The sequence below is a fragment of the Chelonia mydas genome, chromosome 16, assembly GCF_015237465.2.
Source record: "Chelonia mydas isolate rCheMyd1 chromosome 16, rCheMyd1.pri.v2, whole genome shotgun sequence".
Lineage (NCBI taxonomy): Eukaryota > Metazoa > Chordata > Testudines > Cheloniidae > Chelonia > Chelonia mydas.
The window spans coordinates 18,576,956-18,719,162 of NC_057857.1; the positions used below are offsets into that span (position 1 = coordinate 18,576,956).

Consider the following 142,207-nt stretch of genomic DNA (forward strand, 5'->3'; position numbering starts at 1 on the left):
ATGATGCAATTTGGGATCATTCTGTAATGTTCTCTACATCTCTCTGTTGATTTGGCAGTGATGGATTTGATCTGAGAAACTGTCCTTGTGGTTTGGTGCTCCAACCTGCTCCTGGACATCTGCTCGGTGTTGGAAGCTGAATCTCTCCTAGTAAAATCAGCGTCTTTCCTTCTTTCTAACCAGCAAAGGGACGGGAGCCACTTAGTCAGTGCTGGAAACTGAAATCCTCTCTCTAGGCACGGACAAGGGACAGAGTGGGTGGCACCAGGGCAAACTTCCTGCCTTGCCAATGTGCTTCAATCCATCCCTGGAGGGATCCATCATGTTCCCACATCTGCTCACTTCCTGGCCCGCTATGAGCACTGCAGAGGAGTATCTGTCAGGATGGTAGTTTTGCTTTTCTGGATACTGGTCCACCAGGAACAGGACTGAAAGAACCAGCTCTATTCGTATGGGCCCCTGAACAGCCCTTGGATGCTAATCCCTTCGACTCATTTGGCCTGAGTTGGAAGCATCCATGTCTGTTTTCCAGTCTGATTTGTTTATCAGCTTTCCTTTATTTTTTACAAAGGGCCCCAATCCTCTCTAGCATGTCTGGTAATGATAATAAACTGAACCACTGCCTTGTTCTCAATTGAAATGTTTGACCAAAAATGTAATCAGGTTTTAGGAATTGGCCATTACTTGGTCTTTATTTGTAAATTTCACAAACCCTCTCACCAAATATAACAATCCTCTTGTGAATGAATGTTGGCCTGTTTACTGATCTAAAAGCATAGGCTACACAGCAGCTGGAAGGTGGTCTCATGTTTAGAGCAAGGACCTGAAAGTCGGGATTCCTGGGTTCTGTTTCTCTCTCTGCCACTGACTCGCTCTGTGAGCTAGGTCAAGACACATATACCTCCTTAAGGCCTCAATTTATCCCTCTCTAAAATTCATATAAGGATATTTACTTCACCAAGCTAGCCTCCTAGGCGGTGTTATGAGTAGAACTGGGTGGGAAATAGTTTTCCAAACCCATGAAAAGAGTTCAGATTTTGAAATATTCTCCTGTCTTGAATTCGGATGAAAAGTTGAAATCTCAAAAATTTTCACAAACCAAAGATCCAAAAAAAAAAAACAACAAACCTGGTTCTGGTCAATCAAAATATTTTGTTTTTGGCAATTTTGAAATATTTTGTTTCAATTTTGGTCATATTTTATTGTACTGTTTTAATTATTTTACTATAACTAGCTTAAATTTTGAAACAGAAAGTCGTTTTGAATTGGAAAACTGGAATTTTTTCTTTCAAAAATGCTGAAGCAAAACATTTTGACATTTTTTACAAAAGAAAATCAAGTCAAAAAAATCATTTGGAACAGACCCTTCCCTGCAGAAATTTTGGTTTCACTAGATCAGCATTTTCTGATGAAGAAAACATTGTTGCCAGATTCCCGACCAGCTGCTGTGATGAGGTTTTATTAATGAATATGTTGAATCCTGCATAACGGCCATCCTTACTGATTGAGCTTTTGTTTTAAGAGATCGTTCCTAAAAGCAGTAAGTACAGTTCTGCTCCATGATTATTAGATGACACCCTCTCTTTTAGTTTTGGTCAGTCCTGTGAATGGTTGCTTGGAGCAAGTTCTGCTCTAGCTGCAAAGTCTTTGTGAAAGCTGCTGTCTACGTGAGTAGCATTTGTTGTCCAAGCTCATCCTTCTGCGGTGTCGCAAATTGCCTTCCCTCTTGTGGCACTGGGGAGCTTTCCATTATTCCACCAGATAGTCCAGTTTGGCTTCAGACCACCCTTTCCATATGACTCTGCTGGACTGAGTTACATTGGAAGTCAAATGAAACGCTCATCTACAATTATGAATTATTGGTATTACTGTAGTCAGGGCCTAGGAGTTCTGGTTATGGGCCAGGTCCCCATCATGCTAGGTCAGTGGTTCTCAAACTTTTGTCCTGATGACCTCTTTCACATCGCAAGCCTCTGAGTGAGACCCCCCCCTTATACATTAAAAACACTTTTTTATATTTTTAACACCATTATAAATGCTGGAGGCAAAGCGGGTTTTGGGGTGGAGGCTGACAGCTTGCGACCCCCCTCCCCATGTAATAACCTCCCAACCCCCAGTTTGAGAACCCCTGCGCTAGGTGCTGTACAAACTCAGAACACAAGGTTGGTTCCTTGCCCAGCTTACACTTTACATAAAAGATCATTGTGGTTCCTTCTTGCCTCAAAATCTAGGAAGATCTGCAGCGACTCCGTGCATTTCCTTGCCGGTGCCTGTTGCTGATTTTTGCAAACATGTGACTGTGAGCACTGTGACTCTGCCCTCGTTTGCTTGCATTGAAAGCAGGTGCAAGATGTTTATTTGGTTGCATTGTCTTTATTAAGCCCAAGCAAAATAAAATGACCCTCACAAGAGAGGCCACCCTTGGTAGAGCCAGAGTCTTAGCGCAAAGAAACCAGGGTGGGACAGCCATCTGCCTCTGGCTTCCAGGTGTGATCAGCAACGAGCAGCAGTAGATTGCCAAGGCAGATGTTATTTTTAAGATGCAGATTGGGATATGGGGGGAGGGGAGGAATAAACTAACTCTGGAGATTCCCATCAAGGCATATTTGCATAATTAACACTAAAATTACTCCCCGGTCTGTCATAATAATTAGAATGGCTCATAAACTGAGCCTGATGACTCAGAATACTAAACTCTGAACTGAGCCCTGCTCTCAGCCCCGATAGCTGGTGGAGTGAGGCGGTGGGGAATAGTCCAGCCGTGCTCCTGTTTTTTATCTTTCCTGGTTTCCTTTGTTTTCCCAGTGAACCCAACAGCAGCAGATTGCGAGGGCTCAGATTCCCCTTTGGAAGGGCTGATGTCCTGCGTAAAGGGGGAAGGAAGGGGTCAGTCTGGAGATGAACAGACTTTATTAAGTGTTGATTGAGACCAGAAGTGAAGAGGGACCCATAGCAGTGACATTTGTGCAGATTAGGGGAACATTCCAACTCCATTCTTCCACTGGGGAGCCGCTGCCAGTCAGTCACAGACTGCCCCACATGTGTCATCTTTAAAGCAGGAACCAAGCTGACTGGAGAGGAAGGAAGGTCTAGGGGTGAGGGCGCTGGCCTGACACTTGGTTCAGCTCCCTTCTCTGCTACAGTCCTCTTGTGTGACCTTGGGTGAGTCACTTAGTCTCTCTGTGCCTGAGTCTGTACAATGGGGATAACATCACTGCCCTACCTCCCGTGAGTGTTGTGAGGATAAATACATAAAGGTTCGAGATGCTCAGAGGCTTCAGGGACCTGAGCCAGATAAGTATCTAAGTTAGACAGAGGCAAAGTGCTGGTTACTAATAAAGGCTGGATTGCTCTAGCACAGAGAAATTAGTGCCTTCCATGGATGAGGGGCTGAAATACTTGCATTCCCCAGACCCTAGCAGAAGCCCTTCTGTACCTCCTCTGTGAGGATGGGAAAAGGAGCATCTGCTGTCTCCCAAGTGAGTTAATGCAGACTCACTCTAATAAAGGCAAAGCCAAAAGCTGATATTCAGATAAGAAAGACCCAGACTGCAGATTCCTTTGTCTTAAGGAAAAGATTGATGGAGCCATGGCTTGGGGCTCTAGAAAGTCCTGGCTCCTTGCAATGTTAATATACATGCAGAATAAATAAATACATTACCAGAGCTGAAGAAGTACTCTATATATCTTGAAAGCTTGTCTGTTTCACCAACAGAAGTTGGTCCAATAAAAGATATTCCCTCCCCCACCTTGTCTCTCACATTAAAAGGACATTGTTTAGGTTGCAAAATCAAACATCAAAAGTTAGGAAATGCCTGTGCACCTGTAACTCTAGCCCTCTTCTCCCCGCAGCACCTATGCACTGAATGAGGCAGAGGGTCTTTGGAAACTCTAGTAGGTGATCATGCAATTAAAGACTGCAGGTAAAATTTTCAAAACACCTAAGTCACTAAGGACCCGAAGGCCTATTGACTTTCATTGGCCAAACTCCCAATGGAAGTCAATGGGACTGAGGCTACATTAAAAATGTTACCAGGTATCATAATGGCATACGCACAAGATAGCCTGCTTCAGGAATCTTGTGGGACCTAGTTAATACCTCTTTGTAGAGCATGTTAGTACTTTTCGACTGAAGAGCTCAAAGGACGGCAATTAGACTGTGAGGTTGTTTTTAGGGCCCAGAGTATTTTATTTTTTTTGTTCCGCATTTGTACAGCACCTTGCACAATGGGGTCATGGTCTCTGACCGTGGCTTCTAGACGCTACCACAATACAACTAATAAATAATAATAAAAATAATATTAGTGTCTTTGAATTCATCTTTAAAATAGACTTAAATTCAAACCATGTCATAAAAGCACTGAAATCTGAGCAGCATTTGAACATAAAGTCATCATTTCTCTCTCAAAAAAACTCTGTGTTTTCTCATGTTGTTTTTTTTTTAAACCGTTCCTCCCACCCAGCAGCAATTGTGTTCAGAACAGCATCATTCTGTGGAGCAGCTAGTGTGCCAGAGCAAAAAAACAACACTCAAACCTGAGAAGATTAAACTCAGCGTCGGGATCCGGTGCACTTGGCAACACTTATTTTTTTTCCCCACAACAAAATGTCAAAAATGTACTTAATGAGAACTTCTCCTCTTACAAATGAAGCAGTAATCTGTCAGAAGGGAAAATCTGCCTCACAGCTCATGCCTTGTCCCTTTGCCAGCATGCATTAACGTTCATTAGCTAGCTTCTCTTATCTCAGCTTCTCTGCAGGTTTCTACCATGACGATGACAGTGGGGCAGGAGTGCCATCTATAGAGATCAGGTAGAATTAGTGAAGCGTGGTTATGCTCCAGAAAGTGTGTATACAGACAGGCACTTTCCCTTCCATCCTATTTGTTTCCTGTGCATCTTCGAGCCAGCTCTGCTGACTTTATTGAGAAAGGGTGAGATTTTTCGAAAGGAAGGTCCTGGCTTGGAATTGGGCACCGAGAGCCCAGCCAAACATTGACTCCTGTTAGTTCTGCAGAACCAGTGCAGCTATGAGAGAGTGAATGATCTGGATTCTGTTCTGTTTCCTGCATCGTCATCCTCATTTTATTTGATTACGGCACCACCTTAAGGTACATCTATATTGCCAGTAAAAGTTGGCCTGGGTCGGCTGATTTGGGAAGCTGAGCCTCAGGCCTTCCAGCGAGGATGCCAGTTGATACCAGCGATGGCTGTATTTTGAATGATGTGGATGCTTATTCACTGGGAACTGGGCTGCGACTCACATAACAACATTTCCCCCCTCCTTCCCACCCAAATTTGGCAGAGAGAAATCTCCTGTTAGGCCTGAGATGAGACAGTAGGTGGCAAGTGACTGGGATTCCTCATGAAAAAGTGTGATAGAACCTTAACTCCTCCAACCACCCGTTTATACAACTGGCAAAGCAAAGCAGCCCCGAAGCTATTGGGCCAATCCTCAACTGGTGTCAACTTGTGTAGCTCCATTGACACCAGCTGAGGATCGGGCCCATTGACTGTTTCTTCAGTTCAGTTCCATTTCTACTGCTAAACGGGTTGCCAGTGTCTCGCTTGGGCTCACACCGCCAGGACATGCTATGCTGAGGACAGATGTGCCAGAAATAGCATGAGAGACAGATTTTTGTCACATCAGTCCCACACAGTACAGTGCCTGCTGTTGGCTGAACACTGAGGATCTGTGGAGCAGAATCTTGAGCAACTGAGACAAGAGGGACTGTCTCATCCAGACAAGGCCGAAATGTGGTTATCTCCCTTTAAGAACTGATGCTAATGTAAGAACCTGTGAAGCTCTGAGCACTTCCCACAAGCTGGTGGCGCTCAGTACCTTGTAGGACGTGCTCAATTTTGTACAGGATCAGGCCCATATTTAAAGGCATGGAAGGATGCTAAAGCACATGAGAAAACATCTCTTATAGACAAGTACAGTATGATCCTCTGTATGTGAGGCACTTTCCAGGAAGAATGGGCTCTGTCCTAAGGAGCTCACGCTCCGAAGACAGGCAGCCAAGTAAACAGAGGTGAGGATGGGGAAAGGGCTATAAATAAGTCAATTTGATTTACTGTAAGCGACACACCAGAAGTGGGTCTTTACAAGGGACTGAGATGTGGACGGAGTTGGTCTTTTGTGGATGAGCCCAGAGAGGACGTGTCATGCGTAGGGGGCCAGGTGACAGAAGGCACAGAGGTGACGAACAGATGGACAAGGTTGAGAACATTGGAGAGGGGTAGGGCCATGCAAAGGCAAAGGAAGATAACTAGAGAAAGGCAGAATTAGGAGCTGTAGGATGCTGGCCTGTTCTCTCAGCCCAGGGCAGAATGACGCCTGGTTCAACCCTCTTCTCAGGGCTTCATCTTTGTTTCTTCAACATAAACCCAATGAAGCACATTGCTTGTCCCTTTCCCCTCAACTGAGGTTATCTGTTCCTACAGGTTTCCACTCTACGGGCCACCTGCCTGAGAGTCACACTCTGCTCCAGGGCCTGCCCCAGAAGCAAGCTTGCTTCCTGTAGCTCTCCGCTTAGGGAGCTCCTGGCAGCTCTCTCCCCCGCTGGCCTACTTGCTAGCTTTTATAGCCACCTGATTCCAAGCTGATCCGTCTCAGCTGGGGCAGGAGGAGAGGTAAGCTGATCCATCAAGGTGAGGCTAGGACAGGTGCACACTTACACACACACACACTTGTATACAAGCGCACATATGTGCACATATATACACACACACACACACACGGTCCTGCACACAGAGGCCACGACTGTGGGCAAGAGATTCCTTGCAAGTTTTGTTTTTATCTAAAAGCTGTCAAAGCTGAACTAAACAAACGTGGAAAAATGAGAGCCTGCATAGTAATTTATTTTAGAAATGTAATGGCATGAGCTGTGTGTCCTGATGAAATCTCATTCATTACTGATATTCCTGCCTTCCAGAAGAGAAGTTAAATTAACTGAGAGTTCTGCTCCGGTCTTTTCAAATGAAGATGTTGCCTTTTTAACCAGCTTCTGAAGACTCCCTCAAAGCATCTGTTCTCCGGCATAAGGAGCAAGTTCCTGCTGGCTTGATTGTGGGGGAACCCGTGAGCTGTGTATCTGAGGGAAGGAATGGGCTCCTAAATAACGTTGGTTGTCCTGGCAACATCCTGAGGGACAAAAATCCCAAAACACACAAGAATGGACATAGACACAGACATATAAAGACGACATTCATGCAGTGATTTGTGGAGCTAAGTAATAAAGTGTATTTATCGTGCACCTTTGGCTGACTTGCCATGTGCTCGCTCAGGGTGAAATTCGCCCCAGTACAAAGAGCGAGGACGAGGCCTATGTGACACATAATTCCCCTTAAATCATATCTTGAGGAATAGCACCCCATAGCCTTGTGCTAACCCACTGCAAAGGAATGACATTCACCCTGACCCATCTTCCCCAGGACTCATTCTATCATTCCAAAACTCTAAGAATGTTCTGGAGAGCTGCCACCCACAAAATATTTCCTTTTCTTCCTGTAAATGTGGAATTTTCTTCCCCAAAAATGTCACAGCCCCAGGCTTGGACCAGTGACAGGTTTGAGGTCAGAAACTTCATATCTTCTTAATGCCAGAAAGGAGAACTGTATACCAATGGAAAGGGTTGAGTCTCACATGGACACACACGGCTGGCTTCTAGTCTTGGCAGATCCGGAGGTATTAGCCTCTAAACTTATCTATATAGGTGTTTGTATGGACTCCATCACTACAGTATCTGAGCGCCTCACAATCGCTAAAAGACTCACGACACTGCTGTGAGGTAGGGGATTCTTATTCCATTTTACACATGGGAAACTGAGGCACGATGTCGATTGGGTGACTTGCCCGAGGTCACACTGGAAGTCTGTGGCTGAGCTGTGAACCAAACCTAGGTCTCCTGAGTCCCATTCTCTGTCCCTTTCACTAGCCTATCCTTCCTAGCCTAGGAACTCATGACATTTCTAGGAAGAGAAAGGCTATTTTTGGCCATAGTTTGAGGCTTTTAGAAGACATTACTTATATGTATTTTTCCTTCCCTGTGACAACTTGGCTCCTGTGACCAAATTCTGTGCTAACTTACACCTCTTGAGATACTTACAACTTCCCTGGGCTGTAAGCAAGTGCAGAATCTGGCCTATAGTAACTGAAGCACCTAGTTCTACAGGTGGCCAAGGAAGCAGGAATGGAATGTCTTTCATGAATATGCACCTGTCCAGAGTGGCCTTAGGCTAAAGTCCTGACTATTCTTTGTATGTCTGAGCAGCACAAACTCCACCCTGCTCTAAAGAATAGGGTCAGGGGGGAAAAGATGCATCTATTATGCAGCGGAGCTGACCACACAGCCTCCTAAGCTTGAAATAAAACAGCCCTGAAAGCAATTTTATTACTCAGCTGGACTTGTATTACTTCTGTCTCTCAACAGCTGTGCCAATGACATTCCTATAAATTACCCTAGTGGAAATGTGAAGTGGTAATTAAAAAGAGACCTCCCTCCATCTAACAGCAGCCTCTCTTCTCTTCTCGCGCCCAGCGTCTCCTTCTGCAGGGCGATAAAGCCACTTCTGGAGCTTTAGGCACTGAACGAGTGTCAGGTTTCTGCTTCCTGCAAACTCTTCCCTGTCGCTGTAGCGAGGGGCGGCCAGGAACCAAATCAAACTGGCGCCACGTCGACAGGAAGGCAGAAAAAAAATAAGCGATAAGACAGAAAGCAACACAAGGCCTGATCCACAGCCGGTATCAGTCAGCAAAGCGCCTATATCTGCAACAAGCTACAACCCCACTCGCATCAACAAAACTGCACCAGATAGTGAATAAAGAAGGGTGCATCCATTCCCCACCCACATGCTCCAGGGAGGGAGTAAGCTAGTCAGTAACTCTATTTACTCCTGTCTGTCTTGATGCAATGTCTAGGTGGCCGAGGCATGGGTGTAGAGGGCACTCTAACTCCCTTGAGCAGGCATGTAGTCAAGCAGAATCTAGCCCTCCTCATTATCTCTGCCACAAGGAAATGTTGGTGATACACACAAAGCTAAAGCATCTCAGGTTTTAATTCTCCCTAGTTCGCTGCCACCCAGCTTCCTTCCTCTAGCTCCCCTGTGGTTTATCCAAGCTGCTCATGCCTTTCCTTCCCAAGCTCATCACAAGTTGCTCAGCTGACCTGAAGAACAGTAACAGAAGGAACTGGGGCTGATTCCTCTCTTTGCCTTCCACACTGAGCTTATTCCTCTGCGGGTGATTCAAACTGCGTGATGACCAGGAAAGGAAAGGTGCCGTTAAATATGGCCAAAGTTCTCAGCTGAATTTTCCCGTGGAACAGCTCTGCCCAGGGGGACCGTGCAAAATGTGAAAGACACCAAGTAAATGGTAAGGAAACTTTTGTCTCTTTGATCCACATAGTCCAATCTGACCAATGCCACATAACTGAACAAAGCCGGGCCTTTTGTGACTAGCATTCAGAAGTGACTTTGTTATACGAACTAAATGTCATGCTTTCTCAGGCAAATAATTTCTGAAATGCATTGTCAATGGTAGACTGCTTAAACTGCCCACGTGGCTTAATAGACTGGCCTTTCATCTCCAGAAATCTGGCTTTTCTTACAAAGAGCACCAAACAATCATACTCTGCTCAGCTCAGCCACAGTCTCTGCCCAGGAGTGGAATAGGGAGGAACCACGAAGCTCAGAGATAAAATACATTGGCATAGCTAGACTAGAGAAACTTCCATCATTCAGTGACTAGAACTAAATAAAACTATGGGCCTGACTCTCCCATGTCATGCTGGTGTAATTCCACTGAAGTCATGGAGTTAGATTGGTTAATGGAGTTGAGAATTAGGCCCATATATGTGACTCTGCCCCCAGAGTCCCTGTGTGACCTTAGGCAAGTCACGTAATCGCTTTCTGCCTCAGTTTCTCCATCTGTAAAGTGGGAATCATAATCTCCCACCTTTGTTCGTCTTTTCTATTTGAACTGTAGGCTCTTTGTGGGCAGGGACTGTCTCTCACTATGCCTTTGTACAGCACCTGGAGACACAACCTTGGTTGGGAGATTCTAGTTGCTACCGTTAATACAGTTAGTTAATAACAATAACCCCCCCACACACCAAACTTCATTCAGCATTCACTCCTGTGACTGGTGCCGAGGCACCACAATGCAGGGGGCTATATAAATGCAGAAAATGGATGAGAGTAGATAATTAGCTAAAGGATTTGTCTAGCAGTCAAGGAATCAAACCCTGAGTGGGGTGATAATTTCAGATGGGCTGAATGTTAAGCACCCAATGACCTCAGTTACAATGCCTGCCCAAAGGAAACATATCTCTAAATATCAACTTGTTTTTCTTAATGTTTACAGGAAGGACAGGAATAGACCTGCTTTATGCTCCAGAAGGCTCCGATAAACCCTTCTCACATAACATATTTCTAGTGCCCTTTTACAATCAATATTTCTCCAGCCCTTGCCAGCTAATAAAAGGATGGGGTGATAAATCAGATATTTTCCTTGGTCAAAAATTGTCACCACTGGAGATACACCAGGGCCCTGACAGTAAAATGCAAGTGTATCCAAAATAAGGGATAAAAATAAAATTTCTCCTTCTAGAAGTTCAGCTGGGTACAGTAGCGTGCTCTTCTCTCTGAGTCAGCGCAGAATTGGTGCCCAGCATGGGGCTAGGAGATGCTGAGCCACTGCAGGGGCCATCTCTTAGATTAAATGAATTTTTGACTATTTGTGGTGGTTGTTGCAATTGGCTCTTTGTTTGTTAAATTAGGAATGTAAGCCTTTCAAGAAGACAAAGCTATGCCAGCATGGAATCGCTTGTAGCTGACACTAGATCTCACTGGAGCCGGAATGGTAACATTTCAGCCTGTCCCTGGGGGGGACCCTGGAGACCATTGGGCCTCCTGCAGTTGCAAGTTTGACAGTGTAGCTGGAACTGACTTTGAGTTGCCTTGGCGTAAAACTGAGATCAGAATCATGCCTGGCATTCTTTCGTATATCCTTTATCAACACACCAACATTTTCAAATGCCCAACAAACTGTTGGTTCATAGTGGATATATTCAGCTGTTAAAAGAAATTGTCACATGCATCAAGTTTTAACCCTTGGTTATCCAGGCATAATCTGGGATGTGGGGTCCTGTAGCAATTGCATATATTTGTCTATGGGTGGAACACCAATAAATGGAGTTTAATAACAGATCTCAGGAATGGTCAACTTTTTGTGGTGTGCTTCAGCTGTAAGCTTTGAAAATCTGCCAAGTAACCCTGTTATGAATTCAATGCAGAGAAGTCTCCGTTGTTTGCAGTCAAGAGAGTCTACGCATTCTAAAAATAGTAGAGTATCCCTGGAAGCTGTTCTGCAAAGCTTAAAAAATATAGAAAAATAACAATACTAGTTATTAGTTATTTATTATTAGAATACTAGTTCAAAATGCTAACTCAGGACCAGGTTCTGATCCAGTTTACACCCTGAATCAGGAGTAGCTCCAGGGAAATCCATGGCTTACACTTGTATAGAACCAGGCATGAGATCAGAATTAGGCCCTCATTTATAGACCCTGCTTCTGGTGCCCTTGAAATCATTGAATTCGATGAGAGCAAGAATGAGGTTTTACATACAAGTGGACTAAAGGGACCAGATCCTAAACTGGTGTAAATGGGCAGAGCTGCACAGCCCCGTTGACTTCCCCGGAGCGCTGCCCATTTACACTAATTGTGGATCTATCCCCAAAATGACAAATGACTATTTATTATTTGTATTGCAGTGGCACCGAAAGGCCACGATCGATGCCCAGTTGTGCAAGGTGCTGTACACACATATAATAGTAGGGGAATCATTTCTCTCTGAGACAGCATTGAATCAATGTCCCAGTGGAGCAGTAAGGGTCAGCTCTCAGGTGAGATGTAAGATCAATGTGCTGACCCCAAGATGCTTTTCATAAGACACGGGGTATCTGTTAACAATGCATGTGCTGGCCAAATTCTCCCTCCCTGAAATTCTCTTGGAAGTTCAGTCTCCTTCTTCTCCTGCAGGGAGGCCCTGCACTGACATACAGCTGCTGAGTCCCATCTCATAGGTGGCTAGAGTGATTCTTGTGTCCATGAAGCATGTGGACAAGATAGGCACTCATAGATAGATAGATACTAAGGTCAGAAGGGACCATTATGATCATCTAGTCTGACCTCCTGCACAATGCAGGCCACGGAATTTCACCCACCCACTCCTGCGAAAAACCTCTCACCTATGTCTGAGCTACTGAAGTCCTCAAATCGTGGTTTAAAGACTTCAAGGAGCAGAGAATCCACTCAATATAGCTGAGACGTTATCATTGCAGCTAAAAAGCCGTTGGTCCAAAACCTGTGTTGGGACTTGCCAGTAAAACAGTCAGAGAAACCGCAATGAGGAAAGGTTGGTAGTTTGAGGCTAGAATGCATTTTCTGTCCCCCCAGTTCCACTGAGACGCTTTCCATGACCTAGTGAAAAGCCAAAGCAGAGCAACTGCCTTTTGAAACAAGTGGCACGAGGCAACAGCTCAGTTTCATTATGTTTTTCCTTCAGGTAGCGATAAAGGTGGATTTCCCACTGGGCTGCTTAGATCTCACCCTTTAAACAGTCCATTCTGAAGCACCCAGCCCTCTTATTAATCGACTTCCCCAACCACGGTTGTGGATCCTAATGCTCTGTGTTTATATTCCAGCTCGGGGCTGGCATCAAAGCATCACTGTGGGAAATTCTCCAGCAGGATGGGATGAATGATCCATAAAACAGATATGCTTTCAGAGGAGCATTACAGTCGTTCAACTGACACAACCCTGGCCTACAGTCTTTGGTGTTCTTTGTTTTGATTGGCTGGCCATTGTGAGTATTCAGCCTCTTCGATGAAAGTGGGGTGAGGGCCCAATAAAATTGTACAATACTGGAAAAGTCAGGACCCTACTATGTTGTTGTTTTGCATTTTTTTGTACAGCTGCCAGGCTGTGACAGGCGCTCTACAGAACCAATCAGAAGGCATGGTCTCTGCTTGACATGCTCATGTTAGAAGTGACACAACAAGTCAAAGTAACAAACAAAAAGAGGGAGAGAAAGGACAGAGGTTCCAATAATAATTTCACGCAGTTGCTTGGGTGCAGCATGCACCTGTCTTGATTCCATTCAAAGTAAAGCTTTTGTCTTTTTTACTGATCCTTTTTTTTACTAAATAACTTGCAGGTGGTGGATCACAGAGGCTACCAATGTATGATGAATGCAGCACTATAGTGTCGGCATTTCGCAGATCCAGCTCTCCAGCTATGCAAGTCATCCTTCCTGAAAGGGAGTTCCTCCTCCTTATGCCAGGTGTGTTTGGCCCAATGAGCTCAAAGTCCCGTGTCACCTGTACAGATGCCCAAAAATGTTTTCGATAACAAAACTCTGTAAATTGCCTTTTACAGATGATGTATTTTTGAAGAGGGATTTTTAAAGCTATGATCAGTGAGATGCGCCCTCTGAGCTAGCCGAGCTGTGTGCCGCACAGAAGAGAGAGTTGGAACAAAGGTGATTTGTGTCACTTTTGCAGCTTCCCAACCCTGGCGGGGCTGGTTGGGAGCCAGTTCGAACCCGAGAGTAACTCAGAGCAGTCTCTACAGTCTCACCCAGATCTCTAGGGCCCCAGCAGCCAGGAATGGCCAGAGTGCAATGGCACTGTGGCTATGCCCCCTTTACACCAGGCATAGAACTGATTCATCAGCTCTGCACAACCCAGAAATTCCCCTTACCCTGGAGAAATTCTCAGGATGCTAGTTAAGCTGCCTTTACAGTCCTTTTCTCCCTCCAAAGCAGTGCAAGGGTGCTGTAGTAAGCTTAAAGTTGTGGCCTGAGATGTAAAATATAAATGAATCATGTAAAGTACATGCAATAACAGGGCAGAAATCTCTGCGCCACACTGCAGAGCCTCCACCTACTTCCCAATCTGTAAACCAAGGTCCCTGAAATGGAAGCTGTTCCAGGGCAGAGTCTGAGGTGGGCGTTAACAGGAGCAAATGGGGCCCATAAAGAAGGTGCCAGTGGCTGGCACAAGGTCATGGTTTGGTGGCTGATTAAGCACCATCACCTCTGGAGCTTCTTTTCAGCAGATGGAATCCAAATGTCCCGGTGTGGGGAAAAAATCCCTCTGTCCATTTAGAGTGTATCCTGTATTGTAGACATGTCATATTACTCTTGATATCCGCTCACGTTGCTACTAATAGGACTGGAAGATGATCTCTTGAGATGACTTTTCATGCTGTCTGCGGCTCTATGGGAAATTTCAGAAACCAGATATTGTCTATGGTGATAAAAGTCTGACACCTAATGGTCACATCCGATAGTGTAACAAGAATAGAAATTGGCCAGCTATTCAGTTATAGGGGGGGAAACATATAGCATTTATTAAGGATGAAACCAGGAGGAGTCCACCGAAATTTAGGAGATATCTGTGGAGATTACTTTCATAATCTACAGAAAATTAGATACTTTCTGTGTTTTTTAAACCTCCAACAGAATTTATACCAGGATTATTTATATGTGTGTGTATATGGAAGGAAAGAAAGAAAGAAAACCTTCTGATAGCTTTTTAACCTATTTATAGCATGTAATGGAGACTTATTCTCTTCTGATTTCTAGAGACAGGTCAAAATATAAGACTTGTCTATAATGGTAACCAGAAACGGAAGAGGTTGCAACCAAATCTTTTGGCATTAAATTCTATTCCTAGGTTTTACTCTAATTCCAGGTGTGCAGGCTGCTAGCACCAATATAGGGAAGACTGAAAACAATACCTGACTCTGCCCCATACAAATTCTGGGCCCAATCTTGGGAGGTGTTGAATACTTTCAGCCACCATTGGTGGTAATGAGAACAGAGGCTGTTCAGCATGTCATAGGATTGGATCCTGAAACACCAAAAGTAATAATTTTCCTTTGGATACACTTAGTAAGTACCATGTGCCTCTATTTTATTTTAAGTGGCATGTAAGGGCCATTTACATTGATTGATCCCTCTGTTGTAGTCGCAGCGAAGGTGCCAATGACGAACTGGGCCATGACGACTAAGAGTGGAAAGTCAGTGAAGCTATGCTGATTTCACCAGCTGAGGACCTGCCCTCAATTCCCCTCCTCCCCTGACAGGTGGGCCTTGCAGGTCAGCACTGAGGCACTCTGAGATAGAAGCTCACGCTACCTCTGCTCCTGCTGTATCTCTCCTGCGAGTAAATGGAGATATTCAGTTTCCAAGGCTGTTCGCTGGCAGCTTTCACCAACGGTGAATTCAAACTTTAGAAAATTAGATCTGTCTCTTATAACCTCAAGGCCCCAGAAGTGTCCCTTTAGCATTCATTAAATAACAACTTAACTTTACAATCAGTGATATTACTCCCTGACCTGATCATTCTCCATCAGGCCTGCTGAGTATAACCGGGTGGAAGGGATTTAACAATGTTTCAAAATGAGAAGGTGCAAGTGGGCATTATTTGGGGGCCATTCCTTGTCATTCCAACCCACAAAATTACAGTGTTTATAACAATCCTGGAGAACTGATGCAGTTCTTTGATTGTTGCCAGCTGATGTCCCCTGGTGTTCAGAGCAGTGGGCTGTGCTTCCCACATTAGTGGGAAGCAAGTTAGATCCACACACAAGTTTTGCAACAAAACCAGGGGGAACATCTCTTCTGGGTTTCACCATAAAGCCGAAACGTGCACCAGTTTTGCTGCAAAGTTTGCTGAGTCTCATGAACCTTGGTTGACAGCCATCCAAATCTATAGCCCCAAGTTCTGAGTAAACCCAGGGGTCAGTTATAGCTTCAACTTGGAACCATACAAAACCATATAATCTTATACCGTTTCCACCCCCAAACTCAATGACCTGGGTTGGATTTCACTTTTTAAAGGTTTGTTTGAACCTGAAATTCAAAGTGAAACTCTGCGAATGTAAACCTACCAGGAAAAAATAGTTCACACAAGTCCCACAGACTGAGACTGGCAAGTTTCACACTGCTCTCAACACAGCTATATGCTTGTGCATTGCACAGTATAGGAACCCTTAATGGTCTGAATGAAACAGGAGCCTGGTAGAAGTGTGTGGGTTTTAACAAGTGTCACTATGAGAAATATAATTGGACATGGAGCCACAGGTTACCTAACATCAGGAGAAACTGCCAGGTGATTCTTTTTTCATGTCTTTTCAGCCTTGTCCTTTTTCTGTCTGAAAAAAAGCCATTTTCAATGCTCCAGGCTCAACCCTGGATAATCCATATACAGAAGCAGCTTTAGTGTCTAATGCATCACCCCATATAAGCAGAGCCCCCTGCAATGAGCTGCAAATGAAATAGTCAGATCCTGTGGTCAGGAGAATGTTCCATTTTGAAAACACTGACATTTTCATTCTAGTAATTTTAACAAGGGTGCCAATTAGTGCTAATCAGTTTTGTCATCTGTCCCCGAGGGAACTGGGCTGAGAGCACTGGCCTCATTTGCATATACATTATTGATCAGAAAGACAAATGACCCTTAAGGGGACCTCAGGAAGTGGCTTGGTTGGTCTCTCAAGTCAAGGGATGTGCAATGTGGCAATTCACCCAGCAGAGTCGTAAAATCCTGCCACAGCTTTCTAGTGCTTGGTAACTGCAGAGTGCTGTCAGTCAACAAGCAATTTCTATGCAGCTCCCAGGGAAAGGTGTGCGTGCAAGAACAGCGCTGCAGTCATTTAGGTTTTTATCTTAAAAAGTGTATGTATGTGCAAATCGAACTGGCACATTTCCAACGGGGTGCACAAACACTGAGTCCTTCCTCCTTTCTCACATGGCTTTGGAGGGAAGGACGTGTCATGCAGAGAGCATACCTTAGGGCTTGGCTACACTTGTAAGTGAGAGTGCATTAAAGCAGCCCCAGGCACCATAACTCATGACCCATCCACACTAGCAGGGCACTTAGAGCGTCTGGACTCTGCAGCTGGAGCGCTCCTGGTAATCCACCTCCACGAGAAGCATAACGCTTGTTGTGCCTTGGCTGAAACGCCCCAGCGTCAGTGTGAGTGAGGTGTTGCATTACTGAGCTCTGATCGGCCTCCGGAAACATCCCATAATCCCCTTAAGTCAAGTGGCCACTCTTCTCATTGTTTTGGAATCGACTGTAGGAATGTGGATATGCCCTTTCAGAGCTCTGTTTCTGACAGCTGGCTGCTTATCTGCTCTGGGACAGAGCAAACCATTACTGTGGAGTGTTGCTTGTTGTGAGTATGTGTGAGAGAGAGGCGGGGGGGTGAGAGAGGTCTGCTGGTGTCTGAACTTACAAGACAGCATGCTGACATGCTCTCAGCCCCCCAAAAACCCACTCTCTCTCCCCCACATACACACAACACACTCCCTGTCACACTCTACCCCTGACCATTTGAAAAGCACGTTGCAGCCACTTGCATGCTGGAATAGCTACCACAATGCACTGCTCTCTGTGGCATTGCAAGAACTGCTAATGTGGCCACGCCAGTGCGCTTGACTCTGACAGTGTGGACTCACAGCAGCGCTTTCCTTACTGCGCTCTCCGAGGGCTGGTTTAACTCACAGCACTCTACATCTGCAAATGTAGCCATGCCCTTAGTCACCACTGAGCTACAGGCTCGGCGGTTAGGGATGAGGGAAGCTTATTAGAAGCTTTGTCTGGGTGGGGTTTTGTAGAAGGTGCCTTTTAGAAAGCTTGTTCAGCCAAGCAATCTCTGAATTTAAAAACACATTATATATGCCAAAAGAAACACTGAACATTCAGTGAGTTTTATTTCCCCGGCTTCAGCTATCATAGGGTAGGAGGAAGTTAATATGGGAGGCTGTAACCATACATGCCAGCCTTAGTTGGCATCTCATCAGATTTTTCAAACAAATCAGGGTTCGGGCTGGTCATTAGTTAGATGGGAGACGTCTAAGGAAACGTCAGGAAGTGGCGTTAGTTTCCCAGGAAATGGCATGCTTCTCTCTGAAGTCATATTGAAATAATATCCCTGGTCTCTAGAAGTGCCCTCTTTTGGGTGAAATAGAGAACCAACATCTTGTCCACACAGGGGTTCCAGTTCTCATCTACCCACACCCAGTCCAGACATTTGCATGCTGCAAAGTGAGTGCAAAGGTGTGTGCTCATGCTACTAGATCACAACTGGAGCATGTCACACCAACATTTGCATGGTGCAAAGACTTAACAAGGTGCAGGGCAACAGCAAATTGGACGAGTGGTCATTAAAGTTCCAGTGGCACTTTTTGCAAGAGTAGGAATCTTCATCATTGGGGATTTTTAAAGAGCAGACTGGACAGACACCTGTCAGGAATGGTCTAGGCCTGCCTTGAGTGCAGGGGACTGGACTAGATGAACTCTCGAGGTCCCTTCCAGTTCTATGATTCTATGATACACAGTCCCGCTCATCAACATACACGCATGACTCCCCCTGGCTTTGTTCTCTCTCACACATTTTGTTTGCTTCCCTGCTCTCCCTCTCACTACATCACAGTCTGTCTTGCTCATTCTTGCCTTTGATCCCTGGGCTGCTCCACTGGCTCTTCCCTCCCGGTGTCCCTCTCTAGCTGTTTGATAACGTTAGAATTGCAGACAAAGCCCTGAAGTTTCAGCTCTGGGCAGCTGCGCCAGCAAAGGCCCTTCAAAGCTTGTGGATTGGAGGGAGCAGAGCCGCATGCTTCGCTGGCATCTGGACAGCACAGCGGAGGGATTAGGACGGAAGAATCCAATGCACCGCTACAGACTAGGGACCAAATGGCTCGGCAGCAGTTCTGCAGAAAAGGACCTAGGGGTTACAGTGGACGAGAAGCTGGATATGAGTCAACAGTGTTGCCCTTGTAGGCAAGAAGGCCAATGGCATTTGGGACGTATAAGTAGGGGCATTGCCAGCAGATCGAGGGACGTGATCGTTCCCCTCTATTCGACATTGGTGAGGCATCATTGGAGTACTGTGTTCCAGTTTTGGGCCCACACTACAAGAAGGATGTGGAAAAAATTGGAGAGAGTCCAGCAGAGGGCAACAAAAATGATTAGGGTGTCTGGAACACATAACTTACGAGGAGAAGCTGAGGGAACTGGGATTGTTTAGTCTACAGAAGAGAAGAATGAGGGGAGATTTGATAGCTGCTTTCAACTACCTGAAAGGGAGTTCCAAAGAGGATGGATCTAGACTATTCTCGGTGGTAGCGGAGACAGGACAAGGAGTGATGGTCTCAAGTTGCAGTGGGGAGGTTTAGGTTGGATATTAGGAAAAACTTTTTCACTAGGAGGGTGGTGAAGCACTGGGAATGCGTTACCTAGGAGCTGGTGGAATCTCCTCCTTAGATATTTTTAAGGTCAGGCTTGACAAAGCCTGGCTGGGATGATTTAATGGGGATCGGTCCTGCTTTGAGCAGGGGGTTGGACTAGATGACCTCTGAGTCCCTTCCAACCCTGATATTCTATGATTCGATTCTATTCTATGAGGAGCCATAAGCCTTCATGTCCTGACCAAATTCTAGCTATCGTATGTACCTAGCTAAACCTCCCCTCCAATTTCAGTTATACTTTCTATCCTAAACTCTATTGTGTCATTGCAAATGCTGTCAGGCAGCTGACACGTTCCATCCAGAGGTGGCAGCATTTCAGTTGTGGTCATGCAATCTCTATCTAAAATGCACAGCATGCTTGTAATCTTGAATAAAAAAAGGTTAGAGAAAATGATTGTGTGATATGATTATTAGAGGAGTAGGGTCTGATTCTGACCTCATTACGTTAGTGTAAATCAACAGCAACTCTCCTGAAATAATGGAGTAACACTGGTGTACAAAAAGTGGAAGAGCGGAGAATCAGGGCCATTGTGTCAGGCTAGCATTGTGCAGCAGATTGATGGCACAGCCACTAGATGTCACTCCGTTTTTAGACTGTGATTGAAAATTTTAGATTTTTCTCTTTTCTATGACATGTACTTGAGGGGGCTGAGGTATCGTAAAATTTGCAGCATTTTCTGCATTCATGTTAGATCTTCACTGTGTGGTTTTGGTAACATGCATACCAAATACTGCATGTTCATCAGAGAATTTGTAGTGAATGCTAATTGTTGTGAAGCATCATACAAATATTTATGCTCTGTGAAATTGAGTGTATTGGAAAATAAATCAAGGTGGCATGTTGGCCTTTCATCTGTGGAAACTAAAGAGAACTGACATACATTGAAGATATTATTAACAGGAGTGTCATATGTGAGACACGGGAGATAAACTGTCTGCTCTACTCCACACTGGTGAGGCCTCAGTGGACTATTGTGTCCAGTTTGGGAAAGATGTGGACAATTTAGAGAGAGTCCACTGGAGAGCAACCAAAAATGATAAAATGTTTAGAAAACTTCACCTATGAGGAAAGGTTAAAAAATGGGGCATTTTAGTCTTGAGAAAGAAGACTAAGGAGGGACCAGATAGTCCTCAATATGTTAAGGAAGGTTATAAGAGGATGGTGATCAATTGTTCTCCATGTCCACGGAAGTAGGACCAGAAGTAATGGGCTAATCTGCAGCAAGGGAGATTAGGTTAGATATAAGGCAATCTTTCTAACTGTAAGGATAATTAAGTACTGGAATAAGTCCACCAAGGGAGGTTGTGGAACCCCAGTACTGGGTGTCTTTAAGAACAAGTTAGGCAAACGCCCATCAGTGATAGCCTAGGTATACTTAGTCCTGCCACTGCATTGTGGGGGAGGGGGAGCTCTCAAGTTCCCTTCAACATTACATTCTATGATATACAAACTGAAGGCACTTTAATATTCTTTACATGAACATTGAAATTGGCCATCATAAAAGAGTTGCTGGGCTTTTTGATCATTAAGGCCCCAATGAAGCAAAGCTCTTAAGCATGTACAACTTAACTTTAAGTACGTGAGTGGCTGCACTGAAGTCATGGGTTGAATCAAAGACTTAACGGAAGTTCTTGCTCTCTTCTGAAAGTGTTACATCTGCTGTCCATTGTACAGTATCTTAACAGCAACCAAATGCTCCGAATTCCCTGCTCATTAATCCTGATGAATGTCTCCCTGCTTTGTTCATAGGTTTCTAGATGCAGTGATTAGAAACTGAAGCCAAATTCTTTGCGGAGCCAACCCAGGGGAAGCTTTAAGCCACCTATGAACCCCTCCTGATTCAAAGTTTCTCCATGGCAAAAACAGTTCCCAGAATACCTATTGCTTTCTCCTCTCAGTGCCTGCTTGTGGCACGGGTTAGAATCGCTGTAACGGTAAGTGCTATGCCCGGTCTCCTCCTACTCCCTGGTTCCACCTCAATATACCCCCTAGACCAGGGCTTGCTGCAGACAGGAGCAAGTGTAGGGAGCAGAATCTCTCTTTGAGTTTTGTGCTTGCTTGCTTGGGGGTTGTTTGGTTTTAAGGATTTTTTTTCCCTTGGCCAAGGGGTTTATATTACACCCCAAGGGTCCATTAGCGTGAATTATTTTTTATCTTGTATGCGACATTTTTCCTGGTCTGGTAATAGCATCCGTGTATAAATGCACTGCACGGTGTGGGCCCAATATTGCAAATTTAACACGTGAGTAGTCCTGTGAACTTTAGTTGGACAACTCAGGTGAGTAAAATTATATATGTGCATCAATATTTGCAAGATTGGGACTTTAGGCCCTGATCTTGAGATGAGTTCCACACAGGTGACTCTAGGCCCCAATCATGTAAAGATTTATGTATGTGCTTATCTTTAAACATGGCAGTAGCCTGGGACTACTCACCTGTGTAAGTATTTGCAGGTTGGGGGAGTGTCTTTTTTTGTAATTTTATTGCAAAATATCCATTATATATAGTTTAAAGTATTTTTTTGTTCTAAAGCATATTTTTCTATTCATTTCATCTGGTGTTGAAAAACATTTTAGGTTTTAACTCTTTCCAGTCTTTAAAAATATTATGTACATTTACAAGGAAAACATTACCTATTTGTTCAAGGAATATTCCATTATTCCTCTCTCTCTCTCTCTCTGATGAAGAGTGCAAACTGTAGTTTAGCTTTTGTTGGTTCCTTTTACACCTCCAGCTCGTATCTTCTTCAAGCTGATTGTCCCTCCGCCCTTTTTTAGGCCTGCATAACAATGCAGAACAGAAAATGAACAGAGTAAAAAAGACGATAAATATAATCCTGAAACAGCACTGTCACTGCAACAATAGGGTTCTTTCACGGCTAAGAAAAAGGAACCAATAGTCCTCTTTATGAGCTGTCTGTTACTAGAAGGAGTGGTGTTTCTGTCAGGGTGTTTCAGTGAGTTAAATAGGAGATGGCAGATGGTGTGGAGAAGACCCAGAGATAGCCACAGAGCTAGATGAGAAGTATAGCTTGAGCTAAAGGTCTTTGTTTAAGTGCAGGGAGAGATAGAACTGGCTGGGAAAAAGGAAGAACTTAGAACAAGCACTGTATGATGATTTGCCTACATAAAGACACTACTGGTGGGGTCACTTGCAAATTTTGAACATGCCATCTTTAGATCAAGTCTGAGTCTCTCACTGCTTTAGCTATATACATATGTGTGTTAAAGACTGGTTTCAGAGTAACAGCCGTGTTAGTCTGTATTCGCAAAAAGAAAAGGAGTACTTGTGGCACCTTAGAGACTAACCAATTTATTTGAGCAAAGACTGACACTCATAAATTCACCAAGTCCCAATCTAATACCTATTGAAGTGTCAGTAGAAAGAGGCCTGCTGACTTCAATTAGGCTTTGATCAGGCCCCCAAATGCATTAACCAAGTTGACCTCATGTTAACTCTTAAAAAAAAGAAAAGTTTACTTTTGTGAGAGGCAACTTGTTTCTATGGACACGAGCAGCATGTAGGGGTCTGTGACTGTCCAGAGATTAACCCCACAACTGAGGTGCTGGTGTTAATACAGCAGGCCTAAAGGAGACCTGCTAACATCCCCAACATGGGACACCTGCAGTGATGGAGCCAGGTACCAGCAACGTGCAAGGAACCCCGGGGGGGGCACTGCTCGGGGCCAGAAGCAGAGAATCCGGTTCGCCACAGACGAGACGCAAGAAGAGGACTTCTTGCAGCCCAGGGAGGTCTTCACTTCAGGCTGGGCTCGGAGAGGGGATTTTTTTCAGAAGGGCTCACGCCACCCGCCGGAGGGGGGAGAGGCAGGTTTTCCAGCGGGCTCCCCTCCCGTCTCGGGACCCAAACGAAGGGGCCGGATTCTGGAAATCTTTCGGCAGCTAAACGGGAACTGAGCCTCTCTTGAAAATCGGCTCCCCGCAGCCCCGAACAAAGGATGCCGCAGTCGTTGCCGGGTTCAGGCACAGGGGGGCTGGGAGGTTTAGGAACCGGTGACTAGGGAGGGGGGCAGAGATTAAAGAGACGGAGACTGTCTTCCCCCCCCCCCGACCCTTAGCCTCCTGTACCACAGGGACCCCCCAGCAATTCGCCATCTGCAACCCCGGCCCCAGCGCACCCTCGGCGGGGGCAGAGTGCGCAGGGCTGGGGCAATGCACCCGCCTGCCTGCGCCGCCCCCCAGCTGGGGGCCCCGGCCCCGGCCTCGGCCTCTACCCGCCGCTCCGGCCCGCCAGGCCGCCGCCTCCCCCGGCGGAGCCCTGCGGCGCATGCCCCCCGCTCCCCGGGGGCAGGCGAGGAAGCGCCGCCCGGCGCCCGCCCCTGCACCAGCTCGGCGGGCAGCGGCCGGAGCAGGCGGGAGCCGCGCCCCGCTCCCCCAGCGCCGCCAGCCCGGGGCCCCGCGGCAGGTGAGCGGCCAGCGCGGCGGGGAGGCGCCGCGGCAGCCGCCCAGGCCCGGCGGGCAGCGGAACAGCCAGGCCCGGGCGGCGTGGAGCCGCTGCCGGCGGAGCCGAGGGGCCAGGCCCGGGCCGCGCGGGCCAAGGCCGGGGCCGGGCGGGGCCAAGGGGCCGGGCCCGGGGGGGCGGGCCGGGTCTTGGGGGGAGCGAGGTGCTGGGTGACAGGCTGCGCGACCGGGCTCTCTAGCGGTGGGCGGGGGGGGCGTGGATCCGGGAATCGGGGTCCTTGGGGGGGGCTGGATATGGGGGGGGATACGGGGGGGCCGCTGAGGGGGTGACAGGCTGCGACCGGGGGGGGGGCTCTCTAGCGGTGACAGGCGGGGTCCTGGGGTGTGCAGGGCTGGATCCCGGGATGGGTCCTTGGGGGGGGGACTGGAGGATGGGGGGACGGGATACGGGGGGGGGGCTCGCTGAGGGGTGACAGGCTGCGACCCCGGGGGGGGCTCTCTAGCGGTGACAAGGAGGAGTCCTGGTGTGCAGGGCTGGGATCCCGGGATCGGGGCCTTGGGGGTAGGGGCTGGGATATGGGGGGACTGGGATACGGGGGGCTCGCTGAGGGGGTGACAGGCTGCGACCCCGGGGGGGGCTCTCTAGCCGTGACAAGGCGGGGTCCTGGGGTGTTACAGGGCTGGGATCCCGGGATCGGGGCCCTTGGGGGGGGGGATACGGGGGGGCTCGCTGAGGGGGTGAAAGGCTGCGACCCCGGGGGGGGGCTCTCTAGCGGTGGGACAAGGCGGGGTCCTGGGGTGTGCAGGGCTGGGATCCCGGGATCGGGGCTCTTGGGGGGGGCTGGGAATACGGGGGGGGGAGCTCGCTGAGGGGGGTGACAGGCTGCGACCCCGGTTGGGGGGGGGCTCTCTAGCGGTGACAAGGCGGGGGTCCTGGGGTGTACAGGGCTGGATCCCGGATCGGGGTCCTTGGGGTAGGGGCTGGGATATGGGGGGACTGGGATACGGGGGGGGGCTCGCTGAGGGGGTGACAGGCTGCGACCCCGGGGGGGGGCTCTCTAGCGGTGACAAGGCGGGGTCCTGGGGTGTACAGGGCTGGGATCCCGGGATCGGGGCTCTTGGGGAGGCTGGGATACGGGGGGGGCTCGCTGAGGGGGTGACAGGCTGCGACCCCGGGGGGGGGCTCTCTAGCGGTGACAAGGCGGGGTCCTGGGGTGTGCAGGGCTGGGATCCCGGGATCGGGGCTCTTGGGGGGGCTGGGATACGGGGGGGGGGGCTCGCTGAGGGGGTGACAGGCTGCGACCCCGGGGGGGGGGGGGGCTCTCTAGCGGTGACAAGGCGGGGTCCTGGGGTGTACAGGGCTGGGATCCCGGGATCGGGGTCCTTGGGGGTAGGGGGCTGGGATATGGGGGGACTGGGATACGGGGGGGGGGCTCGCTGAGGGGGTGAAAGGCTGCGACCGGGGGGGGGGCTCTCTAGCGGTGACAAGGCGGGGTCCTGGGGTGTACAGGGCTGGGATCCCGGGATCGGGGCCCTTGGGGGGGCTGGGATACGGGGGGGGCTCGCTGAGGGGGTGACAGGCTGCGACCCGGGGGGGGGGCTCTCTAGCGGTGACAAGGCGGGGTCCTGGGGTGTGCAGGGCTGGGATCCCGGGATCGGGGCCCTTGGGGGGGCTGGGATACGGGGGGGGGGCTCGCTGAGGGGGGTGACAGGCTGCGACCCGGGGGGGTGGCTCTCTAGCGGTGACAAGGAGGAGTCTGGGATGTGCAGGGCTGGGATCCCGGGATCGGGGTCCTTGGGGGTAGGGGGCTGGGATATGGGGGGACTGGGATACGGGGGGCGGCTCGCTGAGGGGGTGACAGGCTGCGACCCCGGGGGGGGGGCTCTCTAGCGGTGACAAGGCGGGGTCCTGGGGTATACAGGGCTGGGATCCCGGGATCGGGGCTCTTGGGGAGGCTGGGATACGGGGGGGAGGCTCGCTGAGGGGTGACAGGCTGCGACCCCGGGGGGGGCTCTTTAGCGGTGACAAGGAGGAGTCCTGGGATGTGCAGGGCTGGGATCCCGGGATCGGGGTCCTTGGGGGTAGGGGGCTGGGATATGGGGGGACTGGGATACGGGGGGGGCTCGCTGAGGGGGTGACAGGCTGCGACCCCGGGGGGGGGCTCTCTAGTGGTGACAAGGCGGGGTCCTGGGGTGTACAGGGCTGGGATCCCGGGATCGGGGCCCTTGGGGGGGGCTGGGATACGGGGGGGGGCTCGCTGAGGGGGTGACAGGCTGCGACCCCGGGGGGGGGGGCTCTCTAGCGGTGACAAGGCGGAGTCCTGGGGTGTGCAGGGCTGGGATCCCGGGATCGGGGTCCTTGGGGGTAGGGGGCTGGGATGTGGGGGGACTGGGATACGGGGGGGGGGCTCGCTAAGGGGGTGACAGGCTGCGACCCCGGGGGGGCGCTCTCTAGCGGTGACAAGGAGGAGTCCTGGGATGTGCAGGGCTGGGATCCCGGGATCGGGGTCCTTGGGGGGGGCTGGGATACGGGGGGGGGCCGCTGAGGGGGTGACAGGCTTGCGACCCCGGGGGGGGGGCTCTCTAGCGGTGACAAGGCGGAGTCCTGGGGTGTGCAGGGCTGGGATCCCGGGATTGGGGTCCTTGGGGGTAGGGGGCTGGGATATGGGGGGACTGGGATACGGGGGGGGGGCTCGCTAAGGGGGTGACAGGCTGCGACCCCGGGGGGGGCGCTCTCTAGCGGTGACAAGGAGGAGTCCTGGGATGTGCAGGGCTGGGATCCCGGGATCGGGGTCCTTGGGGGTAGGGGGCGGGATAAGGGGGTGCTGGGATCCAGGGGGCAAGCTCTCTGGCGGTGACATGCTAAGATCCCGGGGAGTGACAAGGCAGGGTCCCTGCGGTGTGCAGGGCTGGGGTCCTGGAGGTGGGATCCCTGGGGTGTGCAGGGCTGGGGTCGAGGGCTCTCTGGGGGTGATGGGCCGAGATCCCTGAGGCTGGGCCGGTGGGAGGGGTCCCTCGGGGTGGCAGCCTAGGGTGTCTCTGGAAAGGACTAGACGTTGCGGCCCAGGAGGGTGGAGGTGGTGATGTTTGAGCAGAGAAGCCAAGGGCTGGTTGGGAGCGTTTCTGGGTTGGGATCCCGGGGGGTGTGAAGGCAGAGGCCCGCGTGAGGTGGGGCTGAGGAAGACCAATGCTTTGATGTCTCCTGGTAGGGGCATCTCCTTCAGGAAGTTGAAATTCAATGTGCCTGGCCATTCTCGGGCACTGAAGGTACCGTGGCACTGTTCATGGGACATCTACTTTGCAGTGCTCAGACTCTTCAGCTGCTGTTCTCAAATCCTTTTACCGAGGTGGGTTGCTATCACTGTGTCCATTTATAGCAAGTTGCTGAAGGTTGTGTGGCAAGTCAGTGGCACAGCTCTGAAGAGAACTGTGTCCTCTTTAGGTCCACGCCCAACCAGCAGGAGTCAGGATGCTAACTTTAATGTCGTGGCTAAATTCCACTTGGATAACTTCATTCTACCTCCTAAAATCTCTGTGCTTGTATTTGGGTGCAGTCTTGCTGTCTTAAATTACTGTGGTACACTACTGTCTAGCGTTAAATAGCTGCTACGTACCTTTTTAGAAGTGGCTGCATTTCAAGAGTTAGTGAAGTGATAGCTGTGTATGTGCTCGGTAAAGTACTTTGGGATCCTTTGTCCATAAAGATGCTGAATGTGGTTATTATAGGTAGTCTATTGCTTTAATATAGTGGTGTGCAGTTAAGTTCCGTCAGCCTCTATTAAATGATTGGCAGTGGCCCACTGAAGTTATGGGTGGATAACATGACACAAAAGTTAAACCCAATCCCCTGTGGATAGCTGTGAATTTTCAGTACGCCAACAATCCCATGTTGTTCAGATAATGAAGACATCCACTATTCTGGAAAGAAAGAGGTTAATAGGGAAGAAATAGCAATGTGTACAGAGCCAAAAGCTTAAATATATTGAATCCATTACTCAGGGGTAACTAGCCCAGTGTTGTGAGTCTCTCTCAATTGATTTCTCTCATAACATGATTGTTTAACTTACCACCAGTGCTTGAAAGCCTCTAGGTTTTTTATGAAGTATACTGTAAATTATATTACAGAAAACTTGGAAACTATTTAATCATCCACATTCTCTACCAGTGACCCTCACTGTAGTACACATTACAAGTAAAGTCTTCTAGGCTACTACTAAGTAATCACCACCTAGCTAGGTCACCAGTTTACCTGTGGTTCCTAATTGCTTGACACTTGAAAGGTCAAAGATACTTGTATTTTATTAGAACGTGCATACTAGGGGTAAATCCTAAACTTTTTTTTTTTTTTTTTGCTTGACAAAAGAAATAATTTATAATGGCATGTGTCAGATTGCTCTGGGCACCAACCAAATTGAAGAACATTCTTAATCAATACCCTTAAAATTAAATTATACAACAAGAGCAATGCTCTAAAACTAATTATAACAGCGGAAAAAATCAAGAATCAATATCTAGAGCCAAAGGCTTGGGTGAGAATGTTTTATGCCAGAACATTGTGGCAGGGAGCCAAAGGATGAAGGCGCAGCGAAGCATTAGCTCCGTTGGACTTTCCGGGGTGGGAAATCACGTAAGGCAGATCAGGGATGACTCTGCCTAGACTGGTTTTTGACCCAGGCTGCTTTTTAAATGGTGTTAAAGTTGACCCCTGCCTCTAGGTCAAAGAACAGGTTTGACAAAAATAACCATATGTAGCACATTTATAATAAGAACAGGAGTACTTGTAATGCTTTTTTCATTCTTGGTGCTCCAAGTGCCTGATAAAAGTAAGCAAGCAAGCATCATTCCCCCCACATTTTTAATACCCGCTTGTCTGTAACAAAACCATGAGAGAGGTAAGAAAAAGTTAATATGCTTTGTTTTAAAAATTCTAGAACTATAATAATTCTTAAAGAAAATATACTGCCACAAATTAAATTGTTGCAAAAAAAATCTTTCTGAATGCTCCGTCTAGAGAAAAGTTAGATTGGAAGAAATTCAAAGATAGAAGCTTGGTTTTATAGTTTCTATATAGTACAATGCCACGCAGTGGTTGAGACTCACCATGTTTGTGGGGGTGATTGCGTGTCAGAGTTGTGGAATGGCTCCCCTGCAGCAGTGTTTTGCCAGAACACGGGGGTTGAGAGGAATATGCGTTGAGCTAGCAAAATTCGGTCTTGATCCTGCAAACTGATGCCTGCAGTCAGAATCCTGTGTCCTTGTGGAGTCCCATGGAAGATTGTAAGGTCTTTGGGGATGAAGTCTATTTTACACTGGGTGGCTGTACAATACTTACGAGAGAGGGCCCTACTGTAATATAAAGAATAATTCATAATCTTCTTTTCCTGGCTATTGAAGATTTGTATTTATAGAAGGGCCTTGATCCTGCAGTGAAGTCATATTGCTGAATGTGTAATGTTGCAGTCATTCAGTGGAAATATATTCATAAATGATTTTAGCGCACAAACAAATAGTGAAACCTGGTTATGGATGGAGAAAATTACTTAAACAAAATAATGATGACAAAGAAAATACAAATAGACATTAGTAGAATATTTTGCAGTTTTCCCCCTAAGTCTTTTCCAATTTGAAAGTCCTTCTTAATTTTTTTTTCTTTTTTGTCCCCAAACTCTTTATAGAATTAATAAAATGGTGGATCCCCATATAAACGGTCCTCTTTACTCATCCCTAAAATGCAGCTACAGCCCACCTTGACAACTTTTTACAGCCCACAGCAATTAGAATTAGAGTAAAAGAATACTATGTTCAAAGTGCAGGAAGAGTTTTAGTTAGGCAGAGTATAATTACCTGGATTGGACTATAGCTAGAGCCAGAGTGCCAGGGGACCTTTAATGAGCTCAAATGGTCAGCAACTCAGTTTTATCTCCTCTTTAAATGGTACTAGTAATAGATTTCCCATTTAAATTATATTTAGGAGCAACTTCTGAGAATAGCTGATGTAACAAGACTACTGGACATTAGTAACATATGAGTTGTATCACATGCAAATCTGTCTAAGTGGTATGTTTATATATTTTATTTTATATGAGTACTTGTGGCACCTTAGAGACTAACCAATTTATTTGAGCATAAGAGTATGCATCCGATGAAGTGAACGGTAGCTCACGAAAGCTTATGCTCAAATAAATTGGTTAGTCTCTAAGGTGCCACAAGTTCTCCTTTTCTTTTTGCGAATACAGACTAACACGGCTGTTACTCTGAAACCTGTCATTATATGAGTGTTTTCTCTTTTCCCTTAGGATGGACGAGAGACCAGCCTGAAAAACTGTTCTTTTGCGGATGTCTTCATTGCCTGCTAGAATGTTTCTTATGAATGCCTCTCCTTTGATAGCTCTGCAGACAAAATGGGAGTCCTTTGGACAGTCGAGGAGTTGTAGATACCCTGTTTGCTTCTCTGAATCTGAAGAGGATGTTACTAGAGCATCTGTAAGTGCAAAAGTTCAGATGATCATAAACAACCTGCAAAGTCAAGAGTCTTCCCTGGGTATGAACAATGATTATGATTGTATTACACAGAAAAAACGAAAGGGAGAAAAAAGGGGTAACAGACTTACATCTAGTACCCGGATGCTACAACAGCACACTAAATATTCCAAGCGTGGTTGCCCTGCTGATTCTGATGGCACAGAAGTGGAAGACAGTTCAGAGTTTGGGACCCTCCTGTTGGATTCTGATAGTGACGATTCTGTTGACCGAGACATAGAGGAAGCCATTCAAGAGTACTTGAAAAAGAAAAGCAAGAGTATCCAGCCATTGCCAAACAATGCAGAGTGTTCAGATAGAATAGATGGAGACAAGAGGGTCAAAAGGGAACTCTCACAGAATAAGGTGACTAATAACCTACTCCCTGTGAAATTTAAAGCTGAAATGGTGACTGAAGGCTTCATTTCTGATCACTTGGGAATTTGTGAACAGCTACGGTCTGCTTCACCTCTGAGCATCAGTAGTGATGACTCTTTTGAACAGAGCATACATGCTGAAATTGTACAGTTCTTGAATGAAAAGAAACAGCAAGAAACTAATAAGTGTGTAATTGTGGAGGATAAAAAACTAGAACAGAGAGAAACTCAAGTGAAATCTATGTTTAAATGTAACAAAGAATCAGCCAACAAAGCAAATCGCAGTACTTTAAAGCAAGGATCCAAAGCACTCCTCTTAAGGCACCAGCCCAAACTAAGGAGGACCAATGTACAATCTAAATGTTTGAAGTCTAAAATCAGTGAAGAGCCTAGTGATTTTAGTAAAACAAACCATGCACATTTTAAAATGACTGCTACTAGCCAACCCTGGGTTATCGAGCACAGTAAAGAAGGTGAAGGCAAGAGAAATTTCTGCAAAACCGGAGGGGAACAAATAATTGAAAGCACACACTTCTCTGATTCAAGTAGCGATGATGGTATCGAAGAAGCCATTCAGCTTTATCAGCTGGAGAAAATCAAGAAAGAGGCGAATCCTACAACAGACTTGCAAAAAGGTGTGGCAGACATTTCTGCAAGCCTAACAATTAGTTCAACAAAATGTGCATTGGCAGAAGACCCTAAAAAATCTTTAAGCCGCAAGAGGAGAGAGATTAGTACAAAATCTACACAATTAAAAGGCACTGGCAATGAATTTAACAAACTGTTTAAGCCATTGAAAAAAGGCAGAAGTTGTGCATCTCCAGTAAACAAAATTGCCAAATGCGAGCTCACGTTGCAGGCTTCTTGCAGGGCAGACACGTCCGCAGAACTGATGTGTGCGGAAGCCATCCTTGACATTTCCAAAACAATCATGCCACCCCAAATGGGAGGTGAGGACAAATCATTTGCAGCAAACCCTTTCTTCTATCCCCAAAGCATTCCTTCCTCCCACTGTGAAAGTGACAGCAGCCCTGTGGACAGCGATGATAGCATAGAGCAAGAAATCAGGGCTTTTTTGGCTCTCAAGGCACAGTCAGAAAGTCTTGTAACAAAACCTGATAATCTGTCCTACTCTGTCCAAAGGCCTTTGTCTTCTGAGCGTAACAGTGTAATTGGTGGCCTTGAACCTTCCCTCCCCAAAACTTTAAATCTATCGTTGAGTCGTAAAAGGAGACTTAAAGGAGAAAGCAAAGTAGCAAAACAGAGCATAGACAATAAAACAGAAGGGATGGAGACGGGGTGTACCCAAGCGGGTTATGGTAATAGCGCCAAAATGCCAGTTTTGCAAGATGGGAGTGGCCTGAGCAGTCATAGAAAAGCCTGTGAAGCTGGAAGGTCTGGTAACAAAGAAACAAGTCAGCAGCTGATCTCTACAGAATTAACTGGACTTGTTGAGAAGCATGTAGCTTTAGACTTCGCAAATAGCTTGATGCAGGTTCAGAGTAACACAAGAGAACTGATAAAAAATACAGTCCAGGCTCAAGAGAGAGATGGTACAGATGACAAGAGCAGTTCTCTGGACAGCGATGAAGATCTTGATAGCGCTATCAAAGACCTCTTAAGGTCCAAGAGGAAACTAAAGAAAAAGTCCAAAGACCAAAAAATCCAATGCAAGAAGAAAGTCAGATTTGGTGACACAGAAACCCAGCTTTTGGATGAACTCAGTAGCCTCCAGCAAAAGGACTGGAAATGCAAAAGTCCTATTCTGCTAAAAAGCTGCCTCTCAAAATCACATAAAGATACTAAGGAAAATGCAGTTAGAAGCCCCCAGAACAATGTAAATGGCAGGCTGTCAAAGGGAAGATCAGAAAGCATAAAGGACTTACCGTTTGCGTTGCAGTTTAAAAAAGAATGTAAACCTAAACCAGTTTGCAACCAGAATAACCTGGAGGCAGCTAAAAATAAAAGATGTTCTTTGACTGCTACTTCAGCAACAGATGACAGCAGCTCTGTGGATAGCGATGACAGCATCGAACAAGAAATTAGGAAATTTTTGGCAGAAAAGGCTAAAGACTCTGCAAGCAGTATGGAAATACGGAGGGTTAACTTAACTGCTGACTCATTGAGAGTTACCAAACCACGTGCAAATAAAGGAAAAGCAAAGCACCAGCTAATCAAAAATGAGACTAACATGTTATCAGGTCAGAGTAAAAAAACTAAAAAGGTATCTCAGCAAACAGATGAACTGAAAAGCTCTCTGAGAACTGTAGGAGAAAGTGCAATAATGCATGATAGTGAGGAAAGTGCATCCTACGCAGAGAATGTGTACCTCCATACTACTCTGGAGTTGAAGGCTGAGCAAGGGACAGTGTGGACTAAAGGTGTAGCTGCTGATGCTTTATCTGTAAAAGGAAATTCATTAAGTAAAAAGGGTACTATAGAGCCTAAGCAGAAAAGCCTTCTATTGCCGCACAGCAAAGGTGATGGGTGTAAATTGCAAAATTACTTTAATGCTAAGTCGAGTTCCAAAAGAAATAGCACCTTTCAGTTAAAAATTTCCAGCAAATTTATAGCTGGTCTAAAGTATGCTCGTGATAGAAAGAAATCTGTTCTTTTAAACAAAAGGCAAAATGTAGAACTTTCACTTCCCCATAGCAGCACATTAAGGACTGAGATAACTCTCCCGAATGTTTGTGCACTTGAACAGAAAAGTGGAGCCTTGGTGCAAAATGGGAACCTTGGTGGAGAGGGAAAGACAGGAATAAAAGAAGCAAATTTTACTCAGAGCCTCATAGTAGAGGAGACAAGTCTCCATATAGCAGAAACCTGTGAAACACTGGAGGCTGCTTCTTTGCATGTTAAAACTGAAGCAGATGATTACAGAAAGGATAACACTTTGGGAGACAAGCAGATGTATTGCAGCTCAGATTCAAATCCAGATCCCCCATTGCAGGAACCCATCATGGCAGCAGTAGATGAGGACCAAGTTAGTGTAGGAACATTTATTTTTGAGAGCCAAAACACGTACACTAAGGAAGAGGAAGGAGAGAGCCAGCAAGACAGCAGCAGGCAGGAAGAAATTAATGTACCCAACTCTACTTTGGAAGGGAAAATGTTAGCCCAGCAAAGTAGGGAAGCTGATTGTAAAGAGGACCATGTTCAGGAAGCTTTAGACAGAAGTTCTGCAGAATTTAGTGACATAGCTGTAGAGGAATGCACAAGTTCCCTGGTGAAAAGCGAGGTGGCAGATTTGTAAGTACTTTTTTTTATAACAACGTTCAGTCTTTTTAGAAAATACCTATCATTGTAAATATCTTGATAAAACTTGAGAGTAAAAGGAAGAAGATGGAAGATACTGATATATATCATGTGTACACTAATGTGAAAAATCCTATTTAACAGGTGTATCATGGATAAATGTTTAAATTTTTTTGTAGAATTTTGTAAATTATTTAAAGTGCTTTAAGGAAATATTTTTATAATGATTTTTAGGGCATGCATTACTACAGGATGCTGTATTTGACATGTAATTGTCATAGATAAGAAGATAGCATGGCTAAATATGCTTTCAATTATATGGTGCATCGAAACATACATATATTGGAATTGAACCCATTTGTGTCCATAATGTATTGGCCAGTTGCTCAGAGATCTTAGAAAACAACAGCCGTTGATTAGGAATACTACAGATATTGAAGCACGTTTTCTGACATTTCATGGAATTGGAACTATTTTAGAACAGCCTCATATAGCCATTTTCCGCTTGGGTCCCCATCTTGAAATTAGAACTGCTCTGCTGGACTACTATAACTAACACAGGCCCACTGAAGTCAGGAGTCTGTCCCTATAGATTCAGTTGCAAGTTCAGGAACATGGTGTGGAGCAGCCTTTTAAGGGCTTCCTGCTTCAACTCTGGGACTGCTGAGTCCTTTTTATCTTCTGAACGTCCTGGTAGCCTCCTGTAAGCAGGTGCTTCGAAGCACAATTGCAAAGCGGCTTTTTGCTTCTGTATGTTCATTCGAACAACATTTCTGCAGTGGATTGCTCTAGATCTACATGCTGCTGAAGTATCCGAGGCCAAAATAATTCCAGAGGCGTTCTTTAATCTCATTTTGATGCCCTACAATTACGTGATGCGTTTTGTTCTTCAAAATTAACTTTATGTTGCATTGGAGTGTCTTGTGTCTAGTATTTAACAATGGTTTCTATAAGATGCATCTCTGCAAAAATTTGATCCCTTTCTACTGTTTTGTGCAATAGAGCAAACTTAGGCTTGCTACAGTAAATACTTCCTTAAAATTTTTGGCGGGCAAATCTTTGTTTGAGTGAGATCCTAGGGTATTTTCAGTGTCTCTACTCCATTCACCCCTCCCACCCACATTCCATCCAGAGTAAAAATCAGGTTTTTTTTAAACGGGACACTGATGTTGGAATAAGAGCATACCCATGCATAGACTTGCACTGAAATAACTAAAATATGTGAATTAAAACTAATTTAGTTATTTCAGTTTCAGTTTGTGTGTAGTGAACCCCTTCAAGTCAGTCTGTATCTTTTGTATCAGCAGTTTGATTTAGCATTTCTGTAATAATCTGGTCTTTTTAAACTGCTAACCTCTTCCAAATCTCTATCTACCACCCATCTATTTCTTATTTCAACAGCCTGCCTGAGGCTGGCCTTAATTTCCCAGAATAGAGCAAAAGCAGTCAAGAATGCATCCAGTATTGCATTTCATCCCCCTATGTGCTCTGATATTGCAGAGAATTGGCAGGCTGTAGCATAGAATAGTGTAGTACTAGTAATGTTGTTATAAAAAAGAAACAATGACCTTTATGTCTAGACATCTTTTGTGTGCTTTATACTGTTGTGCAGTTAAACTTAAAAATATTTCAGTCGTGGTCGTCTGGCATCTTATTGCCTGACCACATTTGATTTTTAGATTAAATATTTACATCAGGTCACTAAAAATTTTAATTTAGTAATAGTACACCTGGAAAAAAAGATTTATTCTAAGCCCCCAAAGCTGCAATCAGTCTGCACAGGCATAAGGTTCTGCCTGCCTGAATCTGATTGCAGGCCTGGGGTCTTTAGTTTGAAATTGGGATGCAAGTTGGTATTTTAAAATAGCAGTTTTCCAAATATATTGCTTTAATAAGATTAAGCTGTAATTAATTTTAATGACAAAAGCACTATATACCCTGTCTATATAAACAAGGCTAAGTGTTTCCTTACTTAAAATTTCAGTAAACCAACGTTAAGATTTTAAAAGTGTCTCATGCCCCAATTGATGTGTGTGTGGTTGAAACCTTTCTTGATGTACTAATTCACTTTCAATTAAGATGCAGTTCCTTGTAACTTGTGCTTTATACTAATCTAATTTTTAAAGAGCACTTTTTTAAAAATTGAAAAACTTGATTTGTATATAAGAAATGGTGTGAATTCATAAGTTTATAACATTTAATAAATTGGGTTCTGATCATGAACCATGAAACCAGCAAGATTTCAAGTGGTTTGTATCAACATCCTGAGTAAAGAGACTGATTGAAAATGAAATCTTTCTTTCCCTGTCCATTTTTTTAAATGCAAAGTTGTCAAGAACTGCTGCCAGCAGTTTTTGTGACTAGGTCAGCTGGATAAAAAAAAGACTTACTTCTGCTTCCCTTGAAGACCATGGCAAAACTCCCATTGACTTAACTGGGAGCAAGATCAGAGGCTTATCTCCTCCTGCTGCTTATTGTCTCCTCCCACTTCTGTACACATCTTATCTGAAATCATAATTCTGTGGCTATGACAGAAGAAGGTTTCCAGTGGGAAGAAGCAGGAACAGATTTTAAAAGGTCTGGGTTTTATGCAGATATTCCTAGTAACAATAAAGAAAGCGAGAGGAGAACCTACAAAGCTTACAGGAGGAAGTGTGACAAGAATGTAGTTTGGAGAATTTCATGAGTGATGTGAAAAAAGGGGTCTGTAGATCTAGAAGTTCTAATACCTCCCAGTTGCACTCAGAGCTGAGTTGCCGGATGCTCCAGGGCTGCAAGAGAAGTAATAGTAGGCACCTTTCTTCCCCTAAGCTTGTGGACAAGGAGGGGGATCTTTCCTCAGCTTGCCGTAGCAGCTTCTGAAGACTGCTTTGCAGGAGCATTGTTTTTGCTCTCTTGGGAGGTAGGCAGAGGTCAGAAGGAGATAGTGGGATTGGAGGCAGAAAGCATTTGTAGAGACTTCACTGAGATACTTGGGCACCACCAATCCCTACCTTCCAGGATCAGCACTCACTCTTACCCAGCACCACTTCTCCAGTATCCAGGACCAGCATACACTCCTTACAGCACCCAGGGCCAGTGCTGAGGATTGGAGGCAGTGAGGGTGGTTGTCTGCCTGCACTGGGAGAGAAGGAAGTGAAAGTTTTCCTGCTTACACTGGGGTGTGGATGGCTTGGGTTTGAGACTGTATTGGGAGGAGGGTGGTTGGGGATTAAAGATATTCTGCACTTCGCAGAAGCTTGTCTATTGTGGCCTGAGGTTGCATTTTGGTATGTGACTCAGCCAGTCTTCCCTGATGTTTCTGTCACAATGTGTGCCTTACGGATATCCCCCTAGATTGCTTTGATGCTTCTCCTGAATTTTTCAGACTTCTTCCCCTTAGAATTGCTCACTCGTCAGAGAAGCAAACTTTTCCACAGGGAACTTTATTCTAAACACTACACATCATCTTCAGTGTTGGCACCACAGCCATATGCAGGCTGTTGTCAGGCTTCTTCCTATGCTGTGTTTGCAACAGCATCATTCACTGAGTCAAGAAAATAAAACCTGAGTGCTTGGAACAATTAAAAAATCCATATTAAACTAACAGAATAAAGGCTGCCCAGTTAAGGAATAGTAGTTTTGCATTAACTGAGTCAGTGACTATATGAATTTATGTGGATTTAAGCTGCATCCAGAACCTGCTTTGGGATCACAAAAGAGATCAGCCTGACCCCTTTATACAAGGCACCGTCGTTTTAGGCACAACACCAAAACGGTTTAAGCTTCTGTTTTCTTTGTACTGAGGAATGCCTTATTGGCACTCATCAAAAAAGCCAATGATTGAAAAGGTATGGAGCTAGACTAACTCTCTTGACCCTACCTGTGACACCTCCCAGGTGATGGCTGAAGGTGCACTGGCATGCCCCTGCAGTGCCTGTCCTGTAGTTACAGTGACTCCAAACTTCCTTTAGAGGTTGGTGTTATCCTTTCACTGTTCCATATTTCCTCTGCAGTAGAGAAACTCAGATCTTGGCAGGTAGGTAAAGAAGAAAATGACTGACTTTAAAATCATCCACCGTCTTATTTTAAAATGTAGTTATTTGTGATTTTTAACTCTGTGCATAAATTCTGCTAATTTAGGTTTTAGGCAATTTAAAATATATATATTTTTCATGCCTAAAGCAGAAGTGATTATAATGCAGGTCTGTTTCACTTTGTCTACTGATGTATTTTGTTGTTGTTGTTGTTGTTTTCCAGTTCTTTAAGAACCTCTATTGATCCTGGATTGACAATACAACCTTATATAACTTTATCTCCAACACAGCTATGTAAAAATCTTACTTTAAAAATCCCGAATGGAAGGAGAGAATTCCAGGTAGATTCTTAGCTGTGAAATTTCACCTTTTTCTTTGAGTGTTTCATTTTTTGATCCTCGGTGTCCCAACGTTTAAAATGTTTAAACACATTGAGGGCCTATTCTTTGCAACGGATATTCTCTGGAGTTTACTAGATATACTTTATCTTATACATAGTTCTCCATATAAATTGATCCTATCAGGAATCATGTAGGGGCCTTTTCTGGTTAGAATAGACCAGGCCCATGGTTGTAGAAAAGCCTCCTCTTTACCTTACTTAATGCACAACTTTAAGAGCAGACTACACTGAAGCATTTAGGCAGCATGCGGACGCAAGGAGAGATGACCATTGTTCATACACCTATCCTAAATGCACAGGTCCTGTGTTGGCCATGATATACATTGTATGTGGACTGGATTATCTGGAGGATTTGTAATAAGATAATGGAGGCTTTCTCCTCTAGGTCAGCTGTGATTTTAAGTTGCTTGTATCTAACAACGGCCTGGTGACCTATGTGCAATGAATTTGACAAGTCTCAGTCCCATTCCCAGTGTACAGATGTCCCCATTAATAAAGCCACCACTTCAAATGGCATTAATTAGCGCCTTTCTTGGCAGTCTCAGTAGAGAGGTCAAGAATTAGATGGGACCATAGAGGTTCCTCCAGGTCAGGAAGAAAGTACATGTGTATTCCTGCACTGTCTATTCTTTACCTGCTCTGCTACTAAACAGAGGATTACAGTCCCCAAAGCTGTCAATACAGCATTTTTCACCAGTACTCCATTCATCTAAAACTGGTAAAGGTTAAATGTTAGCTATATTTCAAACTCTGATACAACACTGATGGGCTCATGAAAAATAACTAGGCAGAGAGATTTGTAATATTTGTCTTGTGGGGGTGGAGAGGGAATGAAGGGTTGTCTTAAAATGTTTGGAACAAGTGTTTACAGAGACTGAAAAAATGTTATACTAGTAAATTCTGGATTAGTCACGCTTAGAAAAAATGTAAATTTACAACATCTGACGTCAACATTGTAGCTTAGTACTAAGCATATCAACAGCATCCCTGTGATAAATACATTGTAAAATTTTTAGACTAAAACCTGTGTAAATACCTAGGGAAAAAATCAGATACCCTAACACTCTGTTTTCATATGGGCAATTTTCTTCATAGCCCTACGAAAAGACTTTCCCCCCTAAATCATGTTGGTATGTTTAATCTAGGAATGGAAGGGGTTATTTGTTTTGTTTTATTTTTTGGTGCTTTCTGAAAGTGTGCTGCATGTTTTTGAAGGCAAAAAAAACAAAGAAAAGAAGACTGACTTGTTTCTCAGGGTTGAAAAGCAATGGAAATAACAAAATAACGTATGTATTGGACTTCACTATGACACCACCTGTAGTTTTAAAACCAGCTAGTAGGCTTTCTGCAGACAATTTTGTAGCTCATTTGCTGTTTAAAACAGCTAGTCAAGGCTTTTCCCACGATAGTTAGACAATTTACTAGGTAGCATGAATATTATCCAAATACCCTGGTCATGGTGATGTTTGATTCTAAAAATGAAGGGATAAGCACTTTGTTTCCTAAAAGGAGGGATGAATTTAGTTGTGCAACTTGTATTATTTCATCTAAAAGGGGTGTGTGGGTGTGTTCCCGCTCTTTATAATGGTACACAACTACAATTCATTACTATATGATTTTATTTTGCATAGCATCTTTAATACAAACTGTATCCCCAAATGTGCTACAAAGTTAAATTATGCAAGGCAGCCTGTTGTGGAAGATTATTACATATGGTTTATCTCACAAAGTGAAACATTCAGCTCAAATACCAAAACCAGGGAAGAGGCTTAGGCAAAAGAGAAAAGACTTTTTTTTTTTTAGGTGAGATTTTAAAAATTGTGGAGAAAGTATGTGGTAGAGAGATATGGGCAGGTAAATGTGAGTAGTTTTTTAAAAAGAGGCAGTCCTCTGTGTAAACTAATCTCATCGGTAGAAAAAGTGGATGAAACAGTAAAAGTGTGTAAAATTGCCAGAACTGATTCTTATTTATTCTGCACTGTGTTGACTTTGTATTTCAGGCAAAAAATTGGAAACAATGGAGGTAATGAAGACATGCCCTGAAGTCCTAGAAGAGAAGTGGTAAATGAGAAAGCAGAGGGTTGATTTTTTTTTTCTAAATTACTTCGGTTTTTCTTTGGAAGCCATGTGATAGATATTGAAAATATAAGTCCTTTGGGCGAATTTCAGCCCTTGCTTTATAATACTTGTTCAACTCCATTGACAGATTATAAATGAAGGCAGAATTTTGCCAGGTATTTCTGTATTTGAGATCACCAAATCTTGTGTGGTGTAATAGTGGAACTACACCATGGGCCTCCTCCAAAACTCTTTGAGGTCAATGGGAACTACAATAGGTTTTAGATCAGGCACCATATATTTGTATTTGTTTATTCTATGTTCATGCCTTTATTAGACTTACTATTCAGTTTCATATTTCAGGTGTTTCATTATTGATCTTGTTAACTAGTAACAAAGTAATCTCGCCTTGCTTGTATTTTTGAAAACTTAGCCCTGTCATGCTTGATTAATTTGGTTTTATAAGACAGTATAAAATGATCCAAGTCAAAGTGACGTTTTCTTAAGAAAATGTTATGAAAAATATAGGTTGCAGTTTTACCTGAGCACATCTCATCTATTATACCAAATATTCTTTTTAGCCAGCTGCTGGAAATTTCTCCTAGCTTTTAGTTCTATATTACCAGTGTGTTGCACTGTTAAACTAGGAGAGTGTCTCATCCACAAACAAAGTTCTTGAGAACTATAGGTAGAAATACATTGCGAAGTTAGCACTGCAATGGAGTGTGATTTATATATAAAGGACGCAGTTTCATTGGTTGTATAACTGCATTTGTTGCAATAAAACTTTAGAAAATATTTCTCTAGGATTCATTCTCCTTGTTTGAATAATCCATTAAGAAATTATAGTCTTGAGACAGGAAGGAATAACAAATCAGTTAACAATACTATTTAAAGGGTTATTATCTTTGGGAAAACATGGATCTTGAGATATCCTGGTCAGATTCTAAACAATATAGAAACAAAGATTCAAAAATTCGTTCATCCTTTAGTACCATGCAGTACATGAGCCAAGAGTTGAAAGGATCACTTGCGATTGAAGAAAAGGCTATTAAGCATATGTTTATCTTTGTTGTAAGCTATGTTAACTGAACTGCCACTTAATTATAAGTAACTATATGTTGACTGGAAGGGGTTCAGTAACCATTTCTACCTGAACACCCGAATATCATTTAACCATATTAAGTGTGTGTTAATGGATGTCTTTTTTTCTAATAAAAGTTTATTCTTGAAATTCTGTAGTGATTTTTTTCCAGTTCCATCGTGAAACATGTTTATGTTTCCTAGACAGAAGCTATTGAAACTGTTTACAATGAAATTTTTTTAAAATTTTTGTATCTCCAAACCTAAATTTGAGGGTTTAGCTCCTTGAGTCTCTCTCAAACAAATTTCCCCGATGATACCTTTTCTCAGGGTTCTGAACACAATTCCACCTTAAACCTCTTAATTTTGTAGTTGCTTTGTCAAATCCTCATAGGAAATGTCCTGTTATCAAGCAAGGTAATTTTTTTTTCCTGCAGTGGGAAAAACATAGTTTAACAGGACAAAATTTGACTTTTAAGGTTAATGTTGAAGCATTTTTGTTAATCTGGTACCTCTTACTGCACTGTAGGAATTATTTTATGGCCAATTTATGTACTTCTAAGGAGTATCAGCTCAAGTTATTGGTACCATTTAAACTACTCTGTTTCTTGCAGTAGACAAGTGTCCATGTCACAGAAGTCACCATTGTAACAGTTACGGATTGTGTTCAATAAACATGTCTGTTCCATATTTAGGAAAAAACAGATGATGAAATATGTCTACTCCAGCAATAACTAAGTATGTTAAACAGCAGCTACTAAAGTTAGACATTTATAAATCAGTAGGTTCAGATGACTTGCATCCAAGAGTTTTGAAAGAGCTGGCCAAGGAGCACTGTGGACCATTAATGTTGATTGTCAGTAAGTCTTGGAACACAGGGGAAGTTCCAGAAGAGTGGAAGAAAGCTAATGTTGTGCCTATATTTAAAAAGAATAAATGGTATCACCTAGTTAATTATAGGCCTGACACTGATCCCAGGAAACATAATAGAGGGGCTGATACAGGACTCGATTAATAATGACTTAAAGAAGGGAGTAATAAAAAATTAAAGTAGGGTAATATCAACGCCAATCAACCTGGATTTGTGGAAAATAGATCCTGACAAACTAATTTGATATTTGTTTTGATGAGACTACAAGTTTTGTTGATAAAGGTAACAGTATTGATGTAATAAACCTAGATTTCTGTAAGGTGTTTGACTTGATAACGGATGGTATTTTGATTAAAAAAACAAGAATGATATAAAATTAACATGGAACACATTAAATGGATTAAAATCTGGTTAACAGATAAGTCTCAAAATGTAACTGTAAATGAGGAAATCATCACTTTTAAGAAAAAGCAGAAAGCATATAGGGAGTGGAAGAAGGGAGGGATCAGTAAGGCAAGCTACCTTATTGAGGTCAGAATATGTAGGGATAAAGTGAGACAGGCTAAAAGTCAAGTAGAGTTGGACCTTGCAAAGGGAATTAAAACCAATAGTAAAAGGTTCTATAGTCATATAAATAGGAAGAAAACAAAGAAAGAAGAAGTGGGACCGCTAAAAACTGAGGATGGAGTGGAGGTCAAGGATAATCTAGGCATGGCCCAATATCTAAACAAATACTTTGCCTCAGTCTTTAATAAGACTAAAGAGGATCTTAGGGATAATGGTAGCATGATAAATGGGAATGAGGATATGGAGGTAGACATCACCATATCTGAGGTAGAAGCGAAACTCAAACAGCTTAATGGGACTAAATCGGGGGGCCCAGATAATCTTCATCCAAGAATATTAAAAGAATTGGCACAAGAAATTGCAAGCCCATTAGCAAGAATTTTTAATGAATCTGTAAACTCAGGGGTTGTACCGTATGATTGGAGGATTGCTAACATAGTTCCTATTTTTAAGAAAGGGAAAAAAAGTGATCCAAGTAATTATAGGCCTGTTAGTTTGACATCTGTAGTATGCAAGGTCTTGGAAAAAATTTTGAAGGAGAAGGTAGTTAAGGACATTGAAGTCAATGGTAAATGGGACAAAATACAACATGGTTTTACAAAAGGTAGATCGTGCCAAACCAACCTGATCTCCTTCTTTGAGAAAGTAACAGATTTTTTAGATAAAGGAAACGCAGTGGATCTAATTTACTTAGATTTTAGTAAGGCGTTTGATACGGTGCCACATGGGGAATTATTAGTTAAATTGGATAAGATGGGCATCAATAGGAATATTGAAAGGTGGATAGGGAATTGGTTAAAGGGGAGACTACAACGGGTCCTACTGAAAGGTGAACTGTCAAGTTGGAGGGAGGTTACCAGTGGAGTTCCTCAGGGATCGGTTTTGGGACCAATCTTATTTAATCTTTTTATTACTGACCTGGGCACAAAAAGTGGGAGTGTGCTAATAAAGTTTGCAGATGATACAAAGCTGGGAGGTATTGCTAATTTAGAGAAGGACAGGGATACCCTACAGGAGGATCTGGATGACCTTGTAAACTGGAGTAATAGGAATAGGATGAAATTTAATAGTGAGAAGTGTAAGGTCATGCATTTAGGGATTAATAACAAGAATTTTAGTTATAAGCTAGGGACGCATCAACTAGAAGTAACGGAGGAGGAAAAGGACCTTGGAGTATTGGTTGATCATAGGATGACTATGAGCTGCCAATGTGATATGGCTGTGAAAAAAGCTAATGTCGTCTTGGGATGCATCAGGAGAGGTATTTCCAGTAGGGATAAGGAGGTTTTAGTACCGTTATATAAGGCACTGGTGAGACCTCACCTGGAGTACTGTGTGCAGTTCTGGTCTCCCATGTTTAAGAAGGATGAATTCAAACTGGAACAGGTACAGAGAAGGGCTACTAGGATGATCCGAGGAATGGAAAACTTGTCTTATGAAAGGAGACTCAGGGAGCTTGGCTTGTTTAGCCTAACTAAAAGAAGGCTGAGGGGAGATATGATTGCTCTCTATAAATATATCAGAGGGATAAATACCAGAGAGGGAGAGGAATTATTTAAACTCAGTACCAATGTGGACACAAGAACAAATGGATATAAACTGGCCGCTAGGAAATTTAGATTAGAAATTAGACGAAGGTTTCTAACCATCAGAGGAGTGAAGTTTTGGAATAGCCTTCCGAGGGAAGTAGTGGGGGCAAAAGATCTATCTTGCTTTAAGATTAAACTCGATAAGTTTATGGAGGAGATGGTATGATGGGATAACATGGTTTTGGTAATTAAATATTCATGGTAAATAGGCCCAATGGCCTGTGATGGGTTTTAGATGGGGTAAGATCCAAGTTACCTGGGAAAGAATTTTCTGTAGTATCTGGCTGATGAATCTTGCCCATATGCTCAGGGTTTAGCTGATCGCCATATTTGGGGTCGGGAAGGAATTTTCCTCCAGGGCAGATTGGAAGAGGCCCTGGAGGTTTTTCGCCTTCCTCTGTAGCATGGGGCACGGGTCACTTGCTGGAGGATTCTCTGCTCCTTGAGGTCTTTAAACTACAATTTGAGGACTTCAATAGCACAGATATAGGTGTGAGGTTTTTTTGTAGGAGTGGTGGGTGAAATTCTGTGGCCTGCGTTGTGCAGGAGGTCAGACTAGATGATCATAATGGTCCCTTCTGACCTAAATATCTATGAATCTATGAATCTAAACGGTGTGCATTTCTAGTAGGCCCTGGCAGGGATTGGTTCTTGCCCCATTGGGCTTAATATTTTTGCAGATGACCTGGAAAAAAAACATAAAACCATCACTCTCAAAGTTTGCAGATGATACAAAAATTGGGTGAGTGGTAAATAATGAAGAGGACAGATCACTGCTACAGAACGATCTGGATCACTTGGTAAACTGGGCACAAACAGAAGGCATCTGAATGCAGCTAAATGGAAATGTAGACATCTGAGAACACAGGCCATATTTGGACGATGGGACACTCTATCCTCGAAAGTAGAGACTGAAAATGGTCGTGGTGATGGATAATCAGCTGAATGTGAACTTTTAGTGCAACACTGTGGCCAAAAGGGTTAATGTGATTCTTGGAGGCTTAAACAGGGGAACCTTGCGTGGGAGTAAAGAGGCAATTTTACCTCTGTATTAGGTATTGTTGCAACCACTGCTGAAGTACTGTGTCCAGTTCTGGTGTCCACAATTCAAGAAGGACGTTGATAAATTGGAGAGAGAAGAGCCATGAGAATGATTAAACGGTTAGAAAACACATATAGTGATAGACTGAAGAAGCTCAATTTATTTAGCTTAGCAGAGAGAGGATTACGGGGTGATGTGATCACAGTCTATAAGTACCTTCATGGGGAACAAATGTTTGATAATGGGCTCTTCAATATAGCAGAGAAAGATGGTTCACTGGAAGTTGAAACTAGATGAATTCAGACTGGAAATAAGGTGTAAATTTCTAACAGTGAAGGTAATTAACCATTGGAGCAATTTACCAAGGGCCTTGGTGGATTCAAATCAAGATTGGATGTTTTGCTAAAAGATCTGCTCTAGGAATTGTTTTGAGGAAGTTCTCTGGCCTGTGTTATACGGGAAGTCAGACTAATGATCACAACGGTCCCTTCTAACCCTGGAATCTATGAATAAGTGTAGCCTTACTTGGCAATCTTAGCAGAGAGCCAAGATAGGAATGGGCCATAGAACTTCTCTGACATACCCGACAGTGGGTTTGCTGGGCAATCCTGAGGCACACTGCCAGGGCAGCATGGCATGGGAAAGTGTGTGTGTGCTGGCTGCCTGTGCTGTAGTGTATAGTGGGGCCATCCATTTATGTTTAACCAGCATTAAATTCACTTATGTTCACGGGCATTTTAAGAAAACAACAAACACTTTTCCGGATTATTTTCTTTATTAACACACCTGCTCTAAAGCAACATTTTGCTCTTACTACTCTCTCAATGACAGAGCTTTCATCCTTGCTCATTTACCCATTTTATTCTGTTTTCATGACCTTTTCTACTATGTCATGCTAACATTGGATCTAGACTCTCCTTCAGCAGGGTAACCTGAAGTCAGACTTTAAAATAAAAGATTCCCATTGCAGCTTAATGATGCTTTAATGGCATGTAGCATTATTGTAACAGAAGCCTGTGTTTCTTGTGATGAATCATCCTGCAAGCTAATGTGGCAGACGGAAGTGTATTTAACATCACTCAGTGCAGGAGCATATTGTTTCCAGTCATGCTTTCAAAGTGAGTCTTAGGAGCTGATTTAGGAGAGAAGCAGAAATCCTAAGGAAATGTCAATGCTATTGTTTGCTTGTTTTTTTTAACCAGGCAGTAGACAGTAAACTGAAGAACAGTGTCATACTGCAGACACCAGAGCTGAAACATTATTCACAGTGGGATGGCCCACTGCCATTGTAACTGGGATGAAAGTTGAGTCTGTCGTAGAAGGTGATAAAGTTATCTATGCCAGTCACATCACTTTTGTCCATGTAGGTGTTGAGCCCGTTATTCCTATACATGCCACACTTTCCGAGATGTTTCGAAAATGCATGTGAGGTAATGTTAAAGGAGGTCTGTGGGGGAGAAAAGCAAGAGGAAATATTTTAGATACCCATATGAATAGCATCTCTGTGTTTTACAAGAGCTAGGGTATAATTACAAGGGCGCTGAATCTTCATGCTTCAGAGCATGAACCAAACACCAGCTATGGTCAGGAAAAAAAACCTACACATCCATCCGTTTGCGTATTTTTAATCAAGGGTCTTTGTACTCTTGGAAACTTGTCCTAAATTTTGCTGCAAGGGTGCTGGTTTTTGCAGCACACCAATGGAGCAGACCAGAGATGTTGCACCAACTTCAGCTAAATTCAGAAACTGAAATTCTTACATAGCGTATTAATTCCTCTATCATAGAAAGGTATACTATGTGTGAGTGGGGAGAAGAGCTCGGGCCACCGTCTGAAGCTTCAGGCACTGATCATCACACATTTCGCTGAGTGTGGTTTTGGTTATGCTTTATTTTTTCACTTTAGCAATCCCTGTGTTCCAACCTGGCTTTTCTGTTTTCTGTTGTTGTTGTTGTTTTTTTACGTAGTAGTAGCATAAGTGTTTGTGGGGGTGTTTGTGAATAAACACCCTTTTCTTTTGGCATCGGACTTTAGCCACAAGTGGCCAGAGATTAACTCTCCTTGTTTATTTAGGAGGGGACTATATTGTGTCCAATTAAAAAAATCATTGATCTGCTCCAGTGTGTTTCCAAAGAGATTCTAGATCATTGCATCTGCCCCCTTTTAAACTACTGAGCCTTTTCTTTCTAACCTTCCTATGCTGTAAAATTCATGGCTTGGAGATACCAAAGCTTCTGGATGGGATTTTTCAAAAGCCCCTAAGTGACATGAGAGCACGTGTCTCACGGAAAATAATTTAGAGGCTTCTGAAAATCCCACCTTCTGATTTCAAAGATCCCCTGAGACCTAGAATATTAAAATAGAACTATGGTCCCCCTCAGTTTTTCATGAATTATATTACTGTAATTTTCCTTCCTTTGTAAGTGGCTGGAGTGGCAACATGAAATGCAAATTTGAATAGCAATAGAAAAATTAGCCTCTTGGGACTTATACAGGAGACCTAAATTTGAACCACTGCTGGCCACCATCAAAAACCCTTAAATTTAACAAAAGACATAAGGGTAAAATAAATTTTGAATATCAGAATTCCTCATGGCCAATTTCCCTTGACTATTTTTCAGTATTATTCTGTGCCTGTATTCTGGTTGGCTGTGCCACGCACCTACTGTTTCCCTACCCAGTTTGCTCATGCCAAGAGCAGGTGAGATCTGGGCAGAGGAGGGTGAATCAACAGTGCCCGCAGGATAATATATGCATTTTAAAATACTGCAAGGGCTAGATACTCCTGTAAGGAAGGTAATGTATCATCGCAAAAAAGTGCATTGATCGTTTTTTAAAGGAAGGAACAAAGCAAAAAGCGTAGCTGAGTTTTTTTTAAAGTACTCCTACAGATAAAGCAAATAACTTATTCCTCAACAGGTACCTAGAGTTCACTTAAGAGATAAGATTGATACACACTGTAATTAGCCTTGTGCTGCATATACTTACTGGCATTTCATGTACAGTAGGTGCTTTGCTTCCATAGATCTGGTTGGTGGTCCTGTACCTGGGATGGGGCTCATTCGTTCTACACAATAGAATGTAATTTTACTTGGTATGGTTTCTTTCATACAAACTGTATCCCACAGCACTGTACAGAGTTAAATAGTAGTTTATGGAGATAAATTACAGCAACAGATGGACATTAAGAAGTGCAGACAAGGGAAAAGATGCTTTTGGGATGAGATAGGGAATGGATAAGGTGGGAAGAGATGAGAAGGCATTTCTAAGTGACACGGGCTGCTAAGCAGCTCACCAGCAGTGAGACTGATGGAGCAGAGAGGAAATGTCTGCTAAGGAAACAGCAAGACAAGGTTCCTGGAGGAATTTAAGAACAAGGACAATTCTGTGCATGCTTGGCTTTGGAGAGCTGGGGCTTGAATGAAGATGGAGCAAAGCATGCTTGGGACCTCTGGCCATGATGGCTAATCTGGCTGTAGGTAATGGGACACATCCCAGAGGTCCTTCAGGCCTTAAAATGGGTATCATTTTCACAATCATGCAGAGGTCATGATGACTTTACAGGATCTCAGGTCATTGTTGCAAAGTGTGGCAACCTTTGGGTGCATCGTGAACCCCTCCCTCTCTCTCAGCATGCTGCTTTTGCTCATCACGCAAGTTATATCAGCTTCCTCACCTGTAGCCCCGAAACCATCCTGGGTGGTTGAACCTGGCTGGCAAATTGTCATTAACTCTGTAGTAGTCACTGGTTCTCTGGGACCGACCCTCCTCTGCCTCTTTGTTGCAGGTGGTGAATGCTTCCGGCAGTTGCCCCTGGGACATTTTGAGCTAAGACCTTTTTAGGACTCTGGTCCAGGCAGGACAAAGAGGCAGGAAATTGACCAGGCACACAAGAAACAGGGTGCTTAAGTAACAAACTGTATGTTGCTAGGAGACAGGCTGTAACTTGGCAACAAAGAGAGAGGCCCTTAAAGACACAGTACTGTTTCCTAGACAAGAGTCCAGCTTACAAACACTTTCCATGCACACCGCTGGGGGCTGTGAAAGTATTAGCTCCTCCTAAGCCCTGCAGTGGTTGCAGGATCAAGCCCTTAATTCTGTTACTTTCAGTCCCCCTAGTTCAGTAGTTTTTCCGAAAGTATTTTGCATGCCTCCTTTTTTTATTTGTTCATGTAGGAGAGAGAGAACCCAGCTGAAGTGAAGCAATGAAGGTGCATTTCCTGACTTATATTGTCTCACTGTTTCCTTGCCCTCCCCTGTCTGTCTGCACCTGTTGTTTTTTCTCCTCTGCATAGTTCCTGCTGCGAAGAATTGACATTCTATCTTTTCTGTGTTTGCACAGTGCCTTGCACAATGGGGTCCTTATCTGTCACTGGGGCTTTTAAGGGCTATTGCAGTCCAAATAATAAATACTGATAATTTCTAAAAAAAAAGGGGGGGGGGTTGATCTGAGGAACAGTCATTTGCTCACCCATAAACCCTGTTGTTTCCAGCAGTGCTGGAACCATTGCACCAAACTGTAAACCCTGTACATAATGGTAAGTACTTCAAGCAAAGGGGTGCTGCAGCACCTGTGATTGTTTCTAGAGCTTCACACCTGTTCGGGTCCCTGTAGAACCCCAGTGGGTCCCGGCTGGGAATCCCAGCCAACACCTGCTCTGTGAGGGCAGGTTTTTGCAGGGTCTGCCTTTGCCCCGGGCGTTTGCAGACTCCCTGCGGGCGGGGGGTGTGATCAGAGCGGCCCCAGCGCGGCAGGCGAGCCCGCGGCAGGGCGAGCAGCTCGGGCTCCCAGCTGGCGGCTGCCCCCGCCAGGCAGGGGCGGACCGGGGGCCTGTGCAGCTGCAGGCGGAGCTGCGCCGCGCCCGCCCCGGGGAAGGGGGCCCGGCTGTGGCTGGAGGAAGCGGAAAGGGCCGGTGCAGCAGCCTAAGCTGCCCTTCCGTGGCCGGGCCTGCTGCTGCTGGCGCTCCGCTCCGGAGATGGCCGCTGCCAGGCTGCTGCAGGCGGGTGAGGCAGGCAGACCGGGCTTGCTCTGCGTGCAAAGACTCCGGGTGCAGGGGGGCTGGAGCCGCGGGGAGCGGAGGGCAGGGGGGACGGGCGGGCGGGTCCGAGCCCGGGCGAGCTGGGCAAGGTGCCTCTCTCGGCCTTGGGCCTGGTGTGTCTCCGGCTGGGGGCTGGGGCAGTCCTGCCAAGATCAAGCATGTAAACATCCCCAGTGGCTTAAAAATCCGGAGGTCTTTTTGTTTGTTTGTTTGTTTGTTTTTAAAGCTCATTTTAAAAAATGGAGCCTGATCCTTTGCTCTCTGGTGTCTGAGCCTTGCGGGCGCACGTGGGTGACAGAAGCTAGACACTTGTCTTTCAATGTGAGCTGAGCTTCTCCTGATTCCAGGAGCGGGAGCTTTAAGAAACCCCCCGACGATCTGGAGACTTGCCTCTTGCGGGATATGCTGCTGGAGTCTAGCCCCCCGGGAAACAGCCCCTCCGGGTGTTACCGAAATCAAGCAACCAACTTCCCCAGCTTCTGGTTTTGTAGCAGCTTCCCCCTTCTTCTCCCTAGCAGAGCTTCTAAGCCTGAGCCCCCTGCTGCCTACCCCCTTCCCTGGCAGGGTGTCTGCTCCTTGCTTTGCTAGAGGAAGGGGTGCTGCTTGACTTGTTATGAGGTCCCAGTATCCCTGATGCAGAGCCTGCCCCATGCTCCTTGCCATCTGGTGTGCACACTTCCTACTTCCCAAAGCCCAGCTGGAGGACAGAAAGTTCTTAGATCTTTCTTAGGAAACTGGGCTCTTAACACTGAGAGGCCCAGAGCAAGCCACTTCTCCAGGCTCTGCCACGGTTTCTGCCTCTGGGAAGTGGGTCTAATATTAACCTATGTTTCAAGGACTTGGGAAGCCTTAGTGTTTGTGGAGTGCTTTGGGTTCTTCTGCAGATGGGGGTTGCAAAGTATTCTTATTGGTGTCTTTATTTTACTGCCCATCTGTTTAAGGCTTTCGTTTAATTTCTATCTTCTCTCTGTTGTCAGTCGTACCAAGGTTCAGCTGCTTTCCGTCACTGGGGAAAGCTGCTCCCAGAACCTCACAGCTTAGCAGTCGACTTTATGGAACTCTTCTTGCCCCGGAAGCGAATCAGCAGGGGGACCCCAATGGTAAGAGTCCTTACCCCACCTACTTTAGGAGAGTGAAAGCAACCAGTCTATTTGGCTTATACTGTCCAAAGCAAGTTGAGTTAAGCCAACCATCCCTCTCTGATGGCCACCAGGTTTGCTTAAGCCAGAAGATAATGTATTGCTAAGTTAATGAGCACCTCTTCTAAGCCCTGTTGGCTACTTTAGTTTTCAGATTGTATATGCATGTGATTTTTCAGTACATTAGATTCCCCTCTAACCCATCTGAACACGCACCTAGGAGAGGAAGGAACACTTTGTGGCTAAGGTTTGGGATTGAGAGTCATGGCTCCTGGGTTTTATTCCTGGCTCTGCCACAGATTTCCAGACTCCCAGACCTTGGGCAAGTCACTTAACCTCTCTGTACCTCTGGTTCCCTGTATGTAATGAGAGAGAAATAATATGAGTCTTAAAGTGTAAAGCACTAAGATACTAGGCTGAAAGCAATTGTGTAAACACATTAACTGCCATATACATGCCCAATTGTGGTGTTATTGGCAATCCAGGACTAAACAACGCTCTCCTTTTCACACCACAACCAAACCTTTGTGCTGCACAAACTGGGGGCAGAGCTCAAACTTCTTTTTGTCCTTCTTTCAGTTATTAATGACAAGCTTATAACCGAGCCCCTCAGACACCCGGACTTCTTCAATGTGAAAGAGCTCTTCTCCCTGAAAGATCTCTTTGATGCCAGAGTGCACTTGGGACATAAAAAAGGTTGTCGTCATAGGTAAGTTACACAACTTTGACGTGGAGCCTTGGGGTTGAGCCAATACCCATAGAGTCAATGCGTGTATTTCCCTCAATTTGGGAATTCGGCCTTTAATAAAAAGAAGGGAAGGATTACTTTCCCTGTAAAGTGCTTGTAAGGTGGCTCCTTCCTAATGACTTTGACAATAAGTCTGTGTTTGACTGTCATAGCACAGGGAAGGTTATTTTATTTGCTGTCACACAGGCATGCAGCACTGGAAGCAAAAAGTTTTAGGCATCCAAAGATTTCTTCATATTGCCTATATTCTGGGATTGCAGTGTAATGAGTTGAGTGGCCAGTCGGTTGGTTTAGAACCAAAATAAAATCAGATCCACCTGGTCAATCCCCTGTCTATCGGGGCATGGTGCAGGGATCTGATTGGTTGATCAGGGCCTTAACTGCCCTTTCCCTTAAATGGAACACAGGAATTGCCCGACAGGATCAGACCCAAGGTCCGTCTAGCCCAGTGGCCTGTCTCTGACAGTGGCTAGCAGCAGATCCTTCAGAAGAAGGCAATTATGGAATAACCTGCCCCCTGAGAAATTTTCTCCTTGACTCCCATTGTTTAGAAGCTGGCTGATGTCCTGATGTAGGAGAGTTTCTGTGGGGCAGAGAGTGTTTGGAAATGTCAGTCAAAAAATAAAATTTTTCCGAGATCTTTATGTCTCATTCTCCTTCCCCAGGTTTATGGAGCCGTATATTTTTGGCTGCCGCCTTGATCAGGACATTATAGACTTGGATCAGACGATGAAACACCTCCAGCTGGCTCTCAACTTCACAGCCCACGTCGCCTACCGCCAAGGGATCATCCTCTTCGTCTGCCGCAACCGTCAGTTCGGCCACCTGGTGGAGGTCACGGCCAGGGACTGCGGGGAGTACGCCCACACCCGCTACTGGCAGGGTGGCCTGCTGACCAATGCCCACATCCAGTACGGGACCGGGGTTCGCCTGCCCGACCTCCTCATCTTCATCAGCACCCTGAACAACGTCTTTGAGCCGCACGTGGCCGTTCGGGATGCCGCCAAGATGAACATCCCCACTGTGGGAGTGGTGGACACTAACTGCAACCCCTCCATCATCACGTACCCCGTTCCTGGGAACGATGACAGCCCCCTGGCGGTGGAGCTCTATTGCAAGCTCTTTAAGATGACCATTACCCGGGCAAAGAACAAAAGGAAGCAGATGGAGGTTTTGTATGGACTGCAAAACAAAGCCGAAAGCAGTTAGATCAGCCTCGTGCTCCTACTAGCCCTAGTGCGAAATCTGCTAGCTCATCCGTACCACGATGGTGTTCCGTACTCAGCAGGTTACCTACCAGGCTTCTTTGACTTGCCGGCAACATGCACAGGGCTTGGGTGGGAGGGAGGAGGGGATGGGAATGCCCCCACCTTAGCTCTGTAAGGGTCTGATCCAGCTCCCATTGAAGGCAGTGGAAATATTAACATGAACTTCAATGAGAATTGGATTGGGTCCTAGGAGAGAGGTCCCTGGCCTACTCCTGAGGAGGAGATCCCATGGTGATGGCAGCCCCCGCTCTGCCGTTACACATCTGTGCTCATCTGTGATTCTTAACTTGCCGAACCAAAAAAAAAAAAGAGTGGATTTGTCAATCAATATCAGTCACCTGTGGGTGCCGCTTCCCCCCCTGCAAAAGGAACTTCATCCAGAGCACCTAAAACAATGCAAGGCTAAATAAGACAGGCATATCCAGTTTGGTTTGTTTGTATTTGCCTCTTCTTCGAGGAGGAATGTGTAAAGCATCTGTCTTGTGATTTCCCCCCCAGACACAAAACTTACTGTGATCTGAATTTAACTGTGTTAAAGTTCCCATCCCCTCTCCTCCCACTTCTCTTCTCCCTACGAAAAAATAAAATATTCCTTTTTTTTCACATGCAAGTGTGTTTTATTAAATGAAAGATGAGAAATCCCTTACAAAAATATAAACTGACTGAATGTCATTGGTTGGGGGAGAGAAAAGGTGTCTTATAAGCTAATCAGTGCCAAGTCTGAGTCAGGTGCTATGTCATAGGCTGAGTGTAAATTGTATCATATGATCCTAAAATATGGCTGGTAAAATCTCTACTCTTTAAAGTGTCCTTATCAGCTTGAAATCTGGTGAGTTTAAAAAATGAGTTAAATAGTTCTACACCTGCCCCTGAGTGATCCAGGCCCATTTCTGTGGCTTGAAAATCATACGAACAGCCAGACGGGGTAAGACCAATGGTCCATCTAGCCCAGTATCCTGTTTCGGACAGTGGCCAGTGCCAGATGCTTCAGAGGGAGTGAACAGAACTGGGCAATTATTGAGTGATCCATCCCGTTGTTCAGTCCCAGCTTCTGGCAGTTGGAGGTTTAGGGACACACGGAATCAGGGGTTACGGTCTTGACTATTTTGGCTAAGTGCCATTGATGAATCTATCTTCCATGAATTTATCTAATTCTTTTTTGAACCCACTTTTATTTTTGGCCTTCACAAAATCCCCTGGCAACGAGTTCCACAGGTTGACTGTGCGTTGTGTGAAGAAATACTTTGTTATGTTAGTTTTGAAGCTGCTGCCTATTAATTTCATTGGGTGACCCCTTCCCCCCTCGGTTCTTGTGTTATGGGAAAGGATAAATACTTCCTTGTTCACTTTCTCCACACCATTCATGATTTTATAGACCTCTATCATTACCCTGCCCCCTACTCATATCACAGTCGTTTTGATCTCTCCTCATATGGAAGCTATTCCATTGCCCTAACAATTTTTGTTGCCCTTCTTTAACAATTTTTGTTGCCCTTCTTTGCACTTTTTTCCAATTGTAATATAGAGTTTTTGAGATGAGGCGACCAGAACTGCAGGCAATATTCAAGGTATGGGCATACTATGCATTTATATAGTGGCATTATGATATTTTCTATTCTATATTATCTTTCCTTTTCCTAATGGTTTATAATGTTGTTAGCTTTACTGACTGCTGCTACACATTGAGCGATATTTTTAGGGAACTGTCCACAATGACTCTGAGATCTCTTTCTTGAGTGGTAACAGATCATTTAAACCCCATCACTTTGTATGTATAGTTGGGGTTATTTTTTCCATTTTGCATTACTTTGCACTTATCAACATTGAATTGTCATCTGCCATTTTATTGCCCAGTCACCCAGGTTAGGGATATCACTTTACTCTTTGCAGTCAGGTTTGGACTTAACTTCTCTTGAGTAAAATGGTGTCCCTAGCCTCCGTTTGCCAGAAGCTGAAAATGAGTGACGGGATGGATCACTTGATGATTACCTGTTCATTCCCTATGGGGCACCTGGCACTGGCCACTGTCGGAAGACAGGAGACTGGGCTAGATGGACCCTTAGTCTGACCCAGTAGGGCCGTTCTTATGTTCTTATGTAATTTTGTATTGACTGTAATTTTGCCACCTGTTCACTTATTTTTCCAGATCATTTATGAATATGTTGAATATCACAGATCCCAGTACAGATCCTTGGGGGACCCCGCTATTTACCTCCCTTCATTGTAAAAAATTACCACTCGTTCCTACCGTTTCCTAATGTTTAGCCAGTTACTGATCCACGAGAGGACCTCCCCTCTTATCCTTGACTGCTTAGTTGTCAAAGGTTTTCTGAAAGTCCAAAAATACTATGTCAACTGGATTACCCATGTCCACATGCTCGTTGGCTCCCTCAGAGAATTCTAATAGATTGGTGAGGTCTGGTTTCAGCTTTGCAAAAACTATATTGACTTTTCCCCAACATATCATGTTTATCTATGTCTGTTGCTGTCTGAACTTACAAGACAGCATGCTGACACGCTCTCAGCCCCCCAAAAACTCACTCTCTCTCCCCCCACATACACACAACACACTCCCTGTCACACTCCACCCCACCCCCTGCATTTGAAAAGCACATTGCAGCCACTTGCATGCTGGGATAGCTACCACAATGCACTGCTCTTTGCGGTGTTGCAAGAGCTGCTAATGTGGCCACGCCAGTGTGCTTCCAGCGGAGAGTGTAAACGCTTGGCAGCGTTTTCCCTGCTGCGGTCTCCGAAGGCTCGTTTAACTCCCAGCACTCTACAACTGCAAGTGTAGCCATGCCCTAAACTAACGGGAAATATTTTTTTCTCCAGTCTTTTCCCATCACAGTGATTGTAAGTGTTGCTTGTAACAACAATAACTAAAGCATTATTCAGACAACTGTGTGATATTTTGAAAGGTTAGAGCATTCCATTAGAAGTTATGATGTTTTATTTTTTATTTTATAACTCTATTGCTTTACGTGGAAGGAAAATATGGGTGCTGGAAGGCCCCAGTTCACCAAAGCTCTTAAGCTTGGGCTTAACTTTTTAGCTTACCATTGATTTCCCATTGAACGACTCACATGGTTAGGTGTTTTGTGAAATGCAGCCTTTATTATGAAAAGACTGGGTTCTCAGCTTAGCATTTGAAACAATCCGTTTATTTTAACGCCAGTGGCAAGATCTGTGTTTGACTTGGACAAGCACAATTTGATCAGTGGTCTCTGTGTGCCATTGCTTTTTAAACCAGCATCCCTGTTCATTTCAAGAGGAAGGTGTGTTTAGTAATCACTGTTACCTATATGGTCCTATGTATGCGCACACCTTGAATATGGAAACGATGCACAGGTCTTACTCAAGCTCACCAGACTAGCTTCCCGTTCGCTCTGAGTCTATCAGCCTCATTGCAGCGCTCTCCTCATATGCATGCACACTGAGATATTCCAGGGGTAAAATCACTTCCTGGACAGGAATGGGTCTCTAATCCAGCCTTACCCCACTTCTCGTTCCTCCCCAAGGCTGATCTCCTCCTCATTTCCCTTCCTTTCGTCCCCTGCCTTTACAGACCCCTTTCCAGTGTTGCCAGCTCTTGAGATATTTGGTGTTTCTCTTAAAGCTCCATCTTGTGGAGTCATGGGATTCATTGAGCCTCTCGCCATTGTAGTTGTTTTTTTTAAAGGAAACCTGTGTGTCTAGCCTGCATGGCTGGGGAAGGAAGCTGGGAAACGTGAGCTGAATAGGCTCAGACACCAGAAGGAGCAATACAAACACACTGGCTATTTTGAATGTATTTAGCTGTTGAACAGAGCTAGGCTCATGCTTTTTGAATGCTGGAGGCTGACCATATTGGCCCCCTCTTTTCTTTTTGCCTTGCCTCCCTCCCCCTGCTAATTCTCCTCTTCTCTGCTTCCTCCCCTCTTCCTCCTCCCATTCCCCTCCGCCCCCTCCCTGGGCCCCTGAAGCCGACTCGCTGCACTTCACACTCCTGCCCAGCAGGGGGAGTGTGTCTGCGGCCACGAGGCAGCTGCGGGCCGCGGAGGGCAGGGTTTTTGGTCCCTTTAGGGCTCCCGTCGAGCAGCTCTATATAAGCGGGAGGCGCGGGCCCGTCGGCCCCTTTTTCTCGGCGAGCCGCAGAGGGACGGTGAGTGAGGAGCGGCCGGGCCCTTCCCGCACCCCAGCGGGGCCGGGCCCTGCCTCGGACCCTCCCCTCTTGGAGACTCGGGGCCGTGCTCCGCTCAACGGTTACCCGCGGGGCTGGGCCCGCCTCCTCCCCGCCCCCCGGTCCGTGTTCGCGGCGCCTCCCCTCCCCTCCCCCCTCCCCCCTCCCCGGGTCCGTGTTCGCGGCGCCTCCACTCCCCTCCCCCCTCGGGCTACATGTTTTATTCTCCTAAGAGAAACAAACGATTATATTCAGTTTGGCTGTAGCGTTTAGTCTTTCAAACTGCTCTCCGCCACACACTGATACCTAAATAGCGGGCCCCTGAAGCGCGTGTCCAAGTGAGTATAACAAATGCTCTATTTATTTTCTCTGTTTTTGCTGTTTTTACAGGGGGTGGAAATGTGAATACTGCACATGCAAGAGGTTTTCTCCTAGAGCTGAGGTGAGCATCTCTTCATGCAGGTTCACTACATGCCCCTACAGGCGTTGCAGATATGGTTGCTGTGCCATGTTTGTGTCATCAGGTGGCAGAGAGGAAGAGGCTGTGTCTACGCTCAGCGCTCTGAAATCGTGAGCGCTCAGAATGATTAGCAGCCTGACATTCTGTTTCTTTTCTTTACATTGTTCAATATAAATGTAGTAGTCAGTGAAAGGTGTTGGATTAAGAGCTGTGGAGATAGAAGTTCTCTATCAAGTGCAGGTATCACATGTCAGGAGCAGGGACAGTTTCTCTGCCCTGCCCCAATGTGTCCACCTCTGGGCAAGAAGAAGGTAATTGGTCTCTCTACCCATTCCATTGGGGCAAATTGTGGTGATGCCTTTTGCAATGTGGACATTTGTCCTACGTTGGACTGACACCATCTAACCTATTGTGCATTACTAGCAGATAGCTGTTTAGTGGCGAACCAATTTTAGTTAAGTACTACCAGTTGGAGCTAAATTTGAATCAGCAGCCTAGAACTGATGAGTATTGTATTCCACCAGTATCCGTCCCCTTCGGTCATTTGGTATCCCCTGGTGATATTGGTTCTGAAGTAGCATAAAGAGGATGAACAAGGTCTTTTGTGAAAATTCACTGTTTTGATCAGGAAGAGTGGGGAGCTCTAACTTTGTTTAGGTACCATTGTGACCTGGTGTTTCCGTGAACTGCAATTTACTCAGTATTTGGCGATCTTTAAAATTATAAAGGTGGAGCTGCCCTGATATTTCACTCTGCAGATTGGGATTCTTTAATGGAAATAAACGCCCATCTAGCACATTATTCCCCCCCGCCCTCCATTTTTTCAAGAACATTATGTTTGCAGAGGTGAGCCTGAATCCAAACTCTGCTTCTCTGAAATAGCCTAGATCCAAACATCCCATCTTTTCCATCTCTCTTGAATTATAATTCCTTTTTATGTCAAATTTTAGAATGATTATAATTGCTGTACAGTGTGTTTTGTCTTTTTGGGCAGAACAATCAAAAGATACCATGGTCCAAGAAGTCTGCATCCTAGGAATGAGGTGAGCATGGAGACAGTGTACATTCTAAATAGTACTTCCATATACCAGAGACCATCAGCTAAACCCTTGTCTAGACTAGGAATTAGGATGTGTTTGTTAGCAATAAGAAAAGGAGTACTTGTGGCACCTTAGAGACTAACCAATTTATTTGAGCATAAGCTTTCGTGAGCTACAGCTCACTTCATCGGATGCATCCGATGAAGTGAGCTGTAGCTCACGAAAGCTTATGCTCAAATAAATTGGTTAGTCTCTAAGGTGCCACAAGTACTCCTTTTCTTTTTGCAAATACAGACTAACACGGCTGCTACTCTGAAACTTTGCTAACAACGTTGACAGCCTGGAGTGTAGACAAGGCGGTGTGCCTTTAACACATGTTAAACTGACATGGGTTATACACACAGCCTTGTCTACACTAGCCTGTTAGTATGTGTTGTCTAGACCAGAATTTGGAAGTAGTTAGCGAAGTCCTTGATGTACAGCTCTACAATCAAATACAGATATAAGCTACAAAATGGCAGGTATTTGCATTGCTTTAGATTGCTGAGAGGTGAGAGCTGTCTCAGAGGAATTGCTTATGAAATTCTGCAGCTGTTTGTAAGTGGATAGGGGGTATTATATATGTCCATTTCAGTATCGTGGTTGAGGTCCTACTTCGGATTTCTTTTTTGTTTGTTGCTGCTTTGCATTTATTGTGGAAGAATCGCTACTTCTCTTCAGCATCCTATATATTAATAGTCCCATGCCCCTAGAGGCGTTACACTTGTGGCTGTCATGCCATGTGTGTGTCATTAGGTGGCAGAGAGGAAGAGGCTGCGTCTACGCTCAGTTGTTCTGAAACCTGTGAGCGCTCAGAATGATTAGTAGCCTAACATTGTTTCCAAGTATACCTGCTTTCTCCAGAGAATTGGTGAAAGATGGCGCAAATATCCTTTGCAAGGTAGTTAAAAGCACACTAATTTTAGCTGCGTCAGGAAAAGGCCCTACATCCTTGTATGCAAGGACAAGTAGAAGTGACTGTTCTATTCTCGGGAACGCCTCAGTCCCATGTTTGCCTTTGAAACTGTCTTCTGTGGCCTTGGGAAGATTGCTACTTGGTGTCTGTTCTGCTATCTGTAAATTGGGGTTAACATTTTAATACCCCTCCTGAGGTTTTTTGGGGGTTATACTTTTAAAGCACTTTAAAGACAAAAAACATCAAATAAATTCTAAGAATCTGGAATGAGTGACTTTCCGGTTTATCTAATGTCTCTTTGGCCACAGTTTAAGCTATATGGAAAAAGGACATTCTTATCATGGAATAAGAATGCCACATGAGGCATTCTCCCAGTATACCTATAGCAGTCTAATTATTCACCTATAGTTTTGCTGCTTAATTTCCCATGTAGACAAGCTGTAAGTAATGCTTCTATTCAAACGTTAATCCATTAGCTTCAGTTCTGGGTTTGTGAGACTTAGGCACACTTGTTAATGAAAGAGCAAAGAGAGAAATTCTGGTTACTTATGAATTACAGTAGAAATATTTGTGGCTACTTTGTTGGCGTGCAGAGTGGTTGAATTATACAGGTTACAGAGTGTCCAATGAAAGGGGGGTAAGCAAATGATATATGAATTGTAGGAACATTACTGAGTTCACGTATTGCCTGCATGGAAATAAAAGAACAGTTCAGTGGGTTTTACATTTGAATGTATAATTTTAAAATAGGAAGAACTTCTGAGAAGTATTTTAAAATCACTGCCTTGCTTTGCAAACGTTTGATATTCTGTCTCCTATTCACAGTTGCTTTGGAGGAGGACAGCACTAATTTCCTTTGAAATTGTGTAACATAAATGCTGTTGAAGGTACGTATTATGGCATCCATAGCACCGGAATCTAATATTCCTGGCATGACATCAGTTACCACAACTGCTGGTGCCAGTGAGTTGGAGCGTTAAAACTGATGTTTAAGGGACATCATGGTCAGGTTATTTTTTTTTTAAAAAAAAAATCATATTTATAAAAGAACATGTCCTTATCTATGTCACCAATAAACTGTTAGATTCTTGAAAATGAAAGAAGGCTTAAAATGTAACTTACCTTCCACCATTTTTGCTGATTTCCCCCTCCCCTCTTTTACTGCCCCTAATCGATATTAGATTGGTAGTTTCACTTTTGTTGTAATCAGTTTCGCTTTCTGGTTCTCTGCAGCACTGTGCTCATGCATATGTTTAGGTTACTTAGTCTGAAGGGGATTTTTAAATTCAACTTTTAAACTATTTTCATGGAATTAAAAACATTGAGTACATTTCTCTTTGTAGCTTATATTTCTACAACGTTCATTTTGGATCTAAGCTCCCAGACTATATACCATTAATTTTGAGAAACACTCAGCAATTATTTTTTCCTACTTTGTGTCCATCTTTGCTTTTTAAGCCATAAAGAAAAACCCAGTGATCGTGGAAGACAGTCCTGTAATGCATTCATTATTTAATTTAGAACAATCATGGTTGTACATCATTGTCTACTGGGTTTGGGCTGGAACTTTTTTTCTGGCTAATGTAGGAAACTGATAGTCTGTTAGAGCTCTCATATTTTATGTTTTATATGTACATTATTTGTAAGCACTATAAAATTCATGTGCACACAAGCAGAACTACATTACTTTCATCATCATATTTCCTGATAACCCTCTGGCACAGGGCAGGTCCATCACTAGTGTGTCAGCATTGTGGAGACATATTAGCCTCTTAAGTTCAGATAGCTAAAGTAGATGTTTGCTACTTCAGTTGGCAAGGCTACGTTTTTAAATTTTCCGATTACCATTGCCTGCTAATGAGTTACTGCCCCGTGGAGACGTAAATACAACTGCAGTGTTGTCTTTATGCCAGAAGGAGGCAGACAGGAAGCATTGGCTGCTTTGAGTCTATATCCTTAAAGAATGGATGCAGACATTTACTGCGGCTAAACAATTTATTAATTTGGGGAGGAAGAGTGAGGGGGCTGTCTGTTTTCTTTGCATCAGACTGTTCTGTAGAGATTGAATTTGTGTTAAGGTTTTTTAAATAACCATTTCAGCAAATGAAAATCACTTACATTTTAAAGTAATCAGCACATTTAAGGACTGTTGAGTTTCAAATTAAATTGGTCTTAATGCATTAATATAGCAATTAACTTGTAATACAAAGTTATTAAAGCACAGAATTTTTCTCAAATGTCTCAACAACAAAATTATGCTAAATCCAGTACACACATTTGCTAAAGAACTTCAACGCTGATCGTATGTTTCCACACGTCTGTTTGCAAAATCCTATCGCCAGACTGAGTTTTCTAAAACTACTGAAGGCTTTGACTAATAGCCTGACAAAAACTGGAAGTGCTGAATGCTGGAAAATGTCCTCATTAAGTGGGCATTATAGCGGCCAAAGGTGCCATTAACCAAATGGGTAGCTGGTGGCTGCAAAAATGAGCCATTTAATTGGGAAAAGGCACTGCCCGATAGCAGTGGCTTCTTAAAAGAATGTCAATAAGGTTGTGGTGTATACGGCTGCAGTTCTGTGGAAAGATTCATGCATTAAGATGTGAATGTTTCATTTAAAATCCCTGATTTCTTTTATCCCCCTCAAATATATATTTGGTTTCTCATAAGTCTTTAATTAGATCAAGGGTTCCATCAGGGTAGTAAATACCTAATGAGGCTATTTTAAAACTTCACCTTGTTAAGTATAACTTTTTTTTAAATCCTCAGAAAATGATGTTCAGTTGAATTATGCTGCTAGAAAATGTAAAAAATCTAAGACAAAAATTTGAGAAAATCAGAGAAAATAGAATTCTAGCATTTGATTAAAGTACAAAGTGACTCAAGCAGATGCTTATCACTTTGGTTTGAACATGTCAATGAATCTGATGCCAAGTCTTAGGAGATGCAGTTACATTAGGTAAAACAAAAATGTCTCATTTAAAAATTGCCCAGTATTAAGATCACTTCTGTGCAGAAGGGTTAATCACTCAGTGGATTTCCCAACATGTTAATAGTGCTAGTTAATAATTATCTTCCCAAAGCCGGACAGAAATCCAGATATGGACTATACCTTCCTGGGGACTCATCTATGGTTCTGACTTTCAGCCAGTGAAAATACCAACATTTTAAAGTAAGACATGCTTTGAAAGAAAAACCTTTGGTCACATTGACTCATACCTCAGAATCTAGAGCCATTCCATGCTGTGGCATAATCTCTAAAATAAGTCTTCACCACTGTATTGCATTTAAATCACAAATATCCAAGATGTAAATATTGTGAAAAATAAAGTGCTTTTGAAACTTCCATCTGTCTAACCGTTCATACCCCACGTGAAGAGAGGTTGAGGGGGTGGGGTTATAGTATAGCACAGGGTGGGCAAACTTTTTGGGCCAAGGGCCACATCTGGGTGGGGAAATTGTATGGAGGGCAGGGGGTTGGGGTGCGGTGTGTAGGAGGGGGCTCAGGACAGGGGGTTGGGGTCCAGGAGGGGTTCAGGCTCCGGCCTGGTGCGCTTACCTAAAGCGGCTCAGGTCGCAGCAGTGCGCACCAGGGCAGGCTCCTTGCATGCATGCCCTGGCCCCACGCAGTGCCACTCCGGGAAGCAGCCGGAACCACGTCCCTGTGTGCGGGGGCCCAGGCTTCATGGGCTGCCCTTGCCATGCCTCTAGGTACCTCCCCCAAAGCTCCCATTGGCCATGGTTCCCCGTTCCTGGCCAATGGGAGCTGTGGGGGGCAGTGCCTGGAGGCAAGGGCAATGCACAGAGCCCTCTTCCCCCAGGGATGTGGTGCTGACCGCTTCTGAGAGCGGTGCGGGGTCTGTGGCACCACAGGGGGCAATCCCGCGGGCCATAGTTTGCCCACCCCGGTATAGCATATTGAAAGCTGTGCCAGAAAGAGGTCAGTAGTAAAATGATAGACAAATAAGAATCAAGATAATTAAGAGAGTGGGGAAAAAAGAAATGATCTGCATAATTACAGTCCGAGATGTTGAGCAAAATTTAAGATAATGGTTTTTTGGACTAACTACACAATTAAGTAATGGTCTGATTTAAACCAAGGAATACAAAGAAATTAAGAAATTAGGCTACTTCTCTAGTTACAGCTCACTGGCTAGATATTGCATATGATACCTTATGGAAGTCACTGTTCCAAGACCTGGGCACAGCTAAATGAGTTCAAGAAAAACTAAAAGCCTATGTTCCACTATGTGTTAATCCAGTGTGGAAAATACCAATCTTCCTAAGGATTAAACAGATGAGCATGGAAACCTCAGTTGAGTTTGTTACCTTACCAGGTGTTTATATGTAATTGGCATCTCTGAAAACGTTTGAGACACTGCAGATAGAGGTAGTAGGTTGGGACTGCAGCACATTTGATTTAAGCACTCCAGCAGTCTGACGGTTGCAGTTGTAAAATCGCAATAGCCATGTGGTGTCAGGCCTTTGAGGGTCTGAGTTTGAGAGAATGAAAGCTCCAGTCTTGACACAAGTGTTAATATGGAACAAGCAATAATTTGTGGAACGGACATATGATTTCATATTTCAAGTTTTGTTTTTTTAATTCATGTACCCCACCAACATGTTGAACTCATGGAAATAGGAGTATGATGGAAAAGCTATAAGAGACAAACTTGGAGGATTTAAAAAAAAAACTTGGAAGAGTTGAAATATTACTGATATAGTGAGAAACTTAATAAACTGTCAAGAAGCACGTATCTTAAGAAAAGTTTAAAATGTGCATTGTTGCATATTATAAATTAAACATAAAACATGTCCTGAGACCCAGTTTAGCTTATGCTGCCTTTGCTTTTTCTTCTTGGGTTGTCTTAGAATTCATGCTTACTAAATATGGCAATAATCTCTTCATAAATATAGCTATAATTTGGTTTCTGCATCAGGTTTTCTTATCAGCTGCCATGGGCTGTTACCTGCAGCTTGTGGCAATGGTGGTGTTATCTGAGATGAGTTCTTGTATCAAATCTTATTACTGAATATGCCCAGAAACTACTACAACTCGATCATATTAGTGAAATTAGTTGCCGAAAGGAGATGAAGCAATTTGCATAATATCAAAGTAATAAAACCTTAGTAAATAACTAAGGCTGGATCTAGTCTGTTGGAGTGCAGCTGAGAATGATAAATCCTTGATTGCAAATGGTTTTGGAAAAAATCCTCCCTTTGGTGCAGCTCAGTGGCATCCTGGATAATGCTCTCTGTTGCTATTGGAGACCCAGTTTGAATACCAAGAGCGAAAATCCAAGCTAGGCTTCATAAGGGTGTCTAATAGCTGCATCTTCATACTGAGCAGCCATAGGAAGGTGTAAGTTAAAGTAAGAGTTGGAGCAGGTGCAGGACTGCTTAATTTAGCCTCTGATGTCCTTCTGTTATTGATCCTCCCTGTATATCTCTCTTGCAGAATCTCATAGAAATTACACTAACATAGATTCTCAATCTCAAGCCTGCTTGCTGATGTAATCATACAATTTAGTTTTGGCTCTGATTGATACGGGCTTGGACCTGCTGTGAGGTTAGCACACACAACTTTTAGTTTTGAGGTGGGAGGCAGAGAGAGAACCTTGCATTGCTCACCAATAGCATCTACTCATTTTGAGATTTGCTGTTGATGCTTCGTTCCTCTTTGGGTGGAAGGAAGGTGGCTACAATTTGGCTTTACAGTGGTGATTGGGGGGAAGGTGGGAACTGGCAGAGGACTCTGAGGGATGCGGAAGACCCTCATAAGCAAGAAAGGATTGGAAAAAAGACCCTATGGCTTGCTAAACTCTCAAATGATTAGATCTTTGACCTTTTTCTGGACTGACCCATATCCTGAAGCAACACTGAACCATCAGCCCAATAACCCTACGCAAAAATGGAATCCCTTGCTGTGGACAAGTCACGAGGTTGTGAATGGCTTCTTAACCCTGTATCCTCTTTGTTAAATGGGCCCTGAGTATTCTTTACTGGAACAAAATTCAGCTCAGTGCATGCACAGAGCCGTATTCATGACTTAAATGCATTGTCAAAGGAATTAGTTGGGGTTTACAGGTTGCATAAGGCCTCCTGCCAGGCCTTCAGTGCCGGGCTAAATTTTACCCACTGAATCCATATTGCTTTGTTTCTTAGTAATGTCCACCTACCACTGTTCCTAGGCACGGAATGGTTAAAATGTAAGCTCCTTTCGAATTCTTCATTTAGCCATTGTAATGACTTCCTGAAAACTGAGTTTCATTTTACAGAGCTGTTTTTCTTTGAGAAATGAAATTCTCTGAATAGTCCTTGAGTCATAACTGACTCGGTTCAACATCCTTGGTCCAGTGGCTACAGGGACAAGATCATCTTGTTGCTAATCAGAACAGAGATGTATGTTCATGTTAAATGTGTAAGGTACTCGGATGCTGTACCACAGTGATCAGCAAGGTCTTAAATGCAGGGACTGATCAGCTTCTCTCTTTCCCCTCAGAGCCACAATCAGAGGTGTCAAACCAGAGGTGCTTGAGGAGCAGTATGATGTACCTTCCTGGGCTACAGAAGCAGGGCTGGCCTTACCATGAGGTGACCTGAGGTGGTGCCAGACTGTGGGGGGGGCACCACTAGAACCCAGAGCGGAGAAAATCGTGTCTGCTGCTGGTGCATATGTATTTTCTCTGATCTAGATGCACAGAGACGGTGGAGTTCTGTGCTAGAGGGAGGAGGGCACAAGAGACATAACAGGCAGGCAGGAGAAAAGGTGAGAGGGAATAACAGAAAACAGCAGGAGCTGCAGGGAGAAGAGAGGAGGAGGAGCCTCTTATGTACCTCTCTGGCACCCCCCAGGAGCCTGGACTGATTAACACCAGCTTCTCAGGGAGATTCCTGTTTCCTGCTGCTTCCCTGAACCCACTTGAGGAGAACAGGCAGTCAACTGAAGTAGTAGGAGCCAGTTAGGCCCTTAAGACACTGATATCTTCCCTCACTCGCCCTGCTACCAGCCTGCTTATTTGTCCTCTTCAGCTGAGTGTTGAGAGCCACTATAGCTGGCACAGAACAGCAGTCATGAGTGAAAGAAGAAAAAGCCCCTCTGGGGCAGTATTCAGAAAAAGAAAGAAAGCAAAGGAAGCTTGTCTGTCTAAGCAGGACGGAGCTCTCCTGAGATACACAGACACAAATGTTCACGGTGAGCCTTCTGGCCCCAGTGAGGATGTGAGTGGTGAGGAGATGCCTGATCTTCCAGTTAGTCAGAGTGCAGGTGACCTGGCAGCTACTGCAGCATCCATATCTCCATCTCAAATGGATGTAACCATGTACATTCCTGAAGAAAAGTGTAGGTCAGAGAAGAGTGTGGAAGAGGCACAAGAAACAGCTGCTGCTGAGTTTAGTTCCTTAAGTCTAGATGATCTAGGACTGTGGACCCACTTGAGCAGTAGCCTGAGGGACTTCCTTGTACTGCATGAGCCACAGCAAGTGAAAAACTTCATGTTCCCCAAAGACAATGAAAATAGAAGTTTCCATCCAACACATTACTGGTGTGAAATCCCCAATGGTGACAAAGTGGAGAGGCCATGGCTTATGTACGCAAAAACCCAGAATGCTGCATACTGTGTTTGTTGCAAACTCTTTCAATCTAATGTTCCAGCCACATTGGGTTCTACAGGAACAGAAGACTGGAAAAATCTGGCTAGAAATCTGGCATGCCATGAGAAGGCAGCAAATCACCAGACAGCATTCCATAGGTGGAAAAAGCTTGAGATGAGGCTAAGGTTAAAGGCCACCATAGATGATCAGCATCAAGTGAAGATTGCATCAGTCTCTTTATTGGCAAAATGTTCTGAAAAGGCACATTGCCATTGTGAGAATGCTTGCTACCCAAAATCTAGCACTGCATGGCACTTCAGATCAGCTGTATGTGCCAGAAAGTGGAAACTTCCTTAAAATTGTGGAGCTGATGGCTGAGTTTGATGCTGTACTCCAGGAGCATCTAAGAAGAGTCACCACCCAAGAAATGGAGTACTAAGTGGCACCTTAGAGACTAACCAATTTATTTGAGCATAAGGTTTCGTGAGCTACAGCATCTGATGAAGTGAGCTGTAGCTCACGAAAGCTTATGCTCAAATAAATTAGTTAGTCTCTAAGGTGCCACTAGTACTCCTTTTCTTTTTGCGAATACAGACTAACACGGCTGCTACTCTGACACCCAAGAAATGTACACACACCACTACTTGGAAAAACAATTCAAAATGAGATCATACAGTTACTGGCAACAAAAGTCAAACAGAAGATTATGGCAGATCTGAAGTCAGCAAGATATTACTCTGTTATTCTGGACTGCACACCTGACATCAGCCATATGGAACAATTGACTTTAATGGTGCGTTTTGTAACAACAACAGAACCTAGTGAAAATGTCCCTGCAATGGTGACTGTCAGAGCATTTTCTGGTATTGACATTGATGATACTACAGGAGCTGGTATGACAAATGAGCTGCTTAAAAAGCTGGAAGATACGGGAATTGCGATAGCTGACATGAGAGGTTAGGGTTAGGGTTATTGGGGTAGGTAGCAGAGCAGTAACATGAGAGGAGTAGAACAGGAAGAAGGCAGAATGGAGACATTTCAAAGGTTTGGCCCAAGCGAGGGGGAATGGGGGCGTCATTTGAGCTCCCCGCCTCAGGTGCCAAAGTGTTGCGTGCCAGCCCTGTACTGAAGTATTGCAATGTCTAGCACTACATTTTGAGGAATGCATTTATTTAAAGTTTTTATTCTAATATGCTGGTGCACTTTGTTTGCAGATGATGCCTGTAGGTTTGTTTTCTAACAAACCTGACAGCAGAAAAAGAAACCATTTAGAATCTCTGCATTTGAAGTTTGCTAGATATAGCTTGATCCTCTGCCATGCACTTGCTCAAAGACGCTCCATGCACTACAGACCATGAATGTGAATATAATATATGGTGTGATGTTAATATATTTTTGCAACTGTAAATGTTCTCCGTAACCTGTTTAGCCAAGGTGCAATAAAGAATAAAAAGCTATTCTGATGTTTACACTGCATCTGTGTGTGTTCCTGATAAACTACATTAAATGCTATATTCATGTGTTTTCCAGGCATTTTCAGATTAGCAAATGGATTGTGAAACCATAAAGAGACTAAAGTTTAAACTGACTTTCTTCCTGGCTTGGGGTGTGAGCTTCATTTAAGTGTCAGTCTAAAGAGAAAAGGGGCCTACCCAATTAATCTAAAGTGAATTATATTGATGTATTCACAGTACCATAAGTAATATCCATTTGAACCATTCCAATTTTTTTTATTTTATAAAAAATTGTTTAAATTCACTTCTGATTCAACTGGCAAAAAATGGGAAATCCGGCACTTAACTAGGCAGAATCCTTTAAAAACTCTTAAACCGAGTGCCCTTTTAATGCAATAGCATGCATTAAGTTCGGATTGTTGGCCTTGCCTTTGCATTTCTAGGCTCTTTTTCTTTTCTTTTTTTCTACACACTTTAGTTTTATAGTATTTAAAAAGTCTGAGTAACTTTTATGGATATAACACAATGAATCTGAAACCCCAAACAACAAAAATACCCCCACAAAAGATGCTTAGTCTTCTGGTGTATGAATTACTGTAGTGCAAAGCTGGCCTGGCTCTGGGACAAGAAGATAAACTGGCTGCAAGCTAGATTTAAAGCATTGTTGCCACTAAAACATTTTCCCCATAAATAACAGTTGAGTGATAATGATGGTCTTACAGAACTAAAACTAGGGACTGATATCTCCACTCCAAAGGGCTCATAACTTTATAGCTGTGACATTAAAGATTGCTTTCAGAGACCATATATCCTGTGGGACAGAATTTTTTTTTCTAGTGATTGTACTTCAGATGTGTGCTGTGCTTCACTTCACCAAGCTACCGTCGGATCACCAGCATACAGTCTATCAGAATGGAAAAAATGGGGCAGGGACTGGAGAACCAACTAACAATAGTTTACATAAGCTAAACACCCCACTCCATCCATGTGTTCAGAGCACTTTTGAATGTTAAAGGATTATTATAAGTAAATACAAATGGAAACAAAGGGTCAGTACTTCAATAGCAGGTAGTGTTTAGACAGGCAAATGAGATTTGTTTTTGTTGTCTACTGAAAAATTGTTTGAAATTCCTTTCTTTTATTTTTATTTGGGGGCAGGGGAAGAGCAGTGGATTAATGGGGGATTAGTCTTTTACCTTTCCAATCAAATCCTGTCAATTTTAGAAGTGCCAATTAAACCAAGAGGCGGATTTGGACCTGAACTGGTGTTTGAGCACTGTTATTCTCTTGATATGGGGAATACAGTATACTATATAGCATATATGCCACTCTTAATTTGGTTCGTGTCTTTGTCTGGGGACTTTCTGTATTTGTATAGGTCTGTTTTATCCTTATGTTATAGCCATCAGTGTTTTCCCTTAACTGTAATCATTTTAATACATTATTAAACAATGCAAATGGGTAATGGTGCGGTCAACCAGGCAATGCTTCTTCTCGCAAGCGTAGCAAAACCTAGAATTCCTAGAAAACCTAGTATTCGCCAGGACCTACCTACTATGTGGTCAGGCAGTTCAGGAAGGTGTGTAACAACCAGACTCAAAGTGTGTGTGGGTGAGCTTGTCTATCTGCTCCCAACACGGTGTCTGAATTTTACAGACTCAAATTCAGACGTTAAAATAAATTGTGCAGACTCCAGGGTGGGATAATCTACCCTTTTAAGAATCACCAGGATGCTGGTATTTAAAAGGCTGTTTGCCATTGACGTACCAGTGCTGCTCACATAAAAGCTATTTATTTACATCAGAAGTGTTCATCAAAATAAGATATGACAATTACAGCATGATGATTCATTCTCTTTCTGCACTTGTGATTGTTCCTTGATTAGCAGGAAAGAGGTGCAGCTCGACTCTGGTTCCTCTATCTTCTTCCCCCAAACCTATTCAGCCAGGCTGTTGGTATTTCTACTTTGCATCATGTTCTTTACAGACCTAAAGCACGCTATTGATGATTTTGCTAAGTGGTACGGGTCACTGATGCTTTATTGGCGGGGGGTTTCATGAAGGAAAAAGGGCTGCAGCCATGTGAACTACCTGCTTCCGGTGCATTTCCTCTGGTGGAATGAGGAGGCATGACCTTCTATCCTTAACTGGATACCAACACTATAGCCCACAGTCACGGCTGCCCTGTTAGGAATATTTGGTATTTGAAATCTTCTTCCAAAGCAAGGTCTTGAGATTGTTCAACACAAGTGAATGGTGCACTTCCATCTGGCTAGCCAGGCCGCTAAGGGTCATACAGGTTCGTAGCTGCTTCTGCAGCTCTTCTTTCAAATCAGATGGAGCTCCGTACAGCAAGTAATCCTGCAGCAGCCCACAGACTTTTGCCAGGTTGGGCTGGACCATGTCGCTCTTGCACTGCTTCATGAGTTTGTCACAAGTCGCCATGCAGTCCTTCCCGTAGGTGCAGTCCACGTTCTGCTCACAGTGACGTCCCTTGAGGAAACCTCTGATTGTCATCTCTGTTGCCACCTTCCTCAGATTGACCATTTTGAAGTCATACTTGTCATTGTAGCCCACGTTCTTAAAGCTGGTTTCACAGATGTAGAAGTTCCCGTATGTCCCATGGAATATCTCCTCCACAAACTCCAAAAGGCCAATGGCGATTTTTGCTCTCCTGGGCCAGGCTGGGGCAAACCACTGGTGAATAATTCGGTGGATGGCTGAAGGCAGCAATGGCTGGAAGAAGTGAGGGACATTAGTACCATAGAGGGAGTTGTGAGGGATCTTCTCCGTGACATACAGGTCCCCGCAGTGCCCCAGCAATTTGGAGGTGTGCTCTTTCTCGTGCAAGGAGAGCATGAGCAGGAATTCGTTCAGATGAAGTAGCGCCCAGATGGATTTGGCCTCTGCCAGAGACACTTTCCCATCTCTGTTCACATCTGCCATGGTGATGATTTGGTTCACCAAGGCTGCAAGTGATGTCTGATCTCCTAGGTTAGCCTGCAAACCAATAAGAAATTGCATCAGCTCTTTAAATTTTACCCATTGTGTACATTAATTCAGGGCAGAGTATTAGGGTGCTGCTCTCTGAGTGAGGTAAAAGTGCTAGAACAACCCTGAGACACGCACTCTGCTGCAGCCAGCTGCTTACAGCCCTTTAGTTTCTCAGAGTGATTTTGCTGCTGAAAGCTGCTCTAATGTGGGATAAGCCCTCAAGGGGATAGGCAGAGTGCAGCATTCTCTGGCTATGCTCTTGACGCACCTTTGTGCCTGTCCAACGCCCTTGGAGTGTAGTGGTTCTAAACCAGTTGGAGCCAGCCTCAGGTTGCAGCCAATCTGGGATCAGAGCCACCAACCCCTTCTTCGTAGGAAATCTATTACAGTCAAATCTCTATTCTAATTACAAAAGAGTAAATACATCTCAAGTGAAAATAAGATGTCCTCTTAAACACCCTGATTTAGGTTCAAACACTACTGCTAGACTGCACAGGAGTGGTAGAGACTCACACTAAAACAGAACAAAATGAGAATGAAATGTACCGTCGCACCTAACACAGTGATTTTGTTGGATGTATATCCTTATCTAGTGGTTCCTACAGTATTTGCTCTGGGGATTATCTTGAATATGACATATCACACGAAGCCTCACTCTACAACAAACAGTGGGGATCAGAGTCCTTCAGACAGGACTGGATCTTTTCAAAGATTACAGGAGATAGAAGAATGCATTTAGCTTTAGGCTTCTCGCCACTGGCAAGCACTATTGCTGGTCCCAAGGACTTCCAAATGGAGGTGATAATACCCTGTCCAGAAAAACGCAATGCGAGAGCTTGGGAGCCTCAGCAACACTGACTTTTAGGAAGTTCAGGAGCATCTCTCTGAATTCGTCCATGGATGTCCCTCTTGTAGGCTTGTCAAAGAGAACCACGTCCCTCTTGGACACTGAATCGGGGTTGCTGTCGGCCTTTAAGGCATCTTCAATACCACATTTAATGATCACTTCTTTCTCCATCCAGCGGCCCCTGTAAACCTGGACCAAAGCAGAGGTAAGTGACCACGGGAAGACTGACTGGGTGAAAGCAAATGCAGATGATTAATTGGTGCGTTCTTCATGGGTTCCCAGGAGAGCCCAGTGGCTGTGGGGACCATTGGATGTCAGTAAGATTCATTCCACCAATTCCAGTGAGTTTTGTATTGGCAAACAGTAAGAGGGTGGGTTTGCAGCCATGCAGCCCTATATCTGCATAATAGGCACCGGATGGGCAGTGGTGGTGCAGGCTTTGCCTACGCTGTGGAGCCAACATGGCCCAGGCAAGGAAGAGAAGGGTTCAGGGTGGCCCCCTTGGCCCTTGGCCTTTCCACTGAAGCAGCCAGTGCGGAGGCACACGGGGGTAACCACAGTGGAGGTGGTCTGGGGAGTGTGTTCACCCACCTATGAAGGGAGGGGTTGAAAAGAAGCTCCACAGAACTGCCATGGTAGCCCAGCATTGCACCAAGTCTTCTCCGTTTTATTTAACGGGGATCTTGGATGCCAACTCCAGAGAGTTCAGGTAAGCACTGCGTCCCCACTCTTCTAATGGCCCCCGTACAGCGATTATTTCTTGTCAATGCCACCAGAGGCTAGAAAAGCTGGTTGACCTGCTTCATCTCCAAGGGCCTGATCCAAAATCCATGGAAAGGCTCCCAGGAACTTTCATGGACTGTGGATCAGGCCCTAAATGTGGTCTGTTTCCCGCGGCCCCCCCTCCCCGCTTTGACTGTAGGAGACTGGCCAGAGGATGGATGAGGTTACTTAGCAGCACAGGCTGGCCTGCAGCTCCAGGAGAAGGAAGCAGCATCCACTGAGGTTTCTAAGGAGCTCAGCCCAGACCTCCCAAGCAAAAGACATTTGTGACAAAAATGGTGAAAACTAGGCTCTGAGGAGTAGGGGGTGTGCATGGCATACGTCTATCTTAAAGGGGCACCAGTAGCCTACTTCCCCCCTCTGGGAAGAGACTCATTTGTCCACCAAGCTAAGTTCCCAGAACTCAGACAGCCCCACCTACCTGCTGAGTGGGGGATGAGGAAAGACACTGCTGGAACACCAGGGTGTGCTCCTCACACAAGTCTTTGCATGTTGAGCCAGCAATGATCCCCTTCTTGTACTGATCGCACTGGGGAGAGGGAGAGAGATGTTAGCCAACTCATTTCCAGATTCAGAGGCATAGTTTGACTTCTGTATGGGGGGGCAGCTCCTATCAGGCCAATGGGGCTGCATGGGGGGCAAATTCTGTGCCTGCCCAAGGCTTCCAGTTGGGGGGGGGGGTGGCAGTGCCCCTCCTGCCCCATTCCCACACTCATGGGAGTTAATGTCCATGAGCAGGATCCATTTTCTACTGCCACGGAGTTGTTCCCAAGCTGCAAGGAGTCACAGTTCATTTGAGCCCTGCTTCCAGAGCCTTGTGCCAATGAGTCTACGCACCACCTCCTGGGTCAGGGTCCCAGCACCCTGTCTGAATACGATCATGGCAACACCTGGCTTCGGTATGACTGCCAAGGGCAATGAATGAAAGGAGGGTCGGACAGATTTAACCTTAATGCAGAATGTAAACAGGCAGTTCAAAGAAACTAATCGCCCCATCTGATTATGGCACTGTCTACTCGCTGTCCTGGTCCATGTAAATCTGTCCGCTGAGTCATGCAGGATGAAACCTGCAGCTGTCCAGCCTACCCACCACCATTTTCACAGGGTGTTAACTTCAGTGCTTGGTGCTAAGGCTTTTAAATACTGAGCTAGAACAGCCTGAGTTACTAAAAAAACCCAAACAAAAATTAATTATAAGAGGCAGCTAGGTTCAGTTCCGTTTCTGACTCTCTGACCCCTGTGCAAATAAACACAGAAGAGCCCGTAGCAGCTCAATGCTTTAACTATACATTCTGAACTGCTGCCAATCTTCTCTCTAGGTTAGCCTCTGTGATTGATGTAAAGTTCAGCCACTCTTGACTAAGAGCTCTGTGCTTCCCTCGGTGGGAGTTAAACACAGCCAGTCCAGGGACATTGAACTCTAAATGAATCAGCATGCTTAGAAAACCAACTGAATGATCAGCACAGTTTACTTCTTTCTGTATTCTAGCACCTCATTAGTTACGTTTTGAGATTTGCATTTTCCTCTGAGCACAGCTAGATGCTCTTCACGCATCTGGAATCCTATTTGCTCTCATAAAGAGTGCATGGAACTTTAATGTTGTCCTCGGTATAGCTGTTGTAGCCTTTTAGCTTTCGCAAGCCTGTTCCTATAGGGTAACCCCGGTAAAGGGCGAAGCCAAAGACCAAGAGCCCAAAGGGGGCAGCAGTGCCAAGTGCAAGGAGCACAGCACCACACGCTCATATTTTGAAAGCTGCACAGTCTCCTGGGAGCAGAGTGGCGGTTTGGTGTCTCCACGGCTGGAGCTTGCCCTTGGAAGAGTATCATGGCCTTTGTGGGGTGGAGAGGGGCTTTCTGTTTCCAGTTTTCCCCCCATGCCCCATTGGTAAACAAACATGTACTACTAACTTTAAAAAAATCATGGATTCAGGTGTAACTAGCTAATGGATATTGTACCTCAGACATAAAACTGAAGTGATGTTAATTAACTACTGTTTTCTCCTGCTGATAATAGCTCATCTTAATAGCCTCTTACAGTTTGTATGGCAACTTCCACCTTCTCTGTATGTATGTATATGTATATCTTCTTACTATATGTTCCATTCTATCCATCCGACAAAGGGGGCTGTAGCCCACGAAAGCTTATGCTCTAATAACTTTGTTAGTCTCTAAGGTGCCACAAGTACTCCTGTTCTTTTTGCGGATACAGACTAACACGGCTGCTACTCTGAAACCTACTATTTACTATAACCCTACAGTAAATGATTCAGGACTTAGACTAGCTAATGGTTCAGTAGCTATATGGACTAGTTTTATATTGTTAGATATGTTTTAAATACGTTTTATACCAGTGGTCCTCAAACTTTTGTACTGGTGACCCCTTTCACACAGCAAGCCTCTGAGTGTGACCTCCCCCACGCATTAATTAAAAACACTTTTTTTATATTTAACACTATTATAAATGCTGGAGGTGAAGTGGGGTTTGGGGTGGAGGCTGACAGCTCGTGACCCACGCCAAGTAATAACCTCACGACCGCCAGTTTGAGAACCCCTGTTTTGTACAGTCTGGTCATAGAATCATAGAATATCAGGGTTGGAAGGGACCTCAGGAGGTCATCTAGTCCAACCCCCTGCTCAAAGCAGGACCAATCCCCAATTATTGCCCCAGATCCCAAATGGCCCCCTCAAGGATTGAACTCACAACCCTAGGTTTAGCAGGCCAATGCTCAAACCACTGAGCTATCCCTCTCCCCTGTCAATTTTTTTTCTGTTGGTAGAAGTTGACCCGCTAAGATAACCATACATGCAGAGTAGAGAAAATATATATTTGCTCTGGTTTTCTGTCTGTTTACTTTGTGCATTCAACAGCATTTTGTTTATATTCAGTTTCATGGTTTCCTCTGCTCATGGGGGGTCTTTCAGCCAGTAACGGAGTCAGGAAAGAAAATCTTACAAACTAGGAAAGGGCGATGGTAAAAACACAAAACTTGTCAGGGGGATTCAGATACTTAGAGGTGCTCTGTGCCTCAGTTTCCCCATCTGTAACTTGGGGATAATGCAGTTGTTCAATATCATCTAGGTGGGTGAGGCTTAACTCATTCATGTTTGCAAAGAGCTGTGAAATCCCTGAAGAGCTACGTCAGTCAGAAGGGCCAACATTTTCAGACGTGGCTCGTGATTGTTGCATGCCCAAACTGAGCCAACTAGAAGGGCTGTGATTTTCAGAGGGCAAGTGCTCAGCCACTTTGAGGCTCAGGTTGGGTCCCCACAAATGGCGGTGCCCAAACTCACTAGACACTTCTAAAAATCTTGCCCAAGAATTTTTACCATAAACAGCCAAGGCCAAGGTAAAACTGGCTCCTGTCACTTCAACTGAGCTGGGCCTGAGTTTTCCACACTGGATCCATGTGCCAGCTACATTTGGCTTTATTGCAAAGCAGACTGTGCAGCTCAGCTGGAGCTGTTGCCTTTCCTGCCAGTTTGATCTGACCTGTTGCCTACAGCCCATGTCCAGCCCCATGCTGGACACTATCAAACAGCCATCATCAGAAGCAGGACAACTGCTGCACCAGATAAGGGTGAGCCCAATGCTTGAGAATGTAGCAGATTCCCCCACCCAGCCAGGGACATGTGCTGCACAGCTGCCTACTCAAATGGCTGCATTAGTCACCCTAATTGCTCTCTGTTCTGAAAGTAACCCACCCCTTTAAGCCCAATCTATCCCTGGGCTCAGGCCTGCCGTAATGATCCAGCAGGCATCAATAAACAAATTAGTCCCCACAGGCAGGGAGTGGATCAATACTTGGTAATCACTCATTCTATCATGGTAGTCTCCATCTGACAGATGAGTGGTGCCTTAATTAGGATGGACTGGCAGGCAGCTCAGCACTAAATGACCTGCCGCTCTCACAGTGGGGAGATGGGCTGTGTCGTCATCGCATTGCTTCCCTCACTTGGGTTGTTTCACGCCACTCTTTGCCCAGCTCTTTCGATAAGCGCAAACAGGATGCTCTGGCTCAATCTGGAGATGGTGCTTTCCAGCCAGGGCGCTACTCTTGAGATGGGGATTAGTTGCAAACTGGATCGGGATCCAAACTCTCCCAGCGTTCCAGGATGCTGGGGTTCCCATTTGGCCCATTATGGCACTAAATACCAGCCACAAAGGCCAAGGAGCTCAGCTGTGCTGTGAAATGGTCAGGGCTAACTGGAGCTGGGGGGAGTTGTTCTGAGCCCCTCTCCAGGTGAAAGTGGTGCTAAGGCATGTCCCAGCCTATGGTAATGGGAGCATCTGTCACTAGAGATTCCTCCCCTCTTTAGCACAGGAGCACACACTTCCTCCAGTCAGCACCACTGCAACCTCAAGTCTCAGATACAATGTCAAGGGCTAGGGGAGGGGAAACAGGCCACCTTTGCTTTTAGTGAATTGCAATTTGAGATGGTCACATTGACCCTGCCCTAGGGCTTCATTCTGCCAGGGGTAGAGGGCCCTTTCGTCCCACTGATGTCAGCAAGTTGAGGGCACTTGGCATCTCACAGGAGTGCTCAGCACCTTGCAGGATTGAGCCACCATCTTTCCGTTTATAAGAAAGGGGGTGCCTCTGCTTGCTATGGTGGTGATAGTCTGGGTCAAACAGAGGCAGCACAGGAGAACCAGATGGGGAAGCACCTCAACTCCCCACTCATGTAGCTAAACAGGGGTGGGGTGGGGAAAAGCACCCCACTTCCCAAGGAGACAGCCAGCTAGCTAGAGAGTTTGGGGGAAGGTGCCAGGCCCTGGAGCAGAGCTGAGATTCCCTGCCCTGCAAAATTAGGGAGGGTCAGTAAACAAGCAACACTATAAAGCCAAGCCTGGGAAGTGGTCACAAGCAGGGACTTGTGAGTCTGAGGGGCTGTTTACATGTGGAGTTATTCCTGATTGACCTGCTAGGTTAAGCTAAACTGGAACAAGGCACCCTTATTCCAGAATCAGGGTGGCCACTCATGGAGTAAATCAGGAACCGTTAATCAGACACAACTCTGTGTAGACAAGTTCTGAGTGGGAGATGGGCTACACCTGCCATCACTGAGTCTGGCTAATAGGGAGAGCTGATTGGAGAGCAGGAAGGGAAGGTGTCCAAGCCTTTGAAAGGGCCTGTCTGAGGGCTGGGCTGCCCTTAGTTAGGTAGCAAGTCTCCTAGTTGCTGCAGTGCTAGGGCCCTTGTTGGGGGATTTCTTGATAGGCGGGAATTGTTTTTAAAAAGTCTCCTTTACTCAAGCTGTTGTGTAGCTAGTAGTGGAGGGAGAGAGTCTAGGCAGGGAGGCCTGGGGGTGTGGTAATGCAAGCCATGCCAGGTTGCTGAGTAGATGAGACATCTTTGAGGTTTGATGGAGGGGGCAACTACTGGGGACAGGGGCTAGCTGGGATGAACCTGAATCGGGGAGAAGAAGGGGTCTTGCAGTGTGTATTTGTTCTGTGTTTGCTAGGATGGCTGGTAAAGCTGCTGGATACAAATCAATGGTGACTAAGAGCCACATATAAACTGAAAAGGCATTTTATGGGCAGGGGGTCCTCCCTGGCCAAATGAACCACTGTCCCAAACTTGCAAGATAAGGCTGCCTTCCCTCCTAAATACATTTGTCCTGTCCTCAAAGGACCCAGCTCCTGCCCCTCCCCAGCAGGGCTGTGCGCCTGCCCATGCAGCATAGGTACCATCTGATCCACAAGCTGATTGATGCTTTCATACAAATGAGTAAATTCAAGGAGCTGCTCAGTTCTCCTCTCCTGAGGCAATTTAGATGCTGCCTGACTGACCAAGCATCCCCTGTGATCTTGCCACTGAAGTCCATGCAGAGGCTGGATTCATAGCAGCTGTTGCCAGTTAAGAAGCTTGGGCCCTGCAGTGACTTGGACTTTGAGTTAGGAAAATAAATGGATTTTCCCAGTGTCCCCAGATGACATTGACTCTCCCTCCATCCCCAGCTCCACCAACAGCTCTTCCCCCATGGAGGGACCGTTCTGAGCTTGCACCTGTGCAGTCTGGCAGCAAGGGATTGTGCTGTGAAGGCTTGTGCAGTCTTCAGCACTGTGCTCGCCCTGGCTGTTTGGCCTTCCCCAGGGGCATGCAGCCGGATGCACCTGCAACTCCCATCAATTCCCACACTGAGCTCTCAGTGCCTTGGGGATTCAGGCCTGGGAATAAGCCTCTGAAAAAGGAAGCTAAGGGAAAGCAAAGAGCCAGGCGAGCTGCTGTCTCAGCCAGGCAGGGAGGATGCTCCCAGCAGCACGTGGCCTGTGTACCCCAGTCCGACACTTCCCCAATGGGGCTGGCCCAGGCCCCACAGCTGACAAATGAACCCTCAACTCAGGAGGGTTGGGTGCCTGCAGCAGTGAGTTCAGCATGGCCAGATGGCAGACTCCTGCACCAGCTTACAAATCCTGTCTGCTCCCACCCACAATCTGCCCCAGCAGAATCTGTTAGAGCCAACAAGGAAACCCAAGGGAGCAGACAGAGCCTGGAGCCTGGGCTGCTCGTGAGAAATAGATGGGGTCAAGTAGAGTCAGTAGAAACCCAGCCCAGCCATTGCCCGCTGCCAGCTCAGCACACGGCAGGGAAGGGCACTCTTACCAAGGCTGGCAAGCGGTGCTCAAGGGCACAATGAAAGCCTAGGGACTGCAATCCACCCACTTGCACCCTTCTCCCCCATAATCCTAACACATACACACACACATTTTAGTGGGAAATTTATGCCAGAGCAGCAATGAGGTTGGCCGGCCGTGTGGGTCGACTCTCAAATGGTGCCGGTGACAGGACAGCAGCAGACCCATGGACCACCAACCATTTAATCACCCCGTAGCTATTCCATGTAATGATAAGTGCATTTCCGAGGCCAGCCCTATCTATCCTGGCAGCAATTTCCAGCAATACCGTCGTCATATGTTCTCTCATCAAGCGGGCTCGTTAGGAGCGGGGTTGATTCAGCGACGTCTCACCAAGTAGAATCAATTAATATGTCAAAACAAGGCAGGCGCGGCAGTGCTGAAATCTGAAGTGAGCACAGTGTGCCTGCAAATGAAAAGGCTCCCTACCAAGGGAGCCGTTATTAGCAATGGAGCTGAGAGGGAAGAGATCTTAGCACAAATGGGGTGGAATCGCAGCTTTACCGACTGCTGCCACTTTAGGGGTGAGCAGAGGAGCTTGGCACGAGTGCCAGTTCCTGGACGCAAGCTGCCTGCACAGATGAGTGCAAGGCATAGAGAACAGGTGTCAGCATGTACCCCAGCAGCAACCTCTCTGACCTCTAAATGGGCATAGCATGCCCTTTCCCCCTGCCAGCCAATGAGGAAGGGCCCGTCTTCTCACGCTGGCACCCTAGAAAATCCTAGCAAAAAGGAAGTACTGGGAACAAACAGGAGAATTTACATGCCAAGAGGAAAAACCCATTAAAATAATGAATCTGCCAGGCACTTGGTCTGAGGGCTTCAGTCAGCTAAGCCTCACAGCAACAGGGAGGAATAAGTATTTTTAAATCCATTTATACTGAGCGACAGCAAGGCGAAGTGATGACTCAGTGGATGAGAACCCAGGAGTCCTGACTCTCAGTCAGCAGCCTTAAGTACAGGCCTGCAGTCTCCTTCCAAAGCTGAGAAAAGAACCCAGGAGTCCTGACTCTCAGCCAGCTGCTTTAACAACAGGCCAAAACTCCCTTCCAAAGCTAGGAACAGCATCCAGGAGTCTTGACTCCTGAGCCCAGGTTCTAACTTCTAGACAATGTTCTTTATGTTGGAAAAAAAAAATGACCCAAGTAGGAAGAGGCCATAAGAAAGGAACTGACTGTGAGTTAGGGACACCCGGAGCATGGGATTGCCTCCCTGACCATCCTGGCTAACAGCCATTGATGGACCTATCCTCTATCAACTTATCTAATTCTTGTTTGAACCCAGTTATACTTTTTGCCTTCACAACATCCCCTGGCAATGAGTTCCACAGGTTGGTGGTGCGTTATACAAAGAAATACTTCCTTGTGTTTGTTTTAAACCTGCGGCCTATTAATTTCACTGGGGGACCCCTGGTTCTTGTGTTATGGGAAGGGGTAAATGACACTTCCTTATTCACTTTCTCCACACCAGTCATGGTTTTATAGACCTCTATCATATCTCCCCTCAGGTGTCTCTTTTCTAAACTGAACAGCCCCAGTCTTTTTAATCACTCCTTGTATGGAAGCTGTTCCCTACCCCTGATCATTTTTGTTGCCCTTCTCTCTTGCACTTCTTAATAAGGGCCTGTGTATGCTTCCAGGTCCCTCTCACAGTCAATGTGTGCTTGGGGGACATAACAGGGACTCTTCCACGCTAATGCATCCTTAATGGCCTAGTGCTTCTGACCTCCTGATCTTCCCTTCCCTTTATTACTGCAAGATTAGTGATCGGGCGCCCACTGCCTGACACAATTAACTCAGTAGTTACGCACTGAGGACGATCAAGAGCTGCTGTTAAAATCTCATTAAGGGCAGTTGTAGAGACAGCAAAGCTGTCTGCTAATGGCTAGGAATCTCCTTGCCAGAGAAGTGGAGCCATGACATAAAGGAGAAAGGGAAAACCCAGTCTCTGGGAATGCTTCCTTGGAACCCAGGTCGGGGAGAAGGGAAATGCAGTCTGGTTGTGTGGATAGATAACTATAGTGTAACCAGGAGCTTCTTCGTTAACGCCTCAGCCCAGCCATGTTGGACTAGCCCCAGCAATGCACCCGACCCTCTCGCAGATGGGCCTGCAGGGCGTGCCCTTGCCAGAGATATACTGATGTGTTCAGGATCTCCCCAGAGCAGCCACACAAGCTGCATTTGTTCCTCTGGCAGAGCAGATTGTGTGCTACAAAGCCTAGGCACAACCAGGTTGAGCTCCAGCTGGCAGCCTTTCTGGGGCACTTCATTGCTGCTCTCGACTCATCGATTTTAAGGCCAGCAAGGCCCTTTGTGATCCTGCAGCCTGACCCCCTGCCTAACACAGGCTACTCAGCAATTCAGGTCAATTAGGTAACATTACATTAACACAACTTCTCTGTGTTTCACTGCTTTTGTTTGGGCCTCTGTACCGCTGTTCCAGAAGCCACGGCTTTCCCCACTCCTCTTCAATGTGCAGCTCACACTGAGAAGTCCTGGTTTCCAACAGCAGGCGTGGACTGAAATCATTTTGCTGCCATTCTGCTAGTGCACCGTGATCTCCCCTGACACAGGAATCGCTTTGTCATTGCCTTGACATTGTAACTTCATTTCCATGGCCTGACTTTGACATTAATTTGCCGCTGTCCGCCTGGCCTAGCCTCCTCTCTGCTGACACCTAATTAAATTGCTTTGCCATCCTCCAGCCAGGACAAGCTCAACTCGTGACCTCCCCCTGTGACAATGCCAAGTCCTAGGCTGTTAACACGGAGGGGAATTAGGAGTTACGAGGCGTTACTGGGGCCCAGCTTTCAAACCTGAATATTTTAATATCTCAGCTCCCCTTTGCCAGGATGCAAAACGCTTGCGATCAATTACGCAGCTGGTATGCTCAGACCACAGCCTATCATGCTGACCAGTACCGTCTTATTGATTCCTTGTGCTCCCCAGGGGATCTGCCTGTATCCATCTATTGCCTCTTGCCTCATACTTAGAGTGTCAGCAATTTGGAGTAAGGATTGTCTTCTCATTCTGTGTTTGTACAGCCTCTTGCACAATGAGGGCCTGGGCCGTGACTGGAACTCCTATGTGCTACTGCATTATTAACAATGAACAATATTAAATCAACCGATGTAACAAGCTAAGAGCCCAGGCTGTGAACTCCCTCCCCTCTCCGGGACAACGTACGTGTGTAGCTACTCACCAATGGGAGTAAGGGGTTCACAGTCTGGCCCTACATAGCTGAAATCCACATTTCAGGCTAGCTGGCTTGGGGAGTTGGACTCAAACTCAAGCATTATAAGATTGTGCATAGGAAAGCCTGAGAGAGAGAGTCATCTCTTTGTAAGGTGTTCAGATGCCACAGTGATGGAGGTGGCATTATAATTCTAGATGGGTGGATAGAGGGACTAGACAGGCAGATAAAAACACCAACGGACAAACTAGGTGCGAATGAAGCACCGCAGTAGCAGGGAGCTGATTTGTGTTACTCAAACAGCCCTAGTCCCATTTAGCCATGGCCCAAACCCAGAGGGTGAAGCTGGCTTCCCATTCTCCATCCTCGTTGGACGAGAACAGGGGGAGGTTTTATGGCACGCTCTTGGCGCTGAGCAAAGGGCTCCAACTGCCCCCTTTAGCACAGGCTCAATTCACTGCTGAGACCTGCAAACCTCTTCAACATCCCTGCTCTTGAGATCTGCCTGCCATTGCTATAGCCTCCGGCAACCCTTTCCTCCCACCTCCCGCTAGCTGCTCGGTATCCGCCACGCATGTCACCCTGCATATAAACCCATCACTCTAACAGGCTTTGATGGCGCTACAATGCTCCCAGGACCACGGCTATTGTCTCCCTGCTCTGATCTTGCTGCTCGTGCTATTAATTTACATCTAAGACGGGGCAAGTCTCAAGTGAAAGCATTCCCTAGCTTCCGACTGCAGCATGACCCGGACCAGTACACAAGCCTTCGCCCCTGGCAGTTGCGGATCGCCAGAGAAAACACCAGTGACAGCCTACAACTCGGGTGCTGTAATATTAATGCAGCTGTAATGAGACAGAGGGAGAAGCCAGGAGCAAGGGTATAGACACGTAGGCTTGCTGATGTGTCACAGAGAGATTACTAGAGCTGGCAGCTGGAGACAGGTAGGCAGAGCGTGAGGGGAGATGGAAAGATAAATTCAGGGAGCTGATCTGCTGTTTTCCAGGCACCTGAGATGCTTTCCCAGAAGGAGCTGCCTCTTCACGTCTGCATCATGCCTCCCTCTGCTCGAAGCCTATTCTCTAGCGCCTTTCAGCAGAGGGTCTGCCGTCGGGTTCAGGCACTGGCCTGAGATTCCAGAGACCTGGGTTCAGTTCTCAGTACTGCCACAGATGCCCTGTGTGACCTAGGGCAAGCCACTTCCTTTCTCTAGGCTGCAGTTCCCCCTCTGTAACATGGGGGTAATAATCCTGTGTTGTCTGTTTAGACTATAAGCTCTTCGGGGCAGGGACTCTCTCACTACATGTTCATGCAGCACCTAGCACAATGGGGTCCATTGGGCTCTCTCTATCAGAACAAGTTCTAATAATAATATGGCCCCATAGGCTGAGCGGAACACCATAATCCAGGGCCTTGCAGGGTTGTTCTGCCCGGGTGAGAAATGGTTGATATGAGTCAGGTATATTCTGGGTGCAGTCTTTTTATTCACAGAAATAGACACACGGTCATGTATCTCTGACCAGCAGTAGGGAGACATAGCACGCAGGCTTTTGCTGAGATCCCCAGCAGAGCTGGTTGGAGAACCACAATCCCATTTCATGCCAACTTTTGAGGTTTCAGTATTGGTTTTCGTTCTGCATTGGAATGAGACCAAAAACCTTCGGAACATTTTCACCAATTGCACTGTGCCAAAATGAGCATTTTGATCCCAAAATGTCTAGGTTTTTGATTCGGGTGTCTCTCGCTCTCTCTCTGATCAGAGGTGACCATAGAGCCCTGGACCACAAAAACCATCACCATGAAAACTTTGTCGAAATTGACACATCTCCACAAAACATTTCAGCTTTGTCCAAGCACCATACTGTGATGACATTTAATTTTGTTAAAAATGCTCCAGCCAGCTCTCCTCCCAAACCGGACATGCCAGCCCTGGTCCCAAGAAGCTGCTGTCTCTCAGCCTCTGTCACCTTCCTGGGTCACTCTACACCTCTGTCTATGGCTCACTGCTGCTCCTCTGCACACACTGCAGTAGAGCGCCCAGCCCTTCTGTTGGCTACTTGGAAAACCCTCTTTCCCCTCACTGGCTTGCCTTTCCAGGTGCCTTTGAGGCATTCACCGCACCCTTTGTCTGCAGCTGGTTTTACTGCAAGAGTCCCAATTGCTGCTCCTCTTAGACACGAAGGGGAAAGGTTAAGTGTACCCACTCACCCCAAGCTCTGTGACTGGTCTGCATCCAAGACCCCATTACCACCTTTCACCAAAACAACAGCAATCGCATCCACGAGCACTTTGCAAATACGGATTCGTTAACCCTCATAACTCCGTTTCACAGATGGGAAACTGAGGCACCGAGTGATATGAGTTACTCACTGGGGGATCTTGGGAGAGTGGCAGAGGTGCTGATGGACCCCAGGAAGCCTGACTCCCAGTCTCCTCCTCTGAACACTGGACCCAAGTGACCGGTGCTGGTGCCAGGAGAGCTGGGAGTTACTGAAATAAACCCTTTGTGTAACCCCCAGTGGGATTTGACTCCAGGTCTGGGGTGTGGAGAGAGAAAGTGAGGTGAGCAAGTCCAGGGTGTGTGTGGCAGGCAGGGAGGGGGTGCAGACAGTGGGTTCACAGGACTGCGTCACGGCAAAACCCAGGCTGCACACAGGGAAATGCTCAGAAACCCATTAACTGGCAGCTGTCAGGGAGCACCGTCTGCTTTGTAATCCTCTGCCTGTCAGCAGTTCAGAGAGGGAGGCAGGGATCTCCTTGGAGACCAAGCCAGCCAGCATAAGACTAGGATCAAGGAGGAGGAAGTAGGGTCTGCCATGGCAGGGGAAGCAGGAAAGAAAACGGAGCTGAAGCTAGGGAAGCTGGCACATTGACCCATGTCCCTGCCACCAGATCTCAACAGCCAGCAGTGCCTGGGCAGAGCTAAGGGCAGAGGGAGTGAGGGCTCTGCTGTCCTTTCATAAAGCTCCCACTCCATAGACACACACACACCCCCACTCCTTACCTTGGTCACCGCCTGTCCAGTCAATAAGCTGTAATCACCAGTCCATAGTCTACAGCAAGATACCAGCCGGTCGCACTGAAGTCACTCATCCCAGCCTCACAGTCACTGGCTAATCAGTGGGTGTCTGCTTACATGTCCCCACCAGATACACCCAGCTTCTCAGGTGCCCTTGCCAAATGTGTGCTGGGTTCAGAACCACCCTCGTGTAACCACGGACATTGCACCTGCTGCTGTTTTATCAGCCCCCCGGCCCTTTCTGCCAGTGCCTGGGACACCTGCCTGGGGAGAGGGGCCGAAGCACCTATTGATCTGGGCATGTTTGCTCTTGAGAAAAGAGGACAGAGCAAGGACCTGAGAACAGTCTTCAAATATGTTATAAAGAGGAGAGCGATCGATTGTTCTCCGTGTCCACTGGAGAGGTAGGTAGGACAGGGAGGTAGGACAGGGAGCAATGGGCTTAATCTGCAGCAAGGGAGATTTAGGTTAGATATTAGGGAAAGCTTTGTAACAGCAAGGGCAGTTACGCTCGGGAACTGGCTTCCAAGGGAGGTTGTGGAATCCCCATCATAAGAGACTTTTAGGAACAGGTTGGACAAACCCTTGTCAGGGATGGTGACTTGGCCCTTCCTCAGCGCAGGGGACTGGACTCGATGACCTCTCAAGGTCCCTTCCAGCCCGGCATTTCTGTGATCCTATGACCTGAACCTGTGTCCCAAACTGGGCCCTGCCTTCACCGTTGGAAGCCATGTAGCTTTTCCCCACTTTGTCTCCCCCCGTAGCTCCCTCGGCACTGCTGCAGAAGAAACACCAAACATCTCCACAAGCAAGCCAGCACTCTCTGGATTCCCAGCCACCTGGCGGCCCAAACTCTGTCCTTGTGAGCCTTGCAGCCAAACCCTGCACACTCCACAGGAAGAGAAGATTCAAAGAAGCATCAGGGTCCTAAGTCCTCATCCCAGGTGCTGATCACAGTCCCCAGCCGAGAACCCACTGTCCCTTCCTCACTGTGGACTGACTTATAAGCCTCTGTGCGACTAAACTGCCACTCGTCACGTCTCGGCACCTCTCCTCGCCTCTATTCAGTGCTGCAATCGGTTACAGCCTCTTCCGAGACCATCAAATTGGTTCCAGTCTCTCCAGTTCACTGCACGGTTCTCGGCGCCATTGCCCAACGATCAGCAGAGTATGAAGGATTTTCAATTCATGAAAGTTTTAGAGATTTTTTACTTTTTGTCCCAATTTGAGACAGGAAAATTTTTTCAAAAATTCTCAAGGGACAAGAAAATCCACAAAGCTCTAAGAATCATCCAGCCTTCCTCCCACCCTGTCTATTTAGGGTCTAAGCTCTTTGGGGCAGGGACTGTCTCCCCCTGGGCGTTTGCACGATGCCTGACACAATGGGCCACAATGGACGTTACCCTAATACAAACCATTAATACATCATAATAAAGAGACGTTCAGCTCCGATCACCCATCGCTCCATACCACCACCCCGCAGATCACCACTTTTTGGACTATGTCAGGACAGAAAAGCAAACAAGCCCTGGGCACTCCTTGCTCTTGGTACCCTTGCCAATCTCTACATCCCCAGCCACCTGGCTGCTGCATGCTTTCCAGTGCCCTCCCTCCTCCTGTCACCCAGCCCCTCACTGTGCAGTTACCCCCTTTGCTGCACACAGAGTAACTACTCAATCAGACGGAGGCAGATCACTCCTCGTTTAACAGCCATTAAAACGGGGCCTTAAGAACTGTTCAGTAGAGGCCACTCCCATCCCCAGCTCTCGATGGTAAATTCTGGCCCCTGACGCGCTAAAAGCTTTGAATTTATCTATCTCCCTCTCACTCACTCCCATCCCCGATCCATTACCAAAACATAGTATGTCCTTTCAATAACCAGGGCTGATTAAAAAGCCTGTCTCAGTAAGTGGGGAGAGAGAGAGAGAGAGACTGCTCTCTCGAGACCTTCCTTCCATTTTGCGAGGGCCTTACCCATCCGCTGGCTGGATGAATTCCTGGCCAGGCGTGGAGAGTTGCCATGGAAGGCAGTGGAGGTATGTATGTATGCAGCATGGGCCAGCTGCGCACACAAGCTGGGGGGCAACGTGCAGGTATCTGCAGCCCATGTTGAGCGGAGGCCCCACCCACCCACTCACTACCTGTTGTGTGAAGCCTTAAGCGTGAAACCAGCCTCCGTCACCCACTGTGTGGATGACTCAGTCCCCTTGGTCAAGTCTTCCAGCTCAATGAGGGGTCATGGAGGGATTCACCTCTGGGCAGAGGGTCACACAAGGCCTGTGCACCAGTTAATAACAGTACCGAAGGAATGGTTCAGATTGTGACCTCAGTAACAATCCTATAAATCAGGAGTAACTCCACTGAAATCATAAGGCCTAGTGGGCAGAGCACTGGACTGGGACTCAGAGGAGACTTGGGTTCTACTCCTGGCTCTGTCATGGGCCTGTTGGGTGACCCTAGGCAAATCACTTCCCCACCCTGTGCCTCAGTTTCCCCAGGTGTAAAATGGGGATGATGATACTTCTCTCCTTTTGTAAAGTGCTTTGAGACTGACTGATGAAAAGTGCTATATGAGGGCTAGATATAATTATTCGTAAGGGATTACCCCATATAGAATGAAATCTGTTCCAAACCGATGCTATCATTGCCCCTTGTCTTTCATTAATTAGATCACAACACAGATTTCATTCATCAGGGCTGCTGTCAGATCTGACTCCAGCAGCATTGACAGTGAAACCTCTCCTCCCCACTTCATTCCAATTACAAGAATTAATCACCGCTGAAGGCAGATCTGATGTGAACACTAGATTGGACAGTCAGCCGGGGTGACCCCTGGAATAAGTAACAATAGGCCAAAATGCTATCGAGCTCTTGTTCAGGCAAAACTCCCATTGACAAGAATGGAGGCTTTGTCTAAGTAAGGACTGAGTATTGGCCCAATATGAATATCTTGCATTTCATCTCAAAGTGAATAGGTAAACTATATGAGGAGTCACTTCATCCCCCACTGAAATGCGGCCACTTCTGGGTTGGAGTATGGCAGCTGTTTAACAGCACACAACAGCACTACTTCACAGTCTAGAAGGGATGCTGATGCGGAATCTTATATCCAACTGAAAGCGCAGGGTGAAGATAGGCAGACGGGGAGTAGTTACCAAAACTGAACTCATCAACACTGACAGAAAACAGGACCTGCTTTCCGGTCAGGTGGGGTCTTCTCACCTCCCCCCATGTGTCTATGGCCCCAACAGCTTTTGTTACAGGGCCCTAGTGTATAGTCACAGTACATGCTTGACTTGCCTGATATGCCTGCAAAGAAAATGATAGGTAGCCAGGTTGATCCTGATGTTGTCTCCCAGAGTTATGGATTCACTGTATATTTAGAATAACTGATTCACAAGGCAACTCCTTGGCGTTAGTATGGATGGCACATGAACATACCTGTTCAGAAGTTCTACCTTATTCTGCATCAGAGAAATGTCCATGGAAATGAAGCTGCTGTTAACTCTAAACACCCCCCTTCACACACACAAACATACACGAAGGGCCAGATCCCCAGCTCGTGCGAATCAGTGGAGCAACTTTGACGTCAAAGGAGCTACACGAGTTTACACCAGCTGAGGAGCGTGAAAGTTAAGGAGAGTATTAGTGATTGTCAGCAAACAAATATGCTGCAGCTAAGCTAAGAAAAAGAGAGAGGTTTGAAGTTGCCTGACCCCAAATCTGATCTACTTTCATCTTTTTCTCTCTGTTTTCAAAATCTGTGTAATTCTTTGTATAGTTCTTTCCCCACAGTAGAAGCTGAAATGTTCTTTTCTTCTGTAAGCATGATCCACACTGGCCGCTATTTACAAGACACTGCAAAAACAAGTCAGTACATTCTCATGCTTCAGGGTATAGGCGGACCACTAATTGGTTGGGGTCAGGAAGAAACTGTCTCTATGGGAAATGTCCAGCACCTTCCTCTGAAGCATCCTCTCACTGGCCACTTTTCGAGTCATGATACCGATCTAGGTGGACCAAGGGTCTGCTCTGGTCAGGCAATTCCTATGTTTCCAGGATACTCAGCTCCAGGACTCATGAGCCACCCAAAAAACAAACATACATGCTCAACCTAGGACCCATGCACAACCCTCCAATAACAAACTCATGTGAGCAACCCTACAATAACAAAGGGAACATGCAGTCTGAAGAAGAAAGAGAGTTAAGGCCTGGGCAGAACTATGAAAGTTGCATCTCAGGTTTCCGAGACCAGCCAGGTGTGGGGCAGGGCACAGGTATCAGATGTGAGCGGGCAGCTGTGGGGTGTGCGTCCCGTGCCACTTCCCATGGCTGGTCCAGTGACAGCTGCTTCCCCTGCGTCCATCCACTTCAATGCCTGCTTGTCCCTGCAGAGCTGCCAAGCAGAGCGGAGCTGCTCACACACAATGTCAGGCCGTGTACCACACCACACTAACCTTTCATCCGAGCCAGGGAGGAGGGGCTCCCTGTGACCGCAGGGCTGGCAGCACGGAGCCAGCCCTGGCATGGGCCCGGAGGGGCAGGGAGCATACCTGGCACATGGGTGGGCTCACACAAGGGCCGATTCTCTCATCATGTTACAAGGGAGAGGTTTTGGGTTCAGGGAAAGGCGAACGAGTCCAAAGGAGCCGAGATGGGGCCGGATATCCAGCGAGCGATGATTGCCCTGAACAAAGGACCTCATGTGAGCACCCAGAGGACCTGGGTCAGTTCACAAGGCATCAAGTTTCCACAGACGTCCGTTACTATGTGCAGGGCTGTTCCTCGTGGATGCCCCCCCAGTCCCTCTCTCCCCTCTGAGTTCTACACAGGAGCTACCAGACACTTCCCCCTTCACCCGTTCCTAGCTGCAGGGTCAGGATCAACAGCAGGAGATTAAGACAGGCTCAAATGTGTCAACTGGAGCAGGCTTCAGCTGCCCACCTCCTCTCTGTGCTCCAAAGAGAACTCAGGCCTGGAAATGCACGGGTCTCCCCAGGCCCCAGTGGGACAGCAGTAGGGGGACGGACCTGGACACACGTGCACCTGTTTATTGGCTACTGAGCCCCGTGTTTGCTTATCACTGCGGTACCTGAGTCCCAGACCCACAGATGGGGTGAACTGATCTGACTTCAGAGCTCTGCCGATGATCTGGTGCTTCATTGTTCCAACCCCCTTCCAGATCAACGCCCTTCTCAGAGAAGCTCTGGTGATCGCTACATTTCCCGGCCCCAGCCCCATGGGCAGTTCTGAAGCTCTGGGGCAGAGATTCCTCCAGATGTGCCCCAGCCCTGGAATGCTCACGGCACCTCTGCAGGTAGAAGAGATGCCTGCCTCCTCCTCCCCTGTGGGCCGATGTAGCTCATCTCTCTGTGGGTGACAGGACCAGGCTGGGGCCCTGGATCGTTCCCTTCATGGTCTGCAGTGGAAAAGACCCTTCATCGCTTTAAAATAAAAATTAAAAATGGAGATGAACGTGCCGCTATTTCATTCTAATCTTGACAGCAGGATTTACATCCTTAACGAATAACTCGTTAGTAGCGATTTAGAACCCCAAAGGGAGATGACAGAGAGTTAACGATAAAATTGATGGACAGCGTTACATTGTTTACTCAATATTGTCTTTCTCGTAGCTCCCCCGATCCACCATCCCTTTGGGTTTGAATAGCTTCCCAGCGCTGGCTGGCTCCATTAGAGAGCTCAGCCTGCATGGCAAATAAAGCATTTTTCAATCCCACTAACATCCTCCCTCCCCCACCCCCCATCACTGCTTTCTTCCTTCCTACTATCCGATTAGAACGTAACAATGTTACCATGGCCATTTGCAGGAGTTGGTTAGTGGGAGTGGGGTTGGGGACTTGGGGGGAGAGTTAATCTGTCTCAATGAAATCCACAGCTCCAGCCAGGAAATACATTTCTGGGAATTTAAATGGAGTAAACACACACACACATACACACACACTCACATGTGCACAAGGCTGCACAGACACAACCATGCTCACGCAAACAGGCCTATGCACTCAAACGCGTGTGCACAGATGTTCACAAGCATGCACATACACAAGCATGTGCACGCCTATATATGCAAGCATCCATGCCTGTTGACACACACTAGCTCTTTTTATTATTGTGCAAAATACCATTAATCTCACAGCAAAGAGATCTGCCCTGCAGGGTCTGAGCTGGAGAGATACTGAGAGCATTGCATCGGGGGAGTTGAGGGTGCTCAGTGGATGCTCAGGATCAGGCCCAGAATGATTTTCTTTGCCAGACGAGGATTTGCATTGGGTGGGTATAACAGGAAGACACTGGACTCCATCCTATGATCCTGAACAATGGCCACGTGTCCATCTCTGCGTGCATTTTGCATTGGCACAGGACATCCCTGCATTTTGGGGGCATGACCTCCCCCCCCCAACAAATCCCTCTCCCACCCATTTGGCGTTCTAATCGTCTTGTCAGTTCGGGAGGTTTGCATGGCAGCACAAACAACAGGCTGCAATGGAACCCCCAGGATGTTTCTGTAAGACATCCCCATGGCTTCATGCAATCCAGCACTTAAAGCACGTGGGTGTTGTGTCCCAGTGTCAACACATGGCACAGGAGTCTCAAGGTAGGGTCACTTGCTCGGCCCCCCACAAATAGCCATCCAGGCAGCTGTGATCCTTGCTCGTCGGATTTGTATTCACCCCAAACCAAATCAGCATGAGGCTGGAAAATTCAGCTTCCCAAGCATACATGTTGGTATAATACACCGGCTCAAGGCATTCAGCAATGGCTCTCACTCTAGTCTCTTCCCCCATCCTCTGTTAGCTTTCTACTTACTCCCAGATGAAAGACTTAAGACAGGATTTTCCAAAGAGACTCGTTATCTTGGTTGGTGCGGGCCCATCCTGAGTCACTTTGAAGCAGTCTGACCTGCAGAGGAGGGGTGTTCAGCTCCTCTGAATATTATGCCCCTTTGAGGCATCTGAGGTTGATTACTGAGGCACCCAAAGTCACCAGTTGCTTTTGCAAATCTTGGCCATATTCCTGCAGCTCAGTAGTAGATACTTGTGCATTCAGTACCCAGATCCCACCCTCCAGACGATGGTACTGTCTGGACATGCTAGCACAGCTCTACATGCTGGCTGTCCCATCTACCCTGCTGGTTCTCCCGTGTCTGGCCATCTGCTCACATCCTCTAGTGTCAGAGGGTTCTTCTCCTGCAAGAGAGGGGGCAGTCTCCTAGCACAGAGAGGAAGGAAAATGTTGTAGAGGGGAGGAAGCTGCTACCTTCCCCGGGGTCAACAGCACCTCCACACCCTGGGTGATGCTTCAACAGGTGGATCTCCAGGAAATAGATGGGCTGGAGATCAGGAGGCTGTCTTGGCGAGAGGCCACACTGGGTTTTAGGGAGGGGGCTTTGGAGGAGGGAGTCGGGGGAGAGAGCAACTGTGGAGTGATGCCACTTCTCAAGGCGACAACATTTGCAACTTCCTTTCAATGCTTGAGGCCGTCGCCTTATCACATATTGTGCCTGCTCTTCCCCACATGCGAGGGGGCCAGGGTGCTGCTGCTCTTGTGGACACCCTTGCTGAATGCAGGGGAAATGGGGCTGCTTTTGTCTCGTTCCTGCTGTACGAAGCCAGGGGCATGGTCTCAAGCCCCAACGACCAGCTTTGTGAGCTGGAGCAGGGTCAGGGCCTTGGGAATACCTATCCTGGCAACAGTACCATGAGAACGGGTAGACATTGACTCATTTTTTAAAGGAAATCTGAACTGAAGGGGCCCTGCCCAGTTCTGGGGCTCCGTGGGCCCCCACTAAAGCTCACTCTGGGGCCAGTGTTACTTCCATTGCGGAAGTTTGGGTGAGAGCAGAGGTGAGCTGAGACGAAGCAGAACCCAACAAGTGTTAATGGGGTTAGGAAGGCAGTAAGAAATGAGCCAGAGAAGCAGAAAATTCTCCGGCATCTACGCCTCATTACACCGCTGAAAACTCTTGTGTATGTTAACTGTGGCATATAAGATCTTTGATTCCCCACTAATTACAGCTATCGGGTGAACACTAAGTGGGCTTCTTTGCAGGTCAGACACTTGTAGCACTGGGAGGTCACAGAAGGGAAGCACTGGCTGAGCGTCTGGGACAACCAAAGGGGTGTTCGTTCTAATTAGACGTCTATTAATAAAGCCCAAGGAACCTCGTAAGAAGGCCCGTGATGGTTTGAAGCAGCTTTCCAGCCATCACCCTGTGGAGTCATGTAACAGCACTTTGCAGCGCTGCTTGCTCAGCACATCCGGAGGCTGCCGGGGAGGGGAAGGGCTGCCCAGGACGTGTTGAGGGCCCTGGGCGTATTGGCGCAAGGTGAGGAGTGAGCAGGGGCGAGTGCACTGCAGAGCAAGGACCCTGCCTCATCAGTTCATGTTCTTGGTTATTTGTGTTACCAGCGAGCCCCCAATCGGAGCTCCATAAACACAGAGTTTGAGACAGTCCCCAAAAAGAGATTAACCCCATGTTACCGAGGGGGAACCGGCACCAAGACGAGGTGGCAGGCCCCAGGTCTCACAGAGGGAGTCTGGGGCAAAGCTGCGATTTGAACCCAGATGTCCTGCCTTGAGTGCTGGGGACTGGACAAGACGATCTACTGAGGTCCCTTCCAGTCCTACGCGTCTGTGATTCTATGTCTTGAGTCCCAGCCCAGGGCATTCATTGCAAGGACATCTTTCCTCTCCAGGCTACTCCAGCTGAGTACCAGGAGCGAGGCCTGAGAGGGGAGAGCCTGGCTACATGTCTGCTTAGCATGATGAGGCTGGCAGCCAAGCCCAGGTCAGCTCCTCAGACACACCCATGCCTGGCCCTACTTTACCCTGCCCCCGGGGGCATGCAAGGGGTTGAGACACCACACGGCCCCGTGTGAGACTGAACTCATTCTGAGAGCCCCTGCTGCACACATGGCCCTTGCCACACATTCACGCCATGCGTTTGTCAAGAAACATTTTCCACATTGTTCACCTCGCTCCATCTCTGCCCACACGGACGCGTTCCATTCTCAGATCCCCCTGCAGCCGGCTCATTCAGTAGAAGGTACTCAGATATTAGGGGATAAAGGCCATAGAGCTCCCTAGATATGTAACCAAGTACAGCAGATCATCTCCCCACGAAGGGAAGGAGCCACGTCCATGCCAAAAAGCCCTCCAGCATCATTTGGCTACAGTCATCCCCTCTCTTCCATCCGGGAGAAAACAGAAACCTCCCCCAACTCCTGGCCCCTTATAAGAACTCAAACCAAACCTCGTCTCAGTCCTGAAATGCTAAGATCAGAGATAAGGCCAAGCTGCAAAGCTTGGGTTGGAGTTGCGTCCACATTTCTCCAAAGCTTGGGGATGGTTGGGAATTTTTTGATGAAACTTTTTTTTTGCTGGAAAATGCCAATTTGTCAAAACTGAAACCTGTCACGGAAGCTGCTTGGGTTTGATGTTAATGTTTCTCAGACCGGGGAATCAAGTCTCTGCTCTGCCTGGGACTCTTTCTCTCTGGTTTTTCACAAAAATACTCTCCGACACAGAATGAAAACAAATGACTAAAGCTCTAAATGTTTTGTGAAAGGAATTCTTGTTTTCTGGCCAGCCCTAATGTTGTTCAGTCCCTAGGGGGCAGGATCACAACCCATTGTGGGAACTGAGACCAGTGCAAACAATGGGAAGGGATTCCAACATCCGTGAATTTGGTGGGCTTCTTGTCCAGGGACTTGGTTCAGTCCATTATAGAAGCACACACCAGCTATGAAGTGTACATCAGGCTCTGAGCCTCTCCACAGTATGTGAGTTCCTGGATCTTTAGCTGGGGTGTTTCTTCATTTTTGAAATGTGAAAACATCATGGAACAGGCTGTTTCCCCTCCATTGACTGGAAGCCAAAGCGTGAGAAATCTCACAGGAAAGCATCTCCCCTATGAGATTATCAGCCCACTCCTCTCTTAGTTTTATATATGGCCCCTTTCATCCTCAAGAACCCCCAAAATGTGTTAAAAGTGACATCCAAACAATCACAGCGATCGCTTCCCTCGGTGAAACATAGCCAGGACTTCTGAGTCCGGTCCCCTGCTCTGATGACACTACCGCCCAATGTCCCAAGTACCCCGCTCCCCTTCCTGAGGGCTTTGAAAAACACACAGATCTGAAGCAAAGCAGCAGGATCAAGTGAAAGTGGCCGGCACTCACGATTATCATCTGGCAGACGTGACCTCTGCACAGTTCGGAATAGGATGAGTAATGCATGTACACCACCCAGCTGCCCACGAAGATGCCCAGCCAGGCAAGGAAAAGATATTTCACTTTGATGCCAGGGAGACGACTCTGGAAAAAACAACAGGAAAATGCCGGCATTACATACAAGGAATATAAAAGTTAACGCTTGAAAAGGGGTGGGCAGTGGGTATACTGTGACTTATTACACTCCAAGTGGTCATTTCACTGTTACCTTCTCCGTCCCCCTAACCCCAGCTGTTGTATTCACCTGTTGCCTCGCTGAGCTTTGAGTGTGAACTCTCTGGGGCAGGGACCGTCCTCTGTCATTTTTGTTCTTTGCATTGTAGTCGTGTATGGATGGATGTTTGTACAGCAACGAGCACAATGGGGGCCGTGATCCCGGATCGGGGCCTCTAGGCACTACTACAATGCAAAAAACAAAAAGGAGGCAAGTACAGAGAAGAGGGTTTGGGCCCCATGGGAGGAGCATTGATCTCCTTCCTCTAAGGATCAGGTAAAATAAGCAGGTGGCCCCGGGTGAGTCTCTGCAGGGAGCAGCAGTATTAAGGTTTTGGCGGCGGTCCCCATAGGGGACCTATCAATTTGTTTAGACATAGCACAGTGAGAGCCAGGATCCCCCACAGGCCAATTGGTTCAGACCCGTGGCTGGTGGAACTTGGCCACTGAAGTCAGTGGAGCACTGCTGATTAACACACATTTACCCCAGCTGGGGCTCTGGCCCCAGTGGCCTCTGGGCGTGGAGGGAAGGAGCATGAGGAAAGTGCAGGAGTCACTCCCCATCCCCGCTCCTGCAGTCGTCCTGAGTTTAAAGCACACTGGGCGGAGCAGATAGGCGCATTTATAACTGGGCTGTTTTTCACTCCCAGAATTACTGACAGGTACAAAGCAAATCACACCAGAGTCACACACAGTAAGTTCTGCACCTGCAGAGTCCTTCCTAGGGGAAGAAACAATTACCCCCCTCTCAATCCCATTGTGTATGTCTACACTGCACCGTAAACCCAGGCTCAGCCTCAGGGTTGAGACCAACCCCGCCCTTCTGTCCACACACAAATCAGGCTGACTCGAGTCAGCTACTCAGGACCCAAGTCCCAGGACCCACCTGGTAAGTGTAGCCATGCCCTGAGACTTGAGTCCAAGCTCTATCATTCTGCAGTGCAGATGCAGCTCAAGCCGCAGATCCAAGTCAGAAGGTCTGCATAGGGCAGCGTGGACCCATTAGCCCAGGTGAGAGACCGCGGGTCCAGCAATTGTAAACCCAGGTTTACAATGCAGGGTGGATGCTCAAGCATGGGCTTGGAAACACTGAGTCCAGATTTACAATGCAGTGTAGACACTGCCCTGCTGCACAAAAGCCCAGCTGGAGGGAGTGTCAAAAGCCTCAGGCTGAGATCAGAGGAGTCTAGCTGGTTTCTGCCCAAATCTGGTCATTTTTTTCCACAGATTATAGCCCCAGTTAAACTGAAATGGGGCTTTTGTCAGCCCCTACGGAGCGGAATTGCCGTCAAAAAAGCTTATTACATGTGGAGGCAAGAGGAGAAGGTCACCAAACAGACGGTAGACATGCATTGACTATCAGGGGAAATATCCCAATGGCAGACATATGTGATTTGTGTGTGTGTGTGGCCATGGGCATATGTATTCACGTGTGTATCTGGGTACATACCTATTGGGGGAATCAGTGTCTGTGTTGGAAGAGATTGTGTCTGTGTATATGGCCCTGTGCGTGCGTAAGGGAGTGACTGTGACCCAGATCCTCACTGGGAGTTAGACAGCTAAACACTGTTGAGGATCTGGACCTGGGAGATCTGAACGCTGTGTCTGCGTGTGTTGGGGGAGACATGCTCACGTGATTACATTTCCACATGGAACAGTTTGACCATCAGCAGAAACGTCAAACTTTCTGTTCTCGGTAACCCTTTCTAACCTTTATTTTGATTTATCCGTACACCCCAATCTCTCATGGAACTATGGCTGCGAGTAGGTCATTTGCAAATTAAATAAAAGGAAGATTATGTTGTGAGGATCTGAGAAGTTACCCAGACTCTTCAGTACGATGGAGATGGGTAACCACGTGTCCTGGAACCTGTGAGGCAAAACCACATGCAAGCTGACTCCTAGGTTTGGGGTGATGTCACTGTGCCCCAAGGTGATTCGGCTGTGTCATTGCAATGCAAGAAACATCCGCCCTTTCCAAAGCAAATATTTTCTGTTATGTGAGAAATGAGGGGCAGAGCTCTACTCTAGGTCTACAGAGCCCTTTCCCTTGCAACGGGCTGCCTTTGAGTCCCTAACATCATGCTGCTGTTTTGGTTCAATGCCAGCTCAGAGGGGGGGAAATCGCCCCCTGGGATCATGTCCAGCACCTGGGGTTCCCTTTGAGCTCTCATCTCCCCTGTACAGAGCCACTCCAGTGCTGCCTTCTTGCAAGACCTCACAGTGCAAGCGCCTCTCTCATGGCACATGTTGGGCTCAGTTGATGTATACCAGTGTAGCGCCATTGACTGGGTTGGTTTGCAACAGCAGAGGATCTGACCCTCTTATGAAACTGTTCCAAGGGCCTGTTCAGAAAACTCCAATTCCTAGATACAATATAATCCAAGGGCAGGGATTCCAGGCATCCATAAACTCTCTAACACTGCCATTGTCCCCTTGGTAAGGGGCACTGGGATAAAATGGTTCTGTGCTGACATATACAGCTGGAGGCATCGCCTGTTGCTCCTTCAGAACACCTCGTGTACATGGAACAAAACCACCAAGCACTGCCAGGTTCTGTCCTCTGGTGTCCGTGCCTTGTCGTAGTGGGACAGCTTGCACGCTCTAACGATCCCCAGAGTCTGTGTCGCCAGTGGCTTTTTGCTCCTGGCAGGTTCAACCATGCCGAATTGGTCTGCGGAGGAGGGGCCAGACAAAACAGATATCCTGGCCTTCCAGGTTGGGGGTTAGGCACAGGGCTAGCAATCCTGTCCCATAAAAAACAAAATATGTTATGGAAACAGCAGTGGAGAAGTTGACCATTACTGTGTGTGATGGCCTGCAGGTGTCAACGACCCGTAGGACTGCCAGCAGTGAAAGCCGAGAGGAAGCCACTGGCATGAAGACTGAAGTGCTCACCACCAAGACAAAAACCAAACTTGGTTTTTGGAACACACAGACATCTCAGCAGAGATGAGACACTTCAGCTTACACATCCTGGGTGGCAGCGAGAGCAGATGGACGGGATCAGGAAGATTAACAACAGCCTTGGGCCATGTACTTCGGATGGAAACTGATTCCATCACCAGAATAGCAATAAGATGGATGTCTGAAGGCAAGCAAAAATGAGGCTGCCTGAAAATAACATGGCGATGAGCTGTGGTAGCCGAGCTGAAAAACCTGGGGCACAGCTGGGAACCATTGGAAGACAGGAGTGGAGGAGCTTCATCGCTGCCCTAAACGCCAGAGACATAATGGGAACATGATGATGATGATGACTGTCAGGTTCTTACCTCTGGGTTTTCATTCTGGAGAGTCCACAGGAACAATGAATAATGAATGGTCTGTCAAAGGCATCAACAATATTCCATGCAAACGATGCCGAGGTTCAGAGACTGATTTGTTCCTGGCATTAAGATGGTAATTTCTCCCTCTCTGCCCCGGGGCCAGCAAGTGCAACGTTCTCGCTATCCGATATCATTTGGCTTCCCTACAATGAGGATCTTTGCCTGACTTTTGTAATGGGATCCAGGAATCCTGGTGGATCTCCAGTGCCTCTTAAGCAGTTAAGTAGACGTAGCAGCAAACCGCTTCATTTCATCTGCATGTGATGAGGAGGTTACAACCTTTCCTGGGGCAGGGGAGGGACCTTGCCCCAGTGAGCCAGTCCTTGGTTGGTTCTAGACTGGATTCCTGCATTGCAAACTTCAACTAGTGCAGAATAGCAGCTGCAAACTTAGGACCTGAGCCAATGACCATGGAAGTCTTTCCATGGGCTTCAATGGACTTTGGATGAGTCCCTTACTTGGCAGAGCTCTTCACAGGAGACTCTGTTTCTAGATGCAATTCCTGGCATTGGTTTTGACCTATAAAGCACTTTATGGTGTGGATCATGGCTACCACAGAAACACCCTCTCTCCTCGTGTTCTGTCTCAACAGCTGTGATCAGTCAAGTCACTCAAACTGAGAGTTCCCATTTTTAGGACCAGATCCAAAGGCCATTGAAGTCAATAGGTATCTTTCTATTGATTTCAGTGGGCTTTGGATCAAACACCCGGGGCTGGAAGTAGGGTATCTTCACTTAGAGGTCACCAGCTGTGGACTCACACCCCATACTGGTCTGAGAAGCCAAATTTATTGACTGTCAATGTGTGTTTCAATGCCTCCCTATTTCTGCTGGCTTTTCCTGGAGGGGATGAGCCGGGGGGGCCGGAGGGGCCTGCATGGTTTTAGCAAGTGGTGCAGAAATATCAGTGAGAACTTCCACTGACTCTGGCGGTCACTTTGTTAATTGTTCACTTCGTTATTTCATTAGCTTGTTTCCAGCTGACCCTTCTAGAGTTCGGCAACCACGTTTTATCAACCAATCAATGTTGCTCTTATTGGTTTATCTGTGCCCACTCAGTGATGTTGTATTTGGGTCTCCAGCAAAGATTATAAACACACTGATCCAATTCATCAGAGAGTCACATAGGGGTGAATCTGACCCACAGTTTCCAGTGAAATAACTCACCAAAATCGGCAATTGTTTCCATTCATGTAAGGCCAGATCTGAATGGACCCAATGGATTTACACCAGTCCACACCAGCTGAAGATTTGGCCCATTATGGTTTCCAAAGCCACTTAGGGAGTCTAAATATTGGGCCTATAGCACCTCCTTGATCTAGCTGCATGAACACCTTAGGGTGTTCTGACCTGCTGTCAAAAAACAAGGGCAGCAAACACTCCCGTTCTTGCATTTCAACTTGATGGGCTTTCGTTAGCTACATTATTTCAGTTCAATCTGAATAACTGTTTCTGAACTAATTTGCAGATAAGTGTGAAAGCGTCTAGGTTTGAGCAGACATCTTGACACACTGTGTGCTAATTGCAAGTACTGTAGCAAGGTGTGAATCAGCCCACAAAGCCCTAGGTTAGCCTGCCTTATTTCACCATCAAAAAAATTCACCACAAATTAATGTCTGTAAAAAGGGGGACTCTAATTACCGGAAGCAGTTGTCATATACAAGAGATTTGTGGCTATTCCTATTTGACTATGTTGCATTTAACATCTAAAAACAGCTGTACTCAATAAAGGCACACACACATCATCAGCAAATGGGGCTCTCTCGTGGCAGTTTAATACTACCACCTAGGCTGCTTCTGTTGGATCTAGAGGGGGCCTGATATGGGGCTATAGCCCTGTCCAGTGAGACTGGGTGTTTAGTCTTCAAGTCAGGTCAGTGAGCAAGGTACTCCTGTTCTTTTCTATTCCAGTTCTTGGTATCTGAATGTAATGATGCCCTGCTTGGGTCACCTATAGCACTGAATCCAGGACATCTCAAGCTACAAGCATGACCTGGGTCTGCAAGCTTGACATCAGTAACAGAGTCATACTCCTTTTACATGATTCAGCCTCTCGAGGGGGACAAAAACACATTGGGCCAATGCATTTCATGAGCAGGAGGCTTCAATAGGAATTTTGCTCAATTAAGGGCAGCACGCTTAGGCCCAAACATTTGTAAAGCCACATGCTATTTGAGTCCTTTGGAATGCCTGAACATTTATACTGTCCAAGTTAGTCTGGTTATTTGTCTGACTGTAGGTGTCAGTGTCTTTGGATTATCTCTGATGGTCACAAAGCTTCACCACGTGCCTTCACCATTTATAGCTTAGAAGGAACAAGGCAAAAATATTTTTTTTTTTTTAAGAAAAAAGGGAGGAAATGAAAAGGAAGAGTCAGGGAGGACAGGGGGAACGCTGAAGAGAGTGGAGTTTGCCTGACAGAAATTAAGGGTTCAATATTCCACTCCTTGCGCTCTTCAAACTCCTACTCACATCCTTTACTGGAAAAATTAATGGACCCCATGGGTGTTAAAACAGGAATGGGCCCTAAATTATCCATAAAAAGGGTGGTCTCATGCGATCTAGTGAGACATAAAGGGTCGACAAGAGTGCACAGGAAAAGGCAGCCCTCTTTCCGCAAAGTGGCTCTACTGCATTGGCCCAAGCAGCAAGGCTAGAAACTCCTGTGTGGCCAAGAAGAGAAAGCCAGTTCAGCAGGTAGAAGCTAGCTCCAGCAATATGGACAACCCCAAGTGCTCACAAATCATGAGTCAGCCGCCACCCCACCACAAAAAAATCAAGAGATTTAAAAAAATAATATTTGCCTTCTGGTGTTTAAGCCTTGATTCTGATGTATTCACATGATTCCACCAGCTGGGACTTTAAGAAAAAAATACCAAATGTCCTGAGACTCGCAATAAAATTGCCAGAGTTTGCCACACAACTACAGGGTCAGCATTCCCACTGAGGTGCTTGGGAGCCTCACCTGCACAAGAACTACAGGACAGGTCCCTAAAATGTTAGTGTTCTTTATTTTAAACCTGGTTTCCATCTGTGGAGCAAGCCAGCCAATCATTCCAGAAGATGACACCAGTGGTTTTTCTCCTTTGATGAATTTTATCTAAATACCAATTGCCTTTGGCCCATTTGGACATTTTATTTTTTTTTAAAAAAAAATCCAGCTCCTTAGCTAAGCCTGTCAAAGAGGTTTGCTGGGCAAGCTGCCATGGCTGGGATCCAGCCTCCAGAGAGTCAGCAATGGATGGGCCTGGGCAGCAACATTTTGGATCTAGATTCTGAACACCCCAAACCCTGAAGGTGTTTGGATCTGGCAGTTCAGATGAGGCCCTGGTTTAATGTCAGCACATCATACACACAGGTTCATAAATTAGTGCAAGCCAGTTATAGGAGAATACTACATGTTATACTGGGGCAAGTGATTGGATAAATAGATAATAACTGAAGAGATGAGAGGCTGCACTCATGTTATCCTATCTCCATTTTCAAGCGAAGTTACATATCCTAACAGCTCAGCCATCAGCCCAATGATGGTCCATTCAGCTATGTGCTCTCCCAAGGAGGGTATTGGAAATGCCATTTCTTAAGACATGTAAAACTTGCCTAGACAACGTATTCCAAAGCACACAGTAGGGATGGACTAGATAATCGAATGGGCCTTTTTCCATCTTAAGCTGCTTTAAGTGGCACAGTCCAACCTTCATCCGCTGAATTGAATAACTGACCATGACACTGACCATGTGTAAGCATCACTCTTGCCCTGAGGGATGCAGAGTGCCGGTCCGTTTCTGTAGTGGTGTTCCACATGCAATGAAGGGGAATTAGACCCCTGACCTCCCGAGCATGGTCCTAGAAGACAGACATCTCTACTGCAACTCCCAGTGCCATGGTCTCCTGCTCCTTTTATTTCACTTTGTTGCCTTCCCAGTGAATTGCAAGAGAAATTGTCCTCCAAATGGTGCATGTCACAGCTGAGACAATTGGTATTAGAGTTTCCAAAGTCACGGCTACTTCTGCTCTCAGTTAAACCAGTGGAATCCAGAATAAATCCACTGAGCTAAAAATCTCGGCGTTACTCTGGATTTACCCCAGAGCCGTTTGTACTGCATCTAGCACAATGCAACTGGCCCCTCTCTCTAAATAATAACAGGACCCATTTGTCTTGATTTATTTAGAGCTGGATCTTCACTTTGAATAAATCAGCATAACTCCACTGAAGTCAGTGGAATTCTGTCAGTTTACACCAGCTGAGCATCTGGCCCTTCAGGTTTAATTTTTTCTGGTTTTATGAGTATCTCCACCAAGCTAAAAACCCTGAGTGACTCTAGGTTCATACGGTGTAAATGAGAACAGAATTTGGCCCCAGTAGGGATCTGTTTGTTTATTTGTATGTATTTAGTTTTCGGCAAAATATGGGCCACTTTCTGGGAAATCAGAGGGAATTTGTATCGGTGTTTAAAAGATAGCTTTCCTTGACTAATTATTATTTCTATTGTGGGTAACCCCTAAAGGCAGGGATCAAGGCCCCCTACCAACTAACACAAAGACACGTCCCTGCCCCAGAGAGCTCACAGTCAAGGAGCTAAGCAGTGTGCCGCAGGTGAATGAACAAACAAAAGGGAAGGACAAGAGAACTGCAGACAAGTGTGTTCCAATTCCATCTGAAACCCTGAGAATGCGTGACAGATCTTCAGCTCCCACTGGCTCCCTCCGCAGAGTTTTCATCCCCGCGAGGACGGATACATTCTGGGTATTTTTAATGTATATTTCACCAAAACCTATTCTCAGTCTCGGGCGGGGTTTTACTGTTAAACCGGACCCTCTCATTAAGATAAACTGCATCTCATTAGCAGCTAGCGTCTGCTCTTGCTTTGGCCAGCGTACAGTGGGCAGGCTGAATAACAAGCTGTCAGCTGGCCAGCAGGAGCCTTTAGTGCCTCCTGTTTGAAGTGCTACAGATACTTGGCTGGAGTTAGCTTCAAAGGCGAAACTGACAGAGTCCTCAAAGGCTGCTCTGTCTCCTTTCTTCTGCAGCAGCTCTCCATGACCTGCCAGCCATTCTCATGCTTACCTAGCTGCCCCTCTGATGATGCTCTTTCAGGATAGATGTGGGACTAGGGCAAAATGTGCAACATCCATTCTCTTCTCTGCTGGGCTTTACTCGTGGATTGACTGTTATTTCACTACAGAGAGCACCAGTGCATTTCAAACCCCCACATCCTTCCAGAGTAATGTCGGTTTCATCAACCACATCGTTTTGGCTCTTTTCAAAACAATTTGCCCCATGGCCTGTATATTTGTACTGGTTTCAGAGTAACAGCCGTGTTAGTCTGTATTCGCAAAAAGAAAAGGAGGACTTGTGGCACCTTAGAGACTAACAAATTTATTTGAGCATAAGCTTTCGTGAGCTACAGCTCACTTCATCGCATGCATTCAGTGGGAAAAAAATATTTGTACTGTTTCTTTAAATCTGTTGCAGGAATCTAGATAAGATTGGCCTTGGGTTCTCAGCAAAAGCTTTCCATTGAAGCCTGGAGGCACAGAGAGTAGCTTTAAGAATAATGCTGGTTTTTCCCTTATTCTGATGGAGTTCAGTGTTGGAGGAAAAAGGCTCTTTCTGTGATTCTTTACCACTGCCAAGCCTTGCTAACAGAGAGAGAAACTCAGGGCTTGTCAATAAGATTTCCCACAACTCTTACATTAAAGGCATAAACTGTATAACAGGCAAATTTAAAAAAAAAAAAAGCAAAATACAGCTTCTCAAACAATACTGGTTCAGGACTATTATCAGTGCACACCAGGCTCTCACCGACAGAGGTTCTCTACCCAATGAATATCAAGTTCCTTTCTGTCGGCATCGCATTTCTGATTTTGCAGATCAAAATCAAACGTGCACACATCAGCTGCCAAATGCACTGATTTCACACAGACACCTAGAGGCAGATTCTCCGCTGCCTTGCACCTTACGGCAGCATGTGCACCTGGGCAAAGGGAGCATGAAATGCCAAATCAGAATCCAGCACTCACGCTGGTGCTGGCATTTACTCCCCACTTTGCCCATCCTGGGCCAGATCCTCAGCTGCTGCAAATCAGCACAGCTGCGGTTTACATTTACAGGGCTTGATAGAGGGCTGTGTAGATAGATAGATAGATAGATAGATGGGGAATATTTGGGAATAGAGCTGAGGACCTAGCCCACTTTGCCCAAGTATAAATGATGACACAAGGTGCAGGGCCCAGAGAATCAAGCCATTATGGCTTCAGTGAGACCTCTTGTGCGAAGAAGTCGAGCTGGATTTGGCCTTTAAACAGTTCGGCTGGTCTCTTGATGTTGCCTTGCAGGATTAACACAGTGAGTACTGGAAAAACAACTACGGCACTAATCCTAACGCAAGTGCAAAAGGTTGCTAAGTATTGCCAGAGCTGCACAGTTGGCTTAAGAGGAGCAGGGCGCAGTAAAGAGATGCCAAAATGGATGGCTAACAGGCTCGACTGTTTCTGCTCCGCAGCGGTGGTGGCTTGCTATTTGACACTCCATTTTCCATGCCAGGGACTGATTTCAAGTCCTGCGTGTAAAGCTCACACTGCTCCTCATGTACAGCATCACCCCAATGCCCATTTCAATGCCATGATTTAGCATTATAAGGAAAGCAGAGAGCTTGGGCAGCTCAGAGGCCCTTCACCTCTGAGATCAGGACTAAACGGAGCCAGCAGAATGCTTTCAGCTCAGCTCCTTCCTGGGCAGCAATCCCCATCTCATTGTGACTGTCCCACATGCTTTGGCACAGGGCCGAGCTAGCATTGCAGATTAGATCTATGCTGCCAGGACTGTGATCATTCCAGTCAGAGAGGGGTTGAGAGGGCAGAATGGAATACATCATTCGGCAGGAACAGATCTGCCATACGGGAGAACTTTGCTCTTTAACTGCTCCCTCAACTTTCTGGGGTTTGCTGGATTTCTCTCTCTTTTTCCCCCCTGCTTGCCATTCCTCTCACTTTCTCTGCCATTCTTTCCATTTCTCCCCCAGCCCTGGCCCTAATGGATAATAGGAAATCTCCTCCCCGCATATAGCCCATTTTCCATCTAATCAAACATGTAAGAGCAGCTGAGATTGTTCCTTCAGCTCTAATGGCCACCTGAAAAGACAAGCATCATTGCTGGCTTCAATGTGACTTTTGCTGGTAGAACATTCATGGATGAGGAACTTCTGCTCTCCAGAGTTAGATCTCCTCCCCCCCCCAAAAAAAATCAGTGAGCCCCAAATCCTGCTCATTTTCCTTGAAATTCCCTGGGAGTTTTGCCTTGAGTAAAAGCCTCAGGTTCTGTTGCTAGGTTCTATTCCCTGCCACTCCAAAGACCTCTTGGGAGATAATCGTTCCTAGTCCTTCTCTATAAACCAGACTTTCAATCCAGGTCGGCATGCCAAAGAAAAAAATAATTGTTCTAGACTGGTACATTGCTGCATTGGCTTATTCCGTTATTTATGTAAGGACTGATTGATTAACTGGCTCTTTCATTCTATGTAGATGCAATGTGGATTCTTTCCAACATGAGGCTCACAGTTAAACTTCATGTTATGCAATTGGTGTGCCATGCTGGTCCATATTTACCCCATGTAGAATAATCCAGGATCACTTTTCAAAAACAAGCCAGAGAGTGGGGGGGAAGCATTAGTGGTTAAAATATCTCACTGCAAACCAGTGGATTAAGGGCTTGATCCAATGCCCCTTGGAGTCAGTGGAAAGACTCCTGCAGATTTCAATGAGCTTTGGATCAAGTCCTAAATACAGTGGCGCTGAAAGCTGAATATCCATCTATTTGCTTTTTTCATTACATGCACACCTGAGATTTCATTCATAGCAGGGTCAGAAACAGATTTCCAAGTGTAGCATCCATACCAACCCTCTCCAGTAACTATAGAGAACCAGGCACTCTGATCAAATTAAAATAAACAAAATAAATAAAAAATCCTCAGGGGAAATGGAAAAAGAAGCCACCACAGTGACTCACAGCTCCCAGGGCTGGAGGGTTTTCGAGTGTTTGGTGTAGGAAACCAGCATGCTGCAGGAGAAGAACATGAGTTGGGTACCAGGGAATGGTTTCATCAGACTCTTCCCATCCATCCATCTGTCCTATGCACACAAAGCTAAACAGCCACAATTTTCATCTCTCTCTGTGTGTCCAGCACCCTGACCTACAAGGTCCAGTACAAGGGAAAAGCAAAGGTGCAGTGAAGTTAACCATGTGTAAGTTTCCCTCTCAGGCAAATCCCCTTGGGAGTGATGGCGCGGCGGGGGGGGGGGGGGGGGGTTAAATCCACCCCTGCCCTTTTTAAAAAAAAATAAAAATCCCCTTCTCCAAATGGCACTAGGTTGTTCAGGATCAATCTGAAGGACCGGACATGGGCTTAACTTTGTAGGTATTTATGTATTTCTAACTTGGGATCAAAGGCAGCCCCCCCACACACACACACACACACTGCCCCGACCTCCAGCCTCCGAAGACGCAGGATGTCCCCCCCCCCCCCAGCCAGGGCAGCTGCGTCGCCAGCCTCCCCCGCCTCCATCCTCACCTGCAAGCCCGTGGAGAGCGGGCAGAAAAGCACCAGACGCACCAGCCTCCGGAGCCTCCTCATGCTGCGGGCTCCCCCGCCGCCCCAGCCGGGGCTGGCCGATCCGCAGGGAAAATCACGGCGCGCTCCCCGCCCTGCTCGTCAGCGCCGGGCTGGGGGGCGGGGGGGGTCCGGCTGCAGCCCGTGGGGGGGGTGCAAGGGGAGGAGGCCCCCCCCCGGCCCCTCCCCGGGCGCGCCGCTCAGCCCCCGCCGCCAAGCCTCGGGCGAGGCGGGGTCCGCGGCTCTCCGCCCCCCCCGGGAGCGGGCGGGCTAGCGAGCCCGGCGGCTCGGCGGCTGCATCGGGCGCGGGCAGCGGTGGGCGAGGGCGGCCGCTCCCCCCGCGGCGGGCGCATCCCCCGGCCCGGGAGCTGGGTTTGCGGGGAGGCTGCGCGGGATCAAGCCCGGCTCGCTCCGGCCCCGCGCGCCCCCAAGCCCGGCCGGGGCCCGGGGACCCCGCAGGCGCCGGCCCCGGGCCGCTGCATGGGGACCCCGGCGCCGGGCGGACGCCGCCTCCCGCGGCTGCGGAGCGAGCTCGGGGGGATCTGCAGAGGCGATGCCGGCTGGCTCCTCGCGCTGCGCCGCGCCGGAATTAAAGGGGAAGGCGAAGGGAGGTTTCTGACGGCCGATGGGGGCTGGGCGGGGGTGGGGGGGCTGCTTTCCACTCCTCCCTACGCCCCCCCCCCCCGCTCCCTGCTGCGCTGAGCGGGGGGGGGGCCCAGCGCCCCGCCGGCTGGGTCTTGAGTCAGGGTCCGGCTGGGGCTGCTTGGGGGGAGCATCTGGGGGAGATGAACCCTGGTGAGATCGGGGGGGGGGGGGCGTCGTGTGCCGCAGGCAGGGGGATAGAGAGACAGGTCCCCGGTTTCTTTTCATGGCAGCAGCCCTCTTGAGGGTTTCCAGACCCCATTAAAGGCCCTCAGGGACAAGGCTGCTCTGGCCCCTAGATAGAGGCACTGGTTGCTGGATGAGCTCGCCCCGCTCCCACCCCCTCCCCCCCCCATTTCAGTGAAGGGGATCATTTATTTGCAGAGTGCCCCCCAAGTTGGCCTGGCTGTTTGCTGCCACATCAAAAGCAAGGACTCTGGCCCCTGAAATCACCACCCAGGGCTCTCAGCTTACAACTACATCTGCTAGTCCTGGCCCAAAAGGAGCCCACACGAGCAGGTCCCATTGCAAGATTGTGGGGTCGGGGGGACAAAAACCTTGTTGCATACCTGTCCCTTCTAATAAACCTAGGGCTGGCTATGTATGTATGTATGTATCTATCTATCTATCTATCTATCTATCTATCTATCTATCATAGGTACCTATATGGCCCTTATCATTATAATGTCTGAGTACCTCATCTGAAGTCTCATTCAACTTCAGAGAGTATGTCCAGAAAATGTATCCCTAATGGGCTTTCCCTGCAAGATGTTCAACTGGAAATAATGTGTTTCGCCGACAAAAGCATTTCAATAAAGACACTGATTTTTCTGACCAATAATTTATGCACCCTGACCTGTTTACAGTAATTAATCTATGAGAACAGTCTCAGTACTGCATATTTCCCTTTTGTTTTATGTTCCAATAGAGGAGGCTTATCATAGAAACTCCACAGAGCTATTCTCATCGCCAGAAGGGACCATATAGTCTGACCTGCACATTAGGCCACAGGACTTTGCCCACCCCCTCCTGTAATAGGCCCATAGCCTCTGACTGAGTTACTGAAGTCATAGAATATCAGGGTTGGAAGGGACCTCAGGAGGTCATCTACTCCAACCCTCTGCTCAAAGCAGGACCAATCCCCAATTTTGGCCCCAGATCCCTAAATGGCCCCCTCAAGGATTAAACTCACAACCCTGGGTTTAGCAGGCTAATGCTCAAACCAATGAGCTATCCCTAAGCTAAAGACTGCAAGTTGCAGAGGATCCAGCATTTACACTAGTTCAGATCTGCAAGTGACCTGTGCTCCATGCTGTAGAAGAAGCAAAAAAAATAAAAATAAAAAAATACCCACCCTAGGGTCTTTGCCAATCCGACCTAGGAGACAATTTCTTCCCCATCCTGAGTAAACAAGCTCCAAGTTTCTTTCTTTCATCTTATTAGTTTAACAGTACACCGATAACAATATTAAGTATTGTTATTTGTATTACATCAAGGCCCCATTGTGCTAGGCATGGTACAAACTGGTAGAAAAAGACAGTTCCTGCCCCCAATGCGTTTGCAATAGAAATAGACAAGGAAGAAAAACAGCAGCACAGAGAGGGGAAATGATATGGGTAAGGTCACACATAAAAGTTAAAACTCATATTTTTGAAATAATTGCTTGCCTGTGTTACTAACAGCACTTCAGATTATTAAACCTGCACAGGTAGTTTTGTCGTTGATTTGTTTTGTTTTGACTCTACTTTCCTTTTCACTGCATAAGCTATTTGTTTACTTTTGCACTTCACTCAAAGTGGACTTTGAAACCAGAATGTGATCACTTTCACTTTAGTTTCCCATTGGTTTCTATTCAGTTTTTCTTTCTGGTTCTTATATATTAGCACAAAGATGCTATTGTATAAGTTCATAACCCTATAGGGATCTGCTTAAATAAAAAAATAAATAAAACACCCCATTTATTTAATTTTGCTTTTAATATAAATAAAATCATTCTATCCATATGAAAACCCCTAGAAAGATTTTATTACATCTGCACTTGGAGTTTTAAACTTCTAGTTAACAGCATCCCTTTCATAATAAGCCTGGATTAACAGCCAGCTCTAATTTACTCTGTTTCCTATGGTCTGATGAAGTTGGTGTGATTCTTGCCCATCTTATTTTTAGTTTGAATTGGCCCAGGAAAACAGACAAGTCCCTTGAACTTTCTTTTAAGAAACCACTTTCATGGAAAACATAGATAGCAAAACGCAGGTTGTGAGGGACATGTACAGAAACCCCTAGTACAAGTAGGGCAAGTGTCAAATGTCCCAGGCAGCAGGTGTTCCTCTTAACACAAAAAGAGATCAGATGAGAGACCTCTGGCACAGACCCCACCAGTGGGGTGTAAACATATTCCACTGGGCCAGTAGAATTGTTCATCCAAAGTCACCCCTGTGAGTGGAAGCACGTTTGAAAAGCACGTTGCCAGTGTCACTTTCAGTGTGGGAAAATAGGACCTCATACCGGATCAGTTCGTGCACTCATTATGCCCAGTGATCTGCCTCCAGCCCTGGGCAGTATCTCATGTTTCAGAGGAAACCAGCACTCCACCATTCTCCCCCACCCCAAAAAGCACATATGCCAATCAGATTATTATATCCTTAAGCACAAGACTTTCCCACCCCTATTTTAGGACCTGATCCTGGAGGTATTGAGCTAGAAGAGGTCAGATTAGATGATCATAATGGGCCTTCCAGTCTTAAAATCTGTTATTCACCTATTGACTGCAGTGAGATTTGAGAGTGCTCAGCCTCACTCAGGAGGTACTCAGCACCTTGCAGGATCAGTCCCTTTGCCTGCATCACTACAAATGCTGCTATAGTCCATAAGTCCAAGGCTGGATCCAGATTTCGAAAAGTGAGCTGTAGCTCACGAAAGCTTATGCTCAAATACATTTGTTAGTCTCTAAGGTGCCTCAAGTCCTCTTTTTCTTTTTGCAAATACAGACTAACACGGCTGCTACTCTGAAACCTGTCAACTCAACATTCATGGGAGTTCAGCTCCGGGTTTTCAGTTCAAATCATTATAAAGATAGGGAGGCAACTGCAAAAAGGGGATTGGCGCCTGGATTCAGAGTTCAGACAATCCCATATTTCAGGGAAGTTTGGATCCAGGGTTTTGAGCCAACATCCCTGGCAACATCCCATCATGATCCCTCTTCTGGACTTTGGAATCACCATCAGAGAATCCATCCCAGGTTTTACTGCAAGTTCATGGAGGACAGGACTTTTAAGAGTTTAGTCAGTGCAGAGTGGATGCCCAGGCCCTGTAGTTCACTACCCTCACTGCTGAGACTCAAGTGTTTTGCTTCAGGAGGCCCTCAGGAACCTGGACCACAGCTGCACCTATGCCTAGCTTAATGGGATCCATGCATTTGCCAGAGCAATTAAAACAGGTGATTGACATCTGATCTGGACCAGATGCTCCTGGAGCAGCGGAGTATAGAAAGATGACCAGACAGGTCAATTCCACAGTGCAGTGTTGGACAGCAGTTGGGCACCTACTTGCACAGGTTTAGTTAAATCGGAAATGGGATGCATTCCAGCTGCTACTAAACCAGTTTAACCCCCGCTAGTACAGGGTTGCTTCGGTTGCAAGCCGGATTAATTTGTGTCGATGGAAGTCCAGAAGACTCCCCCATTAGGACGTGTGTGCATGGACACACAGCAGTTGCTACCGCTATAAGGAAAATTGTATAGATCCAGGTTTGGTGTACAGACAAGGTCCTCCGAGTGAAATAGAATGAAAATCCCAAATGGGCCCAGTGCATTGCAATGTGCCCATTGCCATTTTAGTTATAGGGAAACATCTGTTTGGAATGAGAGGGATCCATGGTGTGTTCGCTCACTCGCACACGCGCACACACACACACACACTCTATCCTCTCATCCACCTAGCATTTCATTTCATAACAGAATATGGTTCTCCCGCTCCCCCTCATCACACACTCTCCCTCATCATAGACTAGGGTCATAAAGGCAGGAACCGGCCGTGTTACTAAGCAATAATTCATTATTTTGCTTTAAATCTTAGGATCATTATTTTCACACTTGCCTGATGCTCATTGGCTTGGGGATCCATGAAGCAGTCTCCATGCCATTATATATATATGTGTGTGTGTGTGTAGAAATAGATATATATGTTCTCATGAGGCTTTTGTGTCACAAATGGCAAGCACAATATTCTTCTTCCCCACTCCCCTCTCCCCCTGCCTCTCCCACCTCCACCCCGGCTCCCTACAGCCAGAGTCCTTCTAATAGGATTATGCAGTAATCCTTGTTTTGTATTTTATTGACAGGTGACCTATTTGACCTACTTGCAAAAAACCACCACCCTGGCCACTCTGTACATGGGGCCCATGCTACCGAATAAAACCACCCAGCATTAGTATAGAGCTCTGCCTTTGACTCCAGCAGCATCCTGCTTTCGCTGACAGAGCCCTGGCAGATGTACGGCTCTTGATCTTTCGCTCCTACGCCCTGTGTTTGCTATTCATTGTCATTCTTCTGCCGGAGATTTATGCATTTTAAAAGCCCAAGAGCTGGGGCAGAGCTCTGTTCAGATAGGCACAATCGTACCATGTGTGGAGGCCTGGCGGAATAAGGAGCAAGATGAGAAATGACACATTTGTGAGAAGGGCTCAGAGGGGTTTGAAATGCCAGAGATTCCCATACAGGCTGTGTAATATTCAGGGGTGGACTGCCCAGAGTACCTAATTAGGAGTGAGCAGACCTTCTACAGCAGCATCCTGCCACGTAATTAAGTGATTAGTATTGATTGTTGAAATGCTTAAAGATCAATTATCACTGAATGATTAATTAATCCAATAATGAGAGTAATAAAAATTCTGCAGGTGTGATTATATCATCTACCCATTGAGCATGAGTAGAGGAATCTCTCTGCATCTCTGTCTGATTCTGGGATCTATCTATCCGTGCGCATACAGTATCTGACACTGAACACTGGTGTAAATCAGGAGTGCCGATCCTGTTCTAAGGATCTGATCCTGCACCACTGAAATTAAGGGAATAAGATCAGATCCTTACACCAGCGTAAATCTGGAGTAACTCCACTGAAGTAATTGGAGTTACACCAGTGTAAAACTGGAGTGAGATCAAAATCAGGCCCTATGGCTCTCTTGTTCAGATCAACCTACACAAAAAGGTCTTGTTGCCCAAACTGCATTGCTGTGACTCTCTGCCTTCACATCAGGTGTGTGAGGATTTTTTAGATTATCCTTTTGTTCCAGGAAGAGCTGAAATCCACCAAAGGATTAGTGGGAAATAATTAGATTGGGAAATAATATAGTTTCCCATGGAAAATTTGAACAAAAATAACTTTGTTGTTTTTGTCAAAAATATTCATGAATTTTTTTTAGGCTTTGGCACTTTTTTTTATAAGATACCCAAATTTTTCAACAAAAATGGACATTTTTCATGAAACATCAAAAAAGCCATTTCCCATCCAAGAGTTTCAATGGGAAGTTTTTGACCAGCTCTACAAACTCGTTAAAACACCTCATGTCTGTTAGACTGACAGACCCAGAGAGGCAAGGCAAACGAAGGAGAGAAGGGGTAGGATGGGGTGGGGTGGCAGGAAATCTGGCTAAAAAAATAACTCATTCATTAAAGGCCTTAGGTGCCATCCAGGCTCTGTTGAGATCAATGGGAATTGTGCTGTGGACTTCAAATGGAGCCAGGATTTTTGCCCCTTTTTTCCAATGGAGAACTTTTCTCTGTGCCATATGGCCCAGGCTGCACTGGCCTCACAGGACCTCTGTTGTGCAGGGGTGGCTGGATTGGGGACCAGGGCTATGGAAGCAAAGTTTCCCATTCACAGCTGGTATCTCCTGGAAAGAATCAAACCACTTAATCTCCTTCCTCTCCACTGATGACAACAGCTTGTGGGGCGGTGGGTGGTGGGTGGGAGGCTGTCCTGAGAGGCATCCCTTTCAAATTCCTACCCTGGGTCCTGGAATCTCCAGAGAGGTGATTCCTACCCAGAGATTCCATCCCACATTTGCCCTAAGCCCAGCGCCCTGGGATATGACTTTAGAAAGTTTGTCTGGGCTGTGGATGCTCTTGCACTGCAGACATGACCAATAAAGGTCAGGGTCCTTGCTGTCAAGTTTCAGTGCCTGGACATAAGGAGCTCCCAGGAACCCTAAACTCACCCAACAAAATCAGCCAGACCAAATTCCTGCAGTTTTGTTCCGTTCCCTGCACCAGCAAGAACTATTGGCTTTACCCTCCTGTTAGCAGATTGCAATCTGAAGCCTGTTCCAGGCTCACCTGTGAGTTGGCTCTAGGCAGTGTTGCTGTAGCTGTCGTGCTCAGGATATTAGAGAGAACAAGATGGGGGAGGTAATATCTTTGGTTGGACCAACTTCTGTTGGTGAGAGAGACAAGCTTTCGTGCTTACACAGAGATCTTCTTTTAGAAAAATCCTGAGCAGTAGGAACCCTGAGACAGATTCAGCCGTGATGCGAACCCATGTGTGTAAACGGCAGTACGATGGCCAGGTATAATAATAATGCCTACCTCTTACAGAGCACCTTCAATGGGTCTCAAAGCACTTTATAAAGGAGGTCAGTATCATTACCCTCATTCTGCAGATAGGAAACTGAGGCAGAGAGTGGGAAAGTGACTTGCCCAAGGTCACCCAGCAGGCCATGGGCATATCTGGGGACAGAACCCAGGACTCCTGATTCTTAATCCAATGCCGGAGCCAGAGTCAGCCCAGAGGCCAATATCTGAAAGCCATCTATCAAAGGCTGGGCTGAATGCCCCCAAACTTTGCAGATATGAGAAGGGTTCAGCATCCCGGGCCTTTCTTTGAAGGGCCAGACCAAAACACAGGGTCTGAACAACTTTGTGGGGAGGCTGAAATCTGGGAGCAGGTTTGTGCCTCAGGACGCCCTCTATCACAAATAGGGCCGTAGCAGGAGAAAAATAGGAGCACACCCAGTTTTGGAGAAGGCTGATTGCTCTTCAGGTCCAGATTTCTGCTTTGATCCAGCTCGATTCTTGCTCTTGTTCTAGGCTGTCATCCACCCCTCATGCTGAGAGTAAAAGAGCCTGCTCAGATATGCGATCAAAAAAGATCATAACACAGCCTCAGCACCGTGACCTTTAACTGCATGAGAAGCCTGCCACCAAGCCCATAGCTCGGGAGGAAGAATATCCATTTCTTCTTCAGACTTTCTCTTCCCCTTGCTAAAGGCACAAGGCCCTTGACCACTTAAACCCTAGCCCTGGGAGTTAACTGGGGTGTGGATCTTGAGGTGGTCTCCTGCACCAGGGAGAATCCCACCAAACTGAACATTCTTTCCACAGTACAACCCTGGAAACCCACCCACACATCTGCCAGCCTCAGCGTATGAGGCTGGTGGAACAGCTGTTTGAAACTACATAGGAAGGGATACAACATCGGGTGCTTCAGAAGTGGAGGAGCTAAACAGTTTGCCCGCAAAGTGGCTGCATCCTTGAGAGCCCCCAAAGCAGCTATGTTGATCTTTGTGGGAATCTACCACTAAAGCCCTTTGATTTACTTGTTTCAGCTTCTCTCCAGTAATTTAGACCACAAAAGCCCTGATAATCTCCGATAAATCGGCTTCCTAGAGAGCCACAATCCTGTGATCACTTCTCATCCATGTCTTTGGAAACGGTGTCACTCTTACTATCTGTGTCCTTTCATTGAATCAATACATTCTCTTCAAAAAACACCCAAAGTGTCCTCTCAGTAAATGGAGACCCATGGGAACGTTTCTGTGTATAATCAGAGTAGGGTAGGAATATGTTATTTTGTTTTGAAGTGCTGTTGAGAGCTCATGCATTCCAGTTACATCTCCAGAAGTTCTCAAGTGGCAGCGCTCGGATATCTGTCTCTTTCTGACACATACATGTGAATAGTATAATATATAACCCTTATAATAGTGTAATAAGCATCCCTGAATAATAAATAGCCCTTATTTATGAATGACACTTCCAACCCCTCCATCATTTGGCAAAACATTTACCAGTGTGCCAGGCGATTTCCCTTCCAAACAGATGTGGTAGACACAATTGTGATAACACATCAGACCAATGTCTCGTTGGGTCTGATTTCCTGTCTCTGACAATGTCCAGGACCAGATGCTTCAGAGGAAGGTGCACTAGGTCATCTAGACCCAGGATATGGGGGTGGCATCTTTACAAGTAGTGGTGGACAAAAGAGGAATGAACAAATCCTGAACATCAGGAAGCAATTCCTGTCTGCAAGCTTTATTAGACTGGGTACAGTTCATGGCCTCCGTTAGGCAGGTCAGGCTGGGTGGACGTGGCCTTACAGCCTATGACTCTAGACTGTGGTGGAGTCTCTGAAGGGAAGTGATGGCTCTGTCTCTGGGTCATTTAGGAGTAAAGTGCAAGGAGTGATCCTGTATGGCGTGAGAGGACCGACAGCAACACCCTCGTTGCCCTTTTGTGCCTCTGGCTCCTGGGATGGATGGATAGACAATGGGGCACGTGCTTGATTTTCCCCAGTGATGCCCCATTATTAGCCACCACCAAATGTGGATAGCGATGCCTGTCCCCAGGGGGTACCAAGCCCTGCCCAAGTGCCAGTCACCCCTACTGTTTGTATTACAGTAGCACCTGGAGGCCCTCATGGACATTAGGGCTCCATTGTGCTCGGCGCTGTATAAACACAGAGTAAGAGACAGTCCCTGTCCCCGAAGAGCTTAAAGGAGGGAGAAAGGGGGTATTATTATCCCCAGAAGGGAAACTGAGGCACTGAGTGGTTGGGTGACTTGCCCAAGGTCACACAGAGTCTGTGTGAGAGCTGGGAATTGACTCCCCAGAGTCACTCCAGCCCCTTCATAACAAGGCCTCCTTCCCTCTCCTCTTTGCATCTGTAATTCTGAGCAAAATCTCTCCAAGTGCTGAGTGCCTGGATCGTGTCTCCCAACAGCCTTTGTGTGTGGGCCCTGCCCCCCAGCACACTGCTGCCATGACAGCCTACCTATCAGGGTGATTACACTCGGGCCATGTCGTCCTACCTCAAGACTGATGCCGCCCTCTCCGGTAGCTGCTTGGTGTAGGGAACAGGCACATCTCCGGAGACCATTCTGCCTTTCCATCCCGCACTCGCTCACCACCCAGCATCATTTCAGATTACGGCCTCCAGGATTTTATCCGCACAGAGTGGATGTGGGTGTCTCTAGGGTGCTCCTGGAGCCAGGTTCTCCAGGGAGGAAAGCCTCCAGAGTGGAAGGATGGCAGCTCTCCCTTCCAGCCACAGCAAAGGGAAACGAATCAGATACAGAGAGTCTAGTAGAATTAAATGGGATTGTTTGACTTCTCCCGAGTGGGACTGATTATGCTGCTAGCGTTACAGGAAACACGAGGAGTCAGATTCTACTTTGAGTTGCGCTGGTGTAAATTAACATCACGGGGGTGAGTCTTGTGGAAATAAAAGCAGAATCCGGACCCCAGCCTCTTCTATCATCCCCATGGAAACCATTCATACAAAAATGGAGAGCAGAACAGCAGCCTCCCTGCTTTGTCAGGTCCCATCCTACAGGATCTTGCCTTCATGGGGTCGGGGCAGGTGCTCAGCACCTCTCAGGATCAGGCCTGCAATCTGTTACAGGAAAGATTAGGGACCCAATCCTGCAAGGTGCTGATTGCCTCCTGCACATGCGGAGATGAGTTTAGGGAATTTGAGGGTGCTCAATCCATTACAGGATCAGCCCCTGGGAGTGCGGGGAAAGAACAGCTCTCCTGGCTCTAGGGATCCACTCACACAACAGCCAGGCCACAGGAGTGGCTAGCGAAGCAGGGGACGGGCACTTCCAAAGGACATGCACACTGTTATGAACACACAGACACACACTACCACACGTAGACACAGACACTCTCGCAGAGTAACTCACAGCCACACGCGTGTAAACTCTCGTGCACACTAATAAGGATCTGAGCTCCCCATGAGGCACGTGCCCCTCTTGCACGCTGCATTGAGAGTGGCTCGGTCACATTGCAGAATAGATGCGTTCGCTCCCTAGGGCTCCCAGCTGCCATCTCTTGGGAGCTGTTCTGCAAATGACAGAGGCGAGGCAGGATCCTGACGAGGAAAAGTTAGATCATTGCTGTGCAATATAAGGGCAGGTTGGATCCCCCAGGACTGGCAATTGACTGACTCCTTGTGCAGAGATTTGCCCTAATCCCATTTAGCCCTTGCTACCAATTTGAACTTGTCAAAGGAATGGGACCCAGTCAGCTGGGCTCAGTGGGGGATGACAAGGCTCTTTCTGCTTGATTTGTAAAGACGATGTTTTGCTTTCCCAGCCCCACTCACCATCTCGCTGAAAAATCCCCCTGAGCTGCCCCAGTCTTCACGGCTCCTCAGACCATCCTAGAAGGCAGGAAGTTGGATGTTGGCGTTGCGTGAGAGCGAACAGTTCCCATTGGTGACAGCCCAGTCATTCTGACTGGAAATCGATGACGTGTCACTGAGCACTTGCCTGCTCTTAAGAGGCATTCAGATTAAACCAGGATCTGGTCTCTGAGGCAGTGTGGTCTAGTGGATAGGGCACAGGACTAAAATTTAGGAGAGTTTGGGTTCTATTCCTGACTGCCACTGGGTAACCTTGGGTATTCCACTTCCTCTGTCTGAGTTTGTCTACAAAATGGGGGCAGAGGATGCTTCCTTCTTTTGCAAGTGCACTGAGAACTACAGATAAAGGCTCTGAATAAGGGTGGGATGTTCTTATTCTGAAACCCAGTGTTACTGCCTCCTATCAAATGCCAGAGGTTTCTGACTGTGGAGCTTCTTCTTAGCAAGGTGTTTCTCTAAATTAATTTCCTAACAGGACAGGTGTCCCCGTCACAGAACCCATCAGGGCCAGCTGGCAGCCTCAGTAAAGAGCCCTAGGACTGAGTGGCCCATGGAGACAGAAATCCCAGAAGCAAGGGTATTCTGCCAAGTAAACTCACTTCACTGGGTTTGCCAGTGAGCTAGTCTGGTATGTCAGTTCTTATTCCCTTCCACGCGGGATCTCAATCTCTCTCTCACAGACACACATTTAAAAAGAGATTTAAATACACTGAAATCCACACTAAGCTACTGCAAAGAGTCTGAGATGAGCCAGCGCCAGGAAATGCAGAGCTGAAAATGAGATTCTTTCTCTTCCACCCACCCACTCTCTCCGGCTGTTATTCCTGGGGAGGAGAGGGAGCATGCACTGTGCTTACCATATGTGGTTGAACAGCGTAAGGACTCCAGCTACCTGGAGCCCTCAGGTCAAGGTTTCCAGGCTGGGTCAAGCTAATCCAGTGCCCCCTTCCAAGCCCCTTAGCTGCCCCCTTTGTCATAAAGCCCAAGATTTAGAAGCCTTCTCCCCATCTGCCCCAACCGTTCTACCAGGAGGCTGGTGGATCACTTGAGCTCAGGAGTTCTGGGCTGTGCCAGGTGGGTGTCTGCACTAAGTTCAGCATCCGGACAGTGGTCCCCAGGGAGTTTGGAGCCACCATTTGTCACACTGCGCCCTGGGGTGGGTTATCATCAGCAGGGATTGAAGCTTGGACGTCTGGTTCTAAATAAATTCTGCAGCCTCAGCTAAAAGAGCCTGCCCCGTTACCCACGGATGTAGCGGGCATATGGATTATAAAACCAGAAGGGACCACTGCGACCATCCTGTCTGACACCCTGTACAGCACAGGCCATAGGACTCCCTTGAATTCCCATGTGAGCTCGTGTGTTTCTTGTAGAAAAACATCCACTCTTGATTTCAAAATTTCCAAAGATGGAGAATCCATCACAGCCCTTGGTGAATTATTCCAATGGTTAACTACCCTCCCTGTTAAAAACGCCTGAATCTGTCTAGCTTCTTCCAATCGTTGGATCTTGTTATACCTCGGTTGGCTAGATTGAAGAGTCATTTCTTACCAAATTTCTGTTCCCTGTGTAGGGTACAGACTGTGAGCAAGCCAACCCTGAACCTTCTCTTTGTTAAGCTAAATAGATTGAGCTCCTTGAGTCTATCACAATAAAACACATTTTCCAACCCTTTAATCTTTCTCATGCCTCATCTCTGAACCCGCTCCAATTTCTCAACATCCATTGTGATTTGTGGATCAGGTGCTGGACACAATATTCCAGTAGCAGTCGCACCAGTGCCAGATACAAAGTATAACCCCCCCCCCCCCCGACTCCTCTTCAGTATTCCCCTGTTCATACATCTAAGGATCATATTAACCCTTTACACCGCAGCATTGCACTGGAATCTCAGATTCAGCTGATTATCCACCAAGCTCCCCAAGGTTTTTCAGAGTCACTGCTTCCCAGGTAGAGTCCCCCATCCTCTAAGATTGGCTGACATCCTTTGTTCCTAGATGTATACATTTATATTTGGCCTTATAAAAAGGCATATTTTTGCTTGCAACCCAGCTTACCAAGCTCTGTATCAGTGACCAGTTCTCTTCATTATTAACCCCTTCTCCAATCTTTGTGTCATCTGCAAATTTTATCAGTGATGACTTCATGTTTACTTCCAGGTCATTGATAGGCATGTTAAGTAGCACAAGGCCAAGGAAGAACCAATCCCTGTGGGACCCAGCTAGAAACATATTCACTTCATGGAGATTCCCCAGTTACAGTTACATTCTGAGACCTATCAGTGAGACATTTTCCAATCCTTTTAGTGTGTGTCCTGTGGCTTTTGTATCGTTCTAGTTTCTTCGTCAAAATAGTGTGTGTTACCAAGTCAAATGCCGCATAGAAGTCTATTACATGTATGCTGTTACCTTTATCAACCACGAGGGGGGCTTTTTGTGATGAACTCCAGGCAGGGCTTTGAAAAAAGGGGATAACACCCTGAACCCCCAAGAGCTCAATCAGCGTGAAGCAGCTCGCACTGCACCCTGTTAGCCTTAAAAAGGAAACGTCACATTAAGGAATTCCCCTTCTGCCTGGTGAGGTGGGAGCTGGGGGCCCCACATGGCCGCAGGCTTGGGCCCATCGCCCAACCTGGGATTCCCAGCTTCCCCAGCTTTGCTCAGTAGATGACAGACGCCTATTGTAATGTTATTTTCTGTGCATCCTTGAAGTGTTTGAGGCAGATCATCCATACTTCCTGCATCGAACTCCCAGCTGGCCGTACACAATGCCATCGGCTGTCTCGGACTGCTCGACAGGGCTGATGTTGCTGTGTGCAGCAGTTATAATTAGAAATGCTAATTGGCTCTTTTTTTTTCTGGCTTGGCAGCCCACCCACCTCCAACACAATATTCTCTCTCTCTGTGTCCTCCACCCCTTCTCTGACTTCCCCATTAGTTATGATTAAACCTCTGCTGAAATCAGTGAGTCTCCAATTTGGGACTTTGGGGTCTGTTCAGATCTGCACAGGTGGGGGAGAAGAAAAGCAACATTTGTATTACCTGCCAGGACTTCTTGGTCGTGCAAAATTGGGCCGGCAACCTTGAGAGCTCAAGGAGATTCCCAGCACTTCCACCTCCGGCCTCAGCCTGACACAGGGCACCCAGACATGGACCAGGCTGTTTCAGAACCTGAACAAAAAGGCCAGCGAAGATTCGGGGAGCGGGAGGAGAGGCGGGTTCTGTCTTTAATTTCTTCCTCACACCATGGGACCTCAGGATTCAATTCCCTCAGCTGAGACTCTTAGCATCCCCTTTCCTATCCCCATCCCCTCTTTCTCTTCCCCAGAGGACCCCTGGGTTCTATTCCTGGCTCTTCTGCTGTCTCCCTCGTATGAGTCACACACAGCCACAGTGCTGGGACCCAGCCTGGGACTTCTCCAGGGCTCAGGGATGCTCAGATTGAGGGCTTGGGGCATGCCCCTTCCCTGTGCCTCAGTTCCGCATCTGTAACATGGAGATGATACCAGCCAGGTGTAAGAATAAGGACACTGAGCCCCTACGTACTGCTGGACATTTCTCAAAGCACAGGGTAAATATGAACAAAGTCCTGTTAATGATACCATTACCCAGGGGATAGTAATCCTTCCCTGCCCCTGAGCAGGGCCTTGTGAGGCTTATTCCATTCACGACTGTAAAGTGCTTTGAGATCCTCGGGTGCCAGGGGCTGGAGAAGGGCAAAGGATTCTGGGTTCAGTTGGATCCTTGAGATAGTCTGTGGAGATTAGATGGACTCTCAGGGGCTGAGTCATCTTTCCCTGCTTTTACCCCAGTGTAACTCCACTGACTTCAGTGACGTTGCTCCTGATTTACACCGGTGCACACTGGAGGAGAACTTGCTTTTGCCTTGGCTGTGTCCTGCCCCAGAGAGCCCCATTTGCACACCAGATTTAGCAGAGCAGGAGCGAGAGCCAAGCCCCGCGGTCTCCCCTCAACCTCTCAGATGGCGGCAGAACTAATTGCCTGTTGACTTTGTAACTGTTTCTGGTCTCCGGCAAAACATACATTGTGATCATTGTCCCCGTATCGCCTACCCTGCTGGTTCAATCGATTCCCCACGCCAAAAACACTGCTGCAGCCCAGGCTCTGTGTCACGGCAGCCTTTCTTTCCAAAGCCCAAACCTACCCCAGGCCCGCTCGCCTCATCTCCCAACAAACCAACATTTCTGGGGAAGGTGAAATCCTCTCAGGCCGCGTGGCGAAGCAGTGCAGAACAGCTGCACTTGGCTTGTGTCTGCAGAGCTGTGGGGTGGGTTTGCCTAGCTCTGCCCTGATGAGATCTGGCAAAGGGGTGGGAGGATGGACCAAGGGACAGCAGGAATCCTGCTTGGGCCACAAAATTCCCATAAAATAGGAAGCGATCTGAATTTTGATCTCGATTTTTGCCCAAGGCGCAAACTGACCCCAAACTCTTTGTCTGCAGTGGTGTGGTAGCCGTGTTGGTCCCAGGACATTAGCGAGACAAGGTGTGTGAGGTCATATCTGTTATTGGACCAGCTTTGCTGGTGAGAGAGACATGCTTTCAAGCTCACACAGAGCTCTTCTTCAGGGCTGGGAAAGGTCCTCAGAGTGCCCCAGCTCCATATAAGGTGGACCGGATTGTTAAGCATAAGCAGTTAACACATGTTGCAAGAGACCGGTCAAGGTGAAGTGGGCAGTTAACATCTCTGCAGACACAGGAAACCGGAGGGTTAGTGGGTTACAGATGGCTGTAATGAGCCATAAATCCAGGGTCTTTATCACCATTTCTGGTGTCTAGCAAAGTTAGGAATTTAAGCTCCCAGGCTCGTCTTTTGAAGGGGTTGTGCAGGTTTCTTTGGGATGAGGACGAGGGAGTCTCCTCTAAGAGGACCTGGAGTGATCGCATTCAGAAGAGTGTTTGCCCGGGGATCGGGTGTTTTTGTCTTTTATCGCTTTTGGGTGCAAGTTCATTCAAGAGCCTAGTGATTGTCTCGTTTTATGCGCACAGTTGTCATTGGGACACTTAGTGACGGGGCCTAGTGTGCAATGTGAACATACCCACAGGGTCCGGAGACTCTAGATCAGCACCTGAATCTAAACACTTGGCCTGCAGAGGTTTCCCATCACGAGAGGAAATCTTCCTGGGCAGCTAAAGTGGAACTCAAAGGCCCAGGCCTGGAGGCCCTGGGCTTGTTCTTGTGCCAGGATTGTCACAGAAGAGAGAGGGATGGACCTACGTACGCTTGTCTCTGGCTGTTAGCACTGGCTCAGCTGATGAGTTTCGAAGCTCACTTTTCTCCGGGAATTCACTTGTGCCCAGCCCCAGAACAAGGGGGAGGCAGTGCCCTTTGCTCAGCTTTCATGACTTTAATGACCGCAGTGCATCTCTGGTCCATGGTGTTCAAGGTCCCCACCTACCATTCACCCAGCAACAGCGCCGTTCCCCATCTTATCTGGGCCACTAGGGTGCAGAGGCAACAAGCTGACGTACAGTGTGGGATGGGGGAAGGAAGAGGGCTGGTCTGTTCTGCACTGCTCCTTTCCTCGGTTTCCTCTGTCCTTTGATTTTTTTTTTTCCAGGAGAGACACTTCCCCAGTTAGCAGGCTGGTGGGAGTGTGTGCGTGTGTGTGCGCACAAATCCGTATTTGCATATGAGCCCAAGTGCATGTACCTGTCTGAACGAATGGGTGTGGTTCCCAGGGGGGTTGATCAGCAAGGCTTCCTTCTGCACTCCCATGCACCTGCAAAGTCCAGCAGCCAGGCTGTGGTGGGTAGGGACAGAGAGGGGAAAGGCTAGGCCATGCACTCCCTCTGCTAGCCACCCTGTACTGCTGCCAGCCCTGTCGTCATGTCTGTTCATCACCCAACACACTGAGGATCTCCCTGCAGCTTAGCTCTCCCTGGGGAGATCCCAGCTGGGCCAGAGCCCTGATATCAGCCGGGTGCAGCACCCAGCCTCCACCCGAGCCCAGGGTGAGCTGAGTGAAGCTTACGACACAGGTGACGATCCCTAGCAATGCATAAGTCAGTGAATTGTTTTTCCTCTTTGCTGTTCACCGCCAGGAGATTCCAAGCTCAATTAATTGGGCTCTGCCCGAGCTGCTTGCTTGGCAGCCCAATTTATCAGCTTGCCGGGGCTCAGATGCTGGAGTTAAAGGCAAAAAGGTGGAGCCAGGGGGAGTGGGAGGAGGCTGCCATTCAGAACAGCCAGCCAGGCGGCTCTGAAAGGGTAGCTGCTTTCATTAGGATTTCTGTCATGTGCCAACTACAGGCTCTTCCCAGCTGAGAATCCAAGGCCAGAAGGAAGGCAGGGGCTGCTGAAGGAGCCTGAGACGATGTGGGAAGAGAAAGTAGCTCATGCTAGTTAGCTAGTCAGTCCTCACTGTTTGTGCTGGAAGATTCAGGCTGCAGGGACGAAAGCTTATGCTCAAATAAATTGGTTAGTCTCTAAGGTGCCACAAGTCCTCCTTTTCTTTTTGCGAACCCTTGGGAAGTGTCCTTTGCTTCTCCCCCATCTCTAACCCCTCCCCCCACCACAAGGCATCATCCCACCATTAGCTCTTAAAACAAAGAAGCCTGGGTCTTCTCCAGAGAAAGAGTCCATGGGCTAAAGCCATCTTGTTCTCCCTGCAAGAGTTACTGACATGCGGACAATGAGATCAGTTCCTTGGAAACAAGGGCAATGGACTTTGGATGCAAAGTTTTACTCACAATAATGCTGTCCACACAGAACCGCTGTACACCCCCCACCCCCACCCCCAGCTGACACCACAGAGCTACTGCACAGACGCACCCAGAGAGCAACACACACAGAACTGCTGTACACACACACTGCTACACCAAACCACTGTACACATGCACAGGTATACACACAGAGCTATGGCACACCCAACTGTTGCATACGCAACTACAGTAAATACCCACAGACAGCGATATACGTAGATGCCGTACTCATATACACACACAGCTATTGTACACACTCACCCATATGCAAAGACAGAACTATACACATCAGCTAATCAGTTCCTGTTTTGGCCCATCTCTACTGTGCACGGGTATATTTACTGTGTATTTGTCCCATAGATATGACGTGTGTGTGTCTGGGACTACCCTCTGGCAGGTGTGTAGACAAGCCATAGCCAGAGGCCTCCAGCTGATCCATCACTAATACTGGGCATGTGATTAAAAATGCTTAAAAACACTGAGCTCCCCCGGCTGGTACATGGGTTGGGCAAACTGAGCTCTCCAGGGCAGCCCCAGACAGTGCAGTGAAGAGTTACAACATCATTACAATAAAGCTTCCGAGGCAGGGAGGCAGGAAATGAAATTTTATTCTGAGCTACACTTCTGAGAGCGTCTGCAGAAGCCCTGAAATATCACAGCTCCTTTAAGTGGTGTTCTGCTGGAAAAGAAATAGACAGCTCTCGGGTTTATTAAAGTCAGTCTTCATCTCCCAAGTGCGTCTAATCTATTGACATAACGTGTCAGTAGGAAAAAGCTGGACTCGGAGGGACGAGCATGCAAAAGGGCAGGATTTGCAATAACACCCGGAATGGCCAGAGGCCCAGAGCAGATTAGAGTTACTCAGGTTCGCCTGTCTCAGACAGCGGCGGGCACCAGCTGACTCAGAGCAAGGTGCAAGGATTTCCATAATGGACAAGTATTATTATCTATTATTTGTATTACCATAGTGTCCAGGGGCCCTAATCAGAGACCAGGACCCCACTGTGCCAGGTGCTGTACAAATGCAGAACAATGAAATAACCTGCCCCCCAGGTTAATGCCCCTTTCTTCCACAAGCTACACCCCAAGCACCTAATTCTTCTTTCAGATACTCCTGGATAAACCCCCATTGAAGTGGGAACTGAGGGTACATCATAGGATCAGCCTCTTAGGCCCTGATCCTGCAATGGGATATGTGTGGATGGACCTAGGGTGACCAGATGTCCTGATTTTATAGGGACAGTCCCTATTTTTGAGTCTTTTTCTTATATAGGCTCATATTACCACCCCCCCCCCACCCCTTGTCCCGATTTTTCACATTTGCTGTCTGGTCATGCTAGATGGACCCCTGGATCCCTGCAGAACCCAATGGGGCTTATGTGGCCCTGAATGCAGGATTGGGGCCTTGTAAGCCCCTTGGGGCAGGCACCTGTGAAACTGATTTATCTACAAAGCACCACAGGTGCTGCAGAAACTGGAATGCAATCTTTGGGAGAAGCCCTGTTGTTTAACAGGTGAGCTCAGGGCTCTGAAGGTGCTGCTGATTGCAACACGAGGGATCTCAGAGAATGGGGCAGGTGTTATAAGATACGGCAGATGTCCCACAAACCTACCACCAAGTCCCCGCAGCTGTGGACCCCTTTCCTGTACAGGCTGATGCAGGCTGCACGGTCCACAAGGCCTGGAACAAGCTGTCAGACTCAACAAGGTGACACTGAATGTAGCGCTTACCTGCGCCGGGCCTACAGTTCTCTAGCAACCCCCCTCACTCCCCATGTCCCACAGAAAAGCTACCACTAGCGCTAGGCAGGGAAGGGAAAGGGGACAAATAGCGGGGTGAGGTTTACAAGAAGGAAAAGCTTTGTTCTGCCTTTCTTTGCCTGAGTCAAGAGTGTGTTACTGAGAGTCACACAGAGCGGCAGGTAGCGCCCCAGGGTCAAGTCCTGCCGGAGGAGGCTGGGTTTGACTGGTGCTGCTGGAATGTGGTGTGACGCCCTGAAGAATGATTTAGTGGGACACAGCTGTGCGTTGTCGAAACTGGTCACGCACACGCGCGTATCCTTGTGTGCACACACGCGACGGGGGCACATTGTACCTCAGAGCACCCGTTTCCCACAGCCTATGGGAAACAGATGCCCCAGCCAAGATCGTCTGGGCCTAGGGTGGTTTTTCTTCTTTCATATTCTGAATACAGTTCTGGTGTGGGGGGATTAATTCATTGGCCTTGCACCTCAGGAGACCTGGGTTCAGACCCTGGTTCAGCTGAAGATGGGTGTTGGGTGGTCTCACCCCAGCCTGTTTGTGCCTGACACACACTTTAGCACAAGGGGAGCACTAGCCTCTCCCCGTCCTGGACAACGACAACAACAACACGCGTGGGCAGCGGAGGTCCATAGCGCCGAGCGTCCATGACCACACTGTGCGGCTTTATTCCAGGTGTCTCGGAGCTCCGCAGGGTTATTACTGACCTGAGGCAGCCAGAGGAATGGCGGGGGATGGAGTAACTGCCGCCAGTCCTTGACAGGGCAGCATCCCCTCCTGAACTCAAGGCCCAGTCCCGGAGCCTTCCCCAAATTGTTCTGTCAGGGCAGAGGTTCAGCTGCTCAGTGGAGCCCCCCCAAGATTGGCCCACATCTCGGGGAGCCGCTGGATACCTAGAGTCACCCCCATGGAAGCTCGGTGCCAGTGGTTCTCAACCTACCTGTCACAACCCGGGAAATACCTTTAGTGCAAAAAACGTCTGGCTTGCTAAATATTTCTTACCCACGATATAGAACATACACATTAACATAATAACATAACATCATCACGTGCACCTTAGCCGCAGCCCCGTCCCACAGTGCTGGCTGGGCTCGGCGCCCTGCTCCATGCAGCACGACCTGGGCGTCAGAGCCGCTCAGGTTTGGCCCAGCAGCTGTGCCACTCACTCAAATATGGCCTGGCTCGATCCCTGTCATCACGATGGAGGGGCAGCTGGGCCAAACCTGGAGTGGGGAGCCAGCTCCAGTCAGCCCTGTGGGACCAGAACCACAGGAGCTGCTGCGGCAAGGTGAGTGCGGGGTGACCTCTGCAAATCTCCCAGGGGCTACGACCCTCCTCGCCCGGCCCCCTCCTTGGTTCCTCTGTGAGCCCGCAGGCGCCCTTTTCGTTTCCCTGTGATGCAGTGCCAGTCGTTGGTCCTAGCATGATGGCTTAATAGAGAATACATTCAAGAGCTGGGTTAAGGCGTGATTCAACTTCCCGCTAAAAGTCTCCCAAAGACCCTGTCATCCCCGAGAGATGCAGCACCGGCATCTTCACACCCATCGGCTTCAATGAGATTTTAACGCCGCTGATAACACTGTTTTTAATACCATGTAATTTTTAGTCACGCTCAGTTTTGTAACTCCTCTTACTTAAAAAAGAAATCTAAATTTTGGCCTCAACCTGCTGCAGCTGAAAATAATCTATCTCCCAGGATGGGTGGCTATCTTTGTATCGATGCTCATCTGCAACTATCGTGTTAGACGAAGTTAGGGCCCAGTTCTGCTCTCCATCACGCCAATGTGAATTCCAGTGAAATCAGTAGATTTAATCCAGATTCTCCCCGGTGTCACGGAACAGAATGTAGCTCCAAACCATCTCAGCTACCCAGGGCCTGGGCTGTGTGTGTGATGACCCCTTAACCAAATAAAGGGCTTACACAATGAAAGGCGCTGCAGGAATCGTGGATGAACAGGAGCCAAAGCACGTGTTTGCAGCAGCTCTTTGGCATTTGGGAAGAGCAAACAGCCTTCCCTTCCCCTTGCTTGGTTGTCAAAACGTTGCATTTTTCAGAGGAGGGAAATAGAAGAAACAAGGCTGTGTAGCAAACAAGACGATTGGTCACAGTCTTTGCAATCAAAGCTCCTTCCAGAGAGTCTCGAGCAGCTTGAAGTTGTATTTATTTGCTGGACTCCAGTTCATACAGGTTTCAGAGTAGCAGCCGTGTCAGACTGTATCCGCAAAAAGAAAAGGAGTACTTGTGGCACCTTAGAGACTAACAAATTTATTTGAGCATAAGCTTTCGTGAGCTACAGAGCTGTAGCTCACAAAAGCTTATGCTCAAATAAATTTGTTAGTCTCTAAGGTGCCACAAGTACTCCTAGTTTGTACAGTGTTCAGAAACTGGGGAGGGATAGCTCAGTGGTTTGAGCATTGGCCTGCTAAACCCAGGCTTGTGAGTTCAATCCTTGAGGGGGCCATTTAGGGATCTGGGACGAACACTGGGGATTGGTCCTGCTCTGAGCAAGGGTTTGGACTAGGTGACCTCCTGAGGTCCCTTCCAACCCTGATATTCTAGGATTCTATGCGTTATTGACAGTTCTTTGGGGGGAGGGATAGCTCAGTGGTTTGAGCATTGGCCTGCTAAACCCAGGGTTGTGAGTTCAATCCTTGAGGGGGCCATTTAGGGATCTGGAGCAACTATGGGGGATTAGTCCTGCTTTGAGCAGGGGGTTGGACTAGATGACCTCCTGAGGTCCCTTCCAACCCTGATATTCTATGATTCTATGAACTCTCAGCTTGATGGCTCAGGAAACCTGACTATGTAGGTGTTTAGTGAGCATCAGCTCACTTCCTTGATGCTGTGAGGGGGCGTGGTCCCCCCTAAGGGACCAGTAAGGGTATGCTGGACCTTTAGGACCTTGTTCTCATCGAACCATAGAACTGGAAGGGACCTTGAGAGGTTGTCTAATCCAGTCCCCTGCACTCAAGGCAGGACTAAGTATTATCTAGACCATCCCTGAGAGGTGTTTGTCCAAACTGCTCTTAAAAATTTCCAATGATGGAGATTCCACCACCTCCCTAGGCAATTTATGCCAGTGCTTAACCACCCTGACAGTTAGGAAGTTTTTCCTAATGTCCAACCAAAACTGCCCTTGCTGCAATTTAAGCCCCCTGCTTCTTGTCCTATTCTCAGAGGTTAAAGAGAACAATTTTTCTCCCTCCTCCTTGTGACCACCTTTTATGTACTTGAAAACTGTTCTCAGGTCTCCTCTCAGTCTTCTCTTCTCCAGACAAAACAAACCAAATTTTTTTCAATCTTCCCTCATACGTCATGTTTTCTAGACCTTTACTCATTTTTGTTGCTCTTCTCTGGACTTTCTCCAACTTGTCCACATCTTTCCTGAAATGTGGTGCCCAGAACTGGACACACTACTCCAGTTGAGGCCTAATCAGCGTGGAGTAGAGCGGAAGAATTACTTCTCGTGTCTTGCTTACAACACTCCTGCTAATACATCCCAGAATGATGTGTGTTTGTTTTGCAACAGGGTTACACGACTCATATTTAGCTCGTGATCCAAAATGACCCCGAGATGCCTTTCCGCAGTACTCCTTCCTAGGCAGTCTTTTCCCATGTCTTATGTGTGCAACTGATTGTTCCTTCCTAAATGGCGTACTTTGCATTTGTCCTTATTGAATTTCATCCTATTGACTTCAGACCATTTACCTTCAGCTTATTTACTTCTCCTAGTTTTCCAGCCTATGCTGGCTACCCTTTAACTCCTTGTCATAATCTTTCTAAGGGCCTGACTGACAACATGAGTCTCAGAAAGTCAAGTCCTTTCTCCCACCTTGCGGGGTGGAGTGGGAGAAATGCACTTAGCTGTTCCCTTCCCACCTATCTCACCCCACTCCCTGTGGGGCTGCTGGGTCTGTGCCTTGGCAGGTTTTTGCCAGCCACGGCCTGGAAGCTGCCCCCTTGGGCCTCAGGGACAGCCTGTTATCCCAGCTGTTGCTAGTCAGGTAATTAGCTGCAGGTGAGGAGGTAACTGCTTTGTCCATTAACCCTTCTGTGGCCATTGCTGAGCAGAGTTTATACACTCCATCAAAATGGCCCTGGTCCAAAGGCCTCTGAGCAACTTAAGAATGATAACTAATAACGATCCTTAGCGGCGTAGCTCTCCAAGCGCTTTCCAAAGGAAGGCAAATATCATTAGCCCTGCTTCCCAGATGGGAAAAGAGAGGCACAAAGAGGTGAGGTGACATAGCCAAGGCCATGCAGCAGTTCAGTGGCAGAGCCAGGAAGTTGTCTCGTTCTCCAAACAGTCATGGGAGCAAAAACCCATTTGCACCAATGTTCACCACGAGCTCAATACAAAGAGCACAGATGTGGCTGGAACAACCTGTTCCCAGAGAGGACTTTTGAAGAGACCCCCCTACCCAGGAGATCTTTCCTCTGTGTCTCTTGCTAAACAACCAGCTGCTGGGGATCTGAGCGAGTGTCCACAAACTCTCCTTTCCCAGTATTCACCTGCCCATCTCACTTATAGCCCCTGTGGCTGTGTTGGGCTGAAGATGCTGATCTAATGAGATTTGCCAAAAGTTTAAATTCTTCCTCTGCCAGTTGCAGACAGGCCCTTGTTGTAATTACGACTCCCAGCTGGGAAGAGGAGATGGACCTGTAACCCCAGGACTTTGTGCCTCAGTCAGCCCGGGTATCCCTGCAGAGCAAAGTGAAGCTTCTCCTCCCTGCTGCACAAACTGACTCTGACCTCAGTGAGAAGGGGCTTTGCATCAGGGTCGGAACACCACCTCCCCAGACAAAGTTAGGCGATGTCTACATTTAAAATGCTTTAGCGGCATGGCTGTGGCTGCATCACGGTAGCCCGTCAGTGTAGACGCTCATTACAGCGACAGGAGAGGGTTTCCCAGTGCCGTAGTTAATCTGCCTCTCTGAGAGGCGGTAGCTAGTTGGATGGAAGAATTCTTGAGTCAACGTAGCGTTGTCTACACCGGGGCATAGGTTGGCATAGCTATATCTCTCTGGGGTGTGGATTTTTCAGTGTAGAGTAGCCCTCCTATGTCAGTCAGGTGTGTGGTTTTTTCACACCTTGCACCGACATAGCTATATTGACCTAGCTTTTAAGAATAGACCAAACCTGGCTTTGCAGAGTTTTATTCTGTGTCTTCCCCTCCCGTCCTATTTATTTTTACTGGGGACAGTCCCCAGTAACCAAAAATCTGGGTCTGAATTTTGAGAGAGTTCAGACCCAGGATCCAAATATCACGACCTGTATGAGGGGCGGAACCACATCTCAACACTCTTAGTGTCTCGGTAAGTTTGGATCTGCATCCAAACTTTGAGGGCGGCCAGTAGCTCTCCACAGGACTGAATCAAAATTTTGAATACACACACCCCTGGTCAAAATCTGCACCTGTGGCCTACAGTAACCGGTGAAGAAAGAAAACTGACTCTGACATCAGTGAAAAGGTCTACGCAGTGCTGCCAGCTGACTGGGAAGTCTCTGGGGATGAGTAGTTAAAATTTGCCGTCACTAACTGAATTTCTCCAGTGTTGCAGCTCAGGTTCCACAATCCATAGGAGACAGGTTCCAAGCTTTCAGAAACTAATGAGAGTTTGACCCTCTCTGTACAGCCATTGGGGCTTTTCCAATACAGTCGCTTGGCTTAAAAGGCCTCCTGTTTGTTTACATATCAGATCAATTGGGATAGTTATAATCTAGTCTCTGTGAAAGACTTGAGGACCTTCTTTGTTACCAAGCTCGCTCAGGGGAGGAGGGGGGAGAGAGGTCATGATGAAACATCGATTGGGCACATTGTGGTTTTGCTCCCAGAGAAGACTTCTGAAGAGACCCCCCCCCCCACCCCCCACCCAGGAGATCTTTCCTCTGTGTCTCTTGCTAATGCCCCTCCATTGATCTCCCCTGGCAGGCTGCAGCTACAAGATTTTTAAGCTGGAGTCATTCAAAGGCATCAATCAATAAGAGGTAAATGCGCATGCACCTGCAGGGGGGCCAGGGAGAGGGGAAGAGAGAGAGAGAAACATTTTCTCCGCAGGAGTTTTAGCACTTCTGGGTTTGTTGTTTTTCAGCAGAGAGTGAGGCCTGCCCAAATAGTCCCGTTGCCCTCAGCTTTGGCAGCTGGGGCACTGTCTCCTGACCCAGTCAGGCCCACCTCTTGAACTCAGCCCGGTCAGTGCGATAGAAAGGGGCATAAGTAGGTTTAGTTTACAGTAATATAAACTTCAGTTTAGACACACGGCGGGCCAGGCTCCCACGTGCTCAGCATTCCCAATTGGAGCCACGTCTGCAAAAGAGTAAGGCCCCTATCCAGACACCTAAACCAGGGACTGCTTTTCCAAACAGCTCAGCCCCCAGCTGCTCCCATTGTGAGACTTGTGGTCAGATTTTCCAGAGAGCACATGGTACTGAGTGTGTTTAGAAAAGCTGGCTCTTGATTTTGGTGCCTAAATGAGAGCTGTGCTCCTTGGAGAGTTCTGGCCCCCTGGTGGCTGAATTCTAGCTTCATTTACACCTGTGTAAATCCAGAGTCACTCCATTGAAATCAATGACATGACTCTAGATTTGGACCCGTGCACATGAGGTCATAAACCAGCCCCAGATTCACATCTTGCGGGGTTCCTTTGTCCTTTTCCCTGCTGATGGAAATCAAGTGAGATCCCCCGGATGGAGAGTGAATGCGTTTGTGAGAGAAAGATGGTTTGTGCGTGAAATGCCAGAGACGGCTCTAAATCTCCCCTTCCTCCCTCTCAAAAGTCATCTTGGGAGTTACGCAACTAAATACCTTTGGGGATCTGAGCCATTATATCTAATCTCCATTAGCATTACTCAGATGTGGGATTATTCCTGGCACTTGCCTTTGATTCTGCCTTGTTTGCAATGCGAGTCTCTTTCATGGTGAAGAGCTAGAGGGCAGTGTGGCTTAGCCTGGCCCAGAGCTGCCCTCTCTAAAGATTTGCTGAGCAGCTCCTGAATCCCAGCTCCCTGAGGATAAATAACCTGTCAGGGGTCGCTAGACTCCTTCCTTCTTCAGTTATAGGAGGCTGAAGAAGGGGAAGCTTCGGGGTGGGGCGGGGGGGAGTGAAATGCGGTTTGGAGACACAGCTTCAAAAGAAACAGCGGGAGGACAGGGTAACTTTTGAGGCTGTGATGCAACTACGGGGGTCATTTTAAAGACCAACTGAGGCTCTCCCTGCCCTGCTCACCAGCAGTGGCAGGATCCTGAGCATCTTTGCAAAAGACAGTCCCAGGCAGAGAGGTAGGTGCTGCATGCAGGATAGCTTTGAATACCTCATGCCTTGCAGAATAGCATTTGTTTTGCAGGAGATCCCAGTTCGGGCCAGATCCTGCGTAGTGCGGGTGCAGGGAGCTGCACATGTAAGCAATGAGCTGGTCCGAATGGGCAGGGAACCTCATCTTCCTTTAATGACAGTGCTACTGGGCAGACGCCACCTTCTTCCTGTCTGGCAGCCGATCATTAGCACCATGGACTCCAGACACCGTTCTCCACCCAAGCCCTACCCTTCTGCTATGCCCTGCGCTTTTACAGGGAAGCAGGATTCAGGGCTGTGCCACTCTGTGCAGAGGGCTGTGCCAAGCATGTAACCCAGTATCGCCGATCCCAAGTGTTCAAAAAACATGGGTCAGGTCCCCAAACCTTAAGGTTGGCTTAAAAGTCATGAGGAGTTTTTTAAAACAATGGGTTCTCTTTCTTTCTCTTCTGGTTTCTGAGTCTTTGCTTTATGTCTCCAAGCTTTTCTCATCAATCACAAGGGCTGGAGATGAACTTTATGTCAATGCAAATAGAGATTCTCGTGTAATCTCTTGATTCCAGCAGCTAGAGCATTAAGAAAAAAACACAAATATCATGAGACTCACAATGAAATCTCAAAAGCTGGTTATACTGCTAAACCTACTTGTTCCCTTGCGTGGCCTCTGCTCTCTCCTGAGTTGGAGTGAAATGAGTTCACACTCCATGCCAGCACTAGAGATGGGCAGGAAATGATTATCCCATCCTATGAACATTTTTGAGATATGAAAAAAAAAAAAATCCATCCCGAAGCGGGACAGAGTCAAAATCTCGAAATGTTTACAAGCTGAAAACCAGTGGTTCGTGTCCATTGAAACGTCAGATTCTTTTATTTTGTTTTATTCTAATTAGCTCTAATTGCTAAACCAAAAGTTGTTCTGAGTCAGAAAACCAGAATTTTCTGTTTTGAAAACGTCAAACCAGAATGTTTCAACAATTTTAAAACTTTTTTAGTCAAAACTGTGCGTTGAACCAGCCCTTCCCCGGGACTTTTCAGTTCTGACAAATGGGCATTTTTCTATGACAAACCATTTTGTCAGAAAATTCCCAGCCAGTTCTACTGAGGACGTTCAGGGTTAAAAGTTGAATGGGATACTTATTATTGAGACATCACCTGGGTGAATGGTGGGCCTGAATCTCTTCTCACACTGCGGTAATTCAAGGAGAAACTCTTTGAAGTTAGTGGGCTGGATTCACCATTACCCTTCACCGAATACAGTCATCTACCCTATACCTTGTTTTGTTCAGAACAGTGTGAGTGGCAGTCATAAACGATGTTGTCTGCAGGACACAGCAGGGGAGAAATAGTGTTTAGCACAGGACTCCTGGGTTCTATTTCTGGTTCTGCCACAGACTCACTGTGTTGCTTTCGGCAAGTCACGTGCCCCATGTCATTTTCAAATATGCCCCTGATTTTGGTTGTCCCGATTTTTGGGAAGCCTAACTTGAAATACCTTTTATTTGGGAGGCAAAATATGCATTCAGGAGCCTCACTTTAGGCAGACAGGTATGAAAATATTGGCCTTAACCTTTGTGAGCCTCTGCTTAAAGAGGTATAAAAGACTTCCCTGCCACCAAGGCTGTTGTGAGCGATAGTTAATTAATGTTTGCAGTGCACACCTCTGAAGGAGTGCTGGTTTTGTAAGGACTAAAGAAGAACTCAGGAGTCTTACAGAGAAATTAGAAGTGACTGTAATGTGCATGGATCTATTGACCTGATTCTTATCACAGATGGGTGTCAGAGCTCAGTCCTGTAAGGTGCTGAGCGCTCTGGCCCTGATTTCTCAAAGCAATTGAGCACATGCTTAATGTTAAGCCTGCGCTTAAGTCCCATCTATTTTACAGTTACATGCTGGATGAATTGGGGGTCTTAAGTACATGCGTAACTTTAAGCCCGTTCTGAAGTCCCATTGATTTCTAAAGTTAAACATGGCCTTAAATGCTTTCCTGAACTGGAGCCAAGGTGCTGAGCCCTCAAGAAGGAATAACTCCCCCAACTCAGCGGAGTCACTCGCCAGTAAAGCAAGAGGTGAATCAGGCCCTTATTTTCATTAAAAACATAGGTGCCCCACCCACCAATGGACAGCATGAATGATTCTTGTAGTATTACAATAATAATGGTATTGTAGTGCAGTATTATTATTCACAGATCTTTGGTCGTCTGCCCATCGATCTGAGATACCATTCAAAACCAATGTGGGATTGCTAGGGATACATGTTACATGCCCAATGCCCAACAGAAACAAAGGATCAGAGCAGGAAAGAGGGGGTGTTTGGATGACAGAGCAGGCAGCATGATCCTGACGGAGCTGTTTTGTTCCCCTTGTTATCTGAATCACACCTCTCACTTAAATCTCCCAAACCCCAAATCATCCGCAGCTCCGGCTCACACAGCCCATTGCTCTGTGGTAATTACAGCAGCTGTCTTGGGAAACCTGTTCTTTGGCTTCCACATAATTACAGCGGCAGGTCCGCAGTGAAAAGATCAAGGGGGAGCGGGGGAAGCGTTAATTATAAACTTGTGACCGTGAACAGTTGGTGCATGTTGTAAGAGCTCTGTGCTCTCACACAAATGAGTTTACAAGCATGCACGCCCAAACTCCTCCAGGCGCACCAGTGCAATCAGACTTATAAATGCACAACTGGGCATCCACACACACAAATGCACAGCAGTTCACTCTTTGTATTCTTCCCCGCCCCGCCCTGCCCCCCAGGGGTCGGCAACGTGCCTGTACACGGACACAAGTGTCCGTCGTAAAAATGTCGAGGTCCGTGGCATGGGGGGCGCTCACCTCGGATGGCTCGGCTCCCCCCGCAAGAGCTCCCCATCCCTGCTGTTGCTGGCGGAGGGGAGGCAGGGCCAGGCACTCTGCAGGCACGCTGCCTCCGTCTGCTGCAGGTGCCACCCCCGCAGCTCCCATTGGCTGCGGTTCCCGGACCCGCCAGTGGGCTGGGAGCTGCGGAGTCAGCTCTCAGGGAAGTGGGACAGCGGCAGCATGCAGCTTGGCCGCACCTCGCCTCCGCCAGCATCGGCAGGGACGGGGAGCCGCCCGAGGTGCTAGAAGAAGGTGAAGAAGAAAGAGGTTCTTTCTAGCTGTTGGCACGGCAGGTCTCTGGAATGAAATGGGTCGCTACACAATTATCCACTTTTACCCACTGTCCCATGTTGGCAGGCTGTGTAGAACAGGGCCATCTCAGCGGGAGCGCCAGGAGGCACTGAACCTGATGGGAGCCTAATCCCAGACACACAGGGTTAGAACCCCCATGGCCCCATCCCTTCAGGGTAGTAACCATGCTGCTCATCTCCTGCATCTGATCAGTGGGCAGGCCAGGACCCTGCCTCCTCCTCAGCCCCTTGTGTGCCCAAGGAGGCCCAGTGAGGCCCAGCAAGGCCCCGCTGTCAGCAGAGCATGGGGTGTGGGAAAGTGGAGCAGGAACTGCATCGTGGTCGGATGGTCTTGGTGAAGGTGCTTGGTGGTCCCTGAGAGACCAGGTTTCTGTTCTTGGCTCTGCCTCTGCCACTGATTTCCTGTGTGACCTTGGGCAAGGCCTCAGTTTCCCAGCTGTCCCACAGGGATAATAATAACCCATTGTGCAGGAATGAGGGCCATAAAGAAATATTTGGAAAGAGAAGGAAAGTCTGATGCTGAAAAGAGATTCGAAAGGTGAGGAAGGAGAATTTCTAGTACCCTCCTCCCCCGACCCACCGCTGATCATCCATGCAGGGCCCAGGTGCAGTCTGGCCCATAGTTTTTATTAGTGAACTGCTACTGGTGTACAGATTACAGAACTTTGGTTTTCTGTAGATCCTGTAAAGAGTAGTGATTTTTAACAAGTATTCGGAATTCAAAAGCATTTCCTCCATATTTAATCAGTGCGTAAACAGCTTCTAATAAGTGCAAGCCCAACAAAATGCACCTAGGGTACCTTTTATTTTGTATGATGCTTTGGTACCAACCAAACCCATTGCACAGCAAGAGCAGGCTTTACTCTATCGATCTACCTCCCTACATATCCACACGCACGTGGGATCCAGTTCTGAGTGCCAGCAACTTCAGCTAAAGTTAGTTAGCCCAGTCCTGAAAGGTCCTGAGTATCTTGAACTCACACGGCAGTCACTGGCTCTTGAGGGCCTCAGAAGCTCATAGCAGTTGCACAGGACCTTGCAGTATCAGGGCTTCCTTCTCTTTCCAAACTTCTCCCTTGGTACTTCTATGGAACTCAGTAACAGCCTTTGAGTGCAACATAAACAATTAATTTAGCCTCATGCAACCTTTGTGAGGTCTCCCGATGTCTGCCTATGCTAGCTGTGGTGGCGAGGTACATTTAAAACACTAAAGTGAGTTGAATTTATTATTATTATTGTTATTGTTATTCTTCTTATTATTAGCAAGCTAGCTAGGTTACTTTTAGTGTGGAAAATTATGTGCACTATTTTACGGGTTGAATGACTGAATGACACAACCCCCTGCCAATGTCCGTCTCTAAGTCCAGTAATTTTGTCAAGTGTCCGTCGCGCAACATGGTGGTGCTGACCCCTGCCTCCCTCCCCCCAGAGGGGTTTTTCTGCCCCTCTGATGGTGTGCTCAGAAAGGGGGATGTCTGTTACAGAGCTTGCCCGGGACTGCATATCCCCTAGCAGTAGGGGGCTGCTGGTTTCTCTTCTGTCTGCCCCTGTGTAGATATGGAAGGAGATAGTTTTGCGGGGGACTGGATGGCGGCTACTCATTTGAATTTGGCCCAGATTGGTAGCACATGAGAGTTTTTACCATCTGATGTCTGTTTTTAGGGGCCTGTGTGAAATAAGTTGCTGTTCTCAGTTCCATTCTTAGTGAACTGAGCCGGTCTCTATGGGTATGTCTACATTAGAGCTGGAGGGGTAACTCCCAGCTTGAGCAGACTTAGGATATATCTACTTGAGTTGGAAATTACCCCTCCAGCTCCTACCCTACGTCACAAGGAACATCAGCACAATTGGCACTAACTTCTAGCACCTTTCTTGGCAACCTCAGCAGAGAGGTTACCAAGGGTGAACTAACCTCTTACCTTAGATGTTCCTCCAGAGCATGTTTTAGGCAGAGCAAAGCAGGTAAATCCTGACTCTGTCAGTCTCCAGGGCCACCTTTCACCGCATGAAACACACTCAAATCACATTAGAAATGGCCAGTTTTATTTTATTTTATTTACTGCCTTGGGAAGATGCTGGTTGGAGATCCATAGCCAGATGGAAGTCTGGATCAAAGTCTGATATAGTCTGTTCAGTTCTTTATTGCTGGATTCTAAGAGCCCTGTTTGGTGCTCAGTATCTCTCAGCTCATCAGCACATGGGGTTGCCAGCCTCAGTATGTAACTATAATGCCATCGTGAATTTCTGGGGGTTAACTTATTATTAAAATGGGAGATAAACTAGTCCCTGACTCGGGCTTCCGGCATGCTAAACTGGGAAATGATGCTGGAGGATAAGATACTGCACATGCTAATGCAAAGCTAAGGCTATTGGGCCCTGATTCTACAAACACTGATCCATGGACTTAACTTGATACGAGTAGTTCCATTGAACTTCATGGGACAACTTGCCCGGTTAAAGTTAGGCACATTGTGATGACTTGTGACACACATGCTGCGCGTCACCTTGCTGAATCAAGACCTTGTGTATTATGATGGATTTGAACAATTTGGCTAATCTGCTCACACAGGCTCAGAAGTACAGAGAAAGCAGCTGTGGGACCAGAGCTCAAGGAGATGCACTTGACAAATGTTTTTTTAGGAGCCTTAGGACCGGCTGGGCTGGCAGGGAGAAGCTGTGATCAGAGGGAAAATGTTGAAAGTTCCTTCTGCCAGGACAGCAGATTCTATAAGCAAATGGCCTTGTCCATATGACACTTCTGTGGCAGGGGAGGAAAGCAGGAGTGATCGGGGAGGTAAGTGCTACAGGCAGACGCTCAAACCACGCAGTAGAAGTAGCTCTGAATGGAACTGGCAAGAAGTGATGAAACCTCAAGTTCCAGGAGAGAGGGAACAAGCCACAAATCCCAGTAGATGGGGCCGCTGATCACATAGGTCTCTCTGTACGTAC

At 46.8% G+C, this 142,207-nt stretch overlaps 4 protein-coding genes, 2 long non-coding RNA genes and 3 other non-coding genes across 11 annotated transcripts; 6 read left to right on the forward strand and 3 right to left on the reverse strand.

Annotated features, from left to right (window-relative positions):
- Window positions 1-16,159: 16,159 nt before the first annotated feature.
- Window positions 16,160-23,146, reverse strand: LOC122463118. The gene is made up of 3 exons (XR_006286152.1): window positions 22,972-23,146; window positions 21,961-22,106; window positions 16,160-16,226 (listed from the first exon to the last, which is right to left on the reverse strand). It is a non-coding gene; the product is annotated as an uncharacterized LOC122463118 (long non-coding RNA).
- On the forward strand, window positions 22,810-36,136 carry PPP1R26 (protein phosphatase 1 regulatory subunit 26). 2 transcript variants are annotated; one of them, XM_043530333.1, is made up of 3 exons: window positions 22,810-22,967; window positions 26,958-27,095; window positions 30,045-36,136. In XM_043530333.1, the coding sequence occupies exon 3, from the start codon at window positions 30,085-30,087 to the stop codon at window positions 33,898-33,900; it is 3,816 nt and encodes a 1,271-aa protein (XP_043386268.1). In that variant the 5' UTR covers window positions 22,810-22,967; window positions 26,958-27,095; window positions 30,045-30,084; the 3' UTR covers window positions 33,901-36,136. The 2 variants fall into 2 exon arrangements, with proteins under 2 accessions (XP_043386268.1, XP_037735611.2); XM_037879683.2 differs by lacking the exon at window positions 22,810-22,967 and adding an exon at window positions 23,600-23,752.
- Window positions 36,137-46,731: 10,595 nt separating this feature from the next.
- Window positions 46,732-50,195, reverse strand: C16H9orf116 (chromosome 16 C9orf116 homolog). Its single transcript, XM_007061000.3, has 3 exons — window positions 49,205-50,195; window positions 48,517-48,595; window positions 46,732-46,975 (listed from the first exon to the last, which is right to left on the reverse strand). Exons 1-3 carry the CDS (start codon window positions 49,348-49,350, stop codon window positions 46,787-46,789), a joined length of 414 nt encoding a protein of 137 aa, XP_007061062.2. The 5' UTR covers window positions 49,351-50,195; the 3' UTR covers window positions 46,732-46,786.
- Window positions 50,196-50,357: 162 nt separating this feature from the next.
- MRPS2 (mitochondrial ribosomal protein S2) lies at window positions 50,358-54,325 on the forward strand. The gene is made up of 4 exons (XM_037879917.2): window positions 50,358-50,532; window positions 51,545-51,667; window positions 52,286-52,415; window positions 53,120-54,325. Exons 1-4 carry the CDS (start codon window positions 50,505-50,507, stop codon window positions 53,661-53,663), a joined length of 825 nt encoding a protein of 274 aa, XP_037735845.1. The 5' UTR covers window positions 50,358-50,504; the 3' UTR covers window positions 53,664-54,325.
- Window positions 54,326-57,771: 3,446 nt separating this feature from the next.
- LOC114019726 lies at window positions 57,772-69,402 on the forward strand. 2 transcript variants are annotated; one of them, XR_005222531.2, is made up of 6 exons: window positions 57,772-57,866; window positions 58,275-58,326; window positions 59,339-59,387; window positions 61,165-61,226; window positions 66,843-66,934; window positions 69,148-69,402. It is a non-coding gene; the product is annotated as an uncharacterized LOC114019726 (long non-coding RNA). The 2 variants fall into 2 exon arrangements; XR_005222530.2 differs by lacking the exon at window positions 69,148-69,402 and having other exon boundaries at window positions 57,774-57,866; window positions 66,843-67,093.
- LOC114019758 lies at window positions 58,355-58,487 on the forward strand. The gene has a single exon (XR_003564761.1). It is a non-coding gene; the product is annotated as a small nucleolar RNA SNORA17 (small nucleolar RNA).
- On the forward strand, window positions 60,126-60,260 carry LOC114019760. The gene has a single exon (XR_003564763.2). It is a non-coding gene; the product is annotated as a small nucleolar RNA SNORA17 (small nucleolar RNA).
- On the forward strand, window positions 62,204-62,334 carry LOC114019761. Its single transcript, XR_003564764.1, has one exon. It is a non-coding gene; the product is annotated as a small nucleolar RNA SNORA17 (small nucleolar RNA).
- A 1,761-nt stretch (window positions 69,403-71,163) lies between the features above and the next one.
- On the reverse strand, window positions 71,164-109,461 carry DIPK1B (divergent protein kinase domain 1B). Its single transcript, XM_037879617.2, has 5 exons — window positions 109,219-109,461; window positions 97,060-97,194; window positions 74,432-74,539; window positions 73,240-73,416; window positions 71,164-72,386 (listed from the first exon to the last, which is right to left on the reverse strand). Exons 1-5 carry the CDS (start codon window positions 109,279-109,281, stop codon window positions 71,574-71,576), a joined length of 1,296 nt encoding a protein of 431 aa, XP_037735545.1. The 5' UTR covers window positions 109,282-109,461; the 3' UTR covers window positions 71,164-71,573.
- Window positions 109,462-142,207: the final 32,746 nt, after the last annotated feature.

Coding starts and splice junctions, on each gene's coding strand:
- MRPS2 (XM_037879917.2), top strand. CDS start 50,505: ATGGCCGCTGCCAGGCTGCTGCAGGCGG. Junction 51,668..52,285: donor TCAGCAGGGGGACCCCAATG/GTAAGAGTCCTT, acceptor TCCTTCTTTCAG/TTATTAATGACAAGCTTATA. Junction 52,416..53,119: donor AAAAAAGGTTGTCGTCATAG/GTAAGTTACACA, acceptor CTCCTTCCCCAG/GTTTATGGAGCCGTATATTT.
- DIPK1B (XM_037879617.2), bottom strand. CDS start 109,281: ATGAGGAGGCTCCGGAGGCTGGTGCGTCTGGTGCTTTTCTGCCCGCTC. Junction 97,195..109,218: donor CGCTCTCCACGGGCTTGCAG/GTGAGGATGGAG, acceptor TGTTTTTTCCAG/AGTCGTCTCCCTGGCATCAA. Junction 74,540..97,059: donor ACGTCTGCCAGATGATAATC/GTGAGTGCCGGC, acceptor CCCTCTCCCCAG/TGCGATCAGTACAAGAAGGG.
- PPP1R26 (XM_043530333.1), top strand. CDS start 30,085: ATGTCTTCATTGCCTGCTAGAATGTTTCTTATGAATGCCTCTCCTTTG.
- C16H9orf116 (XM_007061000.3), bottom strand. CDS start 49,350: ATGTCCCAGGGGCAACTGCCGGAAGCATTCACCACCTGCAACAAAGAG. Junction 48,596..49,204: donor GGATGGTTTCGGGGCTACAG/GTGAGGAAGCTG, acceptor TCTATTGTGTAG/AACGAATGAGCCCCATCCCA. Junction 46,976..48,516: donor CTACTGTACATGAAATGCCA/GTAAGTATATGC, acceptor TCTCCCCCACAG/ACCTCCTTTAACATTACCTC.